Source organism: Silurus meridionalis, chromosome 2 (genome assembly GCF_014805685.1).
Source record: "Silurus meridionalis isolate SWU-2019-XX chromosome 2, ASM1480568v1, whole genome shotgun sequence".
NCBI lineage: Eukaryota > Metazoa > Chordata > Actinopteri > Siluriformes > Siluridae > Silurus > Silurus meridionalis.
The window spans coordinates 9,351,226-9,495,404 of record NC_060885.1 but is presented as its reverse complement, the minus strand read 5'-3'; the positions used below and the strand labels follow the sequence as shown (position 1 = coordinate 9,495,404).

General features: G+C 38.9%; 2 protein-coding genes across 7 annotated transcripts in view; both read left to right on the top strand.

The window, feature by feature from the left end:
- The window catches only part of htt (huntingtin), a 60,115-nt gene extending 2,022 nt beyond the window's left edge, over positions 1-58,093 (top strand). Inside the window, exons 2-67 of one of the 6 annotated variants that reach the window (XM_046867191.1) lie at positions 3,924-4,007; positions 6,678-6,798; positions 6,933-6,992; positions 7,332-7,411; positions 7,667-7,805; positions 10,981-11,122; positions 11,244-11,422; positions 11,522-11,726; positions 13,454-13,498; positions 14,025-14,102; positions 15,002-15,498; positions 16,051-16,174; positions 17,666-17,784; positions 18,134-18,245; positions 18,322-18,459; positions 20,028-20,186; positions 20,391-20,488; positions 20,604-20,743; positions 21,160-21,223; positions 22,453-22,553; positions 22,848-22,994; positions 23,080-23,200; positions 23,298-23,443; positions 23,936-24,093; positions 25,337-25,539; positions 25,705-25,831; positions 26,257-26,381; positions 26,520-26,630; positions 29,230-29,307; positions 29,414-29,637; positions 29,720-29,798; positions 30,445-30,606; positions 31,214-31,269; positions 31,399-31,547; positions 31,658-31,794; positions 31,876-31,992; positions 32,086-32,208; positions 32,541-32,791; positions 32,876-33,018; positions 33,124-33,334; positions 33,522-33,663; positions 34,087-34,266; positions 34,524-34,700; positions 35,924-36,000; positions 36,255-36,393; positions 38,505-38,627; positions 38,806-39,022; positions 40,624-40,769; positions 41,532-41,709; positions 41,803-41,898; positions 41,990-42,174; positions 43,235-43,361; positions 43,451-43,554; positions 43,644-43,798; positions 45,571-45,710; positions 45,798-45,880; positions 45,979-46,109; positions 47,258-47,390; positions 48,753-48,908; positions 49,053-49,243; positions 50,124-50,238; positions 51,320-51,533; positions 51,914-52,019; positions 52,141-52,303; positions 54,019-54,179; positions 55,763-58,093. In XM_046867191.1, coding sequence (XP_046723147.1) covers positions 3,924-4,007; positions 6,678-6,798; positions 6,933-6,992; positions 7,332-7,411; positions 7,667-7,805; positions 10,981-11,122; positions 11,244-11,422; positions 11,522-11,726; positions 13,454-13,498; positions 14,025-14,102; positions 15,002-15,498; positions 16,051-16,174; positions 17,666-17,784; positions 18,134-18,245; positions 18,322-18,459; positions 20,028-20,186; positions 20,391-20,488; positions 20,604-20,743; positions 21,160-21,223; positions 22,453-22,553; positions 22,848-22,994; positions 23,080-23,200; positions 23,298-23,443; positions 23,936-24,093; positions 25,337-25,539; positions 25,705-25,831; positions 26,257-26,381; positions 26,520-26,630; positions 29,230-29,307; positions 29,414-29,637; positions 29,720-29,798; positions 30,445-30,606; positions 31,214-31,269; positions 31,399-31,547; positions 31,658-31,794; positions 31,876-31,992; positions 32,086-32,208; positions 32,541-32,791; positions 32,876-33,018; positions 33,124-33,334; positions 33,522-33,663; positions 34,087-34,266; positions 34,524-34,700; positions 35,924-36,000; positions 36,255-36,393; positions 38,505-38,627; positions 38,806-39,022; positions 40,624-40,769; positions 41,532-41,709; positions 41,803-41,898; positions 41,990-42,174; positions 43,235-43,361; positions 43,451-43,554; positions 43,644-43,798; positions 45,571-45,710; positions 45,798-45,880; positions 45,979-46,109; positions 47,258-47,390; positions 48,753-48,908; positions 49,053-49,243; positions 50,124-50,238; positions 51,320-51,533; positions 51,914-52,019; positions 52,141-52,303; positions 54,019-54,179; positions 55,763-55,976 — 9,406 coding nt within the window. In that variant the 3' untranslated portion in view covers positions 55,977-58,093. Of the gene's footprint in view, positions 1-3,923; positions 4,008-6,677; positions 6,799-6,932; positions 6,993-7,331; positions 7,412-7,666; positions 7,806-10,980; positions 11,123-11,243; positions 11,423-11,521; positions 11,727-13,453; positions 13,499-14,024; positions 14,103-15,001; positions 15,499-16,050; positions 16,175-17,665; positions 17,785-18,133; positions 18,246-18,321; positions 18,460-20,027; positions 20,187-20,390; positions 20,489-20,603; positions 20,744-21,159; positions 21,224-22,452; positions 22,554-22,847; positions 22,995-23,079; positions 23,201-23,297; positions 23,444-23,935; positions 24,094-25,336; positions 25,540-25,704; positions 25,832-26,256; positions 26,382-26,519; positions 26,631-29,229; positions 29,308-29,413; positions 29,638-29,719; positions 29,799-30,444; positions 30,607-31,213; positions 31,270-31,398; positions 31,548-31,657; positions 31,795-31,875; positions 31,993-32,085; positions 32,209-32,540; positions 32,792-32,875; positions 33,019-33,123; positions 33,335-33,521; positions 33,664-34,086; positions 34,267-34,523; positions 34,701-35,923; positions 36,001-36,254; positions 36,394-38,504; positions 38,628-38,805; positions 39,023-40,623; positions 40,770-41,531; positions 41,710-41,802; positions 41,899-41,989; positions 42,175-43,234; positions 43,362-43,450; positions 43,555-43,643; positions 43,799-45,570; positions 45,711-45,797; positions 45,881-45,978; positions 46,110-47,257; positions 47,391-48,752; positions 48,909-49,052; positions 49,244-50,123; positions 50,239-51,319; positions 51,552-51,913; positions 52,020-52,140; positions 52,304-54,018; positions 54,180-55,762 lie in introns of all 6 variants that reach the window. The other 5 variants (XM_046867180.1, XM_046867227.1, XM_046867209.1 and 2 more) reach the window with 5 other exon arrangements.
- Positions 58,094-60,515: 2,422 nt separating this feature from the next.
- On the top strand, positions 60,516-142,984 carry rgs12b (regulator of G protein signaling 12b). Its single transcript, XM_046870388.1, is given in 20 exon segments — positions 60,516-60,647; positions 62,954-64,140; positions 65,881-66,356; positions 66,358-66,757; positions 79,306-79,416; positions 118,918-118,939; positions 128,836-128,895; positions 128,898-129,004; positions 129,299-129,391; positions 129,641-129,784; positions 131,094-131,273; positions 134,408-134,552; positions 134,809-134,903; positions 136,912-137,106; positions 138,656-138,729; positions 138,886-139,012; positions 139,584-139,680; positions 140,788-140,855; positions 141,853-141,949; positions 142,205-142,984. Coding segments are annotated over 19 exon segments (4,080 nt in total). The 5' UTR covers positions 60,516-60,647; positions 62,954-63,090; the 3' UTR covers positions 142,744-142,984.
- Positions 142,985-144,179: the final 1,195 nt, after the last annotated feature.

The window sequence follows — 144,179 nt, the reverse complement described above, 5'->3', positions numbered from 1 at the left end:
GACTAAAACTTTTGCACAGTACCATAAATATTAGACCTGCTTCTTATAAGAAGTCAGTATTTTCTTTGGCTTACTACTGGTATAATTCATTTCCCCATTATATAAACAAGCATACAGGATGACATGGCTAAAACCCATCTGTGGGGAAATCTGGGTTTGGGTTCAGTTTGTTTGGTTGTAGGTATTTGGATTGGCCACTTGTCAGTCATTTTATTGACGTCCCTTCTAACGTCCCTTTGTATCCTTTTATATTATAGAGAAGAAATTCGAAATGTTAATAGAGTTGGCTTTTAAGCAGTTGAAAGTGAAGCCGTGATCGTTTTTTTTTCTCTTTCCAATAGAAACTGTACGTAGTTCCCTTTTAAGTCCGGTTCCTCTCAAAGTTCCTTCCTAAGTTTTTTATTTTTTTTTCTTGCTACTGTTGCCACTGACTTGCACATTTAAGAATTAACTTCTAGATACTTATATATGAATGTAAAACTTATACTCGTAATGTATGTTTTTTGTATCCGCTTTGGGACGATGCTTATCGAAAAAAGCGCAAAACAAAATGAATTGTATTGAATTGCTGTTGTGTGATGGTCATGATCATGCTGGTAGGGGGGGTGGTACGGAGAGGTCGACCAATTCATTGGTTTTGCCGATTATTCAGCACCGATAGTTGATTGCTGGATGTATTGGCTATCGGCAAAAATCCATACCGATAGTTTTTCCTGCTTGCGTCCAATGCTGAAGAAGCTGAGAAGGTCTGCTGTCATTACTAGAGCAGCCTATAGAGCCAAATCAATGGTGCCACGTGTTTGTTTTTACACGTGAGGCAGAGCGCTATATTTAATTTATAATTTGTAATTTATTAATAAACATTTATATTTATTTAATTTGACATTTTCATGATTCAGTACTGTTTTTTTATTCTTTTATTTTTATTTTTTATTTTAGTAAAGTTCACTTCTATTTTAAATGGATCAGTTTCTTAATCGATTGCGAAATCCAACCTTGTTATCTGTAAAAATGCAATCGGTTGATCTCTAGTTGTGTGTATACACGTACAACAGTAGTGAATTGAATGGCTGAAGCATTTAAAAAAAAGAAAGAGGTTGCGGCAGTGGGACTCAGGCCGAGAAGGCCAGGAATGTGGCTTCGTGAAAAAATCGGAGCCCGATGCAAAAGCCATGAGATTTGCTTGAGTAAGGAGATTGATTGTGTTTGATGAGGTAAACCATTGAGGATGTTCTGATGATCCACCTTGTCTAACTACAGTATATCTTAGATAACTTTTGAACTGCTATCCAGTCAGGTATTTTCGCTCCATTTCCTGTGCAGGAACAAATGCGAATCCGAAATATGAGGTCAGAGAGAGACTCGGAGCTTGGAATGATGTCATTTCCAAGCTGTAAAGTAGGATAAACATGATGCACAACAAGCGAATTTGTCTGTGTACAAAGGTCTGAAGTAAATTCTTGCATATGTGCTGTATAACTCATTTAAAGCTAAGCTGAACTTGGTAAGGAAATTGATCGGAAGTTCTACTTTTTAGTCAGAGGCCGGAAATTAAAGCACATTAAACACAAGCTTGCATCTATTTGTTATTTATTAGTAGTACATTGTAAATTCCACACAACCTTTTTTTTTTCCCCCCAAGCGATTTTATTTGTGATTCTAACTCTGAGTGTGCTGATCTGAACTTAGGGCCAGGACTGGTCTGAAATACTCGACCGACATCAGATTTGACATGCTTGATGGTGGTGTTTATTAACTCTCAGCTGTTGCAGCTTGACCTATGAGACTTTGCATTGCTTGGTGTCAGAGGTTAAGGGGGGTTTGTGGGTTGTCCCAGACAAGAAATATCAACTCCTAAGTAATTTTGAGTGAGGATTAAAAATAACATCAAAAAATGCTCTTTTGCTGTATGTGCATGAATTCTGTTTTGCCACCAGTGCGTCATTTTAGAGCATGACTTTACAGCAGCCTACTGATCAATTCTCATTTCTAATACATGTCTGTAGACTGTACATATATAATTAATGCTCAACATTGTATTGGGATGCATGTAAGGAATAACTTGACAGCTCATGTTGTTATAACCATCTGTTGTTCTGCAAATACCAGAGCAAATGTTAATGATTAATTTAATTGGTTCAATACTGTATAGTCTGAATTAATGTTCCTGCTCTTATTTATCTTCTCACTCTGCAAACATTCCCTGATATTTAGGAAAGGAAGACCCTACGTTAAGAACATGGGTGGTATAAACATTTGAACAGGATTTTTTTTACTTTTTTTTTTTGCTCAATAGCTGCTTCATACGATCATAAGATATTTACGTTTACTAAAAGGCAAAATTTTAACAATTACTATTGATTGTCCTGTTTAAAGGTTTTCTCCGGCTCTTAATGTATCATGTTGCCCTCTTGAGAATCGATGAATGTTTTCTGATGCAAACGTTAATTTAGTTGTCCTGTGTGTGAAAAGATGGATCTCGAAATCAGACACTGTTGAAAAGGGGTCAAAAATGCAGATGCTGGATGTGCCGACTCATGACATAACTCACGAAATATATAAATATTAATTGATTATTCAGGTACCAACACAATATTAGTATTCAAGTGTGTGTAATGGAACTGGTTTATATGTGTAAATTTAGTTATTGTGTCTTTTGAGCTACATGTAAACATGTGCCGTGTGAAATAATGCATTCAGGGCAGTGCTAAATTAAAGAAAATGCAATAATTGTTTTATTAAAAAAGGTTTTTGTGTTCTGTAAAGCGCATGCACACTTATGACCTCATCTAAATTTGATCGATACCGCTAGGTTGAATCGTACTTACCGATAACCGATTAATCGACCGATAGTTTTTAAATGAATACTGGATTAAAAGTATTACATAACACCATGTAAAATAGTGCATATGAATATATTTATTGATAAATATAATTATATATATATATATATATATATATATATATATATATATATATATATTTATGAATAATAAATATTGGGCTGTAGTGATAAATTATTTCAGTAATCGAATATTCTACGATTATTCTAGCGATTAATCGAATACATGGAAAAGTTCTTTCTCTTTAATAAAGAGCAATATGAAATATACAAGAGGAAAAATAAGTCTACTAGAATGAACAAGTAATTAGTTTTCTTTTTTGCTTTCTATGAAAAAGAAACCTATTTAATGCATTGAATTGGCATATTACATCAAATGCAAATACAAATGTATAAATAAAAAAATAAGAAATAAAAATATGTAAAATAGTGGCTTCAGTGATTCATCTCTCGAAGGTCGTTCTCGTAATGACAGTGGACCTGAACCCGGAAAAACTATCGGTGTGGTTCCAGCAATCATCTTATCAGTGTCGAAGAATCAGTCGACTTCTAGCTGTTATAAAAAAATAATGCACAACTTCTGACCAAATACATTCAATAATTCAGCCACACCATTTTATACAACATTTAAGAAGTATTCAGTGATCTAAAGAAAAGCCCAATATTCTGCTGGGATTGGTGTCTCTGGATGAATAATAATATTGTCACACATCTCCTATACTATCCTCTTAAATGAACACAGGACACACAGACTTCCATGTGTGATCCTTCCCCAGTGGTTGAGGGCACATTTTCCCTACACTTGAACTAGGAGACCTGAGCTCTGACCTCAACTCTATTGATCTATTGATTTTAGATAAATTGCAACACTGATTGCTGGATCACATGGTTCCACAGACAAGTGCAAAATACACTGAGCCCAAAAAAGTTATTTCTTTCTTTAGGATTGTATCTTAAATCACATTTGACATGAAGGTCGTTTGAATAGAAATGTATACCTTATATAACATATGAACTAATATACACTCAAACACTCTTTCATGGTAAAAATGCATTATTTTTTTTCTCTCTCTCTCTTCAGGAAAAAAGATCTCGCGACGACCAAAAAGGACCGAGTGACTCATTGTTTGACTATATGCGAGAATATCGTAGCGCAGTCTCTGAGGTAGGAGGGAAGTCCACTTCATCCATTTCATTTGACTTTTCATGAGTCATCCGAAGAGTCAAAAATAAAACGATGTTCATGAGTGTTCACAACCGAATAATCTTTAACTCATATTTGAGTTCATCACTGAAAATGCTGCGCACACTCTGGACTGTGATCGAACTGAGCGTGTTAGTCGTGTGATTGATGCTCCAAGAAAAAGCACCCCATCAGTCACCTGATGGAAAAATGATTATTCTTAGGATATAAATATTTGAATGGTTGATTTATTCTGGGTCTGAGATGAACACGGATCAAAATGCCACGCTGGTGAAAGGGCAGCTCAGCAGACATTAATGTCCTCGGTGATGACAGACAGCCAGGTGCTGCGTGAAGATTCAGAAGGGGAGCAATTCACAACAAACTAAGCAGCTCTGGACTGTGCTTTGTGCTTACTAAGATGTCTTAAGGGGGAACATTTTTGGAGGGCTGTCAATCCTTATTGTTTTAGTAGACACTACACTACAGGGCTTCAGACTGCGACTAAAATGGGCGCATTTGCGACTAAAAATAATAACTTGCGGTAATATTTTTGCCGAGATCGGCACCTGCGACCATATAAATTCGTTATGACCGAATAATCTGCGTGTTATGACTTTTTATGTGCGTGTTCTGTGAGGAATTCGACAAGCGCATCATTTGGTGACGTAATAAACTGAGACGCATGAATTAAAGCGCCAAAATAACTGGACAGTTGAAGCAAAACTCACCTTTTAGCATCAGAAAAAACGTAAAAACTAAAAATATCAGATTTTTTACAACTGTCTTCATCTCCGTCTTAACACCTGTTAGTAAAGAGCAGGTTGCAGTTGTGCCAGCGTCAGAGAGAGGCAGGACGACAAAGACACCATCTTTCTGTGTCAGTCAGTGAAAACTTAAATAAAAGCACCACAAGACATTTAAAAAACCTCTTGGATTTAAGAGTTTTCGTGGCTGAGGTACGATCACGAGACGCAGAAATTGTTCTGTGACTTCTGCTCCAAAACGGCCGGAGAAATTGCAGGGGAAACTGATTTTATTACTGGAACAGATCATTTAAAAAAGAGACAGTAAGAAAACACGGCGATAGTCAAAAGCATAAAAATGCTCGTGATCACATAATGGCGAAAAGCGCTACACAGGAAACACTGTTGCCATTCAGTGTCGCGTGCATGCGGACTCCGAAAGAGAATGGAAAGAGCTGAAAATAAAATTCAATTTATGATCGCTTCAGTTCCCAAGCCATGCTGTAAAAAGATGGCAGATGTACACATGACAGGGTGACATTTTTTAAAGTTCTTTCCTGTGTGGCACTTTAAAATATTATTTGGCGCCAGTTGTTTTTCTCATAGGAGCCAATGGCTCTTTTATTTATTTTTTTATGTCTGGAGCCCTGCACTGTGGTGACTAGAGATATCACCTGTCAAATCACATTTTATTTGTCACATACACATTCATACAGAGTGCGACATGTAGTGAAATGCTTGAAAACTTGTACATCGGGAAAAATGCGATGTAGGATAAACTTCATATACACAATATATTGGCAAAAGTATTCGATCACCTGACCAAAGTGTTACCACAAAGCTGGAGGTGCTCAGTTGTAATTGTACTGTCTTTAGATATGTGCTATAATAAAATTTTGCATTCACTTGAACTTGGAAACCCAAACCTGTTCCAGCATGGCAATGCCCCTGTGCACAAAGTGAGCTCCTTGAAGATCTGGTTTACATGCTATTGAGGTGTAAGATCTTGAGTGGCCTGCTATGGAGCTCTGATCTCATCCCTACTGAACACTTTTGGGATGAATTGGAACTCTGACTGCACCCCAGGCCTCCTTACCTACATTAGTACCTGCCTTTCATAATACCCTTGTGGTTGATGAACACAAATATCCATAAGAATACTCCAAAGTCTGGTGGAACATCTTCCTAGAATAGTGGAGGCAATTATAAGAGCTAATTGGGACTAAATGTGAAATGCAATGCTCAAAAATCACATACTTTACTTATGACCAGGTGACACAATACTTTTGGCAATATAGTGCGTGTCACCCACCCATCCACACACACACACACACACACACACACACACACACACACACACACACACACACCTGAGCAAGATAAAGTAGTTAATAAAGAAAGAGGCTTCAGCTTGTAAAGTAGTTGGGATCAGAGTGCAGGTCAGCCATGGTACAGTGCCCCTGAATCAGAGAGGGTTAATGACTTTTCTCAAGGGCCCAACAGTGGCAGCTTGGCGATCGGTAACCCAGAGCTTTAACCACTGAGCACTGGTCCATCCCATGTATACATATCACACATTCCCATTATAAAGCAGATAAATGAATAAAAATGAATGAATGAATCAAATATTTTGTGACTGTTGTGTTTCGGCAAGGCAGTCGTTTAATTCTGTTCATTTAAAGCTTTAAATGGAGATTTTATGGAATAAATGTACTACTTTTGTAAATACCCAGTTCCATTCCTGTATATAAATCTGATTCTGATGCGCTCTCTTTCTCTCTCTCTCTCTCTCTCTCTCTCTCTCTCTTTCTTTCTTTCTTTCTTTCTTTCTTTCTTTCTTTCTTTCTTCTTTCTTTCTTTCTCTTTCTTTCTTTCTCTCTCTTTCACACTCCTGTTCATTCACCAGGACATCCCCAGAGTTCCAGAAACTTCTGGGAATAGCCATGGAAATGTTTCTGCTGTGCAGCGATGACAAGGAGTCGGATGTCAGGATGGTTGCAGATGAGTGCCTAAACAAAATCATTAAAGTGAGTTCTTCCATGTTTCTGCAGTAATCCCTGGGATCCCTTTTTTTCTTTGGGAAAGATGTCGAAGAAATTATTGGATAATAATTATTGGAAAAATTGTTTCTGAGTCTTATTTCTCTGCTTTCTCTCAATAGGCATTGATGGATTCCAACTTGCCTCGATTGCAACTCGAGCTTTATAAAGAGATTAAAAAGGTACAGCAAATTTGTTTATTTATTTTTTTTATTGTTATTCCTATTCCTAAGAAATGTACGCATACAACGTCTTCGTAATAAGGTTTGTCCATACGATAAAGTTTGACTGCCTGTCAAATGAGAATTTTCTAATGCTTTGTGGTTTGCGTTTTGTGGCTCAGCACAGTTATTTCCAGGGAGAACTAAAACAGCTGAAAATGCAGAACCCAAGCAAAAAAAAAAAAAAAAGCTTTGCATTGTAAATTCTATGCTAACTTTAGCACAGATTAATTATTGTTGGTACATTTAAAAGTTACAAAGTGCACTTTTAAGTAAATAGTGTACTGTTTAATTTTTCAGAACGGTGCCTCTCGGAGCCTGCGGGCGGCGCTGTGGCGGTTTGCCGAGCTCGCCCATCTCGTGCGTCCGCAGAAATGCAGGTACAGTTAGGAGGTCGCACACTTGTTTTAAGCACCCGTGTTAAATTGGCCAGTTTTTAAATTAATAAATTTTTATTGAAATTGTTTTGATTTGGGCCAAATACTGTCTGTAATTGCATTAGTTAGCGTGTAAAAGCAGTATCAGAAAGTGAATCAAGTAGTGAAGCATCATCAGGAAGGAGTTTGTAAGCAGATTTTTAAAACATGTAAGAGTGCATCAGTACATAACTGCAGATTTTTGCTCACGTGCCTCAGGCCGTATCTCGTGAACCTGCTGCCCTGCCTGACACGCATAACTAAGCGGCAGGAGGAGACGGTGCAGGAGACCTTGGCCTCCTCCATCCCCAAAATCATGGCAGCCCTCGGGAACTTTGCCAATGACAGCGAGATCAAGGTACAGTAAGAAACTAAAAAAAAAAAATAATGTGAAGCTTTAAATGGATGTGTCTGTTAAACATTTTACAGTTTCGCTGTGTATTGTGAATGAAACAAGTACAATTTGCAGGTTTGTTTGAAGACCTTACACTTTAAGCAGGGTGGGGGGCTGTGTATTGAAAAATGTTTCCATACTATTGCTCTGTTCGGTATTATAAATGTAAGGCTTCTGTCTGTCTGTCTGTCTGTCTGTCTGTCTGTCTGTCTGTATGCACATTTCTGTTTGACCATTTTTAGAAAAAAATATATATATAAATATAAAAGAGGTGAAATTGAAACTTTTAAAGGATCGACATCCTTCGTTTACTATAAAAAATTCTGAAACTCCTACGAAAAATTTTTTTTAATCACTAAACATTTGTTTTACTGATGCACCAAGTCTCAAATCACCAAAATCCACCATGACGCACACATCCGGCAATTAAAACCGTCCGTGTGGAAACAAAGCAAAAATTCCATTTGGTGTCCTGGTGATTTACGTAATTTCAAACACAGTAATTGCTTTAACATTTACATGAATATTTTGTCGTTAAGTTTGGTTTCACTAATATTTGTCCATGTTGATGTGAGTATTAAAAACTTGAAAAGTATCACTTTAAGGTACATTTAGAACAGATAAAAACGTGCAAATAAGTTGCGATTTATTATTTTTATCACTTTTAATAAGTTCGAATTTGAAATAATTGTTTCCGATGTTAAATTTGGTCTGGAAAAGTATTGAAATTTGTAATTATTTAATGTGTAGGAACCCTGAGCTCAGGAATCAGGACGTTTCGTGTATAGTATTATACAGCACTACATGTTTTCCTTCACTCACTCATTCTTGAAGGCTTTGTTATTTTCCCCCCTCTATTATCCCAAGCAAGATGTTCTCTTTGCGATTCTGCAGTCCCACAATGGAGCCTCTGATTAATTGCCGAAATGATCACCAGCCCTTCCAGCCTCCACTGAAGTGTGTATAATAGACATGTGACCTTGCCTAAGTCACGTGACTGTAATACAGGGGGATCAGCTGGGGATCTAACATGTTTTCCTCCTTCAGTGTTGTTAGAGGCTTGCCTGCTCAGATGCTGGTCATAAGCGCATGAGGGCTGACATCATGTTCTAAATGTGGAGAGTGACTCATTCAGATTGGCTTCAATTATCCATGATCTCTTTCTCTCTCTCTCCTTCCTCTTTCCTTCTCTCTCTCTCCTTCTGACTCTCACTTGCTCAATGTTACTTATTCACTCTTTTTCCCTTGGGGTTTCCCTCTGCAGTGAAATGAAGGGTGTTTTATTTTTTAATTTTTCCTCTTAATGCTGGATTTTTTTTAAGAGATGTTTGGTTGAGATTGTAACACTGAAAATATGGGTGGAGTCTCTGCATTTGAATGCTATGAAACACAAATAGTGTAAAAAAATAAATAAAGACTGGATAAAAAATATTGGCACCCTGCAAAATGAACACAAAGCACCTGCACATATATATTTGACTTTTTATAGATTATTTACATTTATATATACAACACATCTTGGCAGATGCCGTTTTCCAGGGCGACTTGGAGCTATATCAGTTATACAGCTGAGCAATTGAGGGTCTTGCTCAGCAGGGGCAGCTTGGTGGTGCTGGAATTTAAACCCATGAACTTCTGATCAGACATCCTGCTGAGCTTCTAAATTATCTCAGTGTAATTTGTCATTTATAATGTTTTTACACTTTGTGTGTGTGTGTGTGTGTGTGTGTGTGTGTGTGTGTGTGTGTGTGTGTGTGTGTGTGTATATATATGTATATGTCCTGGGGGATTGGCCCGTTCCTCCATGCAGATCTCCTCTAGAGCAGTGATGTTTTGGGGCTGTCGCTGGGCAACACAGATTTTCAACTCCCTCCAAAGATTTTCTATTGGGTTGAGATTTGGAGACTGGCTAGGCCACTCCAGGACCTTGAAATGCTTCTTACGAAGCCACTCCTTCGTGGCCCTGGCGGTGTGTTTGGGATCATTGACATGCTGAGAGACCCAGCCACATTTAATCCTCAATGCCCTTGCTGATGGAAGGAGGTTTTCACTCAAAATCTCACGATACATGGCCCCATTCATTCTTTCCTTTACACGGTTCAGTCGTCCTGGTCCCTTTGCAGAAAAACAGCCCCAAAGCATGATTTTTCCACCCCCATGCTTCACAGTATGTATGGTGTTCTTTGGATGCAACTTAGCATTCTTTCTCCTCCAAACACGACGTTGAGTTTTTACCAAAAAGTTCTATTTTGGTTTTATCTGACCATATGACATTCTCCCAATCCTCTTCTGGATCATCCAAATACTCTCTAGCAAACTTCAGACAGGCCTGGACATGTACTGGCTTAAGCAGGGGGACACGTCTGGCACTGCAGGATTTGAGCCCCTGGCGGTGTAGTGCGTTACTTATGGTAGCCTTTGTTACTTTGGTCCCAGCTCTCTGCAGGTCATTCACTAGGTCCCCCCTGTGTGGTTCTGGGATTTTTGTTTACCGTTCTTGTGATCACTTTGACCCAACGGGGTGAGATCTTACGTGGAGCCCCAGATCGAGGGAGATTATCAGTGGTCTTGTATGTCTTCCATTTTCTAATAATTGCTCCCACAGTTGATTTCTTCACACCAAGCTGCTTAGCTATTGCAGAATTAGTCTTCCCAGCCTGGTGCAGGTCTACAATTTTGTTTCTGGTGTCCTTTGACAGCTCTTTGGTCTTGGCCATAGTGGAGTTTGGAGTCTGACTGTTTGAGGTTGTGGACAGGTGTCTTTTATACTGATAACGAGTTCAAACAGGTTCCATTAATACAGGTAACAAGTGGAGCCTTTTAAAAAAGAAGTTACAGGTCTGTAAGCCAGAAGTCTTGCTTTTTTGTAGGTGACCAAATACTTATTTTCCACCATAATTTGCAAATAAATTCTTTAAAAATCAGACAATGTGAGTTTCTGGATTTTTTTTTTCTTTTCTCATTTTGTCTTTCATAGTTGAAGTGTACCTATGATGAAAATTACAGGCCTCTCTCATCTTTTTAAGTGGGAGAACTTGCACAATTGGTGACTGACTAAATACTTTCTTGCCCCATTGTGTGTATGTATGTGTATATGTATGTGTGTGTGTTTTTGAACAGCCATGTGTGTGTTTTGTAGGTGCTTCTGAAAGCCTTTGTTGCAAATCTGAAGTCGAGCTCTCCTACTATTCGGCGCACAGCAGCCAGTTCAGCTGTGAGTGTGTGTCAGCACTCGCGCAGAACCAACTACTTTTACACATGGCTCCTTAACGTTCTGCTAGGTATGTCACACACACACTACTCCATCACCCATATATGAGTCTCGGTGCTTTCATTTTCTGCTTTCTCTTTCTTTGACCAGTTTTCACGTTCGCCACGTCTCTGGTTTCTGTTCTCTGCTAGGACTGGTGGTGCCGGTGGACGAGGAACACTCGAGCCACCTGATTCTGGGTGTGTTATTAACCCTACGCTACCTGATGCCCCTTCTGCAGCAGCAAGATGCGAGCACCAGTCTGAAAGGCAGCTTCGGTGTGATGCGGAAAGAAGTGGACGTGTCCCCAACACCCGAGCAGCTCACCCAGGTGCAGTGCCATAGCATTGTAAAAGGTGTCTGGTGTGTGTTTGCTAATGATTTAAATAGTTTATCGAATTGCTTTTTTGTGGCATTTGTCTCTGAACAGGTGTACGAGCTGACGCTACACTACACACAGCACCGCGATCATAACGTGGTAACTGCGTCCCTGGAGCTTCTGCAACAGCTGTTTCGCACTCCATCTCCTGAACTCTTGAACACACTTATTATTCCTGGCAAAATCACACACACCCGCGTCTTCAGAGAGGAGATGGAAAGCCGGGCGCGCAGCGGGAGCATCGTTGAGCTCATTGGTACATTGTTGTTGTTTTTTTTCGTCTGCTTTTGTCATATTGTGAATTGGGTCTTGTTTTTGTTTTTGTTTTTTTTACATTGAGGGCTTTTAGTTATGAAATATTGCACGGCTTTATGTATTTTTCGTGAATTAGCTTAAAATACCTGATAAATATCGTTTTATAAATGAAAGCCTTAAAGCAACAATTTATACAAGTAATCATAGTTGATATTAGGATTTTGCCTGGACTTGTTTAATTCACCTTTGACTCCACCTGGACTGAACAAGTAAGCAACACAAGATCATAGGTCATATACAGTGGTGTAAAAAAAGTGTTTGCCTCCTTCCTGATTTCTTTATTTTTTGCATGTTTGTCACACTTTAATGTTTTAGATCATCAAACTAATTTAAATATTAGTAAAAGACAACACACGTGAACACAACATGCAGTTTTTAAAATATAGGTTTTTATTATTGAGGGAAAACAAAATCCAAAACGAAATTTTTTTCAAACACCTTTTTACACCACTGTAGTGTCTGGAAAATCCTGGTCTTTTACCGTTTTTGAAAAGACACATTCACGTTCCCTTTTGTTTATATACAACAAACTACACTGTGTGAAACAAAGATTTACTTTGACCAACCAATTATATAAATGTACAGATGCTTAACATTATTTTCATTGAAAAGCCTCTTTTAGCATGAATAACAGCTTTACACACACTCAGCATCCGGAAAGTTAATTCCTCTAAAAACAACTGAAATACATTTCCATGCCTCTTATAAACTTTGCCGATGTCTGATGACTGCTCTATAAATAGCGCTTACAGAGCTTGGACGTATGCATCAGGCCATTGTATTGTTGTATGGTGAAATTTAAATGAGCTGCAGTCCAGACGGAATTGCATGGCGTCAAATTATGGAATGGTAGTCAGTACTCCTTTCACCTGGATTAAATCTCCAACCTTCCTTGCTCCAAAACAACATTAAACCATTAAACTTCCATCTTCATGTTTGACTGTGGCGGTGAGGCAATCCGTTCTCCGTTTCTCTAAGTTCTTCTCTAAGAGGCTAAAATATCACATTTGGGCTTATCTGTCCACAGAACTTCCCTCTAGTCCAGTCACTGTCCAATTCTCATGTGTTTCTAATGTTTGATCTAGTTTGTTGCATAGAAACAAAAAAGACATGCAAATAAATCCACTCATCCTTTTACATCGCAATCGAAAGGCCTCCATCCTGAAGCCTTTCTGAAATCTTTAATGTTACATATGTCTGATAGTTACAAAGCACTGATGCTGGAGATATCTTTTTTATAAATGATCACACAAAATATCAGTATTCTTTATACGAGTTGTTACTAGGGAAACAATAAAGCATTAGAATGAACCCATTTGAGGAGACACTATTGACCGTTATTATTATAGACACTTAATCAAAAGCATCTGACCAATCAAATTGAAGAATTCAGAATGTGTCACATGGGGTGAGATCTCTTTAATACCAATCTCCTAACATCTCTAACAGTGTGTAATTTGCATGCAACTTTTGACTTGGTATTCCTATTGTTCCACTTTTTGTCCTTTGGGAAAACTCGTATCATTCTATGAAAAATAATCCCTCATCTGATTTTCAGACCTCTCATTCTGCCTTGTCTCTTGACCTAATCTCTAACCATCTAAACTCAATTTCCCTTGGTTTCCGGGGCTTTTTTTGCCGCTTTCGCTACTTCCTGCATGCGTGCAGCTGGTGGATCAACTTCCAGTCCGCTCGTCCTCAGGAAGCAGAAAGGTGACGTCCTGTTTGCCCTTTTTTAACTTTTTTCACCTGTTTTTTAATTTCCATCACTTTTTTACAAGAATCCTACAGAAATATAGCTACATATCTACTTACATAGATTGATTCCTTCATTTGTCGGCATCTTACTATATGATCGCTTGTAGTTGGAAATAAATATTGGGAAAACAAATGTTTTGTGTACATAAAGTTGTGTACCAACGAGACTTTTCTTCATAAATAAACTTTAGTTATTAATGAACAATTATGCTAAATTGTAATGTTTCAAATAATTTGCTGTGTAAAAGGGGCAGGTGGCAGCTTAGTGGTTAAGAAATTGGATTTTGGATCCAAAGGTCGTTCAAAATCCCAAACACACAAAGCTGCCACTCCTGGGCCCCTGAGCAAGGCCCTTAACCCCATAGCTGCTCAGTTGTAGGAAAAGATCAATGTTAGTCATTCAGGACAAGGGCCTTAAATGTAATATCTATGACCATGTATACGATCGGGTCATTTAACTTATATGCTGCAACTGTTTCAGGTAAACTCTTGTCAGGGGAAGAGGAGGGTCTGGAGGATGACCCTGAGAAGGCAGAGGTCACAGCAGGCTCCTTTACAGGTAAAAGTTCAATAAGTCCATTCAACAAAGGGGTAATGCGCTTATTTGTTTTTCAGTCAACGCCCATCCTGAAATGTTTGTCCTTTTATACCATGTGAATTTTCCATCAATAATTGTTACATTAATATGCTAATAATATGCTAATATGCTGTGTTTAAAATAACTGCTGCAATTATAAATTAACGTAAAAGGGGTGTTCAAGTGAAACCGGGACTTTGGAGTTTCTAAATTAAAAGAACAAATTTCAAGGAGCGGAAACTGCATTTATTTTTCGACATCCTCCCCTGCTACATTTATACTCTTGTCCCAGCGATTAACTAACTCCCAGAAAGATTGGGCATAGGAAGATTGGTCGGTACACCCGAGCCACCTTAGGACAGCCTGCTTTCCTTTGTCACCAGGGAACCACCGCGACCGGGATCACTGACTGCCATCTTCTCAATGTTTACACCATTCAAATGTCTTACTGCAGCTGAGTGTCTCATCACCGCACTGTGCTCGAAGTCCTCTGTAGATATCCCGAGCTTTATGCCTTCGTTCACGAGACACGCTGACACGCTGTTCCATTCGCGCACTAATTGATCTAATCAATGGTCTCTGGACCGGCCCGCGACTTGTACACCACCTATCAGTAATAGGACTATCGGCACTACCCACTTTCCACTGCGTGTAGTACTGCCACGCTAGCACCCATTTTTTTTACCTGTACAATTAAAAGTCCCTGTTTGGCTTTAAGATCGAAGATTTGAGAATTCAATAGCGCAGTGTTATTAAATAACAAATGAATTAATTTATTTCATTCTTAATTATTTCATTAAATGAATTGATTCACTTATTTAATATATTTAATTCATTCATTTTGATTATGTAAAGCAATAAAATCTGGTATACACCTACAGCCTCGGTGGGAGGAGAAAGCTCGGGCGATGCCGCCTCCTCATCAGGTGTGTCGTCCCTCGGCCAGGCCGACATCATCACCGAGCAGCCACGCTCCTCCCAGCATGCCCTGCAGCCCGGCGACTCTGTAGACCTGAGCGCATCGTCAGAACAAGGGGGCGGACCCGATACCCCCGACGAGGAAGACGAAGACATGCTGAGTCGCAGCTCGAGCAGTGCGGTCAAGGCCGTGGGCGCTACCACAGACTTGCACTCCGAGACCAATCCTCCTTCGATGGGGGCAGGGTCGTCGTCTCCTCCGAGCGACAGCTCCCAGACCACCACGGAGGGTCCGGATTCGGCCGTGACGCCCTCGGACTGCACCGAGCTCGTAAGATACACTTCCTTCCACTCCAACAGCGAGGCCTCTTCATCCTACACAGCCTCCTCCTCCACCTCCTCTTCCATATCTACTTCTTCCTCCTCTTCTGCCGTCTCCTTCGCTAGCAGTAGTGACAAGGTCAGCAGGTGGCAGAACGAGGGTTATGCTTTAATCTTCCCATTCTCCTTTCCGCGCTCATCTGCATTGTTTTTGAGCGCTTTCTTCCTCATGCACGCACGTATCTTACATTCCAGCAGGTGCATTTTTATTCTTTTTGATCTGAGGAACGGTGATCATTTACACTTTTTATTTCAGACCTTCAGTAAACAGCATGATGAGGTGATCATGGGTATTTTGGAGCATGCATGTGTATTTTTGAGATCCAGTCTGTCCGTTTTTGACTACACTCACCTTCCTACGACTATTTTTCCCCAAAAACTGTTCTCTGTTGATTTTGTGCACAATTTTTGGCTGAACAGTTTCATAGTCCATTAATGCTTTGGTCTTTTATAGCAGGTTGTGATCTAAAATATATCTATTTCCTTATTTATGTAAGAAAAGATAATGCATGTATTTTTGTTTCTTTTTATGCTTGTGTTTGTGGCCATGTTTGCTTTTGAATCTTGTGTTTTAGTTCTTTATGCTATTTTTGGGTTTGTTCTGTGTGTGTGTGTGTGTGTGTGTGTGTAGGTGTTGGATGGCAGTGAGAGTCAGTACTCAGGGATGCAGATTGGAACTCTGCAGGATGAGGAAGAGGAAGGAGTGGCTGCTGCACCTGATGAAGCTGCGGAGTCTTTTGCTCACTCTGTGCTGGGTACAAAACACACACCCATGCTACATGCACATTCTGGCAGTAAACCAGTAATCGGCCACATTGTAGAATTTATGAACCTTATTCATACAGCCTGTTAGCACCATTCTACAGTAGAGGTCGACCGACAGTGGATTTTACTAATTGCCAGGTTTGATATTAGATAAAAACAAACATAACACACCATGTAAAAATTAGGGATGCACCGAAATGAAAATTCTTGGCCGAAACCGAAAAAGAGGAAAGCAAGGCTGAAAACCGAAACACCGAAAGAAATTATGCCAATTATTATGACCATTGCATTAATGGCTATGACTGTGTACTAAACTTACTAAAATCAAGGCATTTCAATTGCATAAATTAATATTAAAGTTTCAAAGAATAAATCAATTACAATTTATGAAAATATTAATTTATAGCACATTGCAACAATGCACAGGATAAAATAAATTAAAATTCAAACTTAAATGTTTAACTTAAATGCACTCGTGTACATTAAATAATAATGTACAGGCTTTCTGGCCTGCTGAAAGGTTGTAAAATTAAATATGTTCTTTCATAAAAACAAAGTGCATTCAGAACAAGTGCAACTGCTTAAAGATACAATACAACACTATCACTGGGAAACTTCCTGCCTTTTCAAAAACGTCCACCACAGACGGAGTGCGCATGCTCGGAGAGGTTTTGCTTTTCTGTGCCGCGTTCCTCTCATATTCAGCATAGCGATCGGGATGTTTGGATTTCAGGTGATAAATTAAACCCGACGTGGAGAAAGTTTTTGCAGACGCACCCCCTCTTAAAATTTCGGAATTACGTGTTTTGTACATCGCTATCCGTGGGTCTTTCTCAGATATACTGAAATACGTCCACACCGCAGACATGTTGTTTTAGACATGCACGTGCGGGCCGCGGTTTCTGTTTGCGTCATCACAACAAACTGTTTCGGCCGTGTTGTGCACTTTTGGGCCATTTTCGGCCGAAAATTTTCGGTGGCCGAATATTCGGTGCATCCCTAAAAAAAATAGTCCTGAACTTTAATAATAAAATAAAGTACTGAAACATGAAATTGTGCTTCATTAATTAATACATATAATTATATGATTAATAATAAATGTAAATATAATATAGCGCTCTTCGTGCAGCACGCTGTCTCACGTGTAAAAACATGCAGTATCGGTGATTCGCCTCTAGAGGCTGCTCTTATAATGACAGCAGACCGGAAGATGGAAAAACTATCGGTATGGATTTATGCCGATAGTTTCAGCCATCAGCTATCGGTGACGATTAATCTGCAAAACTGATTAATTGGTCGACTTCTATTATACAGCATTCTAACAATTATTTTACTGCAGTTTTTATGTGGCATTTATTGTGCCAGTTGCCTTCAGTCATCTCTTAAAAACCTTAATTTTTTATCTTAATAAATCATTTAATCTGATGTGATATTTTTTGCCAAAAAATAAAATTATTATTATTATTTTTTTTTTTTGCCAGCACTGAGCAAACCCCACCTACTGGATGGTAAAGGCCACAACAGGCAAGCTTCTGATAGCAGCGTGGATCGCTTTATACCAAAGGAAGAGGTTCTGGAGCCAGTGGACCTCGACAACAAGGTTAAAACTCACACCAAGTGCAGTGTTAGATTATAAATAAAAGTATGTGTCGTGTTCATAAATACTTTGTGTTTTCCATTCTCCATTATCTTCATACACCCAAACAGACTTTTTGTTTCATGCATGTCTTGTTTAACATTAATTTTATTGGTGGTATAAAACAGTTCAGTAAGCATTTGTCATCGGTTATTTTTCTATTCTACAGGAACATTTTTTGTAACTTTGCTTACCTGCTGTTTGTCCTTCATTAAAATTTTGGACATCTGATTTAGACTGCTACGTTTTAATTTTTTTTTCACTAACGCTGAAAACGCATTTGACATTTGCACGTTCTATCTGTTTCTCATAGTTATCAAGGGTTAAAGGGGACATCGGACACTACACCGACCCGGCGGAGGCGCCGCTGGTGCACTGTGTGCGGCTGCTGTCTGCTTCCTTTCTGCTCACCGGCCAACGAAACGGTAATAACTGTACGCTAAAATTATAAATAAAATATTTCGTCTCTCGGGTTATGACGCTTTATTATGCGTTTTGCAGGGCTGGTTCCTGACAAGGAGGTCCGTGTGAGCGTGAAGGCTTTAGCCGTCAGTTGCGTAGGAGCAGCAGCAGCTCTTCTCCCTGAAACGTTTTTTAACAGAATCTACCTGGGGCCAGTGGATGGACAGCAGGCGGATGGTAAGACACTGGAATATGTTTGGACCAGTATTATATACAATATTCAGTTTAATTCCGTTTTATTTTTAGATCACTTTTAAAGCAATGGACATTGTCCCAAAACACAGAGGTTATAAAGTATGCATTTCTACATTTGTGCCTCTGATTATATCCCTTATAAGTCCTCCCTATGACAAGAAAAATGTCCTGAGATGAAAAACCTACTGACTGAAGGTTTGGCTAAATAAATATGCTTATTTAAAATAGACTTATTGGGATTTTTTTTTTTTTTTTGCTCTGCCGTTGCTCAACACGAATTATACAAATTATAGCTTGGTGTGTCTCGGGATTTCAATTCTTATCAGTTGTTTTAATTTAGCCTTATATATTTCCTTGGTTAAATATGATACTACATTTGGACAAAGAATAAGAATAACTTTTTGAAACTTTTTTAAATTGTTAGCAATTTTCTGTATCATGTCTTATTTATTAACTATTAGATTTTATGAGATGAAAGGGAGAAAAAGAAAATCGGAAAAACATTTCGACTCAAAAAAATCGACATTATATATTGGCCATTGATTGCCACGATTTTTATATATCAGCATCAGCCAGAGAAAATCCCGTATCAGTCGACCTCTAATGCTTATTGTTATGTATTTCAACTATTTTTGGTTGTAACTAAGTGCTTTGTTGAACTGGTAAAGATGTTGGACTGATCGGAAAGTCGTGAGTTCAAATCCCAGTAACACCAAGCTGCCACTGCAAGGCCCTTCAGTCTCGGTTGCTTAAGTATATAAATTCGATAATCGACCAAACAATTGCCGATTAATCAGCACTGATATTTGATTGCTGGGACTATCGGCAAAAGTCCCTACCGACTGTTTTTCTGGCTTACGGTCCACTGCCATTATGACAGCACCCTCTACAGGTGAATTACTGACTGACTGAATTACTGTTTGTTTTTACACACGAGACTACACGCTGCACGGAGATCGCTATATTATATTTATTATTTATAATGTATTAATATATAATTATATTTATTCATTAATATATTCATCTTTATTTTATTTAGCACATTTTCATGACTCATTACTGTTTTTTTATTTTTGTAATAAATTTTACACAGTTAAATTTTTTTTTTCATGAATCCAGTATCCATTTGAAAAACTATCGGTTGATTAATCGGTTCACGGCAAGTACGATCCGATCGAGCTATCAGTAAATTTCTCTATTGGTCGACCTCTAATTGTAATGCCAAATGTGTGGCATAAATGTGAATTTAGTCTAAAACATGATGAATAAATAATTTTTTGCATGATATTGCCAAAATCTGTATTCAAACTCTATAGACTTCACCAATACTTCATAATGTGGATTGCTGCATTGTTAAATTGCTGTGCAGTTTTGGACCTACAATACAAATTAACCTACACTTTTTTTATCTTTTGTCTGCCAGCGGAATGTGGCTCTAAAACAGATTGACAGTTCTCTTTCTTTTCTTTAATGTCTTCCACAATGCTAAGCTAAATTTGATCCTATTATGGTGACAAACTCTAAGATGTTCTGGGGTCTTTGTTTAACAGAGCAGCAGTACATCAGTGACATCCTGCAGTACATTGAGCACGGGGATCCTCAGATTAGGGGAGCTACAGCTATACTGTGTGGAGCTTTGATTCAAGCCATCCTGCTCAAGACTCGCTTCAGCACGGACTCGTGGCTTGCACGCCTCCACAGTACCACTGGTAAGAATTGCAGAGAAACCACGTGCTAAGTAGGAGAAGGATAAATATAGACAAGAGAATTTGCTGTTCATTAGGGGAATTGTACAGGTGAGAGGGAAATTCCAGCCTGAATGTTTCAACTGATTTCATTTCAGAACCTTAATTTTTGTGTTGGTATTTTCTGCATTTCTCACAAGCAATTTCAATCCTCCCTTACTGTCTCAGGGAACAAAGTGTCTTTGGAAGATATTGTACCCTTATTACAGCGCAGTCTGAAGGACGAGTCCTCAGTGACGTGTAAGATGGCCTGTTCGGCTGTGAGGGTAAGAACCTGTACTGTACATGCCATGGCAATGCACTCGACCAGCTCGTCGATATGAAACGCAAAAAACAAAAGTATTCTCAAATGCGTGTATGGTGGTGTGTTTCTCGTTTCAGCACTGTATCATGGCTCTATGCAGCAGCAATTATAGCGAGCTGGGTTTGCAGCTCTTAATTAACCTCCTGACCCTGAGGGATTGTTCTTATTGGCTGGTCCGTAACGAGCTGCTGGAAACCCTGGCAGAAGTGGACTTTCGGTAAGATGAATTGGAAGTTTAGGTTGCTCTCTTTGTCGTCACTACTAGCTATCTGCAAAAAAAAAAAAAAAAATCACTGCGAGAGCGGCCTCTAGAGGTGAATGTGCTGGTTTTTTTTTTACGCGAGACTGCGTGCTGCACGGAGAGCGCTATATTCCATTTATTAATAAAAATTGTATTAAAACATTTCATTTAGCATATTTTCATGTTTATATGTAATAAAATAACAGTACTATTTTTTTATTTTATTTATTTTTTTATTTTTTTATTCCAGAATCCATTTTTTAAAATATCGTTTTCGGTTATCGGCACGTACAATCCAACCTAGCCATCTGTAAAATCCTCTATAAGTTGACCTCTAGTCAGTACATTGTTAAAGCAGTGCTAATGACTAACATGGCTACACCTGATTGCAGGTTAGTGTGCTTTCTTGAGAGGAAAACGGAGAAGTTGCACAGAGGAGAGCATCACTACACTGGCGTAAGGCTACACACAACTCACTCTCACTGCTAATCGTACATTTTATTCTATCCTGCCCAAGTCTGTTTAATGCAGCATTGGTCAATCTTATGCTGTAGTGTCACTGTTCATTCCTTTGGTATACCAGTGGTATCTTTTTTTTTTTTTTTTTATAAATCCTCCAAAACAGGAGTCCCCAATCAGCGGGCCGGGGTAGCTTAGTGGTTAACGCATTGGACTTAAGGCACTTGAATAAGACCTTAGCCGTTCGATCTTAAGGCCACACCAAGCTGCTTCTCTTGGGCTCTAAAGCAAGGCATCAAACATCATAGCTGCTCAGTTTTATGAATGTATGTACAATGTAAATCCATGGATCATTTGGTACTGGGCTGCACAGAAAGGATAAAGTATTCTTTTTTTCTATTTTGTTGACTTTCATGGTCTGCAAGGTGTTTTATTAAATAAAATATAAAGGCCACTTCTGCCTATGCTAATTTCCCACAAATTAGAAATGTGGGAAATTTCTATGTTACAGCAGCAAAGAAAAGAAATATACAAATATATAAAGTAGAGACATAATACAACTATATACATCACAGTATATAAATGCAAATGAAAAAGAGACAAACAATACTGTAGTTACACCTTTAAACAACTTGCACATAGGTACTATTGCTCCGTTTAACATGGTGTTATTGCACAGTTAAACACAGTAATAACAGTGTGTATTATGGTGACCGGTTCACTGGGAGCAGCTCTGATTGTACAGTCTAATAGCAGCAGAGAGAAAAGACCTTCGGTAATCGCTTCTTCAGACACTTCAGATGTAACACTCTGTCACTGAAGGAGCTGCTCAGAGACTAAATGGTTTTTATTCAGTGGGCGAGAGTTGTTCTTCAGCGAAGGTGATCGTTTAGCTACCATTCTTTTTTTCCTCTCACCTCCTGTTCAGTGTTGAAGTTTTTCAATTTGTCCACTAAGTAATATCCCACTGATTCTGCATTGTGTTAAATGTTTCTATGCATACTTAAATTATTAATAAAATCATATTATTTAATATGTATCATCGTAATATAATATGCACGTTTATTTATTGCCCTGTGACGCAGTGGAAATGGTCTGTGATGGAAAAAAAAAATTGAATTGCTGCTCTAGAGTACAGTGCAATCATATGCAATATACAATTTATTTGGTTTTATTTGAAATCACTGTTTCAAATTTGTTTTCCGTGTTCGTTCTATTTCTGCCAGTTGTTGCGTCTGCAGGACAGAGTAATTAAGGACGTAGTGCTTTATCTTCTTGGCGACGACGATCCACGTGTGAGACATGTTGCGGCTTCTATTGTTACCAGGTAAACAGCTATAAACCTATGTCCACATGTACAAGATAATAAAGAGACAGGGACAGGCCAGCGACCAGTCATATGTTCATATACAGCACTTTGCAACTGTGAGCAATAGAAAAACCTAACAAATCTAAAAACGAGTTCTCCTGACTATAGTCTGTTAATAGTCTTTAATTCCCACATCTAGTTTGGCAATAGTGTTTATTTACAACAGTCTCTGTACACCGTGAACATCCTATATATATTTTTTATACTTGACAGTTTATTAAATAAACATCGTGTGTGTCTGTCCCTTTTAAGGCTAGTGTCTAGGTTGTTCTACGATTGTGACCAGGCTCAGGCAGATCCAGTGGTAGCCATTGCACGTGATCAGAGCAGTGTTTACTTGCAGCTTCTAATGCATGAGACCCAGCCTCCGTCTCAGTTTACTGTCAGCACCATCACACGGTAAAAAAAAACAACACTATTAATGCTATTACGTGACATCATGTGAGATATTTGTGACAAATTCAACACATGCGCTTTTTAATAGGACATATCGAGGATACAGTCTGTCGCCAGGCGTTTCTGACGTTACAATGGAGAACAACCTTTCTCGAGTCATCACTGCCATCTCCCATGCATTTACTTCTTCCACCTCTAGAGCCCTGACTGTAAGTTTGAGAAGGCTGACAGCATTAATACTTCTTCAGATATGCAAAAAAACATGAATTTGTATATTTACTGCTTTCCATTCTCTGTTTGTTTCAGTTCGGCTGCTGTGAGGCATTATGTTTGCTCTCCTTCACTTTCCCAGTGTGCACCTGGAGCACAGGGTGGCACTGCGGCTTCGTCAGCTCTCCGGTGTTCCATTACGGCCGAACCAGCCTAAACCGCGGCCAAGCACGCTCCTACAGGTGAGCGCAGAGTGTGTACTGTAAGATACACGTTTCACAGTGTAAGATACATCACTCATAAGTTGTGTGCTTAACGGGATAAAAGTTATATACATTATATATGTTACATAAGTAAAATAAGTATTGCATAAAATATATAAGTAATAGAAAAATATGGGCTTAGTGGGAGCGAGTAATATACATTATATATTATTTTATTTAGATATAATAAGTAAATGTACATTAAATTACTAATATATAGATATGGGCTTAGTGGAAGCAAATAATATGCATTATATATTATATAAGTATAACAAGTAAAAATAATACAATATTACTTATTACAACTGGTACTTCCTAGCTAACATTTCAACATGTCTATTGTGTTGCAGTACCTGCTAGAGAGACAAACCAATGCTGAAAGTCTAGGAAACTGTACCTATTTCAAACTCATATCTTGTTAACACTTGGAAAGGTTCAGGCTTTCAATAATATCCCGTGCTCTCTTTCTAGTCTATCTCAGAGTCAGAGTGGCAGCAGTGAAGACAGCCGCAGGTCACTGATTGTAGGCGTGGCCAGCATGGTACTGTCCCTGCTCTCCTCCGCCTGGTTCCCACTGGACCTCTCTGCCCATCAGGATGCCTTGATTCTGGCTGGAAACCTGCTTGCTGGTGCGCACCTGCCTCTCCCTAACAATTATGGTTTGGCTGTAAATGGCAGCACAAAAATACTGCACAAGTGCTTGTAGCACATTTAGACATTTTTAGCAATGCATCTGATTAGATATGTTGAACACCATTAGAATGAGTGAGAGAGAACAGTGTGATCAAAAAACAGTGAGAAAGTCAGTCTTTTATTAATCTATAAGAGGACAAATTAACACGATAGACTGATGGATATTTTTTAATTTTGCTTTCTGTTGCTTTAAATTTAAATCGGTCGGTAGTAGGGGTTTAACAGTACACAAAATTCACAGCTTGGTACGTACCTCTTTAAGTCACAGTTCGGTTCAATTGCAAATCATAAAATTGCTAGTAATTTTTTTGATTGCAGTTTATTACAATTTATTTCACCATTTTTAAAACTATTTTATTTTAGAATATTTTGTACAAATAAATACTGCAGGCCAAGCTCAGCCGGGGCTCACTTGCATACCTCGTGCAGGTTACCATCCACCTGCGATCGTTGACATGGCTGAGTATAGAGAAAATCGAGACTCGTCACAACACGTTAGTCTATTGATATTCGCAGGGTAGTTAGCCCTTCGAAGCCTTCTCCTTGACAGGTGAAGCCTTTAGTTAGCTTGATGCTACTAAGTCCCTACCGTGTAATTTAATAAAAAGGAAATAACACAACGAACAGTTTAGCAAAAACCAGCAGGAAACTGGATGTGCTGAGAGAGCTTGATGTAGTCCCTCACTGGAAGAAAGCGCGAATGATATTGTAAGGGGTCGACCTGAGTAATAAACCTGAGTAATAAAGGTGGGGCGGAGCCTGCTCTCTGGTTGACCTGTCTGTCAAGACAGACGTGGTGTCATAGGCACTTCTGTAGTTGGTCATGCCCAAAGCGATTCCCATAGTGAAACACCAAGCAAAATTAGAAAAAGAACTCGTTTCTTTTTTATACACCTTTTTATAGCATTGTTGTGTATGTTTTCATGTTTAATAATAATAATATTTATGCACTCAAATTGCAAGGCGGAGACTAAACAAATTTGCAGTCTGCCACCTAATACGTTGCTTACGGACCTCAGATTTTAATTATGCTCCACACGTAAAAAGGATTGAATACGTGTACCATTAACCCCCTAGTTGGTAGCTAAAAGGAGCGAAATGTGACAAAAGTGCTATTAAATTTATAATTTGTTCTTGTGGGCTTAATATCTGTGCCTTTCTTTCATTCTGAAACTCAAGCTGCTGCGCCAAAGTGCATGAAAAGCCCATGGGGTGGTGAGGAAGAGTCCGGCTCGGCTCCCTCCAAACAGGAAGAGGCGTGGCCTGCCCTGAGCGACCGGTCCCTTGTTGCTATGGCAGAACAGTTGTTTTCACACCTGCTAAAGGTCCTTAACATCTGTGCACATGTGCTAGAGGACACTTCCCCAGGCCCAGCTGTGAAGGTAATGCTGTATTTAAATGGTTCCTAGCACACACTACAGTTGTTGCTTTGTATAGACTTTAGGTCTGTATTTGTTACAATGTTTCAGCATGTTATAAATTGCTGTATGATAGTGTTTAAAAATCAAGTAAACCTTTTCACTTTTATAATTTTTTTTTAAACCCAGGCCACATTGCCATCACTGGCCAATACTCCGTCCCTGAGTCCAATCAGGCGAAAGGGCAAAGAGAAGGACACAACTGAACCCAGTAACACTCCCATGAGCCCAAAGAAAGGAGGAGACTCCAATGCAGGTAAGATGAGATGACACTTGACATGTCCTACTCCTTTCTAAACAAGTTATTGTGTCGGTCCCATTGCATTTTCTTTGCCAGGCTATTTTGTTAATAGTTGAAAGAGAGCCTTAACAAAAAAGGGACCTGCTGTCTCCATTCACTGTGAAGCTTGATTTAATTGGTAATGATCAACAGCTTGAGGAAAGAGGGCTTGGTAGAGACTATCTATGACTAAGAGGAGTTGCCCAACCATGAGATTTGTGTACCGTTCCAACCTCAATAGGAAGGATCAATCATATGCTGTTATGTTGTAGTGTTCTGGAATATGTTGACATTCTAAAAACCGTTAATATGATTTTCTAATTTGCAAACGTCTTTAACATGTCAGAAATATAAGGAAAGTCTTGTTTTGAGCGTTTGGTTTCTCCGCTGTTTTTCCACAGGCAGAACGGCGGACAGCACAGGAGCAGCTCCAGCGAGCAAGTCCACTTGTGTGGGCAGCTTTTATCACTTGCCTCCTTATCTGAAGCTTTACGACGTGCTCAAGGCCACTCACGCCAACTATAAAGTGAGACAGCTTAGTGTATGGTGTACAATTAATTCATCTGAAGGTTATATGACCTCAAAAGGACATCATTGTAAAGAAAGAAAGAAAAGATCTTTGTAACGGGTGGTCTGTAATGCCTGACTTGTGGGTCTTTTCAAGGTAACACTCGACCTTCACAACAACAGTGAGAAATTTGGCGGCTTTCTGCGGTCTGCGCTGGACGTTCTGTCCCAGCTGTTGGAGCTGGCTACCCTGCATGACATTGGCAAAGTATGACCGAATGTGTAATGCTTTTATAATTACTTGTTGGAATTTGGAAGCCCCCCCTAAACATTTTCTTTAACCTCAATTTTATCTCCCATTGTATATGAGTTCAGAGTCATTTTCCTGTAACTTTAAACTCAGTTGCTCAAAACTAAAATTAACAGTGAAAGTCTAGCGGTAATTGTTGGCGAGTTTTAAATTCGACTAAATAATGAAAGAGATGAGAGAGTAATTCACAATAAACCCAGCCAAAGACCAAAGACTCTTGACTTCCCCCTACACTCACTAAGACTCTTTATGAATATATTCAGCTTGCTGTTATCTTAACTATTCAGCAAAATGTAATTAAGGTTACTCATGTCTTCTTTAAGCATTTGTGAGATCAGGATTGACCTGGCGCACATGGTAAAATTCTTTCCTCTGTAATTTTCAACAACAGTTTCACATTAATGATTATTTACTTCTACAGCAGTTGGCCATCGAATTTCATTCTTTATTATTGTATTCAAGCTTTAATGAGGAAATTAGCTTTTTTCCCCTTTTGTATATCTATATATTTTTTTATTTTTGTTAGAACATACATACAGTGAGGAAAATAAGTATTTGAACACCCTGCTATTTTGCAAGTTCTCCCACTTAGAAATCATGGAGGGGTCTGAAATTGTCATCGTAGGTGCATGTCCACTGTGAGAGACATAATCTAAAAAAAAAAAAAAAAATCCAGGAATATATGATTTTTAAACTATTTATCTGTATGATACAGCTGCAAATAAGTATTTGAACACCTGTCTATCAGCTAGAATTCTGACCCTCAAAGACCTGTTAGTCTGCCTTTAAAATGTCCACCTCCACTACATTTATTATCCTAAATTAGATGCACCTGTTTGAGGTCGTTAGCTGCATAAAGACACCTGTCCACCCCATACAATCAGTAAGAATCCAACTACTAACATGGCCAAGACCAAAGAGCTGTCCAAAGACACTAGAGACAAAATTGTACACCTCCACAAGGCTGGAAAGGGCTACGGGAATTGCCAAGCAGCTTGGTGAAAAAGGTCCACTGTTGGAGCAATCATTAGAAAATGGAAGAAGCTAAACATGACTGTCAATCTCCCTCGGACTGGGGCTCCATGCAAGATCTCACCTCGTGGGGTCTTAATGATCCTAAGGAAATCAGCCCAGAACTACACAGGAGGATCTGGTCAATGACCTGAAAAGAGCTGGGACCACCGTTTCCAGGGTTACTGTTGGTAATACACTAAGGCGTCATGGTTTGAAATCATGCATGGCACGGAAGGTTCCCCTGCTTAAAACAGCACATGTCCAGGCACGTCTTAAGTTTGCCAATGACCATTTGGATGATCCAGAGGAGTCATGGGAGAAAGTCATGTGGTCAGATGAGTCCAAAATAGAACTTTTGGGTCATAATTTCACTAAAAGTGTTTGGAGGAAGAAGAATGATGAGTACCATCCAAGAACACCATCCCTACTGTGAAGCATGGGGTGGTATCATCATGCTTTGGGGTGTTTTTCTGCACATGGGACAGGCGACTGCACTGTATTAAGGAGAGGATGACCGGGGCCATGTATTGCGAGATTTTGGGAACAACCTCCTTCCCTCAGTTAGAGCATTGAAGATGGGTCGAGGCTGGGTCTTCCAACATGACAATGACCCGAAGCACACAGCCAGGATAACCAAGGAGTGGCTCTGTAAGAAGCATATCAAGGCTTTGGCATGGTCTAGCCAGTCTCCAGACCTAAACCCAATAGAGAATCTTTGGAGGGAGCTCAAACTCCGTGTTTCTCAGCGACAGGCCAGAAACCGGACTGATCTAGAGAAGATCTGTGTGGAGGAGTGGGCCCAAAATCCCTCCTGCAGTGTGTGCAAACCTGGTGAAAAACTACAGGAAACATTTGACCTCTGTAATTGCAAACAAAGGCTACTGTACCAAATATTAACATTGACTTTCTCAGGTGTTCAAATACTTATTTGCAGCTGTATCAAACAAATAAATAGTTTTATTAACATTTTTTTTTAGATTATGTCTCTCACAGTGGACATGCACCTACGATGACAATTTCAGACCCCTCCATGATTTCTAAGTGGGAGAACTTGCAAAATAGCCGGGTGTTCAAATACTTATTTTCCTCACTGTAAATAGAACGAGTCTCCATTGTCAGTGTGCCATAATATGAAGCTTGATTTTGGAAAGTTTGTGGAATTGCTTTTACAGGTCACATGACAAGCTTCATCTTGGTTTCTAGTTACATCTTGGTCTTATTGGTTTCTAAAAAATAATACAAGGAATGTCTGCGCTGTTATTACATCAGTGTTGGCAAGAACTTGGACAATGTTAGATGTCACTGTAAATGGATAAAATGTATTTTCATTTGATAAATAAATCAGTTAAGTTGACAAATTGCTCTGGTAAAAGTTATTAAAGAAATTACACTTTGACATGTTGATATTAAGGAATGTTACCAGTAACTGTGGTTCATTCCAACTGCTGGTTGAATATTTGTTTATGGTGATTATTTTTGTGAAGTGTAACGTGTTAATATGGATATAGAGAATGCAAGATTAACATCTGTGTTTTGTATTCAGTGTGTGGAGGAAATCCTGGGTTATCTGAAGTCCTGTTTCTCACGGGAACCCACTCTGGCTACAGTGTGTGTCCAACAGGTGTGTTAAATGCTCACACTGTCACACTTATACATACATCTGTAACATATAATAGCACTGTAGTAGTCGGCTGATTTATTATTATTTTTTTATGTTTCTCCTTCAGCTGCTTAAAACCTTGTTTGGGACAAACCTAGCCTCCCAGTACGATGGGACTTCCTCATACCCGTGCCGCTCCCAGGGGAAGGCTCTCCGTCTGGGCTCGTCCAGTCTGCGACCAGGCCTCTATCATTATTGCTTTATGGCACCGTATACACATTTCACCCAGGCCCTCGCAGATGCTAGTTTAAGGAACATGGTACAAGCCGAAAACGAGCAAGACGCATCGGGGTGAGTTGAGACACATACATGTTAGGATTTCAATCGCATTCGCTGCACTTTAGGTAAGATCATTGGTTTTGCACACCTGCAGGTGGTTTGATGTAATGCAGAAAGTGTCCAATCAGCAGAGGTCAAGCATCACAAACGTAACACGACATCGAGGAGACAAGGTAAAGAACCTCAAAGATTGTAAAAGTATCTCGATTTTCAGCTTTCAGTGTTGTTTAATTTTGATCAGTTTCTGGGGATTCTCTTAAAGCTTGTACATACATACACACTGCATATATACAATATAATACATGCTGCTATTTAATCAGCCTTATCATGTGGCAACAAAAAGCAAAAAATAATTTAATAAACAAGAGGTAGATTTTTACCAATATCATACTTGCCGATAACCGATTAATCAAGCGATAGTTAATAAAATGAATACTGGATTTAACAAACATTACATTCCATGTAAAATAGTGTGTAACTTTATAACAAAAAATAAAAACACACTACTGATTCATGAAAATGCGCTTATTGAAATGATCAATATATAAATTATAGGAATAAATATTGAGGATTCCAACTGAAACAAAAATGAATAAAAAAGATACTTCAACAAACAGGAGCATGTTTAATTCGACAGAGAGCGAGAGAGAGGAGAGGAAAAAAAGAAAGAGAGAAAGAGATAGAGAAATCACGGTTATTAAGTATCCTTATTGTTATCTGAAAGTTAAAGACACTGTACAGAGTGATCAGGGTGTAAGTACGGACCAATTGGTTGTAAATACTGTTGTATTTGTATGTTGTATAAACATCGTGTTTCAGAATGCCATCCACAATCACATCCGTCTTTTCGAGCCGCTGGTGATCAAAGCACTGAAGCAGTACACCACCAGCACGTGCGTGGCGCTGCAGAGGCAAGTGCTGGACCTGCTCGCTCAGCTAGTGCAGCTTCGAGTCAACTACTGTCTGCTCGATTCTGACCAGGTGAGACACACACAGCTTTATCAACGAGCTGAAGCATTTCTATTAGATCACAGTTTCAGATCCACTAGTGTGTTAATGAACTTGTTATACACAGTTTTCCACTTATATTCCCCAAATATATTCGCCGTTGACTCAAATGACATTTATTAACTTATAAAAAACAAGAAAATATCACGCAATTATATAATGTTGTGTAATACAATCAGGTGATTATAAACAAAATAAGTGAGTTTATTATTGGTTTTGTGTTGCTTTTTAACAATCCATTCACTACCTTTACCTTTAGATCATTTATTCAGAGTGACTTGTGTCTATCTCATGTATACAGCTATGTGACCAGGAGTAGCAGCTTGTTGTGGCTGGGATTTGAACTTTTGATCTTCGGATCCAAAGTCCAATGCCTTAACCACTTATCCACCACCTCCCTGTTTTGCAGACCATGTTTTTATAGTGGCCGGCTCTAATTTAGGCCGAGCGTGTGCCAAATAATAATAATATTAGTCTCAAGTACAATAATAAAAGAAGCACCAATCATATTTCAAACATAAGGACTATTAGGGTCAGAAATAAAGACAATAAATTTAACACATGCTGAATTGTGTTTCAGGTTTTCATTGGTTTTGTGCTGAAGCAGTTTGAATATATTGAGGTGGGGCAGTTCAGGTAAGTTGTGCTGGTGAAAAAATGCTGAAATATACACCTATCATCATCACAATTTGGCCCTTCTACAACTTCCTCTGGATTACTTTAACTCTGGTACCTCATTTCTTTCTTTCTCTCTCTTCGTTACAGGGATTCTGAGGCAATCATTCCCAATATTTTCTTCTTTCTGGTGCTCCTTTCCTATGAGCGTTATCACTCCAAGCAGATCATCAGCATTCCAAAGATTATTCAGCTGTGTGACGGCATCATGGCTAGTGGCAGAAAAGCGGTCACCCACGGTATGTGATGCCTGTCTTGAAACACACCACACCATGTGACCCACTGCGCTATATTATTAATGAACGGAATTCAGGATGCTGAAGTTGATTTGAACTCTTTGCTTTTTCAGCGGTCCCTGCTCTACAGCCTATAGTGCACGATCTTTTCGTGCTGCGAGGCTCCAATAAGGCTGATGCCGGCAAAGAGCTGGAGACTCAGAAAGAGGTGGTGGTGTCCATGCTGCTGCGCCTTATACAGCACCACCAGGTAGCACTCCAATCTCCAGTGTCTGCTTTATGTACTACTGGGAGGCGCTGAACTCTTTTGATGAAAGAATTGTGTGTGTAGGTGTTGGAGATGTTTATCCTGGTCCTGCAGCAGTGTCATAAGGAGAATGAAGATAAATGGAAACGGCTGTCTCGGCAGATTGCTGACGTAATCCTGCCCATGATTGGTAAACAGCAGGTAAGATATTGATGCTCGACAGTGCAATTGTCCAGTAATTATTTCCTAGTGACACATCTGTGAAGAGTGGGTGTGTTTGTGGGTTTGTCACAGATGCACCTGGATTCCCCTGAAGCGCTGGGAGTGCTGAACACTCTCTTTGAGACCGTGGCACCATCTTCATTGAGACCAGTGGACATGCTGCTGAAGAGCATGTTTGTCACACCTTCTACAATGGTCAGAGTGCTACAAATAACCATATTACAGACAGACAGACAGACAGATTTTTTGAATGAATGAATGAATGAATGAATGAATGAATGAATGAATGATTTTTTGACTGACTGAATAATTTTTGATTGACTGACTGACTGACTGAATGAATGATTGATTTTTTGTCTGACTGAATGAATGACTGAATGAATGAATGATTTTTTGACTGACTGATTGATTGTCATCTATAGATTTTATGGCCAAGTTCAGTGTTACTCTTTTACCCTTATTTCACTCGTCATTACCTGAGCTGAGCTCTGTCCGTATTCATGACAATCTTTTGCCCTTTGCTGTAGGTATCAGTTGGCACTGTGCAACTCTGGGTGTCTGGGATTCTGGCCATATTGCGTGTCTTGATCTCCCAGTCAACAGAGGACATCATTCTGTGTCGAGTCCAAGAGCTGTCTCTGTCTCCTTATCTTCTGTCTTGTTCTGCCATCTGCCGTCTCCACGACAACGATTCTCCGTCTCCAGTTGACCTGCCGGATGCAGATTTAGAGACCAATGGGGAGACTCAGCAGTTCCTGCCTGAAGAGACATTCGCCAGGTGAGTTTACTTTAACAAAGAGCTTTATTTTGTAGCCTGTTTAAAAATAACATTCTTTATCTCTTTTCTCTGCGCCTCGCTCAGATTCCTTCTGCAGTTAGTAGGTGTGTTGTTGGATGAAATCTCCAGTAAGCAGGTGAAAGTGGATATGACTGAACAGCAACACACTTTCTACTGCCAGCAGCTGGGCACGCTCCTCATGTGTCTCATCCACATCTTCAAATCAGGTTTATAACGAGTTCATAACAAGTCTTAATCACCTTTTTTTAAATTTCTCTTTTTGTATTTGAGTTGCAAGATTTGTCGCTTTCATCTCGTGCTGCATCCTACAGGAATGTTCCGGCGCATCACGGCTGCAGGCAGCCGGCTGCTTAAGGTGGAGGGGGTAGAGGGGGGAAATTTCTACACTCTGGAAGGGCTTAACGGTCTGGTGGTGCAGCTCATCACGACACACCCCTCACTGGTGCTGCTCTGGTGCCAGGTGCTCCTTATAGTCAACTATACTAACTACACCTGGTGGTCCGAAGTGCACCAAACCCCCAGGTACGATGATCTTTCACATCCAGTTCATTCAGTTCAGAATAATAATTTGGATTAATTTCTAATGTTAAGATTAATGTGAGGCAAAATAAATTGAACAAGCTTTGTTCAAGTATGGGTCAAAATTATCCTTGAGTTAACCATAGCTTTTCAATGGTTTTAACCATAGCTTTTCCTTGTTTGTCTTTAGGAGGCACAGTTTATCCAGCACTAAGTTGCTAAGCCCTCACTCGTCTGGAGAGGACGAGGACCAGAAGCCTGAGGGAAATCAAGCCATGTGTAACAGAGAGATTGTTCGCAGAGGAGCGCTCATTCTCTTCTGCGACTATGTGGTGAGAATGATTTGACTTGAGGCTTCCACCCTAAAGCAGTTTAAGACCACGTCATCACTAATCTGGGTCCATTTGACGCTTCGACTTGCGTCATTTCTGTCTGCCGTTTATTTACTTTGCAGTTCTTTTGTGGCAAAGCCTTCGTTTTCTCAGTCCACACTCTGAAGAGTGTTTTCAGAAAGCATTGTGGAGTGAAGGCCAAAACAGAGAGAAAAATAAGTGTTTTCAAATGAAAATCTATTAGTGTGGACATTTCCTAAGGATGCTTTCCACACATTTCCACATTTCCTTGAAATCTTGTCGATAGTTCCATAAATCAGCTGGATAAATTGGATATATTTTGGAGTAGTCAATAATTGTAATTGTCTCACTTACAGTCTATTGGAATCTAACTCACATGTTACCTTTTCTGGTGTATCTCAGTGTCAGAACCTGCATGATTCAGAGCATCTGACATGGCTGACGGTGAACCATGTGAGGGATTTGATCAGTCTGTCGCATGAACCACCTGTGCAGGACTTCATCAGTGCAGTGCATCGCAATTCTGCAGCCAGCGGCCTCTTTATTCAGGCCATCCAGTCTCGCTGCGACAATCTTTCTACTGTACGTCTCTCTCTCTCACACACACACACACACACACACACACACACACACACACACACACACACACACACCCATCACAACCAGTGACTTAGTTAGTCCAATCCTCATCTGTTCACTGTGGTAGTAAGTTTTCTTCTGTGCTCCAAAACATCCTCACTAATAGGCTTTCTCCGTCTGTCCTTTTGTCTTTCTGTCTCTCTCTTTCACATTCTCTCTCTCTCTCTCTCTCTCTCTCTCTCTCTCCTCTTTCTATGTAGCCGGTGATGCTGAAGAAGACTCTGCAGTGTCTGGAGGGAATTCACCTGAGTCAGTCTGGAGCTCTGCTCATGCTTTACGTCGACAAGTTGTTGAACACACCCTTCCGTGTGCTGGCCCGCATGGTGGACACGCTCGCCTGCAGACGAGTGGAAATGCTGCTCGCCGAGACTTTACAGGTCATACACCTGAAATCATACACAAGATTGGAAATTATTCGTTCATATTTTGGAATAGTCGAAACAATTTGTCGGAAAGCAAGTTTAGAATTATATTAATCAAGAATTTCATGTCATATTCTGCTTTTTGATGCAAACATTTGTTCCGTAATCGGCACGTGATGTACGTTTGACTTTTTTCCGAGTATCAACACAAAAGTTACTTTAAATCTGACATTTATAGCATTTGGTTGATTGCCTTATTCAGAGTGACAGAGCAATTATCTCATACAAGTGAGCAGTTGAGGGTTAAGGGCCTTGTTTAATGGCACAGATGTGGCAGCTTAGTGGTGGTGGGATTTGAACTCTCAATCTTCTGATTGGAAGTACAACATCTTAACCACTGAGCTACCCCTTCCTCATTTAAAAAATTGACATCACTTTCATGTCAGTGTGGTACTGAAATTAGATTAGATTAGATTAGGTTATAATAGATTAGATTCAACTTTGACATTGTGCAATGTACAGAGCCAATGAAATGCAGTAAGCATCTAACCAGAAGTGCATAAGTACTACACTATACTAAAATAGCAATATGTTAAATGAGGGTACGCGTCCATATGTACAGATCCTGTACAGATGGCAAGGTAACTTCAGTCTGAACAGGCTGCAACCCAATTTCTCATAAAGTCTCATAATATTTTTGTGCATTCACTTTTACTCATTGCATTTTTGTTACTTGAGCACCGAGCGCCACACTCCGGCTAGATTTTGCTGTCTTTTTTTCAGTTTAATGATCGTTTTTACTTTGTGAAGATCGAAAAGTACCTGATCTAAATGCGATCTCAGAATGTCATTGGATACGAAATCTTTTATTAATATTCCACCCCAAACTTAAAAACAGTAATGCAGCAGCACTTAAATTTTTCAGTCAGACCAGCTGGCTCACCTCCTTATCTCTATACTCTGCCTCTATGGAAGTGAATCACAGTAAAGTTTTTCACGATTTAGTATAATTTTAGGTTGTAGCCCAACATTGTTAACAATAATGTCATGAATTTCCAAATGAAGCTGATTTTGTTCTCGTCTTGGACTTGAGAATGTAGGCTTGCAGTCTGAACGAAGTGGTAAATGTTCTGCACTAATGACTAATGTTTACTAATAATGGGTTTATGAGCTCTAACAGATGACTCATATTCATTTGTGTGAAAACAATTACTTGCATTTTTTTCCCCCCTCTGTAGAATAGCATCGCTCAGCTGCCAGTGGAGGAGCTGGACAGGATCCAGCAGTACCTCCAGACCAGTGGCCTAGCTCAGCGGTAATTCTATGTTTTGTGATTGCTTGTGCTGTTTGCTCAACACCACATGAGCATTTAATTATAGATTTGGTACGAGTGTGATATAGACAGAGGTGAAAATTCAATTCAGTTGTATTTGTGTAGTGATTTTAACGACGGATATTGTTTACAGAAATAACTGGTTATAAAATCTGATTTTATAGCTTGGTGTTTATAAGTTCATCCCTTATTAAATGTATCAAACCGTGGCTTCTTTCTTTCTTCCCTCAATGCAGACATCAGAGGTTCTACTCCCTGTTGGACAGGTTTAGAGCTACAGTTGCAGAGGAAACCACAAGCCCTTCCCCTCCTGTTACATTACACCCACTGGACGGGAATCCACCCCCTGCCCCAGAGAGCGTCACGGCCAGTAAGGTGAGATTCATCACAAGATTCATAACACTGATCTGATATTGGGTCTTATTGTTCATACATTTTCTAAACCAGCAGCAATACTATATCCCATAATTTAAACTTGCTTTATATATGGGTTTTTTAATGGTGTAAATGCATTCGTTGTAATACATTATTGTTTCTATAGCAACAACTGGACATGGCGGGGTGGACTTTCCAATCTAACAAATATGTATTATCTTACAAAAACATAAACCTGTTAACATGGTGAAGATTTCTTCAAGGAGAGGTTTATTTAACATTTATAGAATGAAGTGTCAGTTACTTGTCAGTGAAGTGGAACAGTCAGTAGGTTTTGCAGCACCAGAGTGTGTTCAGGACAGAGCACTGCTTACTGGTTATGTCTATTATAATGTAAAGGAATACAGGAGCAAATTTCCCTCATAGTTGAGGCAAATAACTATTTAATGTTGTGAAATAAAAGTACTGTATATTTAGTTTTTTAGCAAAGTGGGAAAAAAATATTTGACAAATAGCTTTGAGAAGAATAGGGTTGCAGAACTTGAAATGGGAAAATATGGGAATAAACTGGGAATTTTCAAAATTGCAGGTCAGCCTATTACAGGAATTGTAGTTAAGAAAATGTTTTGGGTAAAAATGCAGTTTCATTAGAATTTCTTCCCTGCACATTAATCAATCACGTGCACACAGCACACTTGCTGTAGGTCTATTGAAGTTGTACCCTCTGCATGCACTGTGCATTCCTCCATAACATGACATTAGGGGTGTAACTGTACATGTATTCGAACCGTAATTGTTCGGTACAGGGCTTTGGGTTCGGAATGCAATCCTTCTTTTCGTGCGGAACATAGTTAAAATCGGAGTTTCCTCAGGAACGTATTAAGGACTGCAAGTTTGTTTAGCCACTATCTTGCACTTTGGGCACAAAAAATGGATTTAACTTGAAAACATACACAACAATGCCAGTGGTATAACGAGTTATTGCAGTGTCACTGTGGCTACTCACTCCGTACCGGAAATAGCATTTGTTTTTCGCATGCATTAAAACGATCAAGAACCCATAGCGTTAGCCGCTAATCAGAACGTGGTTAGCGGCTAATGCTATCGCTATTGATTCAAAATTCATGATTTTTATGTCACAAACATAGTTATATGCACTATAAAACTTACAGTGAAAACCTGACAATTCCACATATCAAGGGAGTGAATGAATGAAGAATGAAAGGAATGAAGACATTTGTTAAAGTATGAAATAAGTAGAACAATAGAATAGATCATATCTTTAGAAAATTAAATATTAAATGTAAAACACACACACACACACACACACACACACACACACACACACTCACTTACATACACGTGTACTACACAAATAGGGTCTAACGAATGTCAACTATTAAATAACACTATTCTATTTATTTAATTTCAACACTTTAATTTGTGCCAATTTAATTTATTACTCAATTTAATTTAATTTTTTTTTATATAAAATATTATTTTAAAAATAACCAAGCAGGCATTCTATTTCAAATTGTTTTAAAAATGTAAACTGTTCAAATGTTGATCATAAATATTAATAATTATAAACCGTGTAAAACAGTTTTATGTTTTGCATTTCTTCTTCTTGAACCGTGACTGAAAGACCGGGATACGTACCAAACCGTGAATTTTGTGTACCGTTACACCCCTACATAACACACACAGTTTCTTGAGTCCTGCACAGAAAATAATGTAAAAATAAATAAATAAATAAATTACATAAATATTACCTGCATTTATGTTTAAAACTTCCTTGTGCTATGCGTAAGCGATTGTGCAACAATATTATACTAACGATTCAATCAAAGCGAAAAATATGATACATTTCCCAAAATTTCTAATGAATTTCCTTAAATTCAAGTGAATTCCTGGTGAGTTTCCAACCCCAATATGTCCCAAATTCCCCAGATGAAGTTCCATTGGAAGTTTCCCAGAAATGTTCCCGCCCTTTGCATCCCTATAGAGAAACAAAGTGTATCTGGACTTTCTGCTTGTCCCAAGTGTTCCATGTGTAATTCCAATATCACATGTGTGTATATATGTGTGTGTGTATGGCTTCTGTGTTACAGGAATGGTATGTTTCCCTGGTGAAATCTCAGTGCTGTGTTAAAGGTGACGGATCTCTATACGAGACGACTGACCTGCTCACTAAACTTCCCCAATCAGACTTAATCACCATCATGTCCTCCAAGGTACTCATCATAAACCTGCCTTGATGAACTCATGTTTCAACTTGACCATTCAGGACCAAGAACAACAGCTTGATAAAAAAAAAAAAAAACAGTACATTATAGGGTACTCTAGTATCTCTGGTGCCTCATTACTGGTTCCAGGCCCCTTTCAATCCTTCTATTTGTGCCTCTGTTGTAGGATTTTAACCTAGGCCTGCTGGCTCCATGTTTGAGTGTTGGCCTCCAGAGGCTGTGCAGAGATCAGGGGGCGGTTCTTTTTGAGACCACCCTCCAGGTGATTTTTGAGCAGTTGGCAAGCATCACAGCACTGCTTCCATCCCCTCATCAGCCACTTCTCCTCTCATCACAACCCAACAATGACTCCTCGTACTGGAACGCACTCAGCAGTGTATATGGTGAGTGTTCTAGCTTTAAACACTTTCTATGTGGTCTTAATTTCCCTTAGTTTCAAATGTTCAAAGGGTCATTATATATGACAGTGGATAAAGTACACAAATCATGTCATTGCGTAAAAGCACAGAACAAAAGTATTTGCCTTCAAATGTACTTAAGTATAGAAGTAGGGCTGCAGCTATCGATTATTTTAGTAATCGTGTATTCTACCGATTAGTCCATCAATTATTCGAGTAATAGGATAAGAAGTACATTTTCTTCATTAAAGAGCAACACTAAATATACAAGAGAAAATAAGACGGGTCTCTGTGAAAACTAAACCCATTTAAGTACAAAAATGCAAATATACAAGTAAAAAAAAAAAATCATAAATGAAAATATAAAAATCAATGACTTGAAATTACTTAAAAAAAAAAAAAAGTCAACGCACTGTACGGTGTTTTCTTTCTTTTAGTTTTAAATGATCCCAACTTTTGTTACATTCTTTGGCCTGAATCTTCTCTTCACCTCTCCCTGTTTTCTCTCCGTTCCTCCATTTTTCATTCTGCAGCATTTTCTGTATTAAACCTGTCCAGGGGTTTCATTTATAAACGTGGCATGAAAACGTGCCCACGCTACGTTGTGATTTATAAACAAACAAACTTGACTGGAGAAAGTGCGCACCTGTAAGTAAACTCTGAGCCCTGCGTGCGCACAGCGTGGAAACACAGGAGGCGAGAAGTGGATTTGGTAACACATATTGCGCTCACAACCTTTTGTATGGAAAGCGGCGTGTACGTTTTTAGCCCAGTTTTGTGCGAAAACCACGTTTATAAATGAGACCCCAGAGCGCTTCAGTTTTACCGGGTGGTGCGTCAGCGATAACGGTGTAATGTTCCTATTGTTATTTTTGTCAAGACTTTTGCTTAATCAACTCAGTTTATATAAGAAATATTCTGCTATTCTTAGCACAACAATCTATTAATAGAATTATATTAATGAGTCAAACACTGATATCAATTCAAATTATCATTATCCCAAAACCTTCTTTTCAACTACTTCAAAAAACAAAAATTGTGCAAAAAAGGCCACGAGTGCTGTGGTAAGATCGAGTCGGAAGTATTTTCCCTCATTTATTCCTCTCAAAATGTTCTGTTTGCTGTTGAACTGATGCTGAACTGTATGTTCTTGTTAAGTAGATACCACCAAGCACCAATCAAGCTCGTGCGCTCGACCCTGATTGGTGACCTGCTGCGTGTTTGACCAGTTTTTATCCACTCATAAATAAAGGAAAACAGCTGATTTCCCAAAATGTAGTAAAAAGTAAGATATTTGAAATGTAGTACAGTTAAAGTCTCCCCAAATAGAAATACTTCAGTAAAGTACAGATACTCAAAAAAAACTGCTTAAGTAAAGTTCTTAAGTTACTTCCTTACTGTCCACCACTGCTGTATACTAATGTGTGCTCTGAAATTGGCTTGTGCTTCTCAGGTTTTTTTATTATACATTATGCTAATTTTATGTAAACTTTGGAAAATGTCTTCAATGCCCACTGCGAAAACAACAACAGCATTTATTATATTGCATTTTACTACTATTAAATGTGTCTCCCTATGTGCTGCAGGTGAGGTGGGCTTTTTTCAGAAAGTGATGAGCGTGTGCAATGCATTGAGCAGGTACCTCCTTTCGCTGCCCAAGCTGCCCTCGGCTTTACAGATCCCTCCCGCCACTGAGCATCTGATCACCTCCTTCAACACCCTGGTCATAGAGGTACACACACACACACACACAAAAAGCGTGTCCAATTAACAGGCTGCCAAAGTTCTGAATTATATAATAAAAAATTATTTCAACTGTCCCAAAATAATAGTAAGAAAACATGGTGTTTCTGTTGTGTCTGTATATACAGCCCTGTTTTTAACTGTGATACACTACTTGTGTTTTAGTAGCTACTCAGTCTGTAGTTATGTTCTAAGATCGATAAAAAGTGTAATGACGATCATCACGTCTAGAGTTCGACCGATTCACCGGACAAATTTGGGCCATTTTATTAATCGCCTTCAGCCGAACGTGCTGCAAATTAGGCCGAATAATATGCAAGCACTTCTGCGAGCGGTTGTGATGTCACCCTTTTCCTGCTAACCTTTTGGAGAGGACCTACCTGGTAGCTTCCCAGGAAAACGGTAATTTAGGGACGCACCAAATCCACACCAAAGCGCTAGCTCTGAGGAAAGCTGCCTGTGACTTGTGTTGTTCAATAAATGTTTAAGCAATTTTCTGTATCACTTCTTATTAATTAACTGTTAGATTTTATGAGATGAAGAAAAAAAGAAATTCGGCAAAAAATAAATCAGCATTGTATATCGGCCATTGGCTGCTCTGATTTCTAAATATCCAGAGAAAAACCTATAACGGACGACCTCTGTTTATGACCTACAGTTCTGTATATATTGTTAATACTCAAAGTTAGTATTAGTCCCTTTAATAATACATTACTGGACATCCTGACACACACTGTCTTTCTGTCTGTAGCTGGTGACATGGCGTTTGCTACAGGACCAGTTAAGTCTCAGTGTAGATGTGCAGATGAGCGTGTCCTGCTTGTGTTTGGCTCTGCAGCAGCCTTCAGTGTGGACGGACTTTACCTCTAAAACCTACCTCACACACACCTGCTCTATTATCCACTGCATCCACCTGATTATCTATGCCGGTATGTTGGAGTCGAAAAGTGGAAAACCTCACACATGTACGTAACTACAAAGTATATAAGTGAACGGACTGATTTGTATGTTTTTTCTTGTAGTCACAGTTTATCCAGGCGACCAGCTGGTACGACCTGAGAGAAAGACGCATGCCAACCGAGACTCTGAAGAGGACGAGGTGGATTCGGGAAAAGGCAGTGAGTTTCTACAGTATCTACGATTGGATAATTCAGTATTTCTATACTTTTGGTGCATGCATTAAATCATCATTTTTGTGTGTGTTTTCAGACCTGTGTGAGCAGCAGTGTTGTGAGATCATGGCCGAGTTAGTGGAAAGCTTGCAGAGTGTTTTGGCTCTTGGGCACAACAGAAACAGCAATATCCCAGCATTCCTTACTCCAACCCTTAGAAACGTCATTATCAGTCTGGCCAGACTGCCCCTTGTGAACAGCTACACACGCATCCCACCACTAGTGAGTGAAATATGTGTGGCAGCTTTTACACCGATCAGGCATAGCGTTATGACAGATGAAGTGAATGACACTGATTATTTCTTTATCATTGCACCTGTTAGTGGGAGTGATATATCAGGCAGCAAGTGAACATTTTGTCCTCAACGTGGATGTTGTAAAATCAGGAAAAATGGGTGAGCGTGAGGATTTGAGAGTTTGACAAATTGTGACGTCTAGACAACTGGATCAGAGCATCTCCAAAACTGCAGCTCTTGTGGGATGTTCCTGGCTGCCATGGTCAGTATCTATCAAAAGTGGTTCAATGAAGGAACAATGGTGAACCGGCGACAGGGTCACGGGCGTCCGAGGATCATTGATGCGAAGGCTGGTCCATGTGATCAGATCCAACAGAAGAGCTTCTGTATCTTAAACTGCTGAATAAGTTAATGCTGTTAATGCTCAATGGCTCAGGACTGTTTTGGCAGCAAAAGGGAACCAAAACAACATTAGGCAGGGTGGTCATAATGTTATGCCTGATCGGTGTAGCTACATTTGTTTTGTTTACACCTTTGCTATAAACCTTAAATATCATAAAACACCGTTAAAACCATTTATTTCCAAATGTAACAAAATGCATCATCAACTAGAGCAACTATGAAGTCGAGTAACATTTTAAGCACTAGATTTTGGAGTGTGCTTGAAGAGATTTGTGCTCATTCAGCCACAAGAGCTTTAGTAAAGTCAGGTACCGCAGTCAGCGTTCTGATTCATCCCAAAAGTGTTCAATAGGGTTGAGGTCAGAGCTCTCTTGGAGATCCACTGAAAACCATATCTTCATGGGGCTGGCTTTGTGCACAGGGACATTGTAATGCTGGAACAGGTTTGCGTCTCTTAAGCGATGGGAACGTTTCATGCTTCAGCAACCAAAGACAATCCTGTACAATTGTGTCTTCAACTGTTTTGTGAGAAGTTTGAGGAAGAACCACACAGTCAGGTGTCCCAAAGTCATTAGTGTCACTCTCACTGCTACTGTGTAGTATGTTAGGAATCAGATTTGAGCCTTTTTTTTTGTGTGTTGTAGGTCTGGAAGCTGGGCTGGTCCCCCAGACGTGGTGGGGATTTTGGCACAGCACTGCCTGAGATTCCTGTCGAGTTTCTACAAGAAAAAGACGTCTTCAGAGAGTTCCTCTACCGCATAAACGTTCTCGGTACAAAAATGACAGCTCTGATCACACACTCATGGTACCAAACACTTATTTCATGTTATGATCGGCGTGTTTGTTTATCCCTCGAACAGGCTGGAGCAGTAGGACCCAGTTTGAGGAGACTTGGGCCACTCTGTTAGGGGTGCTGGTCACCCAGCCAATCACGATCGATCAAGAAGAGGAGACTCAGCAAGAGGTCCAGGCATTTAAAGTATTTGCTATTTCACCCGATTCCATTGCGATCCGGCCAACCTTTATATTGACCAAATGTATTACGTGCATTAGGAGGATCTGGAGCGGACGCAGATAAACGTGTTAGCAGTGCAGGCCATCACCTCCCTGGTGCTGAGCGCCATGACTCTGCCCACAGCCGGGAACCCTGCAGTCAGCTGCCTGGAGCAGCAGCCGCGCAACAAGAGCCTCAAAGCTTTAGACACCAGGTGCGTGTCCATTTGCAAGGGTTGAGGTTAAACTTTCAAAGTATTGAACAAAAGATCCGGACAGCAAGGGGGAATTTGCTCAATTATGCGGTCTTTTGTTTATTTAGGTTTACACACCATCACCTTCAAACTAGTCCCCTCACACAGAAATACTGTGCTCCCAGCATTCATGCCACTTCTGGAATGTGTCTTCTTTTCTAAGCGCGTCAAGCACCTTCCATGATTCACACTGGATCTCCAAAGTGCAATAGTCTCAAACGGCGACCTTTGAGCCATATCTTCATCTTCGGGGAGCGGGTCCAAGTCTGGCGAGTGGGGTGGGGGCAGAACTGAGATCATGCTGATTGTTCTCCAACGATCATCATGCACAAGTTGCTGAATGGTTTCTGCATTTTCAGGGTTTTAGGTTTTCCTGATCTCTCGTCGTCTTCCAGTGATGTACTTCCGCTCTTGAAGCAGTTTCACACACAATTTCATGTTTGCTCTTTGTTCCAACTTGCTGTCCATGACGTGGTCAGAATAGCACCAGTTATCACTATTAGTCTCATCTTTTTGATACGCTCTCGTATGTGCTGCCTTTAGCGTGATTTTGGAACAACCCTGAAACCTAAAAAGACTTAGATCATTAGATATAATTAAGCAAGTAAGAGTTACATAGTTAGCTTCTTTATTGCAATAACATGAATTCAAAAGATAGTGTAACTGTTGGGCTGCATGTTGGCAGCTAAGACGTTGCTTAGCATTTCTACCCGTTGCTGCTTTTTCCATATTGCAGCAAATATAAAAGATGGTACTTAATTTCGACTAGTCTATTTCTATGTTGATTTATTTAAATCTGAGATTACAGTATAAGCAGAAGTATTACATGACAGCACTGAGCTACAAGTCACACTTATTTGTTAGGGTTTTCACATAGCCTTGTGTTCCTGGTTCTGAAAAGATCACCAGATATGCATGCACAGTAAAGAATTCATCTAATAAAAAACTGGTCCTCCACTGATTTGATCTTTATTTTCCAACATTGAGGTGCGTCAAAGCTTATGTTTATTCGTACGAATTGCAAAAAAAGCAAATTGAAAGCCCAGATGCAAAATCTGCTTTTCCCCTGTGCTAGTGATGTACCCACCTAGATATATAGAGATAGAGAGTACTTTATTCATAATAATAAAGCTAGACCCTCCAGTACAGTCAGTATTTTATTGGTAATAAGGAAGTTCAATTATTATTCATTTGTAAGTAATAAATAATATTCATTAATTATCAATCTTAATTAAGCCTAATTATCAGTTAATTAATTTTTCCACTTTGGTAGTTTTTCCAGGTTGCTTTATACAGTACTAGAACGTGCTGTTTATTTGAAATTGTGTTTTAATTTTTAATTTTTTTATTCATTTTGCATGTAACTTTTAATTTATTTGAAATATTACTTTTTGTTATGATTTGAAATTTTTTTTATTTCATTTAGCACATTTTCATGATTCAGTTCTTTTTTTTGTAATTAAGTTCAGTATTATTGTACATTGAGTGTTATGTTTTTGTTTTTTCCTTCAAATACAGTATTCATTTGAAAAATCATGTGTTTAATCAGTTATCGCCATGTATGATCCTAGCTATCGGTATCGGTAAAATCCACTAATTTAAAATCCACTAATCGTTATCAGTCGACCTTTTTATGTAAATTAGAATAGTATTACATGAATACGTTCAGCAAAGGACTGACGTCATCAGTAAAAATGACTGAAATCTCTCTCCCTCTGTTTTTTTCCCTCCAGATTTGGGCGTAAACTGAGTGTAATCCGAGGTGTAGTGGAGAAAGAGATTCAGGCCATGGTATCCAAGAGAGACAATATAGCCACACACTTTCCTTACCAAGCCTGGGACCCGGTGCCATCGCTGTCCTCGTCGTCAGCAGGTAAAATCGGTCCTGTACAGCCAAGTGTGCAGATCTTTATATGAGCATGTTTCTAAACTTTGCTTTGTTTTGTTCTGTTTTGCGCAGGCACTTTAATCAGTCATGAGAAACTCCTCCTGCAGATCAACACCGAGCGAGAACTGGGCAACATGGATTATAAACTGGGCCAGGTTAGAGAAAGCAGGACAAACTAGCAATGATAATATAAAGCTGGTCCATCTGTTAAAGGCGCTCTGATCATGTGTAACCTGTATGCTGATTGCCGTAGGTATCTATTCACTCTATGTGGTTGGGGAATAATATCACTCCTCTGAGGGAGGAAGAGTGGGGTGATGATGAGGAAGATGAAACTGATGCTCCTGCGACCGCCTCACCACCGATATCTCCTATTAATTCCAGGTGAGTTAACATATTGACACACACAGAATGATTTGTAAAATTCGTTTCACATTTTCAAGCGACGTGTCATGTGACTGTTTTTTTCCTAAGTGCATGTGCTGTATGGGTTACTGATATCAGCTAGAACACCAGCAAGATACAGTGTCAAGAAATGCAAATTAGACAAGCTCAGTATAAAGCAGTAACCTGACAAATACAAACGACTGTCTCAGATCATTTCTCCAGTGAGAAAGGTTCATGTTTATATATATGTGTGTGTGTGTGTGTGTGTGTGTGTGTGTGTGCGTGCGTGCGTGTGTGCGTGTGTGTATGTATGTACAGTAATCCCCGCTTTACAGCGGTTGGAATCTCGTGACCCCGGTTTATCGCGAAATTGCATTTGCCACATAACTAATTCGTTTTTCTAATTTTCCCGGTCTCTTGCGGATAGCACTATTGACCAAAAACTTATAGGGAATTGTTTTTATGGGGTTTATGTTGAAATAATAAAAATATATATATAAAATTATCATTATTAATTATAAAATAAAGTAAAATGTTAATACAGTACAGTACTGTATATATAAAATAGCGTTTTTGGGATGGCGTCCATCTACTACGGTTTTTCATTTATCGCAGGCGGTTTTGGAACGTAACCACTGCGATTAACGGGGGATTACTGTATTCATTTTCCTATGCATTTTTAAAAAGTATGAACATTTAAACCGGGTGATATTCAGGTGTGGATTAATATGGGAAAAAAATTAAATATTGAGTATTGAAAAATTTTGGCAGGTGTTTTATAAAAAAAAAAAAAAAAGCTACATTTCCGTGAACTGGAAACGCCGTCTCGGTGTGGAAGGAAAGTCTGCGTTTTCAAACAAAAGCACAAAACAATGAAACCAGGCAGCAACACGTAAATCAAATCAAGCAGCTGATTTTCAAACAAATTAGTACATTTCTTATGAGTACTAAACAAACACTGGACCATGGACACCCAGAAGCAGAAACTGCACCTTCAGCACACCTACACTTTTGACTCTAGTGATTTATTGAATGGTTTTGAGAGCCTGGGGCAAATTACAACCTACAGTTTCATATTACTCATCAGCTGTGCATGGAATTTCTCTATACTGACGCTGGCGCTGCCTGTCTTCTCTCCCATTCAGAAAGCACAGAGCTGGAGTTGACATTCACTCCTGCTCCCAGTTCCTCCTGGAACTCTACAGCCAGTGGATCCTCCCTGGCAGCCCCAGCAGCAGAAAAACTCCAGTTGTGCTTATCAGTGAGGTGGTGAGATCGGTGAGTGTGTTCACTTTCTAATGGTGGAAAGTGGAATTTAGTTTTTCGTTTTTCTCATTTTCTTTCTTTTCTCTGGTTGTTTACATTGAAAATAGTTAATGATGCAATAAAACATTTATTTTTTTTCAATTTAAGCTAGATTCGTTGCATTCCACTTATTTGAATGTTAACGCATTTCGTCACAGACGTTAACTCACCATTAGAAGGGGTAGCTGGCACGTTTGGGCCCTTGAGCAAGGCCCTTAACCCTCTGTGCTCCTGGGACACTGTACAGTGTGTCCAGAATGTATTGACAGCGCTTCACTTTTTCCACATTTTATGTTGCAGCCTCATTCCATAATAGATTCAATTAATTATTTTTCTCAAAATTCTACAAACAATATCCCATAATTGCAACGTGAAAGTTTGTTTGAAATCTTTGCAAATGTATTTTTAAAAAAAATTAAAGAAATATCTTTTTTTTTTTTTTATTAAATGACCAGTACAGATTGTGCTCAGTACTTTGTTGAAGCACCTTTGCAGCCTGAAGTCTGGCACACCTATTTTCAGACAGTTTCTCCCTTTCTTCTTTGTAGATTATTGAGGAATATAATAGATTTAATCCATTTTGGAATAAGGCTGTAAAATAAAATGTGAAGGCTGTGAATACTTTCCAAATGCACTGTATAATGACCGACCCTGCGCTCTGACTTCAGCTTCCTAATATCGCTGGAATATGCAAAAAGAAAATTTCACTGTGCTGTAATGTGACAAGTAAAGCCTCTTTAGCCTTTTCTGTATCTCTGCATTTGAATACATTAACAGATGCATGTATAATTCTGTTGTACGTAATACTAGCTTAAATTTGGTAGCCATCATTAGTTTGACTTGTGTAGCCTATTTATATGCAGTACCAGTAAAAAGATCTATACATTTCACAGATCTGAGAACAACATTAAATGCATACACCAAAAATAAATGCAATCGGAATTGGATCAGTGATTAAACAAAAAATTACATGAAGTAATTTTAATCTTGATTATTTTTTTAGCCTTAGAAAAAAATAGATTAAACATTTTGTTTAGTTTTATATAAACACAAACACATAGCCATTAAAGTTGGCATGGGGTTTAAAAAAATGCCTAATTAGAATGAAGTCTTTCTGTCTTTCTCTGATAAGTATCATTATAGCACAGGGAGTTGATCAGTCAGAATTTCTCGAACACGATGGTCATAAATGGCAAATTTTTATTTAATATACTTTAAATTAAACTCATGAAACTGGAAACCTTTAATGTGGAAACAGAGCAATTTGAGTTGAATTTAAACCTAATTTAGAGTTTCACATCTCTAAGTTTTGTCTTCCTTGTTGTTTCTTTCCAGCTGTTGGCGGTGTCCGATCTGTTCACGGAAAGGACTCAGTTTGATATGATGTTTTCCACTCTGATGGAGCTGCAGAAGGTTCACCCTCCTGAGGACGAGATCCTAAACCAGTATCTCGTCCCTGCTATCTGCAAAGCAGCTGCTGTGTTAGGCATGGTGAGTGCGTGAGTGTGTGTGTGTGGCGGAAAGGTGGCGATGTGGGATTGATTTGGTAAAAGCGTTTACTCGTGGTGTAATGTGTGTGTGTGTGTGTGTGTGTGTGTGTGTGTGTGTGTGTGTGTGTGTGTGTGTGTGTATCAGGATAAGATGACCGCAGAGCCTGTGTGTCGGTTGTTGGAGTCTTCACTGAGGAGCACTCATCTGCCCAGTCGTATTGGCGCGCTGCACGGAGTGCTGTACGTGCTCGAGTGTGATCTACTGGACGACACAGCACGCCAGCTCATACCTATTGTCAGCGAATATGTACTGTCTAATCTCCGGGTCATCGCCCAGTGAGTGACCACACACACTAAATAAGTTTCATTATCATAGAACGTACATTCTGACTGAACAAGAGTCGATCCCATCCAGCAATTTTCACAGTAGTGTCGTCACGATACTAACATTTTGACTTCGATACGATACCAATATTCAATATCGTGAATCTAATACCAAATCGATACTATGGCAAAAAAAAGGTCATTGGATAATGGAACTTATTTAATTTATGAATAAACACATCAATAGAGCAGACTGTTTAAACTTAAAACAAATGTATAAATAAAAAATAAATGAAAAACACTAATTTTTAATTATTTACTACTTTAGTTTCATCACTATGAATGTCAAAGTGCATCTTAGAGGGAAAAAATCTCAATGCGCCATAAAAGCGGTGCACTGCCCGCATACTGCCCCCTGTTGTCGAACACTTGGAATTACAGTTGCCACTCTTAAAGTACTGGTACTGATAAAACGAGGAACCTTATTTATTTATTTATTTATTTTTTAAACAGGGTATCAAGCAACTAATTCACAGGCTGTCTGAGCTCACAGTGATGAGATTGGAAAGCACATTTGCAGTCACTCAGCTTGATCATTAGACTTGTTTGTCTCATATGAGAGAATACGAGATGAGAAGCGAGTCAGTCGGCAGCTAGTTCTTACTCGAGATAAAAGACCTCATGCTGACCATGGATCTCTTGAGGCTTGGACTCCTTGGGTTAAAGCTAATGGCAGAGCCTGTGTCCCGCTGCGTACGACGCTGAGCGTCTAAATGATATACGAGATATATGCATAACGATTATTAGCACCTTATTCGCTGTAGTATCATGTATTATAGGCACTTTAGATTTTGAATTCATTGATGCTCATTAAATAAGTTGTTCTTTTCAGCTGCTTGAACCTGCATAATCAGCAGCACGTGCTGGTAATGTGTGCTGTGGCCTTCTACATGATGGAAAACTACCCGCTGGATGTCGGGCCAGAATTTAACGCAGGGGTCGTCCAGGTAAGAACATGAACGCTTGTATTGTATGTTTTGACACCTGACCATCTCATTTGTATGTAGTTCTTGGAAGAAATCGAGTGGCCTGCACAAAACCCTGACCTCAGCTTCTTTAAAATAGAATGCTGTCTGTTCTCACAGTACATTCGTTCCCAACCAGAGCGAGATCCTCACAGCTACAACGCTCCAAAATCTAGTTCCTAAAGAACGAAGGTTATTTTGAAAGGAAAATGGGATTAAGTCTGGATTAGGATGTAATGATCAGGTGTCCACATACATTATACCATACATTGTTGATTTTGTTTACATTTTAAATTGACTCAATAGAGACAAGGGAGAAATGAAAATTGGAGTGGTCAGAGGACAATTACCGCATTAGTTCAAGCTGATAAGGAGGCTATATAACTTTACATAACCACTCTTGATATCCATGGTGAGCAGAAAAGCACTCTGCGCTTGCTTGAGAGAACATAACCAGCAGGTGGCACTAGTCTATTCAGCATCCAAACAGGGAAACCCGGAAAAACTCGAACTTTGAATAAAGCAAGCGGCGTTTTAAACCTGCTGCGATCTTTACTAACGGGTTCCTGTTTCAGTCATGTCTGCTAAATTGCAAAGACAAGATCAGGATTAACATCTGACTTTTTTCCTGTGTGCTCATTCGCTAAGATGAATAGCCAATCTGAGTTCTCCTGCTCGCCATGAGCTCCACCTCCAATTCGACATGCAGAAACGGCTGACAAAAATGGCCAAACATATCGACCAAAAAAAAAAATCAGCATCGTAAATCAGCCATTAGCTGCCGTGTTTTCAAAATATCTGCATCAGCAAGAGGAAAAACCCATATCTGTGAACCTCTAACACTATCCTGATGGAATCGGACTATTCTGGGATGTCTCTGTCCCTGTCCACAGTGCATTGTTCTTTACTGAATGGTTTGAGAAGTCTGAAAATGATATCTGTATGCGGAGTACGCCGCTTTACCCACTACATATAGAATAGTGATCGGGCTTTTTGCTTATAATAAACATAAAATACATTCGTCAACTTTACTTCCAAATCTCATATTTTTTCCCCTTTCTAGGTGTGTGGCATAATGCTCTCAGCCAGCGAGGAAAACACTCCATCTGTAATCTACCACTGTGCACTGCGAGGCCTGGAGCGATTGCTTCTGTCTGAGCAGCTGTCACGCATGGACGCGGAAACGCTGGTGAAGCTCAGCGTGGATCGCGTGAACATGCCGAGTCCGCATCGCGCCATGGCCGCCCTGGGTCTCATGCTCACCTGCATGTACACAGGTGTGCCTGGAGAGGAAGGCAGGACACATTTCAGCTCACTTTTACCCCCCCATTGACCCACCTACTAATAAAACATCCTGCAATCGAACAAAAAAGCCCCCCTACCCTCATACTAACACACCTTACTAACACACAGCTCACCTACACACTGTCCCTTCGTATAGTTTTCTCAGCTAAGACTAGAACAAAGACCTCCTTTATTCTGATTGGTCAATGAAATGTTTTTTTTGATGGATGTAATGAATTTACATTTGAAACGCTTTTGTGTGTTGAAGAGAAAATAGCACAGTTCAGAATAGTTCAAAGAGGAATGAGGCACTATGAATAAGAGATGGTGTTGGTTAAGCTGACTGGCAACCTTTCTTCTTTTCCCTTCACAGGGAAGGAGAGAGGGAGTCCCGGTCGGCCAGTCGACAGCGACCCCACAGCTCCCGACAGCGAGTCTGTTATCGTTGCCATGGAGCGTGTCTCGGTTCTTTTTGACAGGTATAAATGATGTATCTGTTTATCAAAAGATACCGGTATGCCGTATGCAAAAATTGCTTTTGAATATTCATGTTCCAGGGGGATGTTTCGTTTAAATTTTATGTCATGTGTCTGAATTCAGGATCCGTAAAGGTTTTCCGTGTGAAGCCCGTGTGGTGGCACGGATACTGCCCCAGTTCCTAGACGACTTTTTTCCGCCGCAGGACGTCATGAACAAAGTCATTGGAGAGTTTCTGTCCAATCAGCAACCTTACCCACAGTTTATGGCCACTGTGGTTTATAAGGTGGGGTTCATATTGCTTAGAATTTTTGTTTGACTTCCTCCCTTCATGTTATTTCTAATGTAATAATGAAGCTGATATTGAGTTAATAAGTAATAATGAGTTAATTAGTATTTTATGTGCATGGTCCTGTAGACTTGTCTTTGCAGCAGACCAAATATTCAATTAATTTCAATTGCATTCAGTGATTGATGAAGTACAGAAACCATGTACTTGAGTTAAAGTGGAGATAGTACAATATGACTTCAGTCAAAGTGTCCCTTTAAACCTTCACTTGAGTAAAAGTGCAAAAGTATTTACCCTCAAATGTACTTAAGTATCCAAAGTACTATGAATTATTAGGGCTGTAATGTTCCTAAGACTCTTTACTTAATCAACTCAGTTTATGTGAAAAGACTAATGTTACTCTCAGTCACAGCACTTTATCAATAGAACTATATTAATGCATAAAACACTGATATCTATTCAAATTATCATGAGCCCAAAACCTTCTTATGAATGACTTCAAAGAAAAATCATGCAAATGAGGCCACGGGTGCTGTGGCAAGTCAGGAGTTTCTTCCATCATTTATTCCTCTCAAAATATTCTGTTGATCTGACAAGTTGAAAACGGAGCACGCGCTCTACACTGATTGGTGGCTTGCTGCGTGTTTTTTTATTTTATTAAATTTTTTTACGAATTTAAATTAAAAGTCTTTCGAAAGGGAAATACTTCAGTAAAGTACAGATACGTGAAAAAAGCTACTTGAGAACAGTAACGAATTATATTTACTTCCTTACTGTCCACCACTGGATGTATTTGTTTAGCGCTTTTAACAATCGACCTCGTCCCAAAGCAGCTTCACACAGATAAAGCGGTTAGAAAGTTGGAATAGATTGGGTTTAGTGCATATAGGTTTGCTCCTTACAAGTTTGTCCCTAATGAGCAAGCCAGTGGTGACTGTGGCGAGGAAAATCTCCCTGAGATGGAATGAAGAAGAAACCTTGAGAGACTTAAAAGAGAACCCATTCTCATCTGGGTGGCACCGAATGTCCGAATATGGCAGAATGCCCAATTTTTTCCTTATTTCTAAATATGACCTAGAACTGATGTTTTCGTTATACCGCTCCGTCTTTAAAATACTAGCTATAAGTCAAAGATAATGAAGCTTATAATGTGAGTTTTTTTTAGATTTCTGTAACAGCCACCACCCTTTAGAACAGGGGTCCCCGAACTGTTTTCTGTGAGGGCCACATCATTCCTTTGTTTTTCTTTATTGGGGGGCCGAGTCTGTCTGTAACAGAAAATGACATGGGCTGGAGTGACTAGCACTATTATCATGGAGATTTTATGATATTAAATGTATTGATTAGGCCTCCTAATGCTAGATTAGTTTTTGTTATGCACTGTACAGACAAATGAGCATAACTTTTTCTTTTTTTTTTCTTCTTTCATAATCATTGCTATTGAAATCAAAACATTTATGTTATGCTGTAGGATGTTGGTTGAATCTAATAAATAATTAGACTACGTTAATAACTTAAGGGAAATTTTAGTTCGAAAGCCAACTATTACAAACAAGTAACACTGTAATATGAGTAAAGTACATAGTTACAGTTTTGTTTTCAAAAGTTTCGTTCAAAATTTGGGGCGGGCCGTAGTTTGGGGACCCCGGCTTTATAGCATTAGCAGCAATACCAGTTAGCCTGTGTATTATAATCTGTGCATTTTGTTCCAGGTGTTTCAGACACTCCACGCCACTGGTCAGTCCTCCATGGTGCGAGACTGGGTGCTGCTCTCGCTTTCCAACTTCACGCAGAGAACACCTGTTGCCATGGCGATGTGGAGCCTTTCCTGTTTTTTCGTCAGCGCCTCCACCAGCCAGTGGATTTCTGCCCTGTATCCTTAAACACGGTTTCTCATACGTACTCGTGCACACACACTTACTCCTGGATATTATTTTCTACTTGTAGAGATGATGTTTAGCTGCATGGCCTTTAGATCAGGGGTGTCAAACTCAGGCCGATCATATCAAATGTGTATTAGAGCTGGCCCGCCAGTATGTATCGCATACACTGCTAATACTACAAATCCCAGAATGCTTTGTTAGTGCGTTGGCGTGTCAGTCGACGCCGCTGAAAAACTCAGCGCTGAATTTACCCATCGATTTGCAGGCTTTGAAGCCCAGAAATGCAGATTTGAACTGCTCAGTAATCCGTTTGTGGTTGACGTGGAAAGCGCACCAACCAACCTCCAAATGGAGCTCCAGTGTAGTGACACGCTCAAGTCAAAGTACGACTCTGTGTGTGCTGCATAGTTTCGATGTTTCTGCCCTGACACACTGCCCCAACTCCGTGCCCAAGCTGCTCATATGCTCTCTATGTTCGGCAGCACATATCTTTGTGAACAACTGTTCTCTTTTATGAAGATGAACAAAACACCACTCGGGAGTCTCACTGATGAACACCTTCACTCAAAAGGATTTCCTTAGCTCAGAGCCTAAACCCAGACATTGATGCACTTGCATGTGAGATGCCAGATATCTGGCTTGACCCAATGTGCATCAGAGTAAATCAGAGTGTAGCAAACGGAGCTTGAATAAATGTTGTCTTTATGCACTTTTTTTACTTTAAGGCATGAACTGTTGATAGTTGAAAGATTGCTTTTTTTTAATGAAGGAAATTATAATTTTGTTTGTATTGTTGTTGGCCTGTGAAAAAAGATTTACATTAAAAAGGAACTCGAAAGTCTACAGATAGAGAGAGACATCGTCCCAGTTTTGAATTTTGGCTCACTGTGAATTTGAGTTCAACACCCCTGCTTTAGATCATAGGTATTGGTTAAAAAAAAAAAATGTTGAAGGGGATGCTTTTATTACAAACTCAGCATGTACAGATTCTGTTAATCTTTGCCAAAACAAAAACTTCAAAATCACATTTGACAATTTTGCAAGTTCATTGCAGTCCATAACATGTATTTTTCCCCTTCATTGTCGCTTTGTATCTGCAATGTTGCTTTTTATTATCTGGCCTGAGCTGTGATCACAAGAGTTCACGTGCATTTCACACAGGGTCCAAACACATTTAAACCTATCAGAACCGAAGCGCTCCAGGACCTTGCAGATCGCAAAAGCACTTGAATATGAGCGCTGTAAGTGCAACCAGAAATGGGCACACATACACAGATCCCTTAAAGTGATCTCACTATTGTTTTTGGAGCTTCTTTAGGTATATTTTGGATCCTTTGCCATCCATTTACTTGATTCATCACTGCCAAAAGTTTGTTATAGAATGGATTTTGGCAGGCCTGGGGAGCTCCTCGTGTCTAATTTCGGCCCGGAGAAGTCACAAAAACCAGTGGATGTCATTATAGCTGGGACTAAATGACCATTTGATGAAAGAAAAACACTGATCAGCAGGTCTGTTTAAGAAACTACATCTTCTCCAACAGTTTTTATCTTTAACTCCTTTCACCTCTTCCAGCTTGCCTCACGTGATCAGTCGCATGGCCAAAGCCGACGCAGTGGACGTTAGCCTGTTCTGTCTGGTAGCCATGGACTTCTACCGGCACCAGATCGATGAGGAGCTGGACCGCAGATCCTTCCAGTCTGTTTTTGAGATGGTGGCATCCCCGGGTAGCCCTTACTACCAGCTGCTGTGCTGTCTGCAGAGTATTCACCAGGACACGTCACTATAAGACACACACACTTTAAGCCATTAGACTGGCTGTAATACACTGCTCATCATGCAGGACATAGTATTCTAGTGGGTGTAGACAGTTTACTTTTCCCTATAGGCCACAATAGTACACACTACTAACCAGCTTCACAAAAGAGCGACCACATCACGTCACCTAACGTACGAGTTATTAATTGCGAAACATGTCAGGAACAAGTCAATACCCAAGAATGCCAATGTAGACATAAGAGCAAAATCTACTTCTTTAAACACTCCTAGCTGACATTGGCAGATCATGGTACAAATACTTTTTTCCAGGCCTTTCCAAAACTGTCCAAGATCCGTCCAAGTTAACGCTCGATCAAACCTAATATCTGCATAAAACAGTAAAACTTTTTTAGCAGATGAATTCCCTTCGTTCATTCCTTTGTCCCTAACGTTTGCCCATGTGACCTCGGGGTTGGGGGGCGGGTGTGTGTAGAAAGAGTAGAACTGGAAACTGACTTGATGATCCTCCTTGGTCTGAGGAGAACTTGCATAAGCCATGTTAAAAGATGACGTTTCTGTGTATTTAAAGCGTGAAATGTGCTCGGTCGATGTTTTTTAGAGCTGCAAGATGCTAGAATCAACTGGCACGATGTGTGCACTCTCATCTAACAACACCAGTAGTGTCGCTTTCTTTCTCTTTCTTTTAGTTTTTATGTTGGAGAATTTTTTTTTAAAATTCAAGTTGGCACTTGAGCTGCAGTCGGGAAAAAGGGAAGCCGGATGCCGAGGGGCTTGTGCGCCCCTTTCTGCAACAGGCTTCCCACTCCGGGTGTTTTTAGGATGGCAAAAAAAATGAGAACGCAAAGTTAAACTGGCGTACACACTTAAACTGATTCGAAGTAATCCGATTCTCTGATCTGATTTCTTTTTTTTTTTTTTTTATGCTCAGGATATAATGCGATTCTTAAACTAGTGTCACGATCGGAAGTCTATTTTTTAATGTTGTTTGTGGGTGTGTGGGTGGGTCTCTGGGTAGGGGGATGGGGGGGAATGATGTAAAATGATTGTATGTAAGAGAAGAATTATGTGTTATACTACTAAACCTACCGCTGCATGAGAATATCCATCAAATGACAGATGGCCTAAAGAGACTATACATTTACTGAATGTTTGCAAACCACTTGACCTGAAAACAGTGTATGTGTGTAAAACGCGAAACTGACTGCCTTCACTCTCCGAAGGTGTGGAGAGACACAATCGGATCCGATCAGAAGTGTCCACACAGCCGAGGTGTCCCTTTTCTGTAAATAGAAGCCTGGCAGCATCTTGTAAAGTCAGCCTACAGCATGCCGCTTGTAATATCGAGTCTTCATGTGATGTTAAAACCCAGAGGGAAGGAAGATGCAGCACCTGAAGTACTACATGGTGACCCATACGGAATAAATTCGACTTTGTAATTCTTACGACCCGGGCTTTGTATCCAGTGCTGCGTTGTTTGATGTGGATCCTTTCCGATTTTTTTTCCCCCAAGTGGAAGTGTGCACTTTTATAGACACGCTCCAGTCAGTGTTCCGTCATGCTGCACGCGCAGATTTCAGCTTCAGCACCTGCTCGAAGATCTCCTCAATAAACTGATAAAACACTCTCGACCCAAGCCTGTAAATCCCAAAAGGGAATCGAATGTAAAGAAGGAAAAAAAAACAACTATATGCCGATTTGAATTAGCACGAAGTTTGCTGGTTCGATTTCTTCAAAATCTCCTCGTACCTTCCACTCGCACAACCAATACCCAAACAACACCCCACCCCCACAATCCCCCCCCAAGTACGCTTTAGCTCGAATGCTTCATTGTTGATTTCTATTATTACTTAAGGCTCAAATCAATCAGTGTGTGGAAGCTGACTGTAGACGAGCGAGGGAAGATTACGAGACCGTCTACTCGCTCGTCTACAGTCCTGTTCAGAACGGAAGGCTGTGATAGTCGAGCACCGGAGCTTCCTGAAGAAACCTACATCGACGTGTTAAATATTCCACACTCACATCCGCAAGCTGGTGTAATGAAGACAATGTCGTATTTACTGTAATGGCATATTTTAATATAAAATTCCTGGAAAGATTATGATGTAGTAATAAAATGTTTAAAATGTGTTCTTTTTTTTTTCACTCTTCATTTGCATCCACTCTCCACATATCTGTCCACATTCATTTCTAAATTCATGTCGAAGAGTTTTTTAATTGCTTTAGACAGCTGGTTTGGACCACGTCTACTGACAGTACTGATAATCCTCGAGCACTTAGCACTCAGTACAGAGGAGACAGGGGGATTAAATGAGATCTCCGGCTGGGCAAGAAGGAGGCGAGATCATTTAGCATGGAAAATAGTATAGAGGTCAGTAAATTAAAAAATCACCTACGCCAAATTTTATTTTAATATTCTGTGTGCCATTTCTTTGATAATTATCTGTGCATTGAGTTTTGCACGAACACCCTACCTGCACCTTGAAGTGTGAATGCACATGCAGTTGTAATGGTGGGCAAACTCACATATTTTGAAGCACAGATATTCTTTTATGCAATTTTAGCAATAAAATGCAAATTTTTCTAACAAATTACAAAATAAAACAAATTACTTGTTAATTTTAAGAGACTTGTACATATAGTATTGCTTTTTGATAAAGAAAAAGTACTTATCTGATCACTCGATTAATCGTTGGATCAATCGGTAGAATGCTCAATTACTAAAATAAAATATATTTTATTTTAATTCAGTTTTGTACGTGTCCAGAAATAATTCTTAACTTGTACACCTTTTTAATCAGCAAATGATGATAATTGCCTATTACATAGTTTGGCAACTTCTAGCTACTTTCTTAACATATACATTATATATATATATATATATATATATATATATATATATATATATATATATATATATATATATATATATATATAAAAATATACATACACACACACACATACAGTACAGACCAAATGTTTGGACACACCTTCTCATTCAAAGAGTTTTCTTTATTTTCATGACTATGAAAATTGTAGAGTCACACTGAAGGCATCAAGGGCTATTTGACCAAGAAGGAGAGTGATGGAATGCTGCGCCAGATGACCTGGCCTCCACACTCACCGGACCTGAACCCAATCGAGATGGTTTAGGGGTGAGCTGGACCGCAGAGTGAAGGCAAAGGGCCAACAAGTGCCAAGCATCTCTCGGGAACTCCTTCAAGACTGTTGGAAGACCATTTCAGGTGACTACCTCTTGAAGCTCATCAAGAGAATGCCAAGAGTGTGCAAAGCAGTAATCAAAGCAAAAGGTGGCTACTTTGAAGAACCTAGAATATGACATTTTTTAGTTGTTTCACACTTTTTTGTTATGTATATAATTCCATATATAATTCCACATGTGTTAATTCATAGTTTTGATGCCTTCAGTGTGAATCTACAATTTTCATAGTCATGAAAATAAAGAAAACTCTTTGAATGAGTTGTGTCCAAACTTTTGGTCTGTACTGTGTGTGTGTGTATATATATATATATATATATATATATATATATATATATATATATATATATATATATATATATATATACACACCCTTAGCAGCAACAACTACAATTAAGCGTTTGCAATAACTTGCAGTAAGTCTGTTACAGCGCTGTGGAGGAATTTTTGGTCCACTCATCTATGCAGAATTGTTGTAATTCAGCCACATTGAAGGATTTTCAAGCATGAACCGCCTTTTTATAAAAGTCTAAAAGGTACTGTAGAGGCTTATCCAGAATGGCTTACAGTTATCTCATGTATACACCTGAGCAGGTGAGGGTTTAGGGCTTTGATAAAGGGCCCAGCAGTGGCAGCTTGGTAGTGATTGGATTTGAACTCACAACCTTCTGATAATAAGTACAACATTTTAACCACCTCCCCATTAACAATTATTGAACTATAATGAATGGACATTCGGTGCCACCCAGATGAGAATGGGTTCCCTTTTTAGAACTGGTTCCTATCAAGGTTTCTCAGGGAGTTTCTCTTTGCGACTGTGAGTACTGACTTGCTCATTAGGGATTAATTTATAGGGACAAAATTTATATTTGTAGTCTATATATTTTTGCAAAGCTGGTTTTATATACAGTATATATATGTATATATGTGTATATGTATGTATGTATATATATATATATATATATATATATATATATATATATATATATATAGTGTGTGTGTGTGTGTGTGTGTGTGTGTGTGTGTGTAATGATTATGTATTAGATATCTTTTCTTGGAAACAGTTGAAGCTCACTATGGTTTAATTAGGCTGTAAATACACTCAAAACAGTGAATATCATTAAGAACACCAATGTTTATATCTTTAGTCCCAAAACTTTATAAAAACCGATTTTAGTTGAGAATCGTTCACTTTTATGGTTTTATATTGAAATGTTATGATCTGGAGATTATATTATATAGCACTTCTCCCAGTCTGAAGAAGTGAAGATTCGGGGGTCTCCCTGCCCCCCCTTACAGGAATCCCAAAGTCACGTGACCCAGGAGGTCCGCTCCTCCTCAGCAGCAGCTGGATCACGTCCTTTTGTTACAGCAAACCAGAATAACAGTGTTATAGTGTCTGTGTTTTACAACCAAAAGCACCTAGAATAAATAACAGGAGTTCGGGGATACCTGGAGAATCCGGTAAGTTCGTGTTTATTATAGGGTTTTATAGCTATTATGTGCTTCTTGAGTGGTTTCGGATTAGTTTGGAAGCGAACTTAGACCCATGTAGCACCGCGTGTCCGAGTTAATAGTCTTCTGTATAATTAATGAACCTTTAATAAATAATCACTTTACCCCTGGGACACAACTCAACACCGTTATGTTCCTCCCATAAGCCAGCTGTTCCTAAAACCCACCAGCTAAAAGAAAGCATGATGTAATTATTATTAGTAGTATTATCAGGGAAATGAGATTAAAAATGCGTTGCATAATAACATTCTATTGTTGTTTACTGTTTATATAAACACTAACGTGAACTTTTCGACACCTGTAAAATAGTTTGGATTTACAGCCGACCTGCTCGTCTCAAGCAAGCTGAAGCTCTGAAACTGGGTGATTGACAAGGCAGACAGCCAATAGGCTTTAAGATATTGTCAGTTGCTGAATCAGTCGTCATGGCAACCCAGGGCGACGTGGTGATGTCAGCCAATCGGAACGCGCGGGTGGGCGCGGGCACCAGGTAGCAAGAGTGAATGAGTTGTTGGTCGCAAAAACGGCGACAAACCCTAAGGAAGAGTTCAGGCTGGTTTTAAAGTGTGTGAGAATCAGCTGGGAGGTGGTACAGAGCGTTTAGAGTTCAAGAAAAGAAATCATAAAGAATTGTAAAAAGTTTGTCGGAGGGCCCTAAAGATTTGAGTTATGTCGGGAGGGTTTGAGTCGCATGTTGGAAGTGATTGTAGATACAGTAACAAGAAAAAAGTTTGGACACACCTTCACTTTTAGTGTTAAATCTTTCTTTTTATTATTGTTCTCAACACTGTACATGGTACTTAAGATATCCAAACAGAGTCAAACAGTAAACAAAACACATGTTGAATATCCCAGAGTATGTTTTATAATTTTTTTGATTTTTCAAAGTAGTTCTTGTTGGCTGCTTTCCTTCACTCTCCAGTCCAATTCATTCCAAACCATCTCAGCTGGATTTAGATTGGATGAGCGTGGAGGCAAGTCATCTGATGCAGCACTCCATCACTCTCCTTCTTAAACAAATAGCTTTCCCATAACCTAGAAGTGTGTTTGGGATCATCTTCCTATTGGGAAACATTATGGTCCCACTAAGTGCAAACCGCATGTTGCTGCTAAATGCTGTGGGAGCCATGCTGGTTAAGTTGCCTACGATTTTGACAAAATCACCTACAGTGTCTTCAGCAATGCCCCCCCAAAACCCCACCACCACCACCAAAAATCTGGAATTTGGACTCATACTAATAGAGGACCTCCACTGATCTAATGTCCATTTCATGTGTTTCATGGCCCGGGCTCTTCTGCTTCTTGTTCTTGTTCTTTCAAAGTAGTTGTAGTTTCTTTGCCACAAGGCGTCTATGAAGTCCTGACCCCCACAGTCTACTCAGAACATTGGATGTTGAAATCTGTCTGTCATTTGACCTCCGAGAAGCATTTATACTCACCCTTTCCTCTGATAGTCTAAAGGACATTAAGAAGGCAAGAAATCTCACAAATGAATTTTCGACAAGGCACCCCTGTGAATTGCAAACTATTTTAGGTGACTACCTCGTGAAGCTGCTTAGAGAAAACCTTGAGCCATCAAAGCTAAATAGAGCTACTTTGGACAATATAAAATATAAAACATTTTCGGGGTTGAGTTACACATTCTTGTTTACTAAATAAATACGTGTTTTTTCAAAGTTTGGATGTCTTCAGTATTAATGTATGATGTTGATAATAATAAAAATACAGAAAAACCAGTAGAAGGTGTGTCCAAACAGTCCAACAGTTACTGTAGGTATTTAAAATGCATTTAAAAATACATTACATACTTAGGAATTGTTATTGTTTTACTTCTTGTTCGTCTTCTTCTCCTTTTTTTATCTCCTTCTTTTCCTTCTCCTTCCTCTCCTTCTTCTACTTTTACTTTATCTTCTTCTTCTCCCTTTTCTTTATCTTCTTTATTTACTTCTTCTTCTCTCTTTCTCCTTCCTCTCCTTCTTCTCCTTCTTCTACTTTTTCCTTATCTTCTCTCTATTTTTATCTTCTTTATCTCCTTCTCTTTCTTCTTCTTTTTCTACTTCTCCCACTTTGTCTGCGTTTTCTCCTTCTTCTTTTCTGTTTTTTCCTGCTCTGTCTTCTTCTTCTCCTTCTTCTTTATCTTCTTCTTTGTTTTCTTTGTTGCTCAGGGAAAATCTTTTGTATATATAATTTTCCTTATATGTGTAGAACATTGATTGACATTTATTTGACCTTTCTGGCATCCCCACATTTTGCAGGAGGTGTTTCATGACCCACCTGTGCGTCAGGATGTTTCCCTCCTGAAAGCGATGACAACCGAGAGAATGATCTCACCTGAGTACTGCATTTAGCTTTGTATTTGTGAAGCCTTGAGAGCTGCGTGTGAATCCTGAGAATGTTCAGATCATCTGAGGCAAGCAGACGGCGTGCTAATAGTCAGGCACTGGGCCGTGTCAGAGGGGTGGAGGTAGCTCGAGGTAGAACAGGTTACGGTTTCACCCTCTCTGGACACTCGCCCTGCGTGCTGAGCTGTGTTCTGAAAGGCAGTCCAGCCGACTACGTGGGTTTGCGTGCCGGAGACCAGATCCTCGCCGTGAACGACATCAATGTGGCGAAGGCGTCTCATGAGGACGTGGTCAAGCTGATCGGGCGCTGCTCGGGTGTTCTACACCTGCTCATCGCTGAGGGCGGACAGCTGGACTCGTGCTCCAGCGACGAAGAGCTCGGATTCCATGAGCACAAAAGCCACTGGCTCCGACCGAAAATGGACTCCAAGACTTTGGGAATAAACCGTGCTGAGCGAGTGGTGGCTGAGATGCAGTCCGGAGGGATCTTTAACATGATCTTTGAGAACTCCTCCAGCCACTCCTCTAGCAGCTCAGAGAAAGCCACTGCAAAACAGAGGCCGGTCTCTGAGCTGGACTTCCGGTGCGGAGACGTCGAGGCCCACAGGAGCGACGTAAACCTTCTCTCAGAACAGGAAATGGCCCGAGTGCTCCGTGACGACTACGTGTTTGTGGACGTGTTCGAACCTGAGCGTCAGGAAGCTGACTCAGGTGGCATCCTCAATGTCGGCATGATAGTGGGCTACTTGGGCTCCATCGAGCTGGCCTCGAGTGGCGCCAATCTCGAAAACGACAGCGTGCAGGCGATCCGTGGCTGCATGCGCCGCCTGCGAGCCGAGCACAAGGTGCACTCGCTGGTGCTGCTTGAGGTGCTTCACGACCGTGTGCTCCTACGCAATGAACGCAGAGCCGTCCTGGCTGCATACCCGGCCGAGAAGCTGGCGTTCAGTGCCGTGTGTCCGGACGACCGACGCTTCTTTGGCCTGGTCACTATGCAGGCTGCCGAGGACGGCGGCATGAATGCACTTGCCGATGAAAACCAGGGCTCGAGAACTTCCTGCCACGTGTTCCTCGTTGATCCTGAGCTCTGTCACCACAAGGTCATTCATTTTTTTGTTTACGTTTAAATGCATGTCTATGGAATAGTCATATTATTTTAAAAGTGCCTTAGAAAAAACAATCTGCAATTTTGTTTGGTTAGGTTTTTCTTATATTTGTTTCTAGCACTTAAATGAGCTCTGTTCCAGCTGGATCAGTCTCAGCATACGAGACATATGTAGTTTGAACAGATCAGGTTAAGTTTGTCTGCTGAATAAGAAAGCTAGTCAGTGTTGTTTTAAGAAAGATCTCCTAATGTCAACTCGTTATGTGTATAAAAGACACCAGTCACAGAATCAACCTCTTCCATTTAAACCTCTACACCACCATGGGAAAGACTGAAGAGCTGTCACAAGTCCATCAGATTGTTGCCTTGCGGTATGTTTTGGGTCAATGTCATGCTGGAAGACCTGTCCATGACCCTTCTTCAATGTTCTGGCAGAGGCCAGAAGGTTCTCATGTGTTCATGTGGTGAAGTCTTCCTGTACCTTTAGCAGAGAAACAGCCCCAAAGCAGAATGTTTTCTCCTCCATGTTTGACAGTGGAGATGGTGTTCTTGGGGTCATATTCAGCATTTCTCTGCCTCCAAACACGGAGAGTCTCATCTGACCACATCACATTCTCCCAAACCTTCTCTAAATCACTCAGGTGTTTATTGGCAAACTTCAGATGGGTCTGTTCATGTGCATTCTTGAGCAGAAATACTTTGGTGTGTAACCAAGGGTTTTCTTGGTGGCTGTAGTCCCAGCTCCCTTGGGATCATTAACATTATTTTCCCATGTAATTCTTGGCTGATCCCTCCCTTTTCTCAGAATCATCCTTACCCCACGAGGGGAGATTTTTCGTGGAGCTCCAGAGCGGGGGCAAAAGTGGTATCTTTCTCACCAAGCTTCTTGCTGATGGTCTTGTAGCCCATTACAGCCTTGTGCATGTCTACAATCTTGTCCCTGACGTCCTTTGACAGCTATTTGGCTTTGCCCATGGTGATGGAGAGGTTTGAATGGAAGAGGTTGATTTTGTGACTGGTGACTTTTATGTCAAGTCAAGTCAGGACGCTTTTATTGTCATTTCAACCATTTATACACAGTACACAGTGAAATAAAACAGCGTTCTCCAGGAACCCTGGTGCTACATTCACAACATAAAGCTACATAACAGGAAACACAGAGCTAAGGACTAGTAAGTGTCCTCGCCACATAAAGTGAACATAAACATAATGAGTTGATATTAGGAGTTCTTTTTTAAAGGTACAGGACTAATTTGGGTCTGTGGAAGTCTGAATCAAATTGGTAGGTAGGGGAGCAAATACTTATTTCACTCAATCAAATACAAATTAATTTATATATAAAATAATTTTTTTTCTTGATTTTTTAAAATATTTTGTCTCTTTCTGTTAAAATAAACCATAAAAATTTCTTTGTAAGGGGGTAATAATTTGTTTTTATTTAACTACGGTGACACTGCACTGACTCTCGTTTCTTCTTTTATGGCATTGTTGTGTCTGTTATATAGTTATGTTATAAACTATATGTAATATAGTTTAATAATAATAAAAAAAGTGCAAGGCGAAGCTTATTAATAGGCTAAACGTCCTCCAATGAATACGTTTGTGAGGGAACTCAGATTTGAACTATGTTTAGTATGAATACGTGTACCATTACAACCCTAATAATTAGTTATTAATACTGTGTTTATAAAGTACTTATTATTAATATTTATTTACATTTTATTTTTTTATTAAGGTACATCAAGGTATCTCTTGGCGTTTCGGTTTCAGCTGCACTCCAGACCCGGACACCGGTGGTTGTTTGGAATTCCCCCCAACATCTCAGCCGCTGCTGCAGTTCGTATCAGTGCTCTACCGTGACATGGGCGAGTCCATTGAGGGCGTGCGAGCGCGAGCGTTCCTAGATGGCGACCTGGACGCTCAGCAGAACAACAGCACCACCAGCAGCAACAGCGACAGCGGAATCGGTAACTTCCTGCCCGAAGAAAAAAGTAACCGCGTCCTCCTGGTTGACCTCGGTGCCAATCCTGCTCGCCACGTGCCCACGGGATTATGGGAAAGCGCCCAGGGCGGTAGGAACCCGAGTGCTCAGGCTGGTCTCCCTCCTCCTCCTCCACCTCCTCCTCCTCCACCCCCTTCCTCTATATCTCATCGCAACGGCTACAGGCACGAGTTCTCCGAGCCACACCCACACTCCCACACAGACCGCCCCTCTGTCCAGCAGACACCTGAGCTCCTCGTCCCGGCTGGATGTCTCCGGACTTCCCACTCGCCACCATCTGCCCGCCCACTCGAAGAAGGGTGCAGGGGGCCAGCGCTGGCTCCCTGTCCACGTCTTGAGAGAGTGGCACCAGGGCCGCAGCAGCGATCAGGAGTCCTACAGTGAGTCCACTGACGGCTGGTCGAGTGCTAACTGCAGCACGCTGCCTCCTCCCATGAGTAAGATCCCGGCTGATCGGTACCGAGCAGCACGAGACATCGCCTCCCAGCCCCATCGGCTCCATGCCCAAAAGGAAGAGTGGGCCAACAAGCTGTTCGGGACGGAGAAACACTTCTGCGAGCAGCTTTTGCAGCAGCACAACGGCAAGAGGGCAAAAGACTCTGATAAAAAGGTTGGAGATGTGTTATTCTCATTACTTTTTAATGAATGAATGAATTATTATTTTTTTATGTCTTTATATGTTTCTAAATCGCACTTCTTCACCAAAACACAAGCAGAGTCCAGAGGGCATTCTGAAGTGCAGTGAATTTTTTCAGCTGTTATTACAGCACTGTACAGTTGATCTTTGTTTTTTTAAATAATGAAACAATAAACTGCAGTATTGATTTATAGTTAGAAAGCAGTTATAACTGCTGCATTAGATTCATCTGTCTGTTCGTCTGTCTGTAGATCTGTTTCTTAGATCTTATTGTTATAGTATATCTGTTATTATATATATAAATATATTTATATATATATAATACATATATATATATATAATATATATATATATATATATATATATATATATATGTCCGTGTCTCTATCTGTCTAAAATGGACAGACAGACACAGAGACACAAATACACCGATTAGACATATAAAAAAAATAGACATTGTTACATATAAACAAGCAAATAATTAAATTATTCAAATAAATAAATACATTTTATGTAAGTAAATTAATAAATGGCAGACCTATATTTAAACAAATAAATTAATAATAATAAAAAACAAGTAAATTAATTATTTTCTTAAAGCAAATAAATAAATTATGCAAGTAAATAAATAAATCCTTTTAACAAAAGTGAATTAATAAATGACAAACATATTTAAACAAGCAAACAGATAAATAAATCATTATTAAAAAAACTTGATAAAATTGGAGCAATCAAATAATTTAATGAATTAATTTAATTTAATCAACATAATCAAAAGCAATTGAAAATAATGAAGCAATTAATTTTCAGCAACAAAGTGAAGCAAATAAATAAATAATGCAAATAAATAGATATATAAACCTTTAGTTTCATGAAAGTAAATTAATAAATGACTGACTTATATGTAAGAAAATAAATAAACAGCCCAAAAATAATTGCTTGGATTAAGTAAATAAAAAAAAATGTAACTAGAAAAATACATCTATGCAAACAACTGCAAAAAATTTATTGTATAAAATATATTTTTAGCAAAAAAAAAAAATGAACAATTGTTTTTATCATTACTTAATTTCCTCAACTAGCTCTTTTTTGTGAGGAGGGAGTGCATACTGAAGAGTGTATTCGAAACTGCATAAATCCTAATAATATTAATGCTATGAGTTGTTGAAGCTTTAATGGTTAACGCACAGAGCCCATAAACAAGTTCACTACGAAGACCTGCTTTTACGTAATAATGGCCGACAGTATCAGAGCAGTGTATGTGTGTGCTGGGAGTTTCCGCCTTGTCTCTCTGTACTTGGAGGGTGTGTGTCAAAGCTGACTATGAAACGAGAAATCTGAGACTGAGCTCAGACCTCTGATCATCATCCAGCAGTTTGAACTCATCGTATGCTCGACTAATTCTTCTATTCTAACACTATAAAACAAAAATAACTTTGTGCAGGTCTGGATGCCATGTCAATGAAAAAAACGTCAATAAAAATAAGTACTTACTCAAAGTGATGTTGAGCTGAGGAGTTGGGAATCATAATCCCCTGCTGCCTTGTTTGTGTAGTGTGTGTACTGTACGCACAGGCAGCTGTGTGTGAAATATTGCGTTAAATGTGTGTCGAAGGTGCGGTGAATTTCATTTTATTGATGTCTTACTTGTACAATTAGCATGAAATAGAAAGTCTAAGACTTGTGTAAGTTATAGCCTCAGCAGAAGTGGATCATGTGGCTGTAAAACCCTGGTAAGAAAAGGGTGTTTTTGGACCAGAGTGTATATTTGTGTTCATATTTGTGTGGCCATGTGTTGAAAGAACCACCATCACAGAAATGTCTGTAATGCAAGCAAACCCCTGTGATGCCAACAATGCTAATACCAAAGCTTAATCTCAGGTCATGAGAGAGAACAGCACATGCTCTCAGCGATGGTTGTTGGGTTATAACTTCACTTTCAACTCCGTACTAACGATAACTCTATCAGCCACTATAGATTGTGGGGGCGGAGCTTTGATATCAGCGAACAATGCTTAAAAAATCCTTTCAGACATTACATTAGTTACATTCAATATTACTTAAATGGCGTTGGGGGTTTAGGGTGCAAATCTGAGACATCAGATAGCATGTGCCAGCAAAATTGCCCCTAGACGTGATCACCGATAGCTGATTGCTGGAATTATCGCCTAAAAATACACACTGATAGTTTTTCCGGCTTCCGGTCAGCTGTCCTTACAAGAGCAGCCTCTAGAGGCGAATCACTGACACCACATACTGTTTGTTTTTACATGGAGAGTGTGCGCTGCACAGAGTGCGCTATATTATAATAATTATTTATAATTGATTAATTATATAATTATATTTATTCGTTAAAATAATTATATTTATTTACTTGACCACATTTTCATTATTCAGTACTTTTTTTTCTTTTTATAAAGTTCAGTAATATTTTACATGGAATGTTATGGGTAGGGTTGCGTCTTTATGTTTGTGGTTTTTTTTAATCCAGTATCCATTATCGGATAATTAATTGTTTATCGCCAAATACAGTCCAACATAGCTATCGGTATTGGTACAATCGATATCGTTCGACCTCAACTTTGTGGTGTATTCGTACATTGTCAATAAGTGGCGTCTAGAGCTGAATAAATAAAAAATGGTATTTTGAAGAACATAAGGGAATTTTGAAGGAAACTTTTTCATGTTAAGCTTATAAATGAACGTCCTAAGCAAACAAATCCTAATCCAAAAACGAACAGCTGGCTAAACCTTTCACACCTGGATAGCGAGATCCATTTATTTAAATGTAGATCAAAGCGATTAAGCTGCAATATCACATCCTGCATCTTTAATGCTGACAGACAAACCACCCATTGTCTGTCTTTTGCACTGGCACTCGCACACGGCATGATATCATGATGGAAACCCCAGATAGCATCAGAGCAAACAGAGCATGATCATTCCTGTGTCTTCGGCTTTGATGCTGTTTGATTCATCACCTTGATTCATAACCCTAATGCAGTACTCAATTACTCAGAAACCTAAGCATTCTTAAGCACAGACTCTCACTCTAGTCCCTTCATTTGGACTTCTGAAGCTTGTCACATACACACAAGTGTCTTGTTTTATAGGCTGCACGAAGGTATCATGCAAGTACGAGTTTTAGGAGTTCACAGTTAACTTGCACACAGCAGCAGCTCATAATTGGATTTCATTTTGCCGAATGATCGGCAGAAGCGATGGGTTTTGAAGTGCGTAAGCAAGATAGTCTTTAGTCTTCCGAAAATTTGTTGTGTCCAGGGAGTGTGTGTGTGTGTGTGTGTGTGTGTGTGTGTGTGTGTGTGTGTGTGTGTGTGTGTGTGTGTGTGTGTGTGTGTTGTGGTTTAGTTTGCTCATCGTGCATGATTTCTAGCCACCACCTGGTGTCAGTGTTTCATTGTTTGAATATCATCTTGAGCACTGGAGGAGAAAAGATTTCATCCCTTTTTTTCTTTTAAATACACTTTGTTGACCTGAGTTATTGTATTTCTATATAAAATTATACAAATAATATATACATACAGTGTGAAACGTAGAGTTTTTACAATCTTATCATACTGTTATCGATAACGAGATATGTATCTCATAATTATGAGATAAGTCAGGGCAGTCTGTGGCAGAGGAGCATTTTAGTGCATGACATCAAATCTGACATTACTGCATTCTTTGCTCGGAAGCACCTCATTGCGCAAATATGGAGATGTAGCAGCTATCATATGGTTTAGCTTGATGACTGTATATTAGTTTAATTAGCTGCTGAAGATTTCCTCGCTGACCTGCCCCTCCTGCTAATTAATTTAGTTACAGTAAGTCTTGCTTCAGTTAATAGATACGGGGCATTAACTATTGTTATTATTATTATTATTATGATTATTATGATTATTATTATTATTAATATTATTATTATTATTATTTTATTATTATTATTATTATATATACTGTTCACTGTCCATTAGATAAGATTTAGTTTTATCAAGTGGACAGTCATATAAACTAATAGTAATGGGATATTAATTCATAATTATGAGATCCCCTGTGTAAATGCAATGCACTTCCATAATTTTGACATCCCTTATATATATATAATTCAGATAAACAACTTTAGATGAACAACACATGACATTACACAGTGCCATTATTTATTTATTTTTTTACAAAATTTGAGCTGATTGAAGTAACTTTATCAGTCTCTCACATCACTGTAAAGGAATTTTGGCTCACTTTTCTTCACAATCTTGCTTCAGTTCATTGAAGTTTGCAAGGTTTTTTATGCACAGCTTTTTAAAGTCCTGCCACAGCATTTTGGTCAGGTAGAGGTCTGCATTTTAAATGGGACTTTGCAACATCTTGACTCTGTTCTTGTTTTAGCTATTCTGTTCTGAGATTATTGTCCTGTTTCATGGGCCAATTTCAGCTAAGCTTCAGCTGTCAGACTGATGACAACATTTGACTCTATAATACTTTGGGATACAGAGGGGATCATGGCCAACTCAATGACTGCAAGGTGCTGCAAAACTCATCAAATCATCACCTCCTTCACCACCATGTTTGTCAGTTGGTATGAAGGGGTTTGTGCTGATATGCTGTGTGGTGCTGTACATTATAGAGAACATCTCTAGTTTGATCTCATCTCTGCAGCAGACATTGTTTCAGAAGTCTTGTGGTTTGTTCAGATTCAACTTCGCAAACTAAAGCCATTATGCCAGGCACTTTTTTGATAAAGTCTGGCAACCCTTGCAAACAAAACATATTTGTTCAGTCTACTGTCATGAACATCAACATTTGAACTGCTAACTGAGGCCTGTCGAGTCTGAGAGGAAAACCCTTGGGTTTTCTGCAGTTTCTCTGAGCATCTGACTTTGGGGTGAATAATCTTCCTCACTGTGGAATGATGAGCTTGAAATAATTTGGAAATGGCCTTATAACCCTTCTCAGTTAGACTGGTAGCAGTTAATTCTGTTAAGTCTTTGTTGATGTATTTTCCTCCTCTGTCTTGTGTACACTTTAATGCTTTGGATCAGCAAACTGCTAAAACCTGGGCATTTATATAAGCCGTCACACTGCTGATGACCAGTTAATAAAGTGTTTCTAATTAGCAACACCTGACTGCTACGTAACCTCTTAAATCCTATGGAAGCTGTAAAGGTCTACCTAGTTTTTTTTTTTCTTTTCTTCACAAATGGCTTTTCCATTTCAAGTTGATTTTTGTAAAATCCACAATACTGTAATATGTAGTTATGTGAGGTTGTTTTTACCAAGTTTTTAGACCTCCTAATGACAAGATAATTGTTATTATCTACTGATATGTAAAAACCAGAGAGTTCAAATAGAGTGTACTTTGATTTTTATATGGACAAAGGTTATTTTTAAAAGTTTGACCATAAGATTCCAATGTGTTCGCTTTGTGCACAGGGACGTTGTCAAGCTAGAACAGGTTTAGGTCTCCAAGTTCTTCCAGTTTTCTCCTGCATGACACTGAATTTAAGAACAACAGAGCAACTTTAAATACTAGTTAACATTTTTCTCTTTTACTTCATTTGGTTTTATGCAGTTGTGGACGAAGTACACAAACCATGTATTTGAGTTAAAGTAGAGATACTAGGTAAAATATTACTCCAGTAAAATTAAATGTACGAAAGCGTTTGCCTTTAAATGTTCGTAAGTTATACAAAGTTCTAAAATTTATTATGAATATAATGTTCCTATTATCATTGTTGTCACAAGACTTTTGTTTAATCAACTCAATTATGTGAAAAGACTCTAATGTTACTGTTAGCACAACAATCTATTAATAGGATGATATTAATGAGTCAAACACTGATTGATATTAATATTTTCAGCTACTTAAAAAAGAAAATCCCGCAAATAAGGCCACAGGTGTTGTGGCAAGTCAGAGTCAGGAGTTTCTTCCTTCATTTATTCCCCTCAAAAATTTCTGATTTCTGTTGAATTGATACTAAAGTGTGTGTTCGTATTAAGTAAATGAGGTTGGGTAAGATATTTAACTTTGAAATGTAGTGAAGTTAAAGTAAAGAAAAAGTAGAAAAAGGTGTAGATACAAGAAAAAGATACTTATGTATAGTAACAAATGACCTTTACTTCCTTACTGTCCACCACTGGTGTTATGTAGCCAAACCTTTCTGTGGTTTCCATTGCACTTGGCAAGCATGTTAATATGATATGTTTTCCTGCCTCCAGCTCATTATAATGACTTTCTATAAGTCTGTCACGACTGTTTGATTGATCAGAGATCTACATTCCACACTTATGTGCATGTTTGGTGTCTTTCTGTTTTATAAATCACTTTGGAAAGTGGAAAGAACAAGATATAAATTGGAAATCATAACAACACGGAATCTAGAAATATGCTTGAAAATAATAATGCAACACTGTCAAACATTTTCATTTGCTACATGAAAACAAATATCCATTATAAATAGTTTCTTTTTTAATACATATTCATTGTGTATCATGAAGACAGAAGGAAATCTCTGTTTTTTTACAAGCACACAGATCCCAGCATCGAGATGCCGCAAAGCTTCCAAATTAACTAGGAAGTGCATCCCTTCAACGGAACACCCCGACTCTTCTGGCTAATTACAGCATTGCCTAAACTCAGACACCTTCTGCTTGCTATGCTGAACAATTAACCGGCCATGCCAAGCGTCTAACATGTTGACGATGAACAGTGTTCATTTTGATTAACCTCCTGGGGCAAGAGCGTCAGGGGCGTGTGGGCTGTGAGGGGTGAAAAAAGGAGCTGCGATTCCGCAGGGAGAGTTACGGCCACGTCGAGTGATGTTTTGGTGGTGTTTGTAGTCAGCCTCTCTGGAATGGAGTAAACAGGAAAGATGGCTCTTCAGAGACTTAAATAGACATGATAATAGAAGGAGAGAGCGAGAGAGAGAAAGAGAAAGAGAGAGACTTTATTCTCTGCTTTAATAGTATTTTTATTATTGTATTATGAATAGTATGATTATGGGTCAGTGCTAACTACTTTGGCAATGCAGCTTTTCAAACAGATATAGCGGTAAAGTACATTAAATAGTAAAAGTGTGTGTATGAGAGGAAGAGTGAGATGGAGAGAGAGATTAAAATCCAGCCACCTTCCTGCTGCCTGATTTTATTTTCCCCTAAGTACTGACTATAACTTCAGTAGATAAAATGGAAATGAGAATAAAGGGGATGAGTAAAGTTAACGGATGAGACATAACAAAGCCAGTGTTTTCTCTGGTAAAAATCTCAACAACGGAGATTCCACTTAACTGAAGCCCGTTTACTAAACATTCAAAGATTCGACAATTTATTTCGTTATATTGATCATGAAAAATAATTGACCTGAATTTTTATGTTTCACGTGCCATTTACTTAACCACCAACAGAAACATGTAATGATGTACTACAAGGTTCGATTTAGTACAAAAGCACAGGCAGTTCCAGCTGTTACATGAACGACAGGTTTATATTAACGTTCTTGTTGGATTCGATTGTTGTTTCTATTGAAAAAAACTTGTACACGTGGACTTGTATGGCAGAAGTTCCACATATTGTAAGATTGATTAAAAAAAAAACCTTGATTAAAAAAAGTGTTTGACAAAGTAAAAGCTAAAATGGTCGATAGTGATGTTTTAGCTCTCCGTAGTGTTGTGATGCGTCATATTCAACAAACAGTTTAGCGAGGAGAAATCAATCTACGTGAAAAATATTGTCAAAGATTTTTGGTCAATTTCTAAATAAAAAAAGGATAGCGCATCTACTAATCATTACATTTAAATAAATCATTATTTTCCAATGCAAATATGTTTAAAACTATACATGCATATCAGAAACAAATAGCAGCTTGTATCCAATGCACACTTTTTTTTAAATCAATGCATCACATTTTTTATTTTTATGCCGATGCACCGATGCGATTCTGTAAATCTAACCATTTCTTATATATGTATATGTAGTATGTGTATGTATGTGGACGGAAGCCTGCTTGGGAAGTCATTCAGGGGCCTTACAAGGCTTTCATGGGATTTCACCGATGGATGGCTGCAGTGATGGTTGTCGTTCTGGAAGTTTGTCCCATCTCCATCTCCAGAGCTCAGTCAGAGTGACCATTGGGTTCTTGGTAAAATCTCTTACTAAGGCCCTTCTCCCCCGAGTGCCTAAGTTGGCCAGGGCGACCAGATCTTAGTGGGTCCTGGTTATGCCACACTTCTTCCATTTGAGAATTATGGAGGTCACTTTGATCTTGGGCATCTTCAGTGCAGCAGCAATGTTTTGGTTCTGTTCCTTGCAGCAATCTTGTCCTCCACTCTTCTGGGAAGGTGTTCCACTAGATTTGGAGTGTGCTTGATTTTGAGATTTGTGCTTATTCAGCCACAATGTGTTAGTAAAGTCAGGTATTGATGTAGGGTGAGGAGGCCTGAGGTGCAGTCAGCGTTCCGACATTCCAGTCAGTTTGATATATGTTTCAGCTTAATTCAATATTGGTCAGTTTACTCACATTAATAATAATAAACTTCATTAATTAATATTTGTTCTTTTGCATCCCTGATTTGGTTTAGAAATTTGTATATTAAAACTATTTCCTGCAGTATTGGTTTTAAATGATCGATTTCTCCAAACATGCAAAGGAACTAAAGAAGGTTTTTCGAACGGACTCCAGTTATATTTGTGCTTTCTAAGCGTGTTAGCCGTCTCAGCGCATTTCCTGTGGGCGTGTGAATTAATTGTGCTGTTAATTGCCATGCAAAAAAAAGCAAACACGAACGGTCAAATGAATGCAGCCATATTGCATATATTTGTATACCGCATGTGAATATCAACAGAATCACAGTGTGCTACACGTTGCGCAAGACTTTAAATAGGAATTCCTTGCTTATTTCTTTCAGTGTCGGAGGAATAAGCGTGTGTGATCTTTCGCTTGAGGCACGGATCATCTGAGAGCAATCATATGAGTTGCCATGTTTACTCTCTCTCTCTTTCTCTCTCTTTTCAGACACACAGGCGCACCACGATCTGACTTTTGTCTTTGTTTTAATGAGCAGCCAGTGAGCAGTGGTGGCTGTTTAACGGTGTGCTGTAGAAGAACGTGGCAGTGTGTCTTCTGTCGTTTTTCAAATGTAATGGTCTGCGCCGTTTCCTTTTATGGAACCTATTTGTGGACGGGTTTGCTGCTGGGTTTGTACGTGCGGTACATGACTGCTTTTTCGTTGGCATGGAGCGGAATCGGTGCAGATGTTTCTACACTAGATGAGACATTGGCGAATACTATCAGTGATTCTAAGTCGCCTGATATTTTATGATACAATGCAGATCTTTCACAGGAGCTAATCCTACAGTCTTCAGTTCTTTGATTCATTGGCAGAAAAGTGCCATTGTCAGCATTGCTGTCCCCCTTGTGTTGCCAGAAGGCTAGCTGGTTTTCCGAAGCATTGACTTTACAAACCCTCTAAAGGTGTGCTGTGGTATCTGGCACCAATACGTTAGCAGCAGACCCTTTAATACTTGTAAGATGTCAACCATGGATCAGACTTGTTTGTCCAGCACAGAGAGACTCTGAAGGCCAAATTAAACACTGTTATGTTCCTCAAACCATTTTTAAACCATTATTTATCATTGAACCTTTCAAGATTCGGTTTAATTCGGCATCATGATGCGTCACGATTTACATTACTGCACATAGGTATATTTTTATTTACGAATACGAGAGTTGATATATAATAACAAGATCTTTTTGTTATCTATCTATCTATCTATCTATCTATCTATCTATCTATCTATCTATCTATCTATCTATCTATCTATCTATCTATCTATCTATCTATTTCTCTCTCTCTCTCTCTCTCTCTCTCTCTCTCTCTCTCTCTCTCTCTCTCTCTCTCTCTATCTCTAAATAATGTAATTTTGAATATGATGCCTGCAACTAAAAATTGCCTGCAATTAAAATTAAACATTTGGAGAAACATTTTGTGATCTTAGAAAGTCAGAGACTCTCAGAGATAAAGATTGGCAGAGCTTCACCAATTTGTGAAAGACAATTTCCAAATAATGTTCCTCAACAAAAAACACTTTGAACTGTTGAGCAGCCAGAGTCCTGTATCAGACACAAATGTTACACGGTTTTCAACATGGCCCTGTCCCAACTTTTCTGAGACGCATTGCAGCCATCAAATTCTAACTCTTTTATATAATAATGAATTATTGTATACAATTTATTATTATACAAAAATTTAATAGAATATGGTTATATAAATAAAAAAAATACATAAATATTATGATTATGATTATTATTAATATTTTTATGACTTTTATCATTTATCATACTAAATAATATATTATATATTAAGGAATTAAATTGTATTTATTCTCAGTTTAAACGTTTGATATGTTATATGTTTATTTAATGAATAGAATATGGATTTATGAGATTTGCAGTTCATTTCCAAATTTTTGTGGAATTGAGGTTGTATATCATTATGATACTATGCTTATTTACTCGTAAAACAATCTCATTTCTTATTGGATATGATCATCCAGAAGCATGCGTATTATTTCCAGATTAAATATTATTTTGATCGAAGCCCAACAGACTGTAACCTATGCTTTGTGAAAAATACCTAGAGAAGGCATCTTCCTTCAGTATTTCAATAGAGTGTGGTTAGTTTACGTGCACAAGTACACAAACGTATTCTTGTATACAAGCATTTGCACAAGAGAGCAGTTCAGTCCAACGAGCACTGAGTCCAGTATTAATTCACTTTCTATTAAAGATACTGATAGAAAATTATGACTAGCAGCACACAGTAGTAACTAATATAAACACAGTCATTTTATCATCAGTGCTGATAACGAGTTCCAAAAACAATCTATGCAGTGTGAGAAAAAAGGGTCCCAACTCTCGCATGTACAGATCCAGGTCCTAAACTGGTCATTATTTTTTATTATCACAGTCTCTTTATATAGAGTAGAATAATATAAATATATTCTTGGTAATTCGTTTTAAAAATTCCCCTCGCGATTCACGAATTTATGATTCCTCTGCTGCGTTTGGGTTACAACCTCTATCTTCGGGAGATTTTTATTTTCCAGGCCACTGTTACCCCTGGCAATATTATTGGCAAATACAATACAGTTCCACTTATACATAATCTTTCATGGGTAATATAAACCTTTCCAGCTGTCTGAACATCTGCCTTCAGACACAGAGTATGTATGAAAGCACACAACACAATGTGCACAGTTTTATAACGTATTCCTTGTTCACATACGCATTTGTATGTTTATCGACTAGTTTGTTGGTATCTTTACATTCTAGCGTGGGCAGTGTCTGGTTTAGAGCGATATATAGACGAAGGAGGTAATCAAGCACTCTGTAAACCGAACCGTGCTGCCAAATGCTGCTGATGTGCACTTGAGGAGAGATTATAGGCGACCACTTAAACCCTTCAGTGTGTGTTTGCTTCTCTGTGTCTTCGCTATGTGTGTGTGTTTGAAGCTCAGGGACAGGGTATGAAGACAGGCAGTTGAGAGCTCTCAGCGTATCCAGGCAACACAGAAGACTGTTTGATTATACACTCCTCAAATCAGACTTGCCACACTGGCTCCTGGAGATGTGCTCTCATGGCTGTGTGTCTGTCCTGCTGGCAGCCTTCTTATTGCCTTCTTGTTTTCTTTGTCCAAACACATAGTATCACGGTAAACCAACTTCTTTTCTTTCTGTTAGTCCCCTCTCTGTGAGGATCAGGCATGCAGCGTTCAACCCAAACCGGTAATTAGGGATTTCCCACCTCCGACTATGAACAAGCAAAGAAATGTGAAAGTCTTATTTCCAAATTTGGGAAGTTTTTCCTTAAGCCAGAGTATGATATAGAAGCAACATGTCCAAGGCTGATTGATGCACATGGGTAGCGAAGGCTGGTCCATGTGGTCTGATCTAACAGGCGAGCTCCTGTAGCTCAAATTGCTAAAGAAGTTAATGCTGGTAATGCTCGATGGGTCAGAGCTGTTTTGACAGAAAATGGGGACCACTATATTAGGCAGGTGGCCATAATGTCATACCTGATCGGTGCCAAAATATTATGCATGGTCGGTGTATAATACTGTACTATAATATAATAAGTAAATCTATAATAAATGAACTGAAAATGAATCAGAAAAGGCGACCTTTTTGCCACCTCATTGTGGTACAAGGGGAATAAAACGCACCAGCATGTGCTGTTATTGGGGAAATTCTGGGAAAAATGTGAAGTAACTCGGGTCACATCACCAAAACCGGGTGTGGATTATCTCCCTGTAAAAACACACCTTGTCATTTATACATGTACCATTACATGAATTTTTTTGCGGAAAATAATATTTGTTATTATTATTATTTTTTTCTTTGAACACTTTCAACCTGCTGTTTGTTGTCTTATGAATTCAAAGAATGCGTTTGAAAATGCATTGAACATACTTATGTGTGTGTCTTGTGTTTTTCCTGACATTTGTTTATTTTGTGTGTGTGTCAGGGCGGAAGGTTCCGGGGCGTCACTATGGGATTTCCCCAACGCTCGTCTGGGAGGAGATCGTTTGGGCGCTCCAAACGCCTCAGTGTCTCTCATTCGCTGGACGACCTCGAGGTAAAACACACCACAATCATATGACACAGAGACGTCTTCTAAAGAAAATGAACAATACAACAAAAAAAACAAACAAACAAAAAAACACACCGTACAAGCCCACCCGGTAAACATATAAAAATATAAAACACAACACCGCAAGGAAAAATTAAGACACACACCGAAAGCAGACGCACAAAGCATACGGCAGAAATATAAACCACAACATGATGAAAAATGCCACAACACCTTTTTTAAAGCCGATCTACGATATATATATTTACATGACAAAAAATACCCACTACAACAAAACACCAAAAACAACACACTTCAAAGTACATGCAAAGTGATTGCAGGTGCCCTCATTGTGTCTTTTGTCTTTCTGTTTTCCGTCCACTCCTTCTATACAGTGTTTATCTGTTCATCTGTCCATCCTTTTCTTCCTAAAGTCTGGTAGAGATATGATAGTATTTGCCCTGGATGAGGTGATTATATAAAGCCTGAACTCTAGAGAGCGAGTCTGTTTCCTCTCAGAGCGATCCAGCACACGCTAACTCCCACCGTCGCCGTCTTATTTTCTTATATAAATATCTGCAATAAATAATAAATACCCCCCATCCCCCATTCGCCTCTCCTGTTCACGCACGGACACACGTGAGTCTAAATTTAGACCTCGGCAGCCAGGCGTGTTGCCGCGTGCGCGCGTGGTGACGTACGCACGTGCGATTCCAGAAGAGGCGCATGAGCGTGGTGATGGCGGGTCGCCATGGCGACCGAGGAGAGAGGAAGGAGCAGACGCTTGGAGATGTTCGCATGATGCATTTAGACAGCGATGGCAGCACGGGTTCTCCACGCGTTTCTGAACGCTGATGGACGTTTAGAGACCAGGCGTAGGAGTGTGTCGGTTTATTCTTTGGCAAGCACTTTTATCCAGGACGGCAGAATCGAGGCAGAGAGCTGTTAAAATATATGTGACATCAACACACATTTATACTTGTTCACACTGACGGGTAAAATTCAGCAAGGTTCAACAGTTGGCACAAGTTTCAAGATCTATATAGGTTAATGCTGCATCTCTGTCTCTCACTCTGTCTTGCTCATATCTACTCACATATCTCCAGAGAGTTAAACCTACTCATTAGGGTTTCTTTACCTTTTTATATTCGCACACAAACACTTGTTGCATGCTAAAGATTGTTAGTTTCTAAGGTTTACAAGTGAAAATGACTTGGTTTGGAACGCAGCTAGTGACTATAGATTTTGGTTGATGGGACAATGTTAATACTTTAGATGGATAAATGGATGGATGGATATTGTCATTTATAGTTCATACAGTAGCCTGAAACTGTAACTGTAAAGCATTTTATGGCTATATTGCAGGTTTTTTTATTTTAATTAAAATTAATATATACAGTGTCTAACAAAAGCGACACCCCTCACTTTTCAGCAACCATTGTAGTATATCTTCTCAAGGGACAATACTATAGAAATGAAATGTAGATATATTTCAGAGTAGAGCCAAATATACAGCCAAAAAAATATGTGAGTACACCCTAAGTGATAATCGTTTTGTCCTTTGAGAAGATATACTAAAATGGTTGCTGAAATGTGAGGGGTGTATATATATATATATATATATATATATATATATATTCAGTACAGACCAAAAGTTTGGACACACCTTCTCATTCAAAGAGTTTTCTTTATTTTTATGAATATGAAAATTGTAGATTCACACTGAAGGCATCAAAACTATGAATTAACACATGTGGAATTATATATGGAATTATATACATAACAAAAAAGTGTGAAACAACTGAAAAATGTCATATTCTAGGTTCTTCAAAGTAGCCACCTTTTGCTTTGATTACTGCTTTGCACACTCTTGGCATTCTCTTGATGAGCTTCAAGAGGTAGTCACCTGAAATGGTCTTCCAACAGTCTTGAAGGAGTTCCCGAGAGATGCTTGGCACTTGTTGGCCCTTTGCCTTCACTCTGCGGTCCAGCTCACCCCTAAACCATCTCGATTGGGTTCAGGTCCGGTGACTGTGGAGGCCAGGTCATCTGGCGCAGCACCCCATCACTCTCCTTCTTGGTCAAATAGCCCTTGATGCCTTCAGTGTGACTCTACAATTTTCATAGTCATGAAAATAAAGAAAACTCTTTGAATGAGAAGGTGTGTCCAAACTTTTGGTCTGTACTGTACTATATATATATATATATATATATATATATATATATATATATATATATATATATATATATATACAGTAAATAGAAATAAAGGCTCTGTACAAGACCTGGTGGGCACGTACACCTTATATTAGTGCAGGATGTGTGTAAGACAATATGTGTAGAGAATGTGGAATATATAAATTAACAGTATGGAAAATGTACATTGTATGTACAAAGTTATACACAATGTATATGCCGATTATATATACATATAAGGCTAATCTATGATATACAATGAAAACATTATTATATACAGAAGTAATTTTCCGGAAATGATATAGAACATACAGAGTTGAGCTTGTAGTGTTTAGTAGACTACTATAGACTATATCCAATGATTATATAAGAATAATAATAGGATTCACAGTTAGGTATTAGTAGGGTATCAATAGCAATTAACACCATTATCACCCATGGTAAAGTGGAGCAGCTTGTTTTTAACTTGTAACGAATCTTATTTCTACAACAGATATCATTAACATTTGTATGGTTTTAGCAACAATTTCTATCCCAACTATATCTGAAAATTAGCAAGAAAGACTTCACATGCATTTTTTTAATGCAAGTACATTATTAAAAACATCTTCTTCTTCTTCTGCCTAATGGCTGGGTTGCATTATTAAAAACATTATCCTCTCCCAGTCATTGCAATATATGTATCTTTCAACAGAAATCAGTTGGCCACCACAGATACACTATCCGCTGTATTATCTGTATATCTGTATATCTATTTGCTGTATTGAATGTCTTGTCTTCTGCTCCATTTCCACATCACAGAAGGAGCATGGGGCAGTATGATACTTGACCCAATGGCTCTTCTTTTAGCACTTAGTGTGTCATTCATCTTTTTTATCCACATATGCCTGGGTTTTTGTACTTTTTCTCACTTTTAAAATAATTTAAAAAAAAGTAAAAAATAAGAGAGAGAGATTTTCTCAGTCCTGGTTCTTCTGATGAATTCTATTTGTTCATGATGGCACATTCTTACAAGTCTGTAATATGATTGAGACAAGGTCTTTGCTCACATGCATGGATGTGAGGGACAAACCGATTTATATATGGAAAAATATGGCCACACATTATACGGTTTCCAACTCTCGTGTGTGTAAGTGACTGCTGCTCGATAACATCAAACTCTAGATGGTTTCCGCCCCTGGGCGTTTGCCACAAACAAAGGCCTGGACGAAGATTGTTCTATGAAGGGCTGAGTTTATGAGTTATAATGGCTCTCTGCTTTTCTCAAGCCCACGGCATGCAATCACAAAGCCATCGCAAAGCCATAGGTTTGCGAATCAGAACCTGGCCATGAGGTTAGTTTGACCTTGACTACAGATCTGCAGTTCAGTACAGAACTTCATGCTGGTTTCATGCTACCTAATGACTTGTGATATCGTCATTGATCATATATTGAACAAAATGAGACGATCCTCACAGACAATTCTAAGCTTTATTGGAAAACTGTAACTTAAGAGAAAAGTACAATATCTTCATTTCATTCATCGTTTTTTAAAATCTGAACAGTAGGGGACAGTAATTAAGTAACTGTAGTTTGTTTGTGTACTTAAGTAACTTTTTTGGTACTTTACTGAAGTATTTGGAAGAAACTCCTGACTTTATCAATCAGTGTTTGACTTAATAAACATTCCATTAATTAATCGGTGTGCTAAGAGTAACATTAGAGTCTTTTCACAGAGTCTTTAAATAATAGTACTTTAGACAAGTCAAGAGGCTTTTATTGTCATTTCTACTATACACAGTGGTACACAGTAAAAACGAGACAGCATTTCTCCAGAACCCTGGTGCTACACTAAACAACATAGAGCTACAACACAACACAAAGCTACAAAAGGTGCATCAAGTGCAACCTAATGCAAACAGTGCAGATGAGAAACAGTGCAAACAGACAACACAAGACAATACACATAATACAAGATAGCGTCGACCAGTAAACCTACTGTATACTTTGCATATACAGTACTGTGCAAAGAGGACTATAAAGACTATAACCAAGAGTATATGTAAACAAACACAATGTAGTGCAAAAACAGCAGTAGCAGCAGTCGAGAGGTGCAAAAAACAGCATGTAAACAGTGTAATATGGTTAAGTATAAATAAATAAATGGTGGTGGAATGGATTGGACTTCCTGAATAGAAATAAGTAATGAGTGTTAAGTTCAGGTTGTACAGTTTCGTGAGTAAGTGAGTGAGTGTGTGTGTGTGTGTGTGTGTGTGTGTGTGTGTGTGTGTGTGTGTGAGAGAGTTCCAGTTTAGTTCTGTGTGTTAAGGAGCCTGATGGCTTGCGGGAAAAAGCTGTTGCACAGTCTGGATGTAACGGCCCGAATGCTTCGGAACTGCTTTCCTTATGGCAGGAGGGTAAGGAGTGTGTGTGAGGGGTGTGTGGTATCGTCCACAATGCTGTTTGCTTTGCGGATGCAGCGTGTGGTGTAAATGTCCATGATGGAGGGGAGAGAGACTCTGATGATCTTCTCAGCTGTCCTCACTATCACTACTATTGTCAACGTTCAGAGACAGGTTGTTGGCTAAATGGTGCACCTCCTCTCTGTATGCTGACTGCTGATGTTGACTTGTGATTTGTGATCGCCTGGATGCCCTGCCGCATGCACCGGGTGTCTCCGCTGTCCTGGAAGTGGTCGTGGATTTTCTTTGCGTGTGCGCACTTTGCCTCTCTGATGGCATGGGACAGTTTGGCCCTTGCTGTTCTTAAGGCTGGCTTGTCCCCTGCTCCGAAGGCAGAGTCTCTTTGTTTCAGCAGTGCATGCACTTTTGCAGTCATACATGGCTTCTGGTTCGAACGTGTAGTGATAGTCTTGGAGATGGTCACATCATCAACGCACTTGTAGCTGGTCACTGATGATGTGTACTCCTCCAAGTTGATGGAATCGCCGTTGGTTGCAGCCTCCCTAAACATGTCAGTGCACTCAAAACAGTCCTGAAGAGCAGAGGTGGCTCCTGCTGGCCAGGTTTTCACCTGTTTCAGAACCGGTTTAGAGCGTCTGACAAGTGGTCTGTATGCTGGAATTAGCATAACAGAGATGTGGTCCGAGTAGCCGAGATGGGGTGGGGGCTCCACACGATACGTGCCGGGGATGTTGGTGAAAACAAGATCCAGCATATTCACTTCTCTCGTTGTAAAGTCCACATGCTGATGATTTAGATATTTAAGTACATTTGAAGGCAAATACCTTTGTACTTTTGCTCAAGTGAAAGTTTTAAGGGAACACTTTTACTTTTACTGGAGTAATACTCATACAACAAAAACACATAAGCGTGAGGTAAGAATTCCTGCTAAATAGTAGCTATTAACCTTTACTACACACTTGATTTGGATGGTAAAGGTTCTGTATTGGTCAACTTTGAAAGTTTTTTTTTCACGCCTGACCTAATTTCGGGCTCATCTAGAAGAGGACATTGTCGTTTGTTTTAACACAGACAAATTCTTTCTAACCAGATTAGCAGCTCATACATACAAAATAATTAATATGCACGGACAAGATACACATCATGAATGTGTGAGAATTGTGAAATTGAGCAAAGGCAGCATGAGCATAGAACTGCTGCTTTATCTTTCTCTTGGTTAATTCAGAGCGACAGGTTTGTTTGCCGTATGGTTCCAGCCAAATTGTTGTACGCAGTTCCGATACCTTTTCCGATTTGACTTCCTCTGTTCTTTACTCCGCAACCTTCCGGTTGCTTAATCACTTCTTCTCAGTGTTCCACATGCTGGATGATGACATTGACGTGCGAACAGAGCCTGCTTTATGTAAAAGGAGCCCAGTAATTATTGTGTGTGTGTATGTGTGTCTGCGCACCCTCCTAATGAGCATTGAGCAGCATTTTGTTCATTCTCGTTAGCGAAGGACTCCATGTGTCCACATACACAGACATACAAACACTCTAATGACTGCCCTTTAGCGAAACACCCTCATGCTGTCTCTCTCGCTCTCATACACAAGTTGAGACACACACACGCACACACACATAATTACTGTCTCTTAGAAAGTACACGGCCATACATTGTGAAATGTGCAAGCACATAGACACAAATGAGATGTTAATAAAACACCATGCTTAAATTCTGACAAACTAACAGCATTGAGGAAAGCACTAATCACCGATCACACACACACACACACACACACACACACACACACACACACAGCTCAGGGTCTCTCAGGGTAACCGAACAGGCAGCCAACGTGATTGCTAGGCCATGATGTGGGCGAGTGTTTACTCAGTGAGCGAGGGCATCCCGATGCCCACGCGTCAGCCTCCTGAGTTGCTCGCTGTAATCACTCTGTCTTCTGTCTAAAACACTCTGACAATCCTACAAAGCCCAGACTTCATTTCTGTCCTTGCATAGTTTGGCACTGACAAAATGACACGCAGACATTCGTTACCTGGGAAAGCTGGCGACATGCACAGCGACAGGATGAGATAATATTAATATCTATGCAAATGACATGTGATGCAATAATTTTCCTCTAAGATATCTTTGCTCAATGGACCTTATTTATTAAACTGGTTACAAATAGAGTTCATTTGTGAGAAGGAATTGGGTCTAGTCATTTCGTATATACTATATTTATATTTTTATACTATTTGCACAATCTATATTTTATATTCTACTTTCCGTTCCTTGATATTTATTAAACTTATATTTTATACTTCATCGTTTATAGCATATACTTTTTTATACTTTATAGTTTCATTTTATTTTATATTGGTGGTATCAAAAAGTTTTTTCACTAACAGTAATAACTGGTGCCATTCTGACCACGTCTGCAAATTCATCATGGACAGCAAGTTACAACAAAGAGCAAACGTGAAATTCTGCGTGAAACTGGGCAAATCTGTCACGGAGACGTTCGACATGACATAAGTTTGACATACTGTGATGCTGCGACAAGTCGTTTAAAGATGTTTTGAGCCGCACGCGCTTCAAGGGCGGAAGAACATCACTGGAAGACGACCTGAGATCAGTAACATTCGGTAACTTGTGCATGATGATCATTGTGGAACGATCCTCGTGATCTCACTTCCGCACCCACCCTACTGGCTAGATTTAGCCCCTCTTCTCGAAAATGAAGGTCCGACTCAAAGGTTGCTGTTTTGACACCATTGCGGAGATCTGGCGCGAATCGCAGAAGGTGTCCAACATGATTCAAAAAGGAGACTTCCAGAATATTCCATAGGTAGCAGAAACGCTGGGAGCGCCGGCAAACGTATTTTGAAGGTGATAGTGTGTAAGTGCAGATAAATAAAGTACTATATTGTAAACAGAGTAAGTCTCAAAACCTTCTGATACCACCTCGAAAAACATATGTACTTTTGCACTTTTACACTTCTTAAAGATCATTGAGGTTTCAATTCTGTATCTATAGCAGCAGGTGGTCAGTTAGTTGTCCAGATTCTAAACATCAGTTTTGTGCTACATATCCAGGCAGACTCCAAGGATCTCCATCCCATAGAGAACATGGATTACAGTGGAACCTCGGGTTACGAATTTAATTCGTTCCGGTACTTTATTCGTAACCTGAAAAGTTCGTATCCCGATACAAATTTCCCCATAATAATGAACAGAAACTTCGGTAATTCGTTCTGGACAACCAAAAATATTACTTAAATAAAAATAAAGCCAATATTCACTAATATTATTTACTTTTAACATGTTATATTAAAATCATACCACATAAAAACATACAAAAGAGGAAAAGATCTTTACCGGGTACTTTCCCTTTGAGAAGACTCGCTGCAGGAGGCGACATTCGTAGAAGGGGAGGAGGAGAGTTATTGTTTGAAGGAGAATCTTATTATATTATATTATTATATATTATTATATATTATATTATAGAATATTAAAGACAGTGTTATTAACACGAACGCTGAGACAATTGTTGCATTAGAGGAAAATGAGAGCTGTTTCTTTAAGGCTACTATCAGTTGGTATTGAAGTCCAGAGTGAAATTCATTATGGGTATTGTACTGGAAAAGACTGTAACCCTGCTAATCTATCTTCATAAAAACAAGTAAAGTGGTTATGCATCGGCTAATGTTGTCCATCTCATCATTCCACGAGCATCAACTAACGAGTTGTTACGCTGCCGCCGGGAAAAGTTCAAGCGGATAAGTAACACGATGCTCTCGCTAGGGACACAGGACGCTAACTGATGTGACGAGCTGCGTGGATAGAGCAAAAACAACCAACTTGCCTGCGATTTTTTGGTGAGCGACGTTCGTATCCCGATATATTGTTCGTAACCAGGGGCAAAAATTTTGATGAACTGCCATTCGTAACCTGAATTATACGTATGCCGGGGCGTTCGTAACCCGAGGTTCCACTGTATTTCAAACAGTATTTTAACCTGTTGGAATCCTACTCAAAGCCTGTAGAACTGACACAAGATCCCGTTATTATCTGTTACAGCTATCCCCAACCGTTTCTGTTAATATTAGATTAGATTAGCTTCAACTTTATTGTTATTGCACAAGTTACAGTACAAGGCACCAAAATGCAGATAGCATCTAGCCAGAAGTGCATTGGTAGCAGTGTAAAATATTTACATATATACAAGTTGGTAACGCTATGATATATAATGGATATAAATAAATAATAAAGGATGAATAAATAATATGAAATATTGAATAATATGAAGATAAATCAACAGTACACTGAAAGGCGATTATATACAGTGAGTACAATGTTCATGGATAGTGCAATGAAGGAGAAAATTGTGTTTATGAAAAGGTTATATATAATATTACTTACCATTGCTGAAAAATACAAAAGAAATGCACACGCATTTTTTATTTCCCAACTTCCAATCATTGTAATTTACATATATTTTAATAGGAATAGTTCTGTACATCACAGGTCCACTATCTGCAGAGAGAAATATGATGAATTACTTTATTAAATGCCTAGTTTGCTGCTCCTCCTCCACTTGGGGCAGCATGATACTTGCCCCAATAGGTCTTTATTAGCTGTTCCAGCAAGACAATGCACCTGTGCACAAAGCCAGCTGCATATAGATATGACTTAAATGGTTTGGCGTAGATTATGTTAATTGGCCTGCTATAGAGCTCTGACCTCAACCCTTTTGATCCCCTTTGGGATGAATTGGAAAACTGGCTGCACCCACCGGCCTCCTCGCCTCACCTACATCAGTACCTAGCTTTACTAACACCCTTTTGCTTGAATGAGCACAAATCTCCACAAGCACATTCCAAAATCTTGTGGATCTTCCCAGAAGAGCAAATGGGGACTAAATGTGGAATGGGATGTTAAAAAGCACATATGAATCTTATGGTCAAGTGTCAAACTTTTGTCCATATATTGTATTTTGGGTTAAAGATAAACTAACATAATACTTACAGTACTTATATTACAAACAGTATCTCACAAAAGTAAGTACACCCCTCACATTAGGGCACCCATTTTATAATATTCAAGGGACAGTACTATAGAAACTAAAATTGGATATACTTTAGAGTAGTCAATGTGCAGCTTGTATAGCAGTACAGCTTTAACTCAACATGCAGCATTATTGTCCAAACAACTCGCAACAACAATTATTACACTCTAAGTGAACGTGTCAAAACTGTGTCCAAATTGTCAATATTTTGTATGAGCACCACTGTTATGCGGCACTGCCTTAATCCTCCTGGGCATGGAATTCACCAGAGCTGCACAGGTTGTTGCAGGGATCCTATTCCACTCCTCCATAATGACATCATGCTGCTACTTCTTCACCTTCCGCTTGAGAACTCCACTGGTGTTCAATAGTGTTCAGGTCTAGAAACATACTTGGCCTAATCATCACCTTCACCTTCAGTTGTCACTTGGCAGTATGTTTGGGTGTTGTTATTATGTTTGAAAACTGCTGTTTGGCTCAGTTTCTGAAGGAGCAGCATCATGTTTTGCTTCAGAATAACACAGTACATGTGGAAATCCATGTATTCCTCAATGAACCGACGCTCCCCAGTACCAGCAGCGCTCATGCAGCCCCGGACCATGATGCTTGACTGTAGGCAAGACACAATTTTCTTGGTACCCCTCACTCAACTTCTTTGATGGACCCTTGCAAGGCCTGTTCTGGGTGGTATATTCTTGGAAAACCTTTGTTTGACTCTGGCCACTGTACTGTAACTCAGTTTCAGGGTGCTTACAGATCTTCTTATAACCTCGGCTATCTTTGTGGAGAGCAACAGTTCTAATCCCTTAAATCCTCAGAGTCTTTGCCATGAGGTGCCATGTTGAACATCCAGTGCTCAGTATGAGAGAATTGTACTCAAAGTACCAAATTTGAACAGCTCTAATAAAAGGTACACAAATTTGTATGGTCTTGTCAAGCGGACATAAACATGATGAATAGGACGTGTGGCTTTGCATGGTTCAGCGGCGTACAGCTGTTATCACTTAGGGTGTACTCACATATTTTTTTTTTGCCTGTATGTTTTGTGATTTTCAGAGGACAGTAAATGTATTATGCTATACAAGCTTCACATTGACTACTCTATGTATACAAGATTAATTTCTATTTATTGTCCCTTGAGAAGATATAATAATATAATGGTGGCTGAAATGTGTGGGGAGTACTCACTTTTGTGAGATACTGTATATACCGTAATTTCCGGACTATTAAGCGCACCCAAATATAAGCCGCAATTTGACAAAATTTTTTATTTTGAACATAAATACGCCGCACCTGTCTATAAGCAGCAGTCTACACTGAAACTAATGAACTTTACACAGGCTTTAACGAAAGACAGTGTCTGTTACACGGCTTGTATCTAAACAGTAGCCTACCAAGAAAGTCATTGTTCACTGTCTTCCTCCTTCCTTTCACAACAATTTCTCTCAAAAGTTTTTCTTTCAGCATCGTCGTGCGTTTAAAAATCACCATCAGTGAAGCTTTTCTCCCGATGCCGTGCAGCTCAGAACACAGGTGAAGTGCGTTTTTTCATGCCCGGTTGTTTTCAGCGTGACGAATGATTCGCATTTCCTGTTGACAGTCCGAGTGAGCGGCAGGTCAAACGTCAGAGGAACCTCATCCATATTTATGATGTGGTGCAGCCCAATTAAGTGGTAGCGCACACGATTTAATATAAAGAGTTTCATTGGTTCACCTAAACCCGTTCGGAAATTTCATTAGTCTAATGTTATGGGGCTCGGTTATTTGGCTTGAAGCTTGTAAAACCGTGAAAAACCCAGGAAAAATCCATAAATTAGCCGCTTCGTTGTTTAAGCCGCAGGGTTCAAAGCGTGGGAAAAAAGTAGCGGCTTATAGTCCGGAAAATACGGTGTATATTATACAATAATGTATTATCAAGCATAATGGGTACTAAAATTTGTAATCACTTTAACACTTTTAAGCACTTTTAAACAGCTGGACAGACCACGTCCACAGGGTATAATGACAGCACTGGTACTAGTCAATTCTAGCATGAATGCAAAATCAAATAAAATTAAATATGAGCAAAAAAACTCGCAATGCTGGGTCTTTGTTTGTCGGATAAAGCCGAGTCACGTTTTTCTAAAGTCCGCTAAACGACGGACAATTATCCATAATGCAAGTTCATCCAACAAGCTTTAAAAGACAGCTGTTCTTCCCCACAGGCCAAAAACTCCCTCCATCCCCAGAGTTGGCATCAATCAGCCCATAAAATACTGTTTCCTATTTTAAGTAAGAGAAAGAAAAGTTGAGCACAGAGGGGTGAAGAGAGGAAAGGAGATACAGGATTTAAAGAGAGGTTTGTGTGTGTGTGTGTGTGTGTGTGTGTGTGTGTGTGTGCAGATTTTACTGTGCGGTCTCAGTCAGGTGACTGGATTCTCCAGCATGTTGCAGCAGATACAGAGAGATAAAGGTCGTCGTTAATTCACACTCGTAAACATTTGGGCTTTCGCGTTTAATTGTGAAGTATTGTGTTCACTCTCACACTAAACATTATTGTTATTATTTATAAGTCAAATGTTTGGAGCTCCTGTCTCATTTATGGAATTATCTCCACAGCGAATTACATAAATACAAAATAATTAAATAACAGCTTGCTATGCATCATCATTCGGGGGCATTAGTTGTACAGTCCCCTCCAAAAGTATTAGAACAACAAGGTTAATTCTATTGATTTTACTCGAAAGTATTTATTTATTTTTTCTGTTTTTTTCTCTCTAAGATTCTTGTGTTTGCGTAAATATACACAAATATGTCAAGAAAAAGTTATCGCCTAACCATAAGATTTGTATGCCCTTTTTGAACATCCCATTCCACATTTATTATTATTATTTGCCCTTCTGGGAAGAAGTTCCCCAAGAATTTACAGCAAGTTTGTGGAGATTTGTGCTCATTCACCTGCAAGGGTGTTAGTAAAGTCAGGTACCGATGTAGGTGAGGAGGCCTGAGGTGCAGTCAGTCTTTCATTTCATCCCGAAGGTGTTCAGTAGAGTTGAGATCAACGCTCTATAGCAGTCCACTCAAGATCTTCCATGTAAACCCTTGTACAGCATATCTTCATGGAGCTGGGAATTTGGATCTCCTAGTTGAAGTGAAGGAAAAATGTAATGCTACCACATCCAAGGACATTCTATATATTTCCATCACTGTTGGTTTACATAATTTACTAGCTTTAATAGAAACATTGCGATTATGTTTAATTTTGGTGCCTAAAGTTCTCAGGATATTTGTGTATATTGCAGTGAAACACTAAAACATTATTATTTCGTTGGCAGTAGCTCAGTGGATAATCTGTTGGACTTTTGATTGGAGGGTCATTAGTTCAAATCCCAGCACCATAAAGCTTGGCCCTAGAACCAGACCCCTAAAACCTAAATTGCTCCACCATATAATTGATATAACTGCGAGTCACTCTGGATAAGGGTGTCTGCCAAACACCATAAATGTACCTTTGATGTATTCTCAGTAATTACACTGTTAAAGAGTTGGATTATTGTGCTAAATATGGCCAGAGTTAAAAAAAATAATTATTATTTGGACGTATGACAGAGTAATTCTGTGTCAAATACAGTCCTTTCTAATTCGAATTAAAAATTTTCAAATTAAAATTTTATTTGACACATACTCTTTATACACATTCATACAGAGTAAGACATGTAGTGTAATGCTTTTTATGACTGTCCAACATGTAAACATGGAAAATAGAAATAGAATATAAGGATAAAATAAGTACAATAAGTATAAAGTATAAGTACAGTAGTCCCCCGTTTATCGCAGAGGAATCTTTCCCAAACCTTCATGATAAACGTGGGATTACTGTACTTATAAAGAGTATAAGAGTACTTTATTTTGTAATTAATAATTATATTTTTATTAATAAATGTTATTATTTCAACATAAAACTCCATAAAGCAATTCTCTATAAGTTTTTGGGTGTATCGTGCTATCCGTGAGAGACCGGGAAAATCAGCCAAACAAATTAGTTATGTAGCAATTGCAATTCCATGATAAACCGGGCGCGAGATTCGAACCGTGGGCACGAGATTCAAACCGCGGTAAAGCGGGGGATAAATGTATATTAAAGTGTAGTGTAACTAAAAAGTATGAAAATCAGGCAAAGAAAATTATATATTATTAAAGAATATTATTATATTATATATACACACACACACACTATATATATATATATATATATATATATATATATATATATATATATATATATATATATATACAGTGAGAAAATAAGTATTTGAACACCCTGCTATTTTGCAAGTTCTTCCACTTAGAAATCATGGAGGGTCTGAAATTGTCATCGTAGGTGCATGTCCACTGTGAGAGACATAATCTAAAAAAAAAAATCCAGAAATCACAATATATGATTTTTAACTATTTATTGGTATGATACAGCTGTAAATAAGTATTTGAACACCTGAGAAAATCAATGTTAATATTTGGTACAGTAGCCTTTGTTTGCAATTACAGAGGTCAAACGTTTCCTGTAGTTTTTCACCAGGTATTTTGGCCCACTTCTCCACACAGATCTTCTCTAGATCTGTCAGGTTTCTGGCCTGTCGCTGAGAAACATGGAGTTTGAGTTTCCTCCAAAGATTCTCTATTGGGTTTAGGTCTGGAGACTGGCTAGGCCACGCCAGAACCTTGATATGCTTCTTACAGAGCCACTCCTTGGTTATCCTGGCTGTGTGCTTCGGGTCATTGTCATGTTGGAAGACCCGGCCTCGACCCATCTTCAATGCTCTAACTGAGGGAAGGAGGTTGTTCCCCAAAATCTGCAATACATGGCCCCGGTCATCCTCTCCTTAATACAGTGCAGTCGCCCTGTCCCATGTGCAGAAAAACACCCCCAAAGCATGATGCTACCACCCCCATGCTTCACAGTAGGGATGGTGTTTTTGGGATGGTACTCATCATTCTTCTTCCTCCAAACACGTTTAGTGGAATTATGACCCAAAAGTTCCATTTTGGACTCATCTGACCACATGACTTTCTTCCATGACTCCTCTGGATCATCCAAATGGTCATTGGCAAACTTAAGACATGCCTGGACATGTGCTGGTTTAAGCAGGGAAACCTTCCGTGCCATGCATGATTTCAAACCATGACGTCTTAGTGTATTACCAACAGTAACCTTGGAAGCGGTGGTCCCAGCTCTTTTCAGGTCATTGACCAGCTCCTCCCGTGTAGTTCTGGGCTGATTTCTCACCTTCCTTAGGATCATTGAGACCCCACGAGGTGAGATCTTGCATGGAGCCCCAGTCCGAGGGAGATTGACAGTCATGTTTAGCTTCTTCAATTTTCTAATGATTGCTCCAACAGTGGACCTTTTTTTTACCAAGCTGCTTGGCAATTTCCCCGTAGCCCTTTCCAGCCTTGTGGAGGTGTACAATTTTGTCTCTAGTGTCTTTGGACAGCTCTTTGGTCTTGGCCATGTTAGTAGTTGGATTCTTACTGATTGTATGGGGTGGACAGGTGTCTTTATGCAGCTAACAACCTCAAACAGGTGCATCTAATTTAGGATAATAAATGTAGTGGAGGTGGACATTTTAAAAGCAGACTAACAGGTCTTTGAGGGTCAGAATACTAGCTGATAGACAGGTGTTCAAATATTTTTTTGCAGCTGTATCATACAAATAAATAGTTTAAAAATCATATATTGTGATTTCTGGATTTTTTTTTTTTTTAGATTATGTATCTCACAGTGGACATGGACCAACGATGACAATTTCAGACCCAAATTCAGTGGGAGAACTTGTAAAATAGCAGGGTGTTCAAATACTTATTTTCCTCACTGTATATATATATATATATATATATATATATATATATATATATATATATATATATAGTATACATATATACTACAGTATATATATATATATATATATATATATATATATATATATATATATATATATATATATACTGTAATTTCCGGACTATTAAGCGCACCCACAAATATAAGCCGCACCCACTGAATTTTTGTTTTGAACATAAATACGCCGCACCTGTCTATAAACCGCAGGTGTCTACATTGAAACTAATGAACTTTACACAGGCTTTAATGAAAGACAGTGTCTGTTACACGGCTTGTATCTAAACAGTAGCCTACAAAGAAAGTCATTGTTCACTGTCTTCCTCCTTCCTTTCACAACAATTTCTCGCATTTCCTGTAGACAGTCCTGAGCGGCAGGTCAAACGTCAGAGGAACCTCATCCATATTTATGATGTGGTGCGGCCCGATTCAGTGGGAGCGCATCTGATTTAATATAAAGAGTTTAATTGGTTCACCTGAACCCATTTGGCAATATTATTGGTCTAATGTTATGGGGCTCAGTGTTTTGGCTTGAGGTTTATTATAACCGGGAAAAACCCAGGAAAAATCCATAAATTAGCCGCTTCGTTGTTTAAGTCGCGGGGTTCAAAATGTGGGAAAAAAGTAGTGGCTTATAGTCCGGAAAATACGGTACATATTCAGAAACCTATTTATTGAAGTAGTATAAGTTTTAGAATAGTTTTTTTACAAGCATGGTTTTTGTTCCTGTTTTTTTATTAGATTTTTATTATAATTTTAGAGTTTGCAGGTTATTGTTATTCAAAAGCTGCGCGTTTTTCAGCTCCGCCCACAGCACGCTTTCAGGAGCTCGTCTCTTTTCGGAGAAAAGCAAAAAGCTGTATATTTATTTTAGAAATCTAATAAAATTAAAGACTCTTTCGAGATATGAAGGAGGCAATACTATAGGTACTCAAAATTGACATGAGATTGGCCGAAACTGTGTTTCCCTTTAAAGGCGTTTTCAATGGGTTGAAAGTTAATGGAAATTAGTCTAAAGACACAAAGCTGAAATGAGGCTATAAACCCTTGAATGCCAAAGCAAGGAGCCTTTCCAAAAACGCCTTTATTTACTGAAATTAATCAAAAATGTCATCAGGGCTGATCAGATCCTGAAACCTAAAAAGAAAGTGGCTTATTACTGACATTGTTGTATTCAAACAGCACAATACTTTCTGACAGCTATACCACACACACACACACACACACACACACACACACACACACACACACACACACACACACACACACACACACACACACACACACACAAAGACTTTACTCCTTGTGCTGTTAAGTGGGGAGGAAAACACAATGCTTGGACTTGCTGAAGAATGTACAGCTTCATAATTCCACACACACGTCTGACACATGCCAGATGACTGACACATACACACACACACACACACACACACACACACACACACACACACACACACATTTACTCAGTCAGAGGCCTACAGACAATAAAAAATGCATGTGAGTAAAAGCTGAATGTACATTTTATCCGATGACTTACACAAAAATGTGCTGTTTGAAGCATTAAAATGATTGGCAACTTCTTATATTCTTCATATGGAAACACTGGTACTTGTTGATTTATTTATTGCTTGTTTATTACATCCATTTTCCTGCAACTCGTCAGCTGTTCAATTTCATAAAAGTGCTTTTGTATTTTTTATGTCCATTAAATAATGTGCAATGCGACAACCATCTGTCAGGTTTCAGCAAACACAAATGAAATCATTATAAACAAATACAATCAGCGAGTGTATGTATCAGGGACACCCATACATCTAGTTATAGTGGGGAGGCAGTGCAATGCATTAAATATTACAGGTATAAACCAGCGTAGGTTTTGGGTAATGTTCACATCGGTTATCAGAATGGGGGCAAAATGTAATCTAAAGTGATTCTTGGTACTCGGCATTGGGGTTGAAGTGTTTCTATAGCTGCTGATCTCCTGGGATTTCCACACGACATTCGCTTGAGTTTATTCAGCATGGGGCAATGAAGAAAAAAGCATCTAGTAAGTGGCAGTCCATTGGGCGTAAACGTCTTGATGATGAGAGAGGTCACCAGTCAGTACAATTGTGGTGAGCAGAAAAGCATTTCAGTATGCAGTACATGGTAAACTTTAAAGTGGATGAGCTACAACAGCAAAAGATCACATCGGGTTCACCGATGACGGACATATGAAAACTGTGAAAACGTGACCTGGTCAGCTGAATCTGATGTACACAGAGCTTGTAGGGTCAGAATTTGGCACCATTGATGGGAAGATTGGATCATTTAAGTGACTTGGTTTTTCTTCGAGTCATTTAGTTCATTTCATTTCTTTAATCAGAAATAAAATAAAAGGTAAATGTCCCCCAACACGTCCAACTTTGACTATAATTCCAATACTTTATATATGTGTATATAACTGCATATTATATATGTCATGTGACAAAAGAACAAATGACTTAGACCAGAGAATAAGATTACCTAATCAATTTGGTTTCCTGTACATAAACTACGGAGATTTTGTAATGCTTTGCTCATGCTTTGTGACTCGTTCTTCTGAGTCACATTAAAGACTCGTTCAAAATGAACGAATGACCCATCACTATTTGCCACCGACAGCATGAATCCATAGACCGGACCTGCCTTGTGTCGACAGTTCAGACTAGTGGAGGTGCTGTAATAGTGTGGGGAATGCTTTCTTGGTACACTTTGGGCTAATCGGTGATTGTTTGAGCTTCACACTTGGTCTGAGTATTGTTCCTGATAGTGGTGGATAAAGTACACAAACCATGTACTTTAGTAATTCACTTAAAGTAGAGATACAGTAGTTAAAATATTACTCCAGTAAAAGTAAATATGCTCCCTTTAAACTTTCACTTGAGTAAAAGTACAGTCCTAAGTACAATGATTCATTATGGCTATAATTTTCCTATAATCATTTTTGTCACAAGATTCTTAATCAACTCAGTTTATGTGAAAAAGCTCTAATGTTACTGTTTTTATAAAAAAGGATAATAATTAGTAAAGCACTAATTGATATCTATTAAAATTATCATGAGCCCAAAACCTTCTTTTCAACTACTTCAAAAATATCAAGCAAATAAGGCCACTGGTGTTGTAGTAAGTCAGTAGATTCTTCCATCATTTATTCCTTTCTAAATGTTCTGCCTGCTGTTGAACTGATGCTGAACTGTACGTTCGTATCGAACAGATTCCACCAAGCACCAATCACAACAAGTTGCTGCTCGACCCTGATTGGTGACTGGCTGTGTGTGTGACCAGTTAAGTTTGTATCCACTCATAAATAAAAATGACTGATTTTGCAATTTACATGATTTACGTGTCTTTATTTGCGTGATCTTTTTAAGTAGTTTTTGGGCTCATGATCATTTTAATAGAGATTTATCAGTGTTTGACTCATTAATATCATTCTATTGATAGAGTTGATTGAAATGAGTTGATTAAACAAAAATGATAATAGGAACATTAATGCAATAATAAATCCTAGTACTTTGGGTGCATTTGAACGTAAATACTTTTGTACTTTTATTCAAGTGAAAGTCTAAAGGAAACACTTTTACTGGAGTGATATTTTACCTACTATATCTCTACTTTAACTCAAGTACATACATGCTTTGTGTTGTGGACGAACCATCACTGCTTTTAGGCAGAGATTGTTACAGTCTGGTTGTGAGGACCCAAATGCTTCAGTAGCTTTTTCCTGATGGTAGGAGGGTGAAGAGTGTGTGTGAGGGGTGTGTGTGGTCAATGCTGGTGGGTTTACTACTTGTTGTGTAAATATCAGTTAATCGCTAATAAAAATTCCTGCTAAATAATTCTGGGTTGATTGTAAGTGAATGAATTGTTCTTGTTCACCTCTGTGTACTGACTCGGTTTTTTCGCTCTCTTAGGTCACACTCGTGTAAAACACATGACAGCTTTCATGGTTGTGAAAAAGCATGCCATTGATTGGCCCAAACAAGACTTTGTGTTAATCCTGGACAAGAGCTTTTTAAATTTTATTTTTTGTGAAATCAATTATTACAGAAGTCCTAAGAGGCCATGAATTATAAACAATTCTTTCTTCTACTTTATTCATGATTCAGAGTTGTTTTGTTGTGATTATAACTTCATTTTTTTTTCGTGACCTCGACATAACCATAACATTTGTGGCAGTGTCTACATGCCTGCTGCCACATATTGTTAAGGTTGTTGTCCATGACGCTGCCACTAGAACATGCCTTATGCCAAATACACAGACAAATTAAGTATTGATTGCGAGGAAACAATGTTTTTATGTCAAGATTATGAGAACATTAAGTCGTGATAATAAGAAAACAACCTTTGTTATGTCGAGATCGTGAGAAACTTGTCATGATCATGAAAAAACAGGAAAGAAGAAATATTAGAATACATGGCTTCTTCAGCCTACTGTAACTGTTGTTATTTCTTCACATATTCTGGGCCTCGTTCAAGGGCCTCAAGAGTGGCAGCTTGGCAATACCAAGGCATGAACCCCCGAAAAAAATCGGGACATGGTTCAGTATGAACTGTAAGAATTAGTTTGTAAATGATATGAGCAAACTGGGGCTATTTATTGTCATTCCTGTCAATCAAAACGACAGCAACCATTAACGTTTCATGTATGTAGAAGAGGGTAGAAGGCTCTAAGCATGTTACACTGTCCTGTGAAACTGCATAAGCAGCTTTACACAAGATGTAACTGGCTGACATCTCACATGACTTAGAGGAAGCACATGTTTAGAGTGAGCCTCTCTGGTTGGTAGCTGTTGTTTAGTGTGGGAGAGCTGGTGGGTGGGTGCGAATTGGCAGGTGACCAAATTGGAGAAAAAAATAGCCAGGGGGAGGTAGAAAAGCCATGAAGATTAAATAAATAGCATGAAATGTGGTCTTGCTGAGAATGTACCATGATAAACTGGTCCTGATAAAAGAACATCTAGTGGTTTATTCGGTTGTAAAAAGAAAGAATTCCTGAAATTGCTCAGGGAATTCCACATTTCCTCTCGGGGTGGGGTTAAGGGGGTCAGTGGCTTCCTATCACAAATAGCTCCAATCTTCAGATCCCTGCTTGAAAAACTCTTTTTGTAAGAGCAGATAGATAATGCTTCTGTTCGACATGCTAATACTGGTTAGATGTGACAGAAAGAAATGCAAAACATAAACTTATTTTTAATTAACACAGTTTATTATTATTAATATTAACATTTGTTAAAAGACATCAACTGTTTACATTTTTAAACAATTTCACATAAAATGCCTGCTAGGTTAAATACCGGTAATATTGAATAATATATAAAAAAAAAAAAAAAAAAAAAAAAAAAAAAATATATATATATATATATATATATATATATATATATATATATATATATATATATAGTTAGAATAAATCAAATAAATGTGATACCCTTTTAATATATTAATTAAATTGATTAATTGATTAAATTGGCATAAATTAAATAAATGAAAACATTTTATGAAATAGTTACAATTTTTAGACCCCATTTGGGTAATACAGCTGTGTATATGTGTGTTTTTTTACATTTATTATAAAATTTTCTAAAGATATGATCTACTTAACACTTCTACTTATTCACTCAACTACTTCAGCATACTTTAACAAATGTTTTCATTCCTTCCACCCTTCTTTCATTCACTTCCTTGATATGCGAAATTGCCAGGATTTTCTTCTTTTAAGAGAAAAATTTTGAATCTGGACATAAAGCGCAAAAAAATCCATAGCGTTATCGTTGGCAGTGACCAGGAAAGAGTGGCGATTTTTCCTGTACAGAGTGTGTAGCCACAGTGACACTGCGCTAACTTTAGTTTCTTTTTATACCCCTGGCATTATTGTGTATGTTTTTAAAATAATTTTTAAAATGCGTTTAAAATTGCGAGGCAGGGACTAAAAACACTTGCAGTCCACCACTTAATATGTTCGTGAGGAAACTCCGATTTTTTACTGTAAATATATATAGCAAGTTTGACCAGATGATTTAAAACAGACAGATTATGGATATCCTTGTAAGGACATTTGGTCCCCACTAAAGTATAAGAAGCTTGCCCACACACACAAACACACACACACACACACACACACACACACACACACACACACACACACACACAACACACACACACACACACACACACACACACACACACACACACACACACACACACACACACACACACAACACTCACTCACACTCATGTTCCCTCTCTTTCACACACTCATCCCTTGTATTTAGGCAGATGCTGTGCTTAAGGCATACTAACTAGGTGACACAACACGGCACGGAAGCCTGTGATGGTGTCATGGGGGTGTGTGTGTGTGTGTGTGTGTGTGTGTGTGTGTGTGTGTGTGTGTGGGTGGAAAGGGGGAGGACGTCTGTCCATCAAGCACTTTCTTTGTGGGAATATCATCTGTGTAGGGTTTCAAGTGTATCATCGTCCCTTAGACATCTTATGGAGGGTTGAACACACAAACACACTCACACACACCTCGATGTTGCGAGCGTGTCTCTGCATCTTTGTGTGTGAGCCCTGGGCTCTGTGGGCGGAATAGGAATTACAGGGTGGGTGGAAAGAAGGAGAGGGAGGAGGGAGAGAGAATGAAAGAGTGAGAAAGAGATTGAGTCAGAGGAAGAAGCACAGAGATCACGACGGTGACTGAGACGGATTGTGGACACGGACTCTATCACTCATACACACACACACACACACACACACACACACACACACACACGTGTGCACACACGGTGGATGGATGTATTTACAGAGCTCAGAGTGGCGTGACGTCTGGCTGTAGAGTTGAACCTCACACTGCTGTAGATGGAGCAAACTTTGAGCATCAACCCTGATAGAGTAAGTACCTGTAGAGCTCACTACACCCTTACACACACACACACACACACACACACACACACACACACACACACACACACACACATACTTTTACCAAACCGATTTAATTAAGCGAATGTCCTCACTTTGTTCTGTTTGCCATTCGTCTTCTGTACATTATTATCGCAGGCTTTCAAGGCGCTTCTATTTCAAAAGCAGTGATTTATTTATATATATATATATATATATATATATATATATATGTGTGTGTGTGTGTGTGTGTGTGTGTGTATGTGTGTGTGTGTGTGTGTGTGTATATATACTGTATATATGTGTGTGTATATTTAGTTATTTATTTCAGAATTAGTGAGTGTGTGACATCTATGTGTGTGTTAATATGTATCAGTAAGTGTTCCTGATTTTTTTCACACTGTTCTCACAAGTGCCTGTGCAGTCATGCCATGGAATGCGCTGATCTTTCTGCAGCAGAATCACCACTCCAATTTAAACACACTTGCTGCCATTTCTCTTTACATTTAGCGTGCACTCTGTGTCCGGATTAAGCCTGCGAATCTGAATCCGAATTCAGTGCTTATCTTGCTCATCTCACATCCGCTGAGCACCATGAAACATCTCTGATCTCATTATATTATGGCTCATTCAAGTGACGTTCAGCCAAAACACATAAAAAAAAAACAAAAAAAACTCTGAAACCCACTGATTAACAAGTGATTAGACACAGCAATCGTGAAGTTCTGTGCACTTTCTATGTTTAAAAACGAGGAAGAAATGCCGAAATACCGTCTCGAGCCGTCTCGCTGTTTGGCTCTTCCTGCTCGCAGAGAGCAAACATAATTGTAGAACACAAAATCAATTAAATCGGCTGATTGAGCAGCAGATGAATAATAAATAGAACCCCTCTGGTGCGCTCTCACCTTCCCCCATCTCGCATCAAATGCAAACAGTTCATTACCGCACGCAAAATGTCACTTTCATTACCGAAGCTGCGAGCTCTTGAACTTTCTTCCATTTTTCATGATATGCATTTAAATAGTTCTGTAGGAATGTGTGACGAGGCGTCTCACACTGAGCACATTAACTTCAGTCTTATAAATAAAAAAGACAAGTGTGCGTCATGAGAGCACGTGTTTCCCCCGGAGAGAGTGAAATATAAATATAAAAATATAAGAATAGTTTTGTATTTTTTTCTGAACGATTCGCTTGTTTATTTGTAAGTTTGTTTATTTGTCTATTTCTAAACCCTTTTAAATAACATGCATAGGAAGGCATTTGCGATTTGGACTTTTTTAAAATCTACCTATTTATGTTTTATATTTATTTTTAATGTATCTATCTACTGATGGAAAAAAATGCAAAAGATTTTTATACAATTTTTTTTTTATTTATTGTTTTTGTTTTATTAATTATTTTTATTTGTTGATTAGCTAGTTACAGGCATTAAAAAAAAAATCAAGAGATAATAATTGTGACTTTTTTAAACACTGACTATATTTTTTAATATAATATTAATACTAATTGAAAAAAACTATATATATATATATATATATATATATATATATATATGAGGGAGGTCTTGGGTTCAATCAGTGTTCCATTTACTCCTAAAGGTGTTCAGTAGATTTGAGCTCTATAGCAGGCCACTTAAGGTCTTCCACTACAACCCATATAAACCATATCTTCATGAATCTGGCTTTGTGCACAGGGGCATTGTCATGCTGGAACAGGTTTGGGTCTCCTAATACAAGTGAAGGGGAAACGTAATATAGTCCAAAGACATCCTAAACAATTGTGTGCCTCTAACTGTGTGGTAACATTGTGTGGAAGATCAAGCTTAAAACAAGCTGAAGTGAAAATATTCTGAATTGCTTACTTCTGTATGTGGCAAATCAAAAGTTTCTGAATGCATGTTAGCAGCCAATTGTCTTTGGGATCGATTTTTGTTAGATGTGCCTTATTAGAGAAACATGAGCCTATAAATCACTCTGTAAATTTGATAGAAAATTTAGTTTTAGGAGGAGAATGACTGAGGATTTATTATCATTTGGACATTTAGTCCAAATAAATATGGAAAGAACATTTTCGCTTTCTTAATTTGCTCAATCTTTCTGTACTAATGCCCTCACAGATTTCTACAGTTTGTCTTTGTCATGAATATTGAGCACAGTCTTCTGATCTGATATCTTTAATTTGATTTATAGAGCTGTGTAAGTGTGTGTGTGTGTGTGTGTGTGTGTGTGTGTGTGTGTGTGTGTTAGTTACTGTATGAGAGATTGATTCCACAGCAGAGGGCAGTATTGAGGAAGGTTGGAGTGCATGAAAGAGTTCATTTGCTCATCACATATACCAGGATTTCTATGCATGTTCTCCCCATGTCAGTATGGGTTTCCTTCTAAAAACTGGTATGGAAGTGGCTTGGCTATGCTCAGTTGCCCAGAAGAGTGTGAATGATTAGTGTGTGAATGTGTGTACACGAGGTCCCGGACTGGCGTCCCATCAAGATTCAGAGGATTAATAGAGATGGATACACAAATGTTTTAGTTGTGGTGGTGGTAAAGATGATGATGATGATGATGATGATGATGATGATGATGGGGATGGGGATGTACGCATTTTGTGTACAAAGTCAATCGAAAAGAAAGCTCTTAGTGGTGGAATGGATGCTTGCAAAAGATCACAATCAGAATTAGAGATAGAATTAGAATATGTTAGTTGCAGTTTGAGAGTTCGAATTACAGTTAGAAATAGAATTAGCTATAGAATTATTGTTAAATACAGTTTTTTTTAGCACTTTAAAAAAAGGCCATTGTCCCATAGTAGCTTTATAGAGATACTAAAGTTTCTTAGAGTAAGACTTAGTTACTAATCACAGTTAGAAATAGAATTATGGACTATTATTATAGATTGAAGCTTTTTGTAGATAGTAGTTAGAAGTTTATTTAGAATTGGAATTGGAGATAGAAATTAAGATAATTTATGGGTAGATGAAAGTTAGTTAGAATTACAGTTGGAATTGAAGTTAGAATTATAGACAGAATTATAGTTGTATAGAATTTCAATTTGTATGTAAATGATTTGCAGTTGTAGCTTGTTCGAATAACAACTAGAATTGAATTTAGCATTAAAATGAAAATTGAATTAGAGACAGAATTTATATAATTTATTTTTAGAATAAAAATGAGTTGCAGTTAGTCTCGTTAGTTTCTAGCTAGTCTATTAATATACAGTACTATGCTAGTTATTGTTAATATATTATACCAGTTAGAACTAATTATACTATTTAAAATTGAGATTAGAAATAGAATTAGAGATAGAAATATAGTTTGAATGAGTTAGTTGGAGTTGCTAGTTAGAATTAAAATAGGAGTTAGAGTTAGGTAGAAGTGGAGTCGGAACTAATAAGATTTTAATTTGTAGAGTTCAATTTTGAGTTTTGCAATTAGGGTTAGAATTTTGATTCATAATTCGTATAAAATGTGAATTAAATATGAAGTCAGTAAAAGATAGATTTTGAGATTTTAGAATGACAGAGTTACAAAAACATTCATATTTTTGCCTTTATTGTTGTAAAATGAGTTCTAACTTGTTTAATTTAATCTCAAGTTGTTACTATAGCATTATATTTATTGTTTTATTTTATCTGAGCACATTTTGTCCGATGTGACCGTTTTCCAGTGCCATGGTTTTAAATTCCCATCTACAAATTTCAGCTTGTATTTTTAGTTCCCCGGTTTGAATTATACCCTGGACAGCGGTTCAACTGTTTTGCTGCAGTAGTCATTACTGGGGTTAAATTCTTATGACATTTACAACACGTCTGCTGTGTCTCGACAAGAGAAACCACACGTCATCCCCCCTCGAACCAGAAACGTTCTCACATTTATTTCTTTTTTTATCGCTCAGTAATTTGCAGTATCAAGTCTCTTGGAAAAATCCCTGTCTCTTCTTGACTCTAACATGCGAAAGATGAAATGTAGTAGATTTGAGTTGTGGCAGTTCTATACTAAGCGAGTGGGAATACTGAGATGTGGAAGAAGTCTAGAAGATGGTGTGTGTCATGCAAAGAGAATCAGAACAATCGTTCACAGCACTCAAGCTCGGAATGAGACAGCTGAATGTTTTTAAAGTTTTTTGTTTTTTTCTCCACATGTCTGGGACAGGAAATAGCTCATCATAGTATGCACATGCTTCAGCCTCGGCCCATGCCCATGCCCATGTGGTACCTATCAAACGCAGCCTTTGTGTCTGAACGTCTCGTTTTGGCATTCTGATGCTGCAGAACCCCCACCAACCCGGTTCTCATTTAACCAGCACCTTGTAGACACCAGGTTGACGTCATGGCCGAACTCGGACGTTTCTCCACCCCTTGATTCGGCTCGGATAATAAGCGAAACCCAGACTTTTTTTAGTCTTTTTAAGCTGTTCACACGTCCCTGTCCATCCTTCTGCTAAAATTTTTGGGTCTATTTTCAGCTCATATTTTTCTCTTTCCATTTTAAGATGAAGAAAGATGTTTATTGAAAGTGCACCAGCATGTTAAGGAGGCTCTCTGATGGTAGTCTCAGGGATTTCTGGGTTTGGGATGCTGGATTTATTTGGGTTGAGACTGAGCCAGAGATGGAGAACTGTTGAACAAGCGTTCCTGTCGACTAGAGAGAAAGAAAAGCGACGGTTAATCCGTTCGGATTTCTTTCTATGACGTGTCCTGTCAGACGGAAAAAGAGAGACAGAAACGAATTCCAGTCTCGTCCGCCGGATTCCTCGCTCACGGAACTCGAAAGCCTGTTACCCCTCGTCCCTCCTCCTGCATCCCGCTTTGAGCTTGGGTTGTCATAGAGACAGCGGCGAATGGAACTTCCTCATGAGTTGATCTCAGTTCTCTGACTGGGCGTGTGTGTGTGTGTGTGTGCGGGTGCAGGGGCGCGAGGTGAACGTGTTGGCGCTTGTTGCGGAGGAGTGAGTTGCGCAGACATGCGTGCGCCTGCGGCACGGCTCGGGCATTAGCGGCTCGGCGTCCGCGCGTGTTAGAAGCTCAGCCGTATGAGGGACACACTCCTCCGTAAGCGCACTATGAGTCTGAAGAAGAGGCTTTCTTTCAAGAGGGTCTCCAACTTTACAGCGGTGAGTTTGCGCGTGCGTGTGTGTGTGTTTTGCACTTCAGCACTTTATAAATCCATCTTTCATCTCATTTGTCACTTTTTTCTGTCTTTCTCCTGTTTGTTTCAGTGCTGCTTTTTGTGTTAGTTTGTTGTAGTCTCCAAGGATTTTGTGTGCATTGTGTGTGTGTGTGTGTGTGTGTGTGTGTGTGTATTTATGAAACAACTGTAGAGAGTTGACTCAGATATGCCAGTAGAGGATGGCCACACCTGGACTTGCCTTGCAACTTGCATGCTGGCACCAGCTGTTCTTACGAAATGCGTGTATGATTTCCATCACATGTGACACAATACTTCATTAAATCAATGAAACATCCATGAGCTTTTTCCTGATTTAGATTTAAGATCTGGAACCTTCATGGAAAATTCTCTCTCTCTTTCCTTTCTCACTCACTCCTTCTCTCTGTCTGTTTCTCTCCATCTGTCTCTCTTTTCTGGCAGCGTGAAAACTGTCCCTCAATAGCAGGTACTATTCATACTTGAAATTTGAAAGTAAACAGGGGTTTGTGCACAGCCGCTTGGCTCAGAACGATCCGGTCCTTCCTCCAGCTGCCGTGTTGCCATGTGTTTTGTTTGGAAATATCTCAGTGTTGCTCGAAGTACACTTTCTGTTCGATCCGAAACAGAGCTTTCTTTTTGTGTTCTCCTTCCCCGGTCTGTTTTTTTAATATTTGGTTTGGTCTAATGCAGAGGTGGTAGATAGTGGTTAAGGAATTGGGCAAGGCCCGTAACCTACTATAGCTGCTCAGGTGCACTAGTACTAGTTATAAGTGTATGTACAAGTTATACAAGCGCTAGTATTTGTTGAGCTATTTCATAAGTTGCTCTGTAGCTCCTGGATCCATAATCTCAAATGAATGTATAACACTGTAGAAAGAACATTACTCATAATCTTACATTCCAGTGCTCATGTTAGTTTTCACTCTCCAGTGTTCTGTATTGTTTAAAGACTATAATCACACTATTGATATCACCCAAATGAGGATGGGTTCCCTTTTTGAGTCTGGTTCCTCTTAAGGTTTTCATCAGGGATAAATGCACATTATTCACCTTAACTGTTAAATTCTGTAAAGCTGCTTTTGTCTGTTGTGAAAAGCGCTTGACTTGACTTGTACTAGTTATAAGTGTATGTACAAGTTATACAAGTGCGAGTACTAGTTATAAGTGTATATACAGCATTATTTTTAGATGGAACAGCATTGAGGGCATTAATACAGCACAAGAACTAGTTAGTACAGCATTGAGGGTATTAGTACAGCACAAGAACTAGTTAGTTCAGTACTGACTATTAACACAGCACTATTCTTAGTTAGTACACATTAAGAACATTAGTACATCTGTAAAACTAGTACTTTATATAATATAAAGTATAGCACTAGAACTAATTAGTACACTATTAAGTACATTAGTGCAGCACTAGTTAGTACACCACTGAGTGTATTAGTTCAGCACTGCTACTAGTGAGTACTGAACTATTCTTACTTAATATTCCCTAGACTGTATTTATTATAGCACGTACATAAGTACACTACAAGTATTAGTAAGTATACTAGTAAGAGTAAGTATAGTAAGAGAAAGTACAGCATTATAACTAGTTATGACTTCATTGAGTCTATTAGTACAGCACTAGAAGTTAGTACAGCATTTAGTTTATAGTACTAGCATTAATACTAGTTAACACCATGCAGCTTGTGCTACTGTAGCACTAGTACTTGTCATTACTATACTGAATGTGTTAGGACAGCATGTAGTACTATTTAGTACCACACTGTTCAATACCATTAGTACTAGTTAGTACCACACTGTGTGTTTAATAGCACTAGTAATTGTTAGTACCACACTGTGTGTTTAATAGCACTAATACTAGTTAGTACCACATCGTTTTATAACACTAATACTAGTTAGTACCACAATGTGTGTTTAATAGCATTAGTACTTGTTAGTACCATGCTGTAAATTTACTAGCACTAGTACTGGTTAGTACCACACTGTGTGTTTAATAGCACTAGTAATTGTTAGTACCACACTGTGTGTTTAATAGCACTAATACTAGTTAGTACCACACTGTGTTTTATAGCACATAGTACTAGTTAGTACCAGACTGTGTGTTTACTAGCACTAGTACTAGTTAGTACCATGCTGTAAGTTTACTAGCACTAGTACTGGTTAGTACCACACTGTGTGTTTGATAGCACTATTACTAGGAGTTCCACACTGTTTAATAGCACTAGTACTAGTTAGTACCACACTGTTGTATAGCACTATTACTAGTTAGTACCACACTGTGTGTTTAATAGCACTAGTACTAGTTAGTACCATACTGTGTGTTTAATAGCACTAGTACTAGTAGTACCACATGGTTTAATAGCACTAGTACTAGTTTGTACCACACTGTTTTAATAGCACTAGTACTAGTATCACACTGTTTTAACAGCACTAGTATTAGTTAGTACCACACTGTGTTTAATAGCACTAGTATTAGTTAGTACCACACTGTGTTTAATAGCACTAGTATTAGTTAGTACCACACTGAGTGTTTAGTAGCACTATTATTAGTTAGTACCACACTGTGTTTAATAGCACTAGTGCAAGTAGTACCACACTGTGTGTTTTATATTACTAGTACTAGTTAGTACAGGGGTGTGGTGTGGACGTTTCTTGTATAGTAAATGCTCTGTGTTTGTTATTTGACAGTTATATAATTTATACAATGTTTTTCACTCATTTTCTCTGTCCTTTGCTTAGTCTCTCCCAATTTCGATATATTTTTCTTTTATTCTCGTTTAATATTTTTTTTCTGTTTTCATCTCCCTCTCACTCCTGCTTCCATCCTTTTCTCACTTATTTCACTTCCTGCTCACTCTGTTTTACTTTTTCACTCCTCTCTGAACACTTCTCCCTCTTTCTTACTCCTTCTGTTCTCTTTTCTTCCTCGCTTTATCCCAGGACTCTCTTCATAACTCTTTTAGTCCCTTTCTCATTGTGTCAGTGCGAGTTGGAGGAGAGGATTAGCGTCGAGCAGTTTCACTCTGAATGTTCGCTCGCCCTCGCTCCGAACAAGAGCGCCTTTATGGCAGCGTGTAGCGTGTGTTAGCGTGTTAAAAAAGCTTAGCTTTGTGTGACTCCGCACAGTCTGTCACTCATTCATTCGCAAACTGCTCTGCACTCTAAGGACACACACACACACACAATTTGCTGACCTTTTCAGTTCATGCAGAAGATTTTTAAGGAGCGTTGCCATTTTTGGACCTGTGTGTGTTCGTGTACTTCAAACAATCATAAATTTTTAGGATAACAATGCGATTGGAAACATGCTCATGTGGGAAAGTGCATTGAGGTGTGTGTGTGTGTGTGTGTGTGTGTGTGTGTGTGTGTGTGTGTGTGTAAGAGAAAGAGAGCGAGACAGAGAATGAATCTCTGTTCCTTAAATGGTGATGATGAAGTTTCATTGCACGACTGAACACCCAGACGATTGACGTCTAACTTATGTGGGAGAATATGATGTCCCTTTTGTGTGTGTGTGTGTGTGTGTGTGTGTGTGTGTGTGTGTGTGTGTGTGTTTGTGTGTGTGTGTGTGTGTGTCTCTAGAGTGTTTCTGTACCAACTCCAGGAGCCTGTTATTCACCATGACAGCAGAAACAAATGCAAGCACCTGCTCATGACTTATAAATCCTTCAAATGTATAACTCTCTGTGTGTGTATCCACAAACGTTTGTAGACACTTGTTCAAGATTCATATGTACCTTTTTGAACATCCCATTCCACATTTAGTCCCCATATGTGGGGGAATAAACTCCACTCATCTGGGAAGATGTTCCACTAGACTTTAGAGTGAGTTTGTGAAGATTATTTATGTGAGATTTGTTGAGATGCAGTCAGCATTCTGATTCATCCCAAAGGTGTTTAGTAGTGTTGAGATCAGAGCTCTACATCAGGCCATTCAAGATCTTTCACTCCAACTCATGTTAAGCATATTTTCATGGAACTGGCTTTGTGCATAGGGGCAAAGGTTTGAAGTCCTGATAATTTGGTTTATATATAATTTGTGTCAATTCCCACTCCTTAATAAGTCAAAAGACTGTCATGTGCTTCATTCAAGACAGAAAACTTCATGTTGAATACACTATGTGGAAATCTTCCACTTCTACGTGCCAGCAGGTGCATTGTGATTGGTTAATGTCACTGTGATTGAGAGGGGAAAGAGATATTATGTCATATCGTCGCTCGCCAAACTTCAACACCATTAGACTAAACCATAGTTATTATCTATGATCACTAAATAGTGCATAACCTACGAAGACTGCTATAGGCTCAATTACAGATGATCCCCGAGATACGATTTCTCTTTAGGCTCTTACGATAACTATATTGATACGACAAGATTGTACAAATATATACAATTTTGCGTGTAATTTTCAGTTTCAAGATTCAGGTTTATTTCTATATTGCTTTCACAATGGACATTGTCTCATAAGTGAATAAGTGAACTTTCTTTCTTTCTTTCTTTCTGTAATAAATCTGTAGTAAAAAAAAACTTAATTAAAGTAGCAGTAGACTTCTTCTTCTTCTTCTTTTTTCTTCTTCTTCTTCTTCTTCTTCTTCTTCTTCTTTTTTCGGCCTCTTCCATTAGGGGTCGCCACAGCGGATCATCTTTCTCCAAACCCCCCTGTCCTCTACATCTGCATTTTTCAAACCAACTACCTGCATTTCTTCCCTCACCACATCCATAAACTACCTCCTTGGCCTTCCTCTTTTCCTCCTTCCTGGTGGCTCCATCCTCAGCATTCTCCTACCGATATACCCCATGTCCCTCCTCTGCATGTGTTTGATAGTCTTCATTTAAAAAAAACTAAACATGCATATTGTGTCAATGGAAGGTCCTCATATAGATACAAACGTGTCTGTGTGTGTGGGTGTTGCGTTTAATTGCTGACTTGGCAGTATGATGCATTTTAAGAATATGCCTAATCAAGAGTAGGAATTCTGATATTTACAGAACAGTGTGTGTGTGTGTGTGTGTGTGTGTGTGTGTGTGTGTGTGTGTGTATCTGAGATCATACATCTGTGTTTGAGTCAAGACTGCATATATCTACTCTAAGGCATTTCTACACAGTCTGATCTCTAACTGTGATTCCTAAAGTGCTGATTAGAAGCTCCAGGCTGCTCGGTCAGGCCTGTAAGCGTCTATGTTAGGGTGAAGAGGAGAAGGAAGGAGAGAGCGACGGCTTTATAGGGACGAGCAGCATCAGAGATGAGGAGGCTGGAAAAATCTGAGTAATATTTCAGTATGTGGCCACATGTGCCGTGCTGCCAGAAGCACAGAGGCAAGCCACTGGAATGAAGGGGAGGGGGGTTAAAAAAAAAAGCCACAGCACAAATAAAGAAGCTTGGAGATGCTAAAAAACGCACTCTGAACTCGAAAAAACGCTGACAAAGAAATTCCCATAACTTGCTTCTCTTTAAACGAGCAACCAGCTCAGATTTTCCCCTTATTTTCTCTTTTGTTGGATTTGAATTTGTTTTGATCTTCCCGTCCTTGTCTGTCTAATCTACATGTTTGCATTTCTCCTAAACAAAACGGAAACCCCTTCTGCATTTCTGCTTATATTTATTTTTTCCTCTCACATTTTTCGTCCTGCATCTCATTCTTCTACGAGAGCGCAAATTTGAGCGTCGCTTTAAAATGTACGGAATATCAAAACTTTCGAAGGCATGCTGATATAGAAGAATAAGCAACAGCAGAATGGTGGGGTGCAGCCAGATGGAAAGAAAAGTTACAGTTTTTTTTTCTTAGTAGAACATCTTCAAAACATGTTCTTTTAATTAACCAGAACTAATGCAACTTGTCATATAAGAGAGAACCTGCGAGCTAGAAGCCATCTTGTTGTGATTGAGTGAACCTTTTGCATTTATTTTCTGAGCACTGAAAATTGTTTCATAGACACAGAGCATTTATAATGGACAAAACAAGAAATAAAATAACCTAATGCCTAAAATGTACATATAGTCCCCAAATTATGATTTAGATGCATTTCAGTGACACCATCTTAACATATATATCGTAAGTTGAGACAGTAGGAGTCCTAAAGAAGGCTGATTAGTATGTGGGAGTTTTATACTGAATAATTAAAAAATTGCAGCACATAATTTAGCAAAACAGAGCAATTTACCGTACTGTACTGTATAAACTACACAGTACAGGTAGGTCCTGAGTTACAAAGGTTCGACTTATTATTTTTCGATCTTGCGATGACTATAGTGATACGAAAAAATATTAGAATTTTTGTGCTGCATCAAAATTTTCGCACGTAAATTTTGGGACGCTGCCCGGATGAACGCATCTCCAGACTTTTGAGATGCCTTACTCTTACCAGCGGGCACATACCTTTTCTGTGTTTTTGGTATTTCAAAGACCAATTTTAGCTTTCTCCTTTTTTCGGTGTCGCCGGATATTAAAACAAAGTGTGTCCGGCTCCGCCTTTCACTCGCGAACCAGCGCTCGTTCATGTAGGATGGTACTGAAATTGCAGTATAGAACCCCATACTGATCACCATTCTTTAAGACTCCTGGGTAAATAAGGCCATGTCTTGACTTACAATATTTCCAGGTTATGGTCCGGTCATCAAAATGCATATCCATCTGAAACACACGGACGAGCACCAGTGCGGGTTTGCGAGTGGAGAGTGGCGCATAAGGTGCTACGTTTGCCTGCCGCAATGTAAAATATTTGTACCATTTTGTCGTATTTCTATCGTCATCATAAGTTTGATAAATTGCATGTAAAGCCATCGTAAGTTGGGGACCATCTATATTGATATTAAACACACTTCTATTGTTAATTGCACATCACGTCATGTGATTATAAATGGCTGGATATACAACGTGGGGAGTTTGAGAAACATCATTTGGTTGTAAGAAGAATGCAGCTGTGGAGAAGTTATCTATTTTTACGAAGTATCACCTTCAAATAGTCCCCTTGCACAGCAATACAAAGCTCCCAGCATTCCTGCAAACTTCTGGAATGTGTCATGGAAGTTTTCGTTCCGACGCGTGACAAGCGATTCGCCCGAATCTCCGCAATGGTGTCAAAACCGCGACCTTTGAGCCGGATCTTCATCTTCGGGTAGAGGCGAGTAGGCGTCGGTGCGGAAGTGAGATCATGTTGTTGATCCAGCGAGAAACTGACGCGTGAGGAAAGTTCGGTGACTTTCGTGGTCAGAATAGCAGATGCGGTAACACGGGGTCAGAATAGCACCAGTTGCACAGCTTACGATGTACACAGGACGATGTCTTTTAGCACTCTGACTTTACTGTCCAGCAGTGAAGTGTGTGGGACGGTAGGATTTGGAAAGAATGCTATGTACTGATGTGAAGAGATGACCATGTTAGAGTAGTTAATAAGAGAAGAAATGGCTCATGTGCACTCATTTTTCTATGCGATTTCTCTTTCAATTTACTTCATTTTTATTTGTATAGTGCTTTTCACAGTGGACAATGTCCCAAAGCAGCTTGACAAAGCTGAAGCAGCTGAAACTATTTTTCATTTATAGGTTTAGTGCAGCTAAGTTTATCCCCTATAAGTGTATCCATAATGAGCAAACCAATGGTTATGTGGCAAGGAAAAACTCCCTGAGATGGTATGAGGAAGCAACCTTGAGGAACCATACTCCAAATGAAACCCATCCTCATCTGGATGGTACCGAATGTCCATTCATTACAGTTTCATCATTGTTGAGGTGTACAGTTAAGTAAAGGGTGCTGAAATGTAGGACTGATCATGCAAACTGCAGTCATAAGTCATTGTAGTAGTGTTTATATTAATAACAGTCCAAATCCATCCTCATGGTTCCTCTGTAACTTCATGGATCTTTAGGCTGTTCAGTCAATCTATGATTGTAAAGACGATGGAAAGCACGCACGCGTACTGAGATTTTGATCAAACTGACAGCAAAACTCATGCTTTCAACTCTTACTGGTTCCTATTCATTTGCTTGCACTTGTTCTTCAATGGAAAGCCTGTCGATGACGCAGGTCCTCGTCCTGTTCTAATAGAAACTCAAATCTTCGGCGCTTTCAGGAGCTTGTTTGTTGCGGTTACCAAAAACATGAAGCATGAATCACCCCTTAAGTAGCTATTTAAGCAACCGGAGCTGATGCAGTCGGAGAACAGGTGACATGGGGAAAAAAGAAGAAAAAAAAAGGAGGCCTATAAATCTCCTTTGCGCTATAATTGTGGAGAACAAATGACACCTCGTAAGAGAGTTATTTGGTTAAGCTCAGTGGCTGTATAACGAACAATAGTGCCTTTGTGACTCGAGACAGCTACGTCGGTGTCCGAAAAGTCCGATTCAAATCTCACACTCGTCTATAATGGCAGGATGGCAGAACAAACAAGACGTGAGATTTAATTGAAGGAGTGTTGTTAAATTTCGAGAATCACGAGAGACAGACATGAATAGCGCATGGATTAAAACGTCCCGCGTCCTCCTTAAAAAGCAGCCGAAACTCTTTTTCTTCTCCTTTTAACATTCCGGAAATGATGCCCTCATTTCTATTTGCACAGCCACACATTGTGAACGAGCCCCAACTGCGATGAAGGTAACACATACTCATTTTCTTTCATCTGAACTCTATTATTTGAGGATCTTCGTGGATGAAAGTCATAATCATAATCATATAAAACTGCTTAAATTGCACTTAGGGGCTGTGCTGTTTAGAGAGTGGATCTAGAAATATTTGTATAGCTTGAAGGTCTGTGCATTCGCAGGATTCCTCACTGTCCCTGACTATTGATTAACCATCTTGTAGGTAGGGTTTGTTATCGGGACACTGGTAAACATAGCTGTTCTGCTTTGGCATGGAAAATGACCTTGTGTTGCTTACTTTTTTGTGAAGGGACTGATATAGACATCAGGCTTTTTACTACTGTTAACCAAGTCCCTGTTCATGATTGACCAATGATTCAATAATACTACTAATAATACGAGTGTAATACGAGAATATATACATATATTTTATAAGGTTTGCGGACACCTGGTCTAAAATACGGTACGTACAAAAGTGCTTTGAGCATCACATTCCACATTTTGTCCCAATTTGCTCTTATAATTTCCTCCATTCTTCTGGGAAGATGTTTCAGTAGATTTTGAATTGTGCTTATGGACATTTGTAGGCGAGGTGAGGAGGTCAGCATTTTGGATTCATCCCAAAGGTGTTCAGTAGGGTTGAGATCAGAGCTCTATAATCAGGCCATTCAAAATCTTCCTTTTTAAAGCATGTAAAACCATATCTTCATGGAGCAAATGCAAAATTTGATTATACCACATATATTATTTATTACGTCACATATATTGATATACCACATGATTATACCAAAGACATTTTATAGAATTGTGTGTAACAGTTTTAGAGAAGAACCGCAGGTTCTAAAAGGTCAGGTGTCCCAATACTTTTGTCCATATAGTGTATATATACATGCGTGTGTGAGTGAGAGAGTCTGGATAATGTCTTTTTTCTCTGAACTATGGTGATCCATCTCACTCACTGTGTTCCTCCAGACCCACCTGTCTGCCCACCAGGGCTTTGTGGTCACACACTAACCCTTTTTTCCTCTCTGTCTCACTCTGGTCTTTCTTTATGACCTAATCGCTGCTTGGTGCGTGGCGTTGAAGTGCTGTGTAGCCGGTGTGGGTGGACGTCTTGTTCTGTTCGCCTGCTGGAAATTCACACTGCATGTCTGAACAGAGATTCGTTTTTTTGAGAGTGACTGCGTTGATAACGATTCTGCTGTTTTGTGTGTGTGGGTGTGTGGGTGTGTGGGTTGGGTGGGTGGAGGTAGGTGGGTGGGTGACAGAACGTGTGTAATATTCAGAAATGTCTCGCGAAATGTCATAACTGTTTAAGTGTATACATTGAGCTTCCGGATGTGTGGTTACTATTTGTGTCAAGGTCATGTGTTATCTAGTGCTTTTGTCTCCACCCTACACAGATCTGTCACTGTTTGACTACAGTGCCTACATATATAGAGGATGTGACTCATTGAGTTTCAGGCCTACACACACAGACACAGACACACACACACAAACACATGCAGATACACCTCACACGTTAAACTCACTACATTTGACTTACTTCCTTTGATCCCAGAGACTGAAAGGTTTACGAGTATCTCTTAGCTGGTTCTTTTATTTTAACAGTTGTCTCATGAAGCTCAATGTCTTTTTCGTCACCTGGTTTATTATTCACTGTGGACACAAAAGGATCACAGATTCTTAATCAGGAAGTGTTTATTATAGAACCTGGCACAAATTTTATTACTTGTATTAATCGAATAATTAACTCCGGATACTCAATGGTTTGTGGATTAAAACACGAAACGGTTTGTGGATTAAAACACAGGGGAATGAGACATGAAACAATCGAAAACATTTGTAGTGTGCTATTTTCATAAAACAACAAAACAAAACTTAAAATTTAGCCAAAAACTTCAGTGTTTTATTTGTAACTAAATGAAACATAGCAGATTTTTTTTCTTTGTTTATAGTCACGTTTAATGTTGTTGATCGTTACCCAAAAAGCAGGTCAGTTCTTTTAATAGCAGCTTTACGCAGTCATCTACTTTCACTTTTCTCGTGGAATAAATAAAGCTGTACCTAGAGAGGGAGCGCAAACCGCAACGTCCTCCTTCCTAAACAGGAAAAGAGGAAGGAACTGACTCTTTCTCAGACTGTTTTATAACTCACACACTGGAGACTCCTTCCAGACTTACCTTTATATTTTATGCCAGACCCTTATCCAGAGCGACCTACAGTTATCTCACTTGTACAGATGAGTAATTGAGGGTTAAGGACCTCGATTTAACCCAACAGCATTTTCATCAGAAGTCCAACATCTTTTTCCCAGAGCCAGTCCTTTCCTAAATGAATACATGTCTTCAAGCAGACATTTAGCAGCTATTCAACACAACTCAAGCTTTATTGTCATTCTTCCACATACACAGTATTTAAACGAATGAAATGTCATTACTAACAGACCAAGGTCCATAGACTTACTAAACATAAATAAAGAGTAAACATGAAACAAATCAGAGTCAAGGTACGATAAATATGAGGTAGATATGATAAACATGAGGTGGAAATGTAAGTAGTGTAAGAAGATTTTACGAAGAGTTACATTTTTTCCTGGAATTGCTCTTTTGAGGCTTTTCCAATGTTGAATTACAGTTGTAAATATAGAAACTCCTAACCCATTAAGATGTATGCTGTTATATAAATATTAAAACCTCTTGAGAAATCCAAACCCGAGAATTCAGCAAAGCTGTAATGTCGCCCCCCGTGTTAAGAATGTCGACGGTTCGGTATAAAATGGAACACGTACTCATACACACACGTGTTCACTGTTTAAATTTAGATACTATAACCTCTGTAAAACACATATTCGGAAGATCCTGTGATATTGGATTGGGACGTCATTATACCATGATTTTTTTTCTCCCAGCACTTATAAACCTGTTTCAGCGTGGGAATTTGTTTTGCCATCTTGTCCTCGCTTGATCGACTAACATGTCCGGGCAAATGTGGGCAGGGCAAATGTGAGTCTGTGGGCGGGGCTAGGAAACACTGAAAGCATGCATCACTCACTTTGCATTTAGAGTGCTCACAGGTTAAAGGATTTACCAGTAGAACAGGAAGAGTGTGACTGAGAGAGAGAGAGAGAGAGAGAGAGAGAGAGAGAGAGAGAGAGTGTGTGTATGTTTGTGTGTGTGTGTGTGTGTGTGTGTGTGTGTGTATGTGTGGAAGGGGGATGCGTGGGTACGATGAGTACACCCTGGCCAGTTCTAGAGTGCGTTCTGGGAGTGTGAGTGTGTATGTTTCTGAGGACAGTCACTCACACATGTCTCTCTGTGTTCTCTTGCAGTCAGCAGCTGTCTCTGATGGCGGTGAGTAACCATCAATTTATTCTTCTCACATCTCTCATGTCACTTGTTAGTTCTTCTTCCTTGCTCACTCTAGATCGGCATGATTTCTTCCTCTCTTTTTAATTTTTATAAATTTTTTATCAGTGCCGTAATAAATAGTTAGGAGGTGTAGCTTAGTGGTTAAGGCATTGGGCTTTGGATCAGAAGGTCATGAGTTCAATTCCCAGTCTCACTAATCTCCCACTCCTGGGCCCCAAACCTCTTTTGATTGTGGAGGCTTTGCCAGTGATGAATTGTAGTTATTACTATCGAAATGATAACCCTATTAGATGAATGCTGTAATACTATTAGTATTAGTATTACTACTATACTTCTATCTATAAGCCATATTATAGAAGTCTTGTCCCTTAAACCTCTGTATTAATTATGACTGTATTACACAACACTTACTGTATTTAAATATAATGGCTTATATTAGATGCCGATGTTTTACCTCCGCTAAGAGAGAGATAGAGATGAGCTGATAAGCTGATAGTGAGATTCCCGCCTGGATGAAAGGGAACTCATTCCAGGCTGTATTTAAATCGTTGATAGCTCTTGATTAGATGGTGTTTGCTTTTCTTTGTCATGTACAAGCCAATGAGTCGCAGGTTTGATCGGTTGGATATATATATATATTTATCCAACCGATCAAACCTGCTCACTTGAATCCTCTTAGTGTCTGGTGTTTAGGTATGAGGTAAGTGTTAATGTCATGTTATGTAACACATTGTTTGTTACGACAAGTACCCGAGTTCCTCCTGAGACTGATTAAGAGGAGTTATTGGCCGCTTGAGACGTTCTTGCCCTTGCTCTCCTCTGCTTCGCTTTGCCCCACTTTCACACCACCCAATTAGCACGTGTGAACACCGTGCCAACATCGGCGTGATCATCGTTAACCGTGCGCCCCAGCCTGGCGCATAACAAAGGTGTCGGGGGAGCGGTTTAGGATCCGCCATGATCCAAAGGCAAAACTGCATGTAGGCAAACGGTGAAGAGCGAAAGGGCTTTTTATAACAGTGTTAAATTCTCATATCTGTTTGTTTGAAAGATTCCTCTAACCATAGCTCGGACTATAGTGCTGACTTCCAGTTTCTCCGTAACATGACAAGCTGCATTGCTTATTATTATGAACTGTAAGAGATAAAGAGAGCAGTATAGTTGCTCTAACGTAGGTGATAACAGGGCTTACTTATGTCAGGCATTCTATCACTTTATATATAGCTTCAGGGTTATACAAAGCACCACCCTTACACTGATTTCTTTTTCTATAACACCTCCAAGTGTTATATTTTTTGCTAATTATATTCACCTATGTGTGAGTGTCTGTCTCAGTCATAACAAACATCTCCATTTCTGTGTAGGTGAAGATTCCATCACATTGTAAATCATTCTCAATCTCCTTACTATCAATAGGATCAGTATTTTGGGGATTGTTTAGAACCTGCCCAGCCTTCACTGCTGTATTTATGCATATCAAAGGGTTTTTACTGCAGCTACTAAAAATCATCAATAAGAGCAAATAAATCAGCAACAGACAGATCGGGTTTAGAAAAGCCAAACTGTTTTTTGTGTTTCTATCTGATCGCAGATCAGTAGGTGTATTGAAGTAATGTACAGGTCATGTGGTGACCTTTATAGTGTATTAGAGTATTGAGTGTGGGTGAATAGACAAAAAAATAAAAAATCTGTGTATGTTTTTATCATGAGAGGAAGCATGAAATGTAGCTTTTTGGAGAAAAGGAGGAAGAAATGACTTTACCTCTGACTGTTACACAACTCTGACACTGGGATACAAAGATTACACAAATTAGTACCGAAATTGTTGCTTTGAGTACAATTCTCTCATACTTACCACTGGATGTTTAACATGGCACCTCATGGCAAATACTTCTCTGAGGATTTGAGAATTAGAATAGTTGCTCTCCACAAATATGGCTATAAGACCAGGGTCATACAAAGGTTTTCCAAGATGGATTCTACTCACAAGGGTCCATCAAAAATGCAGAATCTGCTTAAAAAAAAACAGACGCATCATTGCTTTAGATGTTGCAGAAGCGGAAGGTCCGCTTGTCAGTGCTTAGAACATACGCATATGTTCCCCCTCCACCCTCGAACTTCTATCTATCTATCTATCTATCTATCTATCTATCTATCTATCTATCTATCTGTCTGTCTGTCTGTCTGTCTGTCTGTCTGTCTGTCTGTCTGTCTGTCGGTCTGTCGGTCTGTCTGTCCACTGCAGAGTTGCAACAACTATTGCTATGATGAATGCCACATTATACATTTTGTTTATTAATAGTTTAATAAAATTCTGGGGATGGTCTGAGAGACAAGTTAGATCTTGTTGATTCTTGCTGAAATACACAGTAAATCTCTCTCTCTCTGTCTTTCTGTGTCCCCCTCTGATTCATTTGCTTTAAAAAAAAAAAAAAACAGTCTGCAATTTCCTCAGAAATTACAGGGGTTTATTTTAGAAATCTGTTTATTATTAGTGTTAGATTATATGGCGTGTCTGCTAAACAAGTCCTTGTGAATGAACTGTTACTATAGAAACACTAATTTATTAGTAGAAGCACATTGATATGAACTCATCAGTATTTGATGCATGGTGGTTTGATTTGGTTTTAGTGTTGGAGGTGATGGAGCTTAGGAATTTGTTGGAGATCTTTGTCATCATCCTGGTGAGAGAAAAACAAGTGTCTGAGTTTGGCGTATTGGTTAAAGATGGGAAGTTATATCTCGCTTGTGGATTTACGTTGCAGTCACACATTGATGTCATAGTTTTTTTTTTTTTGCAAATGTGTGAGAAAACACAAATTTCTATGTCTCAAAGACCCCCCCTAGTCGAAAGCAACAGATTTACTCTAGGCTGTTACAAGTGCTGACACTGGAGACTCCTTCTCTAAATGAAACATATGCTCATTAAGCTGGACAAAAGTTTATGGACACCTGACTATGATTGGTATATGCGTTTGAAACATCCTATTCCACATTAAGTGCCCATTTGCTTTTATAATAACCTCCATTTTTCTGGGAAGATGTTTCACTAGTCTGGATTTTGGAGTGTGCTTCTGGAGATTTGTTCTCATTCAGCTACCAGGGTGTTAGTAAAGTCCTATGCTGATGTAGGTTAAGTGAGGAGGCCTGGGGTGCAGTCAGCATTTACATTCATCCCCAAAGTTGATCAACAGGGTTGAGATCAGAGCTCTTTAGCAGGCCACTTAAGATCTTCCACTCCAACCCATGTAAACCAGATCTGGCTTTGTGCACAGGGGCATTGCCATGCTGGAGCAGGTGTGCATCCACCAGTTCAAGTGTGGGGAAATTTTACGCTACTTCAACTCTGTGATAACAGTTTGGGGCCAAGCCACATAATACAGATATCTTAATACTTTTGGTATTACTGAATGGTAAAGGAATTAGGAATTAGATAGAGAGAAAGTGTAACAGTGTCAGATTGAAGGCTTTTGTATGATTCATTCTATTAATTGTATATATATATATATATATATATATATATATATATATATATATATATATATATATATATATATATAGTCTTAGTTTTTTTTTTTTTTGTTATTATTTCAAGAATATTTTTGATCCAGTCCAATTATTTAAGAAAATTCAAATGTGTTTGTTTGGGTGGTTATAAGAAAACACAAGAATTCATAAAAGGCCACTACTATCGTTCCTCTGTATTTAACAAGCCCAATTTATAATTTGTTAACAATTTATTATTTATTCACAATTATCAAAATAATTGATTTCATTAAATGTTATTGGCTGCCATTGAATAGATGCAATAACTTACAGGGTTATCCAACCATTTTTGTTTTAAAGCTACTGCAGAAGCATGTAGGCTAGGTCTGTTTTTATTTATTTATTTATTTTTAGATTAAATGCAAATTTTCTTTTATTACCACCATGTTATTGTAATTCTCTACAGTGTAATCACTGGATATTATTAACATAGCAACACTGAAGCTTGAGATTATGAAAAATCCAAAAAAATAACAATATTACCTAATCAGTGCCATCTGCGAGCGTGTTTCTTTTTCATAAGAATTGTGAAGCTTACACAGGGAATTTATCCGACATTTTTCCTCACCCATTCCTCAAAGCAACTTCCTGACTATGTGAATGACCTTGTAACCCTGGAGAGGTCAGCGTACGATCACACTTCTAAAAAAAAATCAAACTTTAATTGCTTACATATTCGTCAAAATGTATATAATGACTTCCTGGTGTTTTTTGAAAGTGTGTGTAAATGTGTGAGTGGTTAGCATGCTGTTAGAGCGCTATATTAGCCTCCTCATTAACATTGCAGGCTCATGTTCCCTCCGTCATTAATGTTTCCCTCGTCCAGCAGCGTTCAATTATTCAACGTGCGATTGGACAGGGCTTTGTGCCGGACGTACCGTATTTCGTGCAGGTGTGTGTTCATGCGTGCTGCTCGACTGTGGCTGCACCTTCAGCTTTATGTTGTGCGATGTGGAATAGGTGTGTGTACGATTAACGTGGGGGCTTTTAATGGCTAATAGTCCAGCACATGGAAACGTTTGTGTGATGGTAGGCAGGCATGGATGTAAAGGCCTGGAGTCCTGCTGGCATGAAGTACCTGGTTAGGTGGCATCATACAGGCTCATACCAGCTCTATCCAGGTAAGACTTCCAGAAACAGGGCTGTTTAAGGAAACACAGGATCTTGATAGACAACGCGTGTAAAAAAACATTATTAGCAACAAACCTATAATTAAATGTTTTTAATATTGTTGCTACTGGTTTTTTTTTTAAATGTGATAGCAAGCAGTAATAAATATCATAGCACTTATCATGTATAATGGAAACTGACAAAAATAAATATCCTGTATTGTCATATTGTGCATGATTCATATGAATCAGTTACTCCAAATGCAAAATTCCTGTTCTTTTTATAATCTTCTGTGAAATTGAAATGTTTTGCTTTTAGCATATTAACCAGTAGCAGCATGTCGAATTTTAGCGAACTTTTCACTCGGAAGCGTCACGTTGCAACAAATAAATGGCATCGTTAGTGTTTTCGAATATTGTGATGTTTCGTTTGTTGTGACGTGTTAAAGCTTTTTGTATTCTGTTTTGGTTCTAAACATTGGAGTGTTGTGTTATGGCAGCGCTAAATTTGTATTGTGCAGGATTAAGTGTACTTGTCAGTTATCAGAACCTGGTAGATGTTCGGTTAAGAATATTAATAATTTTTTTTTTTTCATAAAATCATTAGGACACATTTCAATATCCTGAAAGTGGGGATGAGGGAAATCAGTGGTTAAGATGTTAGCAGTGGTGGATGAAGTTCACAAACCATGTACTTGAGTTGAAATAGAGATATAGTAGGTAAAATATGACTTCAGCAAAAGTAAAAGTGCTCCCTTTAAACTTTAAAGTAAAAGTACAAACGTATTTGCCTTCAAATGCATTTAATTATTCAAAGCACTATGATTTATTATAACTATAATGTTCCTATTATCATTTTTATCACAAGACTCTTTCTTACTAATCAACTCAGTTTATGTGAAAAGACTCTGCTACTCTCAGCACAACAATCTATTAAAAGAATGATATAAATGAGTCAAACACTGATTGATATCTATTCAAATGAACATGAGCCCAAAACCTTCTGTTCACCTTCTAAAAAATCACGCAAATGAGGCCACGGGTGTTGTGGCAAGTCAGAGTCAGGAGTTATCTACTTAGCACGAACATACAGCAAAACATTTTGAGAGGAATAAATGATGGAAGATCATTTATTCCTCTCAAAATGTTTTGCTGTATGTTCTTGCTAAGTAGATACCACCAAGCACCAATCAAAACAAGTTCAAAAGTTCAAGTGATTGGTGACTTGCTGTGTTAAGACCTGTTAAGTTTGTATCCACTCAAAAATAAAAAGAAACATTTGCAAAATGTAGTTGAGTAAAAAGTAAGATATTTGACTTTGAAATGTAGTGAAGTTAAGTTCTCCCCTAATGGAAAGTAAAGTACAGATATGCAGAAAAAATACATAAGTACAGTAATGAAATACATTAATTTCATTACTGTCCACCACTGGACGTTAGAAATCTGATTGTAAAGCTTTTCAAATTCTATGCCCATCATTTGGCCTCTACTTAGTTGTAGAAATTAGATCATTTGGAGTCACTCTGGATAAGGTCGTCTACCGAATGTCATAAATGTAAATAATAAGACGTTGGCTTGGAAAGTCAGAAGTTTACATCCCAGTACCACCATGCTGCCTCACTGCTTGAGCAAGGCCCTTAACCCTCAATGGCTCAGTTGTATAAATGAACTAAAAATCACTCATAAGAGCGTCTGCCAAATGCCATTAGTGCGAATGTAGAAATCTCAGATATTAGGAATCATACAACAAACTGAACCATAAAACAAAACAAAAAAAGAATAATGACAACGTGTCTGTAAACAATTATTGAACTACGAGATGCAATGAACTTCAGTTTTTTTCTTTAGGATTAACTTGTTACCAAAAGAGTTAAAAAAAACAAACAAACTGAAAAATAAAAAAAGTACTGAAGATTGTATAATTGAGCTCGAGGCTTTAGAAATGACAATCCGCAGACGCTTCAGTTCACCAAGTAAAAGAATCGCTTCCATCTGGGTATATAAAAGCAGATACTTTTTTATTTAACCATAAAAAGCTTTGAATCATTACCAGCAGGCCTACAGTGCAACCCCAGCTAACCTAGAGTGTGATAGTTGTTATAGTTGTTTAGAAGTGTGTGTGTGTGTGTGTGTGCGTGTGTGTGTGTGTGTGTGTGTGTGTGTGTGTGTGTGTGTGTGTGTAGCAACTGGAGGTAATCTCATAAAAACATTATACATAATGTTGATTTGGAGCTGTTGCATGGTTTTATCATTTTGGACACTGGACATGATGAAAGGCCATTAGGAGATGTGCTTCTAAATACATTGTACTCACTGAATAATTCTCTGTACCATATAAAACACAATAACAGCACTGAAACAAAGTGGTGGAAGAGATTGATTAATTTCCACATAGAAAAAAAAACACTCCAACATATTATGGAACAAGGTTTGTGTACACCTGAACATAAGAACATCTGGTTTCACATGGTCCATGTCCACACTAATATGTTTTCATTATAAAATGCATTTTTTTCCTCACCGTTTTGTCCACACTGAGACGACGTAGATTTTGAAAACTCTTTTCAAAGTGGATACATTTGAAAACGGGATTTTTGCATTGCAGCATGGACTGTAAAAACAGAGGCTTTGTAAAATCGCATTTTTTAGTCATTGGCGCAATGTTTGAAAGAGCCGGAAACTAAATAAACCCCAGGTGGAAATGACGCTGGTCGAAGCGAAACGCGTCAAAACGAAAGAGTGAACGCAGAGCGTTTTAAGACGAAAAATTTAAATCAAGATTTTGAATTCATCCGAATTAGTATAGACGTAGCCACAGTGCCCATTTGCTGTTATAATAACCTCCACTCTTCTGGGTAGATGTTCTACTAGATTTTGAAGTAAACTTGTGTAGATTTGTGCTCATTTAGCCACAAGGGTGTAAGCAAAGTCAGATACTGATTTAGGGTGATGTGAGGGTGTCTGGGGTGCAGTCAGCATTATAATACATCCCAAAAGTCTTCAATAAGGTTGAGGTCAGAGCTCTATAGCAGGCCAAGATGAAGGTCTTTAACTCTAACCTCTAGTGATATCAGAGTTGAGATATTTGGTGTTTGTTAGCATGGATGCAAAAAGGAGCAAAAGCTAAACGCATGTTCTCAGATGTACACATCATTTGTTTCCTCAAAGGCTGGGCAATGAGGACCTGCTATGCGGCTAATGAGAAACAGAGCACTAACGACTGCCTTGTGAAACCTTTAGCATCTGGTCGGAACTTTCTGTTGGATGGGAATCAATCTAGGCATGTGTTTCTGTGTTTACTCTCACTAATGATACCAATAACAATATCAGGCTGAAGATTACTGATTATGCTGGCTTTGTGCACAGGGGCATTGTCATGCTTGAACAGATTTGGGGGCTCCTAGTTCAAGTGAAGGGGAAATTTGAATGCTATCGCACCCAAAGACGTTCTATATGATTGTGTACCTCAAACTTCGGGGAAGTATTACACATGGCTGGAAGTCCCAATACTTTTATACATGTAGTGTATTTGCTTATAAATTTGACAAGCCCAGATATCAGAGTTTAGAGTTTGTTTTAGGGGGGTTTGTTGGCATGGATGCACAAGGAGCAGTAGCTATAAGGGAGGCAGTGACTCAGATTTTACTTTTGATCAGAAAGTCATGAGTTAAAATTCCAGCACCACCAAGCTGGGATGGGCCCTTGAGCAAGGCCATTTAACGCTCACCTGCTCAGTTGTATTGTAATGATATAATTGTGAGTCTTCCATAAATCTAAATGTTCTCAGATGTACACATCGCCTGTCACCCCAAAGGCCAGGCGATGAGGGTTAATGAGAAACAGAGTGCTAATGACTGCCTTGTGAAATCCTCAGCACCTGGTGGGAGCTTCCTGTTATGGAGAAGCTTTGGATATGTGGAGTTATTGTGAGCTTTTTTTACACAAAACCCTAACGGGTACATAGGGATCCACCAGTCGCTCACATACAGATTCATCCGGTCTAACAGTGACACAGGAACAGATTGGGACTCTTTTAGGCTTCAGCACTGAAACGTCTGTAACATGTCATGGTGTGGATATGTATTTGTATGATGTGTGTGCGTCTGTGTATGATTTTGGTGTGAAAGTGTGTGTATATGTCTTAGTATGGTGTGTGAGTATAGTGTGTGCATGTGTGTATGCATGTATTGTGTGTATGGTGTGTATATGCGTCTGTGTATGACTATAGTGTGTAAGTGTGTGTATATGTCTTAGTATGGGGGTGTGTGTGTGTGTGTGTGTGTATGTGTGTGTATGCTCATGCATGTCTTGTGTGTATGTCTTAGTATGGTGTGTATGTCTACAGTGTAGGTGTGTGTATATCTATTTGTATAATGTGAGTGTGTGAGTATGTTGTATGGTGTGTGTGTATGTCTTGTGCATGTATATGGGTGTGTCTGTGTGTGTTTGTATGTTTGTATAATGTGTATAGCAGTATTCCTTACAGCAATGCATTTAGATATATATTATATATGCAGTATTTTTTTTATTTTTTGTTCTTGTCTATCTTGACGTTTTTCAATATTTATTGAGTCTGTTTCAAGAGATTATTGTTGGGAGTGACGAGAATGGACAGGATTAGAAACGAGTTTATTAGAGGGACAGCGCATGTAGGACGTTTTGGGGACAAAATGAGGGAGGCGCAATTGAGATGGTTTGGACATGTGCAGAGGAGGGACATGGGGTATATTGGTAGGAGAATGCTGAGGATGGAGCCACCAGGAAGGAGGAAAAGAGGAAGACCAAGGAGGAGGTTCATGAATGTGGTGAAGAAAGACATGCAAGTAGTTGCTTTGAAAGAGGCAGATGTAGAGGACAGGGGGGGGTATGGAGACAGATGATCTGCTGTGGCGACCCCTAATGGGAGCAGCCGAAAGAAGAAGAAGAAAAAGATTTAGTCTGTTTCAAACTTGCAATAGTAAACACTAAATACATCTAATATCTCATCTCGCACTAAGTAAATAAGAAGGAATTGAATCAAAATACATTGTTACTCTGACTTTAAACTCTCTGGTTCTTGAAATTGTCTGGAATCGGGTTTTGATTATAGCTTTCTGAGAAGTGCTAAAAATAAACCTTTTGTGGAATATTTACTGAATGCTTAAGATTCAGCTGTTATTGTTGTAATTGCTGTTGATGTGCAGCAGTGACACTAATTGTGTACTTGTGTGTGTGTGTGTGCAGAGCTGAACAGTGCCGATCTGAAGGGCTGCGGCAGTGACAACAGCCTGAACAGCAATGCCAGTCTCCCAGTGTGCAGTGCCACAGACGGCACCCAGAGCGTCGCGTGGCGGCATGGGCCGTCTGCTTTGAGCGTCTGCTGCAGGACCCCGTCGGCATCCGTTACTTCTCAGTACGTCGCAGTTCCAACATAATTCCATCATCTTTTATCCTTCGAATCCACTAATTCTGAATTTACAGCCTTTAGAAGTGAACAGATGCCGTGTTTCTAACAAAAATAATTGCAATTTCAGTAGCTTTATAAAGATTGGAGAAACGAGCTGGTACTGAGAATGGAATTTTTGTTTAAATATAACTCGGCCTGCTTTAAACATGCCATTAGTGCTTGCCTAAAGAAGAGCGCAGCTGGTCTAATGTCTCTGCTGGTTGCATGATTAAAGGGGGTGTTGTTTTTCTGACTCGGCAGGAGTTTCTGAAGAAGGAGTTCAGTGAGGAGAATATCCTGTTCTGGCAAGCGTGTGAATTTTTCAGCCATGTTCCAGAAACGGACAAGAAGCAGGTACACAGCTTTCCAGCTTCCCTTCACCTGAAGCAAAGCGAAACGCTTGAGTGAAACTCCCACACAAAACACTTGCCTGAGTTATTCATGTACAAAACATTCTGAAAATTCAAGCTCTTGCGCCTTTCGCGTACTTATAATATAATGTTTTTTACTGCGTGAGTCATAAGTGTTATTAAAGCTAGATGAAATCCTGGCTGTCGCAAACGCCGATCCGCTTTTGACCACGTCATGACCTGTGACCTTTAGTTATCCCAGAAGGCGAGAGAGATCTACAACAGCTTCCTGTCCAGTAAAGCCACCACGCCGGTCAACATCGACAGTCAGGCACAGCTGGCCGACGACATCCTCAACGCTCCACGGCCCGACATGTTCAAGGAGCAGCAGCTACAAGTACGTAAGAGTCCACACAAAGTGCACTAGTTCATTTAAATAAACGCCTGGACCAGAGAGAAGTACGGAACATTGAGTACTCAGTGGAAATGAGATGTAATTAGAGCTCATTAGACTGCTGCTGCTGTCAGCTTTAGTCCGAAAAATTTCCACAAGATTTTGCAAAATCATTTTTTTGAATGCTCTGAATATCACAGTACTGCTCGATCCTTCCATCTGATTGGCCAGAAGGTGTTGACTCTCTGTGACAAAAGGCAAAAAGTAGTGTAAGATAATTTAATGTACGGGTGTAACAGTAAACAAAATTCACAGTTCGGTCCGTACCCTGGTTTTTATGTCCCGTTCGGTGCAGTTTGATGCAAAACGTAAAATTGCTTGTTGTTTTTTTTTTTTTTAACATTTTTTTTTTTAGTTTTTAATGTTTTTGTTAAAATTTGTGAACCTCAAAAGTTTAACTTTTTTTTTTATTTTAAATAAAATGCCTGCTTGGCATTAATATTTAATAAAAATAGAATATATGTAAATAACATTGTATAAATTAAATTAATTAATAATATACTTATTATATTGATTAAATTAAGTAATCGATTAAATCGGCATATATTAAGTTGTTTAAATAAAATTAAATAAATGAAAAAAAATTATTCAATGGCTCCTTGTGCTTGTGGTTTCTGTATATCGTTCTTTTTTCCTTTTTTTTTTTTTTTTTACAGGGTAGTGGTTCCAGACATAATTACACTATTCTCCTTAACTTGCCTCATATTTAGACTGTGGCTGCTGAATGACAAATGAATGTTCAAATAAATGATGGATGAGAAGAGCTGGAGATGTGTGCGAGCGCTGAACCGGAGTAGTGGTGTTGTTGACAGCACGCTTGTGTAAGAGATAAGTGTTAGCATTAAGAAAGCCGCATATGGAGAGACAGTCTGCTGTTTGTCTTCTCACCGTTAGAAGAAGACTTACCCCTCCGACCCTGCTATCACGAGGTTGTGTAAATAGCCTTCCATGTTTCAGAGCCCTGTAGCCGACACTCACAGTGCACATGATGGAATGGAAAAAAGTTTCTGGAAGCCCAGGAGCGATACCCTGGCATGGCACACTGCAAACTTTACCAAGCTCTTGCTCTGAATGCGAGATTTGTTCTGTCCCAAAAAGGAGCCTCTTATCTCCGAGCAGAATTAGCGCATTCAGAGACCGAGTGTCGGCCATCATCGTTTCTCTCCTGAAGGCAGAAAGTCTCCAGCTGTTTTATTGTGTTCGGTACATTCGTTTACTCCATTCTGACTTTTTTTTTTTTCCATTTCTGCAGATCTTTAACCTGATGAAGTTTGACAGTTACACACGCTTCCTGAAGTCCTTCCTGTATCAGGAGTGTATGCTGGCTGAGGTGGAGGGACGTCCTCTACCAGACCCACACCACATCCCCAGTAGCCCCACGTCCAAACATAGCACCAGCTCAGAGCGCTCCAACCTGTCCACACCCAAGAAGGTATACACACACACACACACACACACACACACACACACACACACACACACACACACACTCTTCCACTAAGTATCCTTGCATAGACCAAATTTATTTGAATGCAGCAAATTATTGCTCTGTTTTTACTTTAGTAGCAAAACGATATTTGTTGTTGTTGTTGGTATTGAGTAAAAATGGCGTTATCTTGTTAGCTTAATGTAAAACTAACTGAAACAGATACCTTTGTAATTCTAATAATAATTTTTATTTTATAAAGCGCCTTTAAAAGTAACATTTCAAAGCGTTTTTCAAGCAAAGAAATAAAAAAGATATAAAATAATAATAAATGATAATGGTAATATAAGAAAGAAAAAATTAAACATCACAGAATACATACGAAGAAATAAAGAGATCATTTACAATTTATCCGGAAAGATTACGTTTGTAAGAGCAGTTTTAAAATCACTAAAATATTTGGTGTAAGCGTAGTTTTTTTTGGTTTGGTTTTTTTTTTGGGTGGGGGGTCAGGGTTTATACTACACAACTTTAAGTATGTTTGCACTCACAGTGTTCACATCACTGGCTGCATCCCGCAATATCTAGTTGGTTCCATTCTCCATAATTTCTATTGCTTAATTGTGTTTTCAAGGGGCTCAAGTCCTGGGCTTCGCTTAGCACAAGAAGTTCAGAGCGTTAACACCTGCCCAAACGAGCCGCCCAGCAGGGAGGAAACACCTGGTGTCTTTAAATGGCTTCTGAATATCCACACTCTCTAATCTCAGCACAAAAGGCGTGATGAGGTTACCCTAGCATAATGATAAATCAGACTCATTAAGTAGTTTCAGCTTGTTCACGCGTTTCTATTCATTTATGCCACGGCATTTGAATTCTCGAACCCGATTGGTCAGAACATGTTGATCAATTTTCAATAACAGCTGCTCTCACAGTAGTGCAGCTGCAAGGTGAATCACTAGTTTGCATTAATATGCTTGCTTTGCGTTTCCATAGTAACATCTTACCCTGGGTCTTGTATGGCCGTGTGTTATTAAACAAGGGTAACAATTGTACAGGACGTCTTTGGATGCGTTATTATAAGATTTTGCATTCTCTTGAACTTGGAAAACGAGCTCCATGAACCGTACTGAACACCTTTGAAATGAATTAGAACACTGACTGCACCCCAGGCCTTCTCACCTCACCTACACCAGTACCTGACTTTACTAACACCCTTGTTGCTGATGAACACAAATGTCCACAAGCACACTCCAAAATCAAGTGGAACATCTTCCCAGAAGAGTGGGGCTTATGCTTATGAGCTTTTGGCAATATAGCGTATGTACGTTCATTTGGCAGACGCTTTTATCCAAAGCGATTTATTTATCTCGTTTATACTAATGAGCAGTTGAGGGCTCAGCAGTGGCAGCTTAGTGGTGCTGGGATTTAAACTCACAACCTTCTGATTAGAAGTCCAACATCTTAACCTTTCAGCTGTTCCTTCCCACAGGGAGGACAGAGGTACGGTTTATTTATTTATTTATTTAGGTTCGGAAGGCATGTGTTGCGGTTTCTCAAACAGTTTCTGTGTGTTTTTTCTCTCTTCCTGGGAAAGTGACTTTTACAGCGATTCCATAATTATATTAAATGTAACTAAGAATTAAATTGATGTTGCATAAGAGGAATGAAATACTTTGGGATATGCTGTTATATGAATATACTGTAACCACCATCAGGGTGGTAGCAGTAACTGCATCTGGTGGCTGCACACCACCACGCCCGCTGTTACCATATTTTTCGGACTATAAGCCGCTACTTTTTTCCCCACGTTTTGAACCCCGCGGCTTAAACAACGAAGCGGCTTATTTATGAATTTGTTCCTGGGTTTTTCCCGGTTTCACAAACTTCAAGCCAAAAAACTGAGCCCCATAACATTAAACCAATGAAATTTCCGAACGGAAACAAAAAAACGCATCTCACCTGTGTTCTGAGCTGCACAGCATCACAGCACAGACAGGTTTCCAAAACTCGCGCTTTTTTTTTTTTCTTGGCAACAGCGTTACGGGTTAGTCAAAGAAACTTCAGAAAATAATAAGGACATATTCCTCAGTCTGGCACACATGCAGTAATACCGGAAAAAACGGCAGCAGGCTATTCCCAAAATACCGCTCTGCTCTTAACGGAGCCACAACATATTTCACCTGTGTAACAGACACTGTCTTTCATTAAAGCCTGTGTAAAGTTCATTAGTTTGTGTAGACGGCTTATAGACAGGTGCGGCTTATTTATGTTTAAAATAAAAATCAAATTTGTCAAATTCAGTGGGTGCGGCTTATATATGGTCCGGATTATTTATTATTTATAGTCCGGAAATTACGGTAATTGTTTTCCTGTAACAGCACTTGCTGTGTTTTATTATTCTCCTATAATTCGATTAAATGTCAGGAAAGCTTCTAGAACTCAAGCTCACAGAGATTGGATTATGTTCAGAAGAACATGGTAAAACCAGATGACTATCAAAGGACAGTCAACAAATCCGACCAAACCCTAACATCCCTGTAATATAGTCAGTGGTGACTTTGAAATATAGTACAGATGAAGAAGCTACATAAGTACTGTAGAGAATTACATTTACTTCATTACTGTCCGCCACTAAATAGAGTGTGCTGATGATGATAAAGAGGGAACGCAGAGTGACGTTGTGTATCAAAGTACGCAATCCGAACCGGAAGCTGTTTCGCAAATCACAACAATAAGCCCACAAAAGAGACTTTACCCACAGAGTGTTAAATGCAGCACCTTTACACAGAAAACAAAGTTAATTGCTGAGGTCTTAATTTCCAGTGCCATATATTGCTTTTTCTCTACGCTAACACGATGAAGGATACTAGGAATGACCCGATGTTCACGTTTTCATGGAATTTGAGAGTTATCAGTTTGATCAAATCAGGAAGCAGGGTTGTAAAGTCTTGGCCTGAGAAGACTTTCTCCATCTCTGCCTTACATCTCATCATTCCAGAGCTGACAGTGTGTTTAGAGAAAAAGGCTTCTCAGTGTCTGGGAAGTGAATCTCACCCTGTTATCACATGCTCTGTTTGCGAAAGTGATTTAAATAAGGGGGAGAAAGAAAAAAAAACAGAAATGATGAACGGTTTTTGCAGGAGGAGAAGAAGAGCAAATCGGTGAAGGCACTAAACGAGGAGTGTAAAGATGAACACAGCGATAAAAAGAAAGGAAGTTTATTCCCCTGGCCCCGGAACCGAAGTTTTGGGAAAGGACACAAAAAGAAAGACCTGGGAGAGTACAGTGAGTTGAAAAGAATGGATGGATGTTGTATTTACATTGTGTGTGTTCTTTTTTTCTTTACTGGATTTGATTTATTGTGTGTGTGTGTGTGTGTGTGTGTGTGTGTGTGTGTGTGTGTGTGTGTGTGTGTGTGTGTTCATGTTATTGCCTCCGAGCATGATTATTATGAATTTTTTTAGGATAATCTCTCTATAGAGTACATAAAAGTGGATCTGAACGAGTGTGTGTGATTATTGTGTGTTTGCTGTCGCTTCAGGCTTTTCAGGCAACGATGGGCGCAGAGAGTCACAGGGTTCTTTATCTTCTGGCGCGAGTCTGGAGCTCGGCAATTCGGCATCAGGGAAGAACGAGGTGAGGAACCACTAGCTCTAATTCTGACCAGACGCACCATCTGCCTGCGGGCGAATAAAGCACATTACCTTTTTGTGTTTGATATGTTGCAGTTATGGACTTCTCTGACTGTAAATAAACTCCTTTGACCTACTTTAATACAACATATTTGATTGTTGACACATTATTTCAACGGGTACAATAAATATTTGCTTTTATTTTTTTTATTTGCAATGTGGGTACTTGTACCTGCTGATGCTCTCAGACTAAAAAGAAACCGAGTATAATTAGAATCCATATTAGTTCATAAGAGATGCAAACATTATGTCTCTCATGCTTGCGTTTAGATATGCGAGAGATAGATATTAGAGAGTGACAGAATAAAGAGTTTAAGGAAAAAAAATCAGTAAAACAGTGGTCCACCAATCGGTACCGGGCAGTGGATCATTTGGTATTTTCACTGTCTGCGGGTTTTTTATTTTATTTTAATTTTTTTTAAGAAAATTTCCATTTCTATGCTAATTTCTTGTACTTGTTTTAGTCACAGCTCCCTTTGATTCTACCTGAGTTGAGTTACATTTTCATTAGCTATATACAGGTAGTTCCTGAGTTACAATAATTTGACTTACGTTTTTTTCCATCTTACAATGATGATAACAATATGACAAAATTGTACAAATATTTGAGATTTTGCGTGACAGGCAACATAGCAGCGTATATGCAGTGGTGGATGGTAAAGTAAAGAAACAGTAGGTAAAATATTGCTTCACTAAAAGCAAAAGTGCTCTCATTAAACTTTCACTTGAGTAAAAGCACAAAAAAAAGTATTTGCCTTCAAAAGTACTATGATTTATTATGGCTATGATGTTTAATTATCATTTTTGTCACAAGACTCTTTACTAAATCAACTCAGAAAATACACCGTTACTTATAGCACGCCAATCCATTAATAGAATAAGATTAATGAGTCAAACACTAATTATTAAAATAATCATGAGCGCAAAAAACTACTTCAAAAAGTAATATAAGCAAATAAGGCCATGGTTGTTGAGGCATGCCTGGTTTAGCGAAGTTAGTCTCTTCCATCATTTCTTTCTTTTAAAATGTTCTGATTGCTGTGGAACTGACACTGCAGTGTATATTTTTGTGAGTAGATACCAACAATATAGTGAAGTCCAAGTCTCCCCAAATGGACATACTTGAGTAAAGTACAGACACGCAAACAAGCTACTTAACTACAGTAATGAATTACATTTACTTCATTACTGTCCACCACTGCTGTATATGTGATACGGTATGTTGGGACGTTGCCAGGATGTATGCACCTTCGACCTTGTTAGATGCCTCACTCTTACCAGTGGTCGACAGAGTTCAGCTGTCTGTGTTAGAGCGCATATTTTTTGTGTTTTTGGTGTTTCAGAGCCCATTTTTTAGCTCTTGTCTTTTTATCCTTGTCGCTGGACGCTGCCACGCGCCCGCTACATGCCACATGCATATATACTGTGTAGTTTATACATTACGCTACTGTAAGTTGCTTTGCAATACTATATTTTGTTCAATGATGAACAGATTACAGTTTACTCCCCATTCTGATCACCATCTTTAAGGGTAGGCCATGTCTCGACTTATTTGAATCGATATTTTTAGGTTATGTATTTTTAAGATGTATATTGTAAGTCAGGGACTACCTGTATATTTAATAATTAAATCATTTAATATGTATCATAGTAATATAATATGAACGTTGGTACGTTGAGTTATATGCATGACACCCCCCCCCCCCACCAAGGTGTGTCCTACGTGAAACTGGTGCAAAAGAGGTTGGGGATTGCTGTTATAGTATACCAGCACAAGCTGTTTTCAAATAAAAGATTGGTCACTTATCTGCATGTCCTTCCAGTTCCAGCATTGTCGAGAAGGCTGCTATTGTATTATTTAGAAATCCATTCCAACACTTGTAAACCACATTGATCCTTTTTTAAATTTCTTTCTCTCTCCCTTCTTCTTGTCGTTCTTTCTCCGTGTTCAGGGAGAGGTGTCGCGTAACTCCATGTCGTTATCGGAGCGCGCCGTACGTTACTGTAACATTAACCTGCCGGACGGGTCGTGTTGCTCAGTACCCATAAGACCCAGCGTGTCCATCCGTGAGGTTCTGCTGGGCCTGTGTGAGAAACTCTGCATCAACCTGGCAGCTGTAGATCTTTTCCTGGTGGGAGGAGAGAAGGTAACAGCGGAAGACGAGCTTTTTTATTCAGTGCTATTTTTGTGTGTTTGATATAAGAATCAGAATACTTTATTCTAACTAACAATTATTTTAATGATCTACTAACCAGAAGAATAAGTATAAAAGTGTATTCAATTGTACACAAGTGTGCTTGAAAAATGCAAAAGACACATATTAAGTTATATATTATATATCAACTATATATAGCTTATAGTGGCTGCTTGTGAGCATTTGAGTATGAAAGGTAAATTCATTTGTATTGTATTTTGCAGATGGCAAGTTGACTTAAAAAAATCAATATAAAATATAATACATTGTTTTGATTATTTAAAAAAATACAGAGACATTTTGTTCATTTGTGAAGATATAAGCATCTCAAATATATAATAAATAAAATTTTGTATAATAATAAAATTATATATGCATAAATTAAATGTACAAACATTGAAAACAAGCATTTGAACATAGTAAAGCTGCAGTAAATCATGTTTGAAAACAGATTAACTGTTGTAGTAGACAAATACTATAAACAGAGAATGTAATGGAGAAGCGCAGCGTTTTGATTGACTCCATCACTATGTCGCTCTCAGGCTGTTCGCCCAACCTGATGCTCTCCAGTCACGATAGAACAGATCCGGTGTGACTGTCCAAAATTTACAAACAATTTACACAATAGCAATTTATTAAACTACACCATTTTTACATAATGAGGATTATGCAGTTTCTGGTTACCATGCTGATGTTTCACCGTCATTCACCGACACCAGTGCTTTTTATTTTCACGTGAGTGTGCATTACTGTGGTACTTCCATCCCACACAAACTCCGCTTTGCCTAACTTCCAGGTACAGTTTTCTTTGTTGCATTTAATATAAAATGCACTCATGCTTTGTTTAATATAAAAAGCTCTAATTCATTGGACACACTTTTTCCTGCTGCTGGTTGACCTGTACTCTGTAATTTTGCAAGCGGATGTGTAAGATTACCGTCACCCTAAACCATAACTTAAGCAGCCCAACTAATTGCTAACGGCATTTGTTGACAACGGATTTCATTATCGATTATTAACGATTTTCTTCGAATAATTGTTGCAGTTCTGCTTTATTCATCTCACAGGAAATGGTTGGGTTGCAGTTGCTCACAGTAAAATTAAAGTGAACATTAAGTAAATATCAAAGTACAATAAAATATAAGAAATTTAAAATAAAATATACACATTGTTATATATTAGGTTTAGATGTTGTACAATCAATGAATTTCAAATCTTATTGAAATATACTGTATGTAATGTGTAGCAGCAGTGACAGAAATAGTAGCAATAGCAAACAGATGGCAGAAAAAGTCAGACTACAATGATACAGTTATACAAGTAATTGCACATGTAACAATTATAATTATTTGTATTATTATTATTATTATTTTTATTCTGTAATAAACCGAAAAGGATGTGATGGTGTGAGTGTTCTGGGTGTGTTTGCGTGATTCTAAGCGATATCCAATCCTCTGCTGTTGTGTTGTGTAATAATAGTGTGCATTGTCTGTGTGTAAAGCCTTTAGTATTAGACCAGGACTGCATGACGCTGTGTTCCCGAGACCTGCGACTAGAAAAACGTACATTATTCAGGTACACACAGCTCACTCGCTTCAATCTATCGACTTTATTCGCTTTTAGAAATGATTATTCATCTATATTTCAATGTTAGAGTGCAAGGTATAGCCTGTGGCATATTAATGTTCTTTATGATGTATTGTAAATAATCAGGGTATTTCCCCCCCTTAGGCTGGATCTGGTGCCCATAAACCGCTCTGTAGGACTGAAAGCTAAACCCACCAAGCCTGTGACCGAGGTGCTGAGGCCAGTCGTGGCTAAATACGGCCTGCACTTAGGAGACCTGGTAGCCAGGATTGTGAGTATCATATTGACTGATCTGCTGTCGTGTGGTTCAACATCTCCTTTTGGTGTTGTTCAGCATTTTTATTATTTTTTTGTAGATATTAATATAATGAATAATATGAATGTAAATAGCTTCATGACATTTAAGTGGCTGGTGATTTTTCTCTTCACTCTATAAAAAAAATATAGACACATTGAAAGAGATGTGATGAAGTGATTAAAATAGACTGATGACAGTTTTCTGATTGCTGGCGCTTTCCAGAATATTCACATAACAGTTTGCTCACGAAGACCGACCCACAGGTTAAGATGTAAAACACAATGTTTCATATTTAATTTGACTAATTAAGCAACGTGAATAGTATAGAAATACTTTTATAAAATTGTGAAGCGTATTTAACTGTCTGTTCAGTTAACCTTGTGGTGAACCATGCTTCTGTTTAGAAGAGTTGTTTTACCCATTGACATATTACACATAAAATGTACCTGCATGCATCCATCATCATTTTTCCCAGTTGATAATTCAGAGTCAGTCTAATGCTGTTTATAAAGGAGTGTGTGATTGTGTCTGTGTGTGTATACAGAGTGGGGAGAAGGAGCCGCTGGACCTGGGCTTGCCCATTTCCAACCTGGATGGACTCAGAGTGGTGCTGGAGATGGCTGAGCATGGCGCTGCAAAAGGTAAGACATATCAACCAAGGAAATTTTAGCATTTGTGAATCGTTCTAAATTTAACCAGACGCAAGGAACATCACCAAAACTGTCACACACATATATATATATATATATATATATATATATATATATATATATATATATATATATATATATATATATATATATATACTCTATAGTCAGACTATATTTTCATATACCTTTATACTTTATTTTATTCATTTTTGTTACTTTTCTCTTATTTTTATCTTTATATTGTTTTTCCTTTCCATTAGTTGAAAACCTATGATTTGAACTGTCATCACAGCTACAAATATAAAGTCAGAATTCAAGATTTTTTATTTGTCAAACAGTTAAATACAGAATACAACTTGCGGTGAAACGTAAACCTGATCGGCTGCACAAATAATTGTGCCTTAAGTGTGTATTGTAAATGTAAAATAAGAGAAAATATGAGAAAATATATTAGAAAATGATAAATTGGTAGTAAAAATAGTGCAAATATCTTTTGATGTGCAGATGGGAAGTACAAATTATATAGAATAGAATAAGGTATGACAATAACAAACCAAAAACAGTAACAGTGACAATGTAATGTGCAAGATGAACATGAGTATGATTGTAAAAGAGAACTGAGTTTAAGAGACTTGTGGGATAAGTTGGATGGGCATGCTTGCATTGAGAAAATATATAAAACGATATATATCATTAATGGATTAAAGAATTCACCCACAGGCCAATGGGAATAAATGACTGGTATTTATTCTAAAAAAAGATATAAGCTAAAAATGTATTTATCATTGTCTCCCTTTTTTGTGTCTATACCTGCCTTTAACTCTAATCCTAAGTTAATATATTAAGATATATTAAAAACTTGAATTTGTTTTATGATATAATTAGGAAATATAAAAATGTTTTATTTTTTTATAGAGTCTAATCCTGGGTACGAGATTCTTCGTTAATCGTTTGTTTAGTGAGGAAAGGCAAAAAAAAAGTCGACAGCTTATCATCCATGATTCCTTTCTAAATTTGTATGCTTATCTGTTTCAGCTCTGTAAACACCAGGCCCACTATCTGATCTCATTCTTCCTTCGTTCTGCTCCTCCCCTACAGACAAACAGAAACTGACCTTGACCAAAAGCCACGGGCCGCCACTGTCCGCACGAAGTCAGTCTGCTACAGTAAGCACATGTTATATAGGTTTCTATAACCACTGTGTATGAAAACACACTTTTCTGTCGCACTTGTCTGTCTCTTTGGCCTGTGTGGTGGAGGAATCTGTGCATGGCCACCCCCTCCACCTCTTCTCTGTCTTCCCGAGGCTGTGTGTGTATCTCAACACCTGTGGATGATCTAACCACACTCTTTCTCCAGCAGTCCTACAGCTCATTTGTGCTCTCTGCCTACACTTGAGGTTAATTTACCTGAAATTCTAGCGCGGGATTGCGAAGCAACGAGAACTTTGGTGGTGGTGGTGGTGGTTGTCGGTGGTGGTGGTGGTGGTGGCGGCCATTATGCTGTGCTTCGGTGGAGTAGATCTGAATTCGTGCAGCGACTGTAGTGGCACTAGAGTTTTCAATGTGTATGTGGATGCAAGTCCAGGAAATAGTCTACTGCCCCCTTATGAATTAGATCTCCCCCATTCTTAAAGAAGAATTCCCACAGGGCATTTTTCCACTGCTCAGTCAAAAAACAAGAACTGTCCCTAATAATAATAATAATAATAAAAAAAAAAACCCAACTGTAGGACATTGTGTTCTAGTTTATTTCCGAATCACTGGAGAGACGGCTTAATGATCTCAGTGATAACACTGGAAGCTACTGATTCATTTACCCCTGCATGATGATTCCATGGATAAGTTCAACAAGGATGAAGTTATCAATTAACCAGTTGTTCGGAATTTTTTACCTACAAAGTCTATCATGTTGCTCTGGCTACTTTGGTGCTATTGGATCGAAAAATTACGAAGAGCATAAGGTAAACCAGACTCGAGTTAGATAGGGAAACAGACAGCTCTGGTGGCCCCACCCCCAGCTAACCAATTTGACCAGGTACCTCAAAGCAAGTAAACGGGGCACTTAGTAGTGAGTAGTTTGTGCAGTGGAAAAAGACCCATAGCAACTTCAGCCCTCATGCACCCATCCCTAACGTGCCCCGTTCTCATTGTGACCACTCAGGCGGAAGACAGATCATCAGGGAAGGCTTCGACTGTCAAAACCAGGGCCCAGGTGGAAAAGCGAAAACAGAAAAAGCTTAATATAGATGAAGCTGAAGGTAAAGTTCCTTGCCCTCTATCTAACCTCCTTTCCTTTCTATGTACGGTTGTTTAAATTAACTTTATATTGCTTGGCTACATCTTTTGCTTAACCAGGCTGAGCTAATGCTAGCACACCACAGCGAACCTAATACTAATGTTCTTTCACAGAAGAATGCTCTCTCTCTCTCTCTCTCTCTCTCTCTCTCAAAGTATCAATGCATTAATTTGTTTCCCAAACGGTGGTTTTAAAAGCTGTGTTTTTTCGAAACCAGAATTCTTCGAGCTCATATCCAAAGCACAGAGCAACCGAGCTGACGACCAGCGGGGTCTGCTGAACAAATCTGACCTCGTCTTGCCTGACTTCCTGCGCCTTGACCCTGACACAAGTCCCGGAGTCGCCCCTAATCCCCGCAAGCCCCGTCCCCGCTCTAGAGAGAACGGCTCTGCTCTCAGCGCCAGCCACCAGACACAGAGCTTGGATTCGGGTGTGGAAGGGCCAGGCAGCCGGAGAGCTTTCATACCACTCCATAGGAACCCTGCTCCCAATAAGCATGCGACGTTTGGCCCCACCCTCTCCCCCATCTCGCACAGTCACGGAGAATGGAAGCGACAGTGTGGCGGCCAAGCAGTGGAGGAAGAGGAGCATGGTACGGACCTGACGCTGGTGGGTGAAGGCGATATCGCCATCCCTAACAGCCTGCTCCTCCCTCCGTCTCCTTTGCCCCTCCCTCGCTCCCCAGACCGACCCCGCCTCCTCAGAGAGAATGCTTACCAGGACAGCTGGGCCCAGCCAGGTACCTCTCCAGTGTGACCTGTGTTTTTCCTCTCGCACACTCCTCTAATGTTCTTCCTGAAAATCTCCACGTGTGTTCTATCGAGTGCTGTGGACTTGCTGTTGTTCTCCTCTTTGCCAAATCCCATCAAAGCCGCCACTGTCCCTTTGTACATACGTCACCCTCGACAAGCACTTTACTGAACTATTGGCAGAGAGACATATATATATATATATATATATATATATATATATATATATATATATATATATATATATATATATATATAATGCTAACCAACAAGCTTTGATTACCTTCGTTCGAAAGGTTTTGTACGTCCAGTTTGTTTGTTTTGCTGTCACACTATATGACGCACACAAACACGACAGTTGTTTGTCGCTTCCCTTCTACCGGAAGCCCAGTGAAGATGATTGTAAACAGTCCGATTGTGGTTAACTACAACCATCATGCTCTCTTTGGGAGTGTACACATCCTCGCAAAAAACGAAAGGAATTAGAACAAGTGTAAATGAACGAATATGAAGCGGTGAGAAAAAAAAAAAACGTCGCACCACCTCCTGACTTTTTTTTTATTATTGCTATGCCTGGCTCTCACCTTCTTCTTATTAACCGCTCAAAACCTCAGCTTATTATTCACTTTTAAAATCATATTCGTCAATAACAAAAATTAATATGACATTATATGTCTTTATGAGACCATGAAATGCAAGACTGGATCCAATGACGAATCATGGATGTGTATAAAAGAGTTAATGTTGGGGAATTTTATTTGTCAGCTAGATTGAAAAAAATCATACGAATTGACACCCATGATAGCATATTGGCTTCCTGCTTAATTGTCATGACAGGCCTGAACAGGTGCAGAACCAGACTGGGGACAAAAGCTGTCGTCATGAGTTACTGTAACGGTAAATTCCTGAATCGAAAGCTGCATTAGAATTCTAATGAGAAGAGATTATTAAGTTTCATCTGCAAATTTCTGACATTTCGCTGAAACAGAGAAAAGCACTGTTCTAGAGGTTGGTTAGTGATTATATTCTTTTTTGAATACAGTCTTTGCATCGCAAGCCTCATATCAAGCAAACAGTGATGGACGAAGTGCACAAACCATGTACTTGAGTTAAAGTAGAGATACACTAAAATATGACTCCACTAAAAGTAAAAGTGCTTTTACTTGAGAAAAAGTATTTGCCTTTATATGTACTTGAGTATCCAAAGTACTACGATATTATTTAGCTTCTAATGTTCCTATTATCATTTTTGTCACACGACTTTTGTCAACGCAGTTTATGTGAAAAGACTCTAATGTTACTCTTAGTCATATTATTATGATATTAATGAGTCACTGATTGATATCAATTCAAATTATCATGAGCCCAAAACCTTTTTAACAACTTCAAAAAATCACAAAATTAAGGCCAAAGGTGTTGTGGCAATTTCGATTTAGGAGTCAT